This window comes from Myripristis murdjan, chromosome 21 (assembly GCF_902150065.1).
Source record: "Myripristis murdjan chromosome 21, fMyrMur1.1, whole genome shotgun sequence".
NCBI classification, from domain to species: Eukaryota; Metazoa; Chordata; class Actinopteri; order Holocentriformes; family Holocentridae; genus Myripristis; species Myripristis murdjan.
Window position 1 is genome coordinate 20,901,429 of NC_044000.1, and position 140,276 is coordinate 21,041,704.

General features: G+C 42.0%; 7 protein-coding genes and 1 long non-coding RNA gene across 13 annotated transcripts; 5 read left to right on the forward strand and 3 right to left on the reverse strand.

Annotated features, from left to right (window-relative positions):
• Window positions 1-15,471: 15,471 nt before the first annotated feature.
• LOC115379632 (uncharacterized) lies at window positions 15,472-22,925 on the reverse strand. 2 transcript variants are annotated; one of them, XR_003930263.1, is made up of 4 exons: window positions 22,766-22,924; window positions 22,333-22,462; window positions 16,313-16,442; window positions 15,475-15,818 (listed from the first exon to the last, which is right to left on the reverse strand). It is a non-coding gene; the product is annotated as an uncharacterized LOC115379632 (long non-coding RNA). The 2 variants fall into 2 exon arrangements; XR_003930262.1 differs by having other exon boundaries at window positions 15,472-16,442; window positions 22,766-22,925.
• On the forward strand, window positions 22,281-57,006 carry cmss1 (cms1 ribosomal small subunit homolog). 2 transcript variants are annotated; one of them, XM_030080407.1, is made up of 10 exons: window positions 22,281-22,521; window positions 54,560-54,690; window positions 55,181-55,255; window positions 55,389-55,521; window positions 55,620-55,679; window positions 55,779-55,881; window positions 55,981-56,041; window positions 56,159-56,246; window positions 56,356-56,444; window positions 56,655-57,006. In XM_030080407.1, exons 1-10 carry the CDS (start codon window positions 22,473-22,475, stop codon window positions 56,736-56,738), a joined length of 873 nt encoding a protein of 290 aa, XP_029936267.1. In that variant the 5' UTR covers window positions 22,281-22,472; the 3' UTR covers window positions 56,739-57,006. The 2 variants fall into 2 exon arrangements, with proteins under 2 accessions (XP_029936267.1, XP_029936266.1); XM_030080406.1 differs by having other exon boundaries at window positions 22,295-22,521; window positions 55,386-55,521.
• LOC115379624 (filamin A-interacting protein 1-like) lies at window positions 24,399-41,470 on the reverse strand. The gene is made up of 5 exons (XM_030080394.1): window positions 41,243-41,470; window positions 40,435-40,605; window positions 39,847-40,025; window positions 29,804-32,531; window positions 24,399-24,590 (listed from the first exon to the last, which is right to left on the reverse strand). Exons 1-5 carry the CDS (start codon window positions 41,468-41,470, stop codon window positions 24,399-24,401), a joined length of 3,498 nt encoding a protein of 1,165 aa, XP_029936254.1.
• An 88-nt stretch (window positions 57,007-57,094) lies between the features above and the next one.
• Window positions 57,095-62,179, forward strand: tmem30c (transmembrane protein 30C). Its single transcript, XM_030080405.1, has 7 exons — window positions 57,095-57,744; window positions 58,179-58,295; window positions 58,485-58,592; window positions 58,914-59,004; window positions 59,098-59,244; window positions 59,326-59,538; window positions 60,176-62,179. The coding sequence occupies exons 1-7, from the start codon at window positions 57,547-57,549 to the stop codon at window positions 60,361-60,363; spliced, it is 1,062 nt and encodes a 353-aa protein (XP_029936265.1). The 5' UTR covers window positions 57,095-57,546; the 3' UTR covers window positions 60,364-62,179.
• A 526-nt stretch (window positions 62,180-62,705) lies between these two features.
• On the reverse strand, window positions 62,706-81,862 carry dcbld2 (discoidin, CUB and LCCL domain containing 2). Its single transcript, XM_030080404.1, has 15 exons — window positions 81,478-81,862; window positions 79,627-79,851; window positions 78,818-78,955; window positions 74,785-74,836; window positions 73,750-73,822; window positions 71,353-71,486; window positions 71,166-71,206; window positions 68,684-68,899; window positions 68,369-68,493; window positions 67,657-67,804; window positions 67,385-67,525; window positions 66,770-66,863; window positions 66,627-66,676; window positions 66,387-66,521; window positions 62,706-63,941 (listed from the first exon to the last, which is right to left on the reverse strand). Exons 1-15 carry the CDS (start codon window positions 81,578-81,580, stop codon window positions 63,520-63,522), a joined length of 2,097 nt encoding a protein of 698 aa, XP_029936264.1. The 5' UTR covers window positions 81,581-81,862; the 3' UTR covers window positions 62,706-63,519.
• A 32,018-nt stretch (window positions 81,863-113,880) lies between these two features.
• col8a1a (collagen, type VIII, alpha 1a) lies at window positions 113,881-116,751 on the forward strand. Its single transcript, XM_030080875.1, has 2 exons — window positions 113,881-114,169; window positions 114,815-116,751. Exons 1-2 carry the CDS (start codon window positions 113,881-113,883, stop codon window positions 116,749-116,751), a joined length of 2,226 nt encoding a protein of 741 aa, XP_029936735.1.
• Window positions 116,752-120,852: 4,101 nt separating this feature from the next.
• Window positions 120,853-123,088, forward strand: jagn1a (jagunal homolog 1a). The gene is made up of 3 exons (XM_030080874.1): window positions 120,853-120,928; window positions 121,608-121,708; window positions 122,152-123,088. The coding sequence occupies exons 2-3, from the start codon at window positions 121,620-121,622 to the stop codon at window positions 122,612-122,614; spliced, it is 552 nt and encodes a 183-aa protein (XP_029936734.1). The 5' UTR covers window positions 120,853-120,928; window positions 121,608-121,619; the 3' UTR covers window positions 122,615-123,088.
• An 85-nt stretch (window positions 123,089-123,173) lies between these two features.
• tfg (trafficking from ER to golgi regulator) lies at window positions 123,174-139,840 on the forward strand. Of its 4 annotated transcripts, none has more exons than XM_030081176.1 (8): window positions 123,174-123,336; window positions 126,757-126,970; window positions 127,238-127,321; window positions 130,982-131,128; window positions 131,965-132,132; window positions 132,363-132,509; window positions 138,009-138,101; window positions 138,572-139,840. In XM_030081176.1, exons 2-8 carry the CDS (start codon window positions 126,787-126,789, stop codon window positions 138,982-138,984), a joined length of 1,236 nt encoding a protein of 411 aa, XP_029937036.1. In that variant the 5' UTR covers window positions 123,174-123,336; window positions 126,757-126,786; the 3' UTR covers window positions 138,985-139,840. The 4 variants fall into 4 exon arrangements, with proteins under 4 accessions (XP_029937036.1, XP_029937037.1, XP_029937038.1 ...); XM_030081177.1 differs by having other exon boundaries at window positions 138,009-138,086; window positions 138,569-139,840; XM_030081178.1 differs by having other exon boundaries at window positions 138,009-138,086.
• The last annotated feature ends 436 nt before the right edge of the window (window positions 139,841-140,276 follow it).

The following is a 140,276-nucleotide window of genomic DNA, read 5'->3' on the forward strand; positions in this document are numbered from 1 at the left end:
AAGGGGGAGCAAAGAGAAAATTACCACACAGCAAATTAACTCGGCAGAGTGTGATTAAAAATAATTTTTGTGAAACTAATTTGCACTTACTGTAGCATAAAATTAAGGTTGCTTTGGAACAGTTGGTTCAATTTTCAGAGGACCATCAGGACTTTTGAAAATTTAATGAGGATCCAAATTGCCTCTTTCTCTCTCGTCCACCCCACCCCCCCTCGTATTTGTGACAACCCGATGCTGTCTCTGTCTGTTAAAGACCAAAGAGCCATACGGCAGTCACACATTAATACACACACACACACACACACACACACACACACACACTGACACACACACACTTGCACAGGTGGATCTGGGAGGCAGAATTTAGGTAATGCCTTGGGGTTGGGCTTGGGCCTTGACCCCTATTCTGCATATGATGGCTTTCTCTCCAATTGGGATGTCTTATGTAATTCTGAGTCCTGAGGACAGAAGTATGCAACATACAGATGAATATATCTGAGGAAAGCATTTGGGGGGTGTGAGAGGTTGATGAATAAAGTGCTACCATGTCACTCCAGACAACAGTGTTGATGACAAGAGAATGAGTCCATGTTGGAGGTCAGAAATCACAGTTCAGTGCAGGGTTAACTAGGTGACCTTTCAACTCTTAATTCCCATTTGTCATTACTGTCACATAGGTCAAGCATCACTTTTAGCCAAGCAGCTTGTTTAGAAATCAACTCACAGCATCACTCATCCTTTCCACTAAATCTTTTCAATTGCTCAGATGGCATTAAGGCACGAGAAAAAAAAATCCATATCAAACGTAATATAATCTTAATGAATATGCATGTAATAGGCCATGAAAAATGGCCCTTGGCAGTGCAATTCTCAGCCGTCACAGTGTAAGTTTTTTGGTGGTGAAACACTATGTAATTGATGCTCAGTTTTGGTGCTGTGGAAATCCCGCCAGTGAGCATGGTGCTTTTCATGAGTCCTTGCTTGTGTGTGCATTAACATTCTCTCATTTGGCTGACACACAGATTGGCCTATTTGAGGGGGAAAGGGATCTTTATGAGCTCATCATGATAAGGCGGGGAGCCATTAGGGTGACGGGTGCCCTAACTCCTCCTCCTCATGGTCATTGTGCGGAAGAGGAATGAGATGGAAGATGACAGCTCAGAGAACGAGCCTCATACAATCATCCTTTACCTCTGTATGGCCTCCATCCAGAATGGAGCTGCACTCTTTTTGTCCTCTGCAGACATCCACGGTATGTCTGAAGTGACAGAATGAGAGGCTGTGACTGACTTTGATAAGTGAGAGAAGAGACAGATGCCTGTCCGATAGCCTGCACACTGCCCCTGAATGCATACAGAAATGCAAAGAATTCACTAGTGATTATGCCCCCTGGTGGTTTCTTAGAGGAAGCGCTCAGCTCGACTATGAATGTCAATGAACGAATATCAAGTCATGCCAAACATTGTGAGACTTGGAAGATGCGGCTGTTTCAAGTCTTGTAATTCTCCTTGAAGTTAGCCTTCCAGGAAATGTGAACTACACAGTGTACTACTTAGGTAAAAGGGATTCCTAATAGGACATTTCGTGGCCTGGTGAGAGATGCATAATGCGAAATTACAAGACTCAGCTCAGTGTCATGTCTTCTCTTACTCATGGCTCAAAATTTTGCAAGAGAAGAGAATGAGCTGATCCCAGATCTGTAAATGTAAGCAACCTTGAACCTGCAGTGAGTGAGCAGCAGGAGGGTATGTTTCTGCCTCAGGCTGGACACCTGTGGTTGAAAGGGCTGACTTGAAGGGAAGGATATCAAAGACTTGAGCTTGCATAAGGAGGTGTTGAACAGTGTTGAAGTGAGAGGACTGCAAGGAAGGAAGGTGGCTTCTGAAAATTATTTGTACAGTACAGTTTAACTGATATCAAACCTTTTGCATTGCTACACCAAGTTTTGTGACTGCTCAAACACAGTTTTTGATCTGTTTTTAGAGGTTCCCTTGGAGCTTTTAGCCCAGCTCCACAAACTTGCATTGACATTTTTTGACATAACTATAAACATCCGACACTGCAACACTCTTGCATCCCCCCTTTTCAATGGCAAATAGGTTGGCAATCACACACACACATAAAAACTTTGATTAGTTGTAACATAAGAGTTAATGCTTTTGGACCAGCATGTGTAATAAAGAACAAAATCAGAGGTGGGTGTGGCCATGTGTCATTTGACTTGCTTGTAGCTACCTGCCAAGTCATAGGACACACCATAAGACCCCTTTGGAGAAACTGCAAAAAAATAAGGTCTATGTCTCAGGATAAACCTTGTTGTGAAATTATGTGGTGTTACACTAATCTCATGGGAAATTATGTGACTGTTTGTGGTATGGCATGCCCACTGCTATGCACTCTTTTGGCTGAATGGCCTCCTAAGTTAAGGTTAATTTATAGTTCTGTGTCAAAGTGTTGCCATACCTATGCTGTAGTGTCCTACACATTTATAGTTTGGCACAGGACAATACTCTGAGACAATTGCTGAAACACTGGACAGAAAAGTCATGGGATATTTCTCACCATGAGTTTAGAGATATCTTGCCCATTTGGAGATGATATGGCAACATCAGAACCGATTTGCAAACCTCATCAGTTCAAACCAATCACAGCTTTGTGTCGCCATACATGTTGTTACATATTCAGAGAGGTGCACATAAGTTACAGCAGCAGGTTCTGCAGCAGCCCCACAAACCTGTGGTGTAGTGATGGCAGCATTTTGACACAAAAGTATTACTTGACCTTTAATCAGATCTTATGTGGCCCAGGTCAAAGATTTGTGATGACATGTGAATCAATGCAGAAGGTATGAGCCTTTTTGTGGTATACCACACCAACTACCACACCCTCTTTAGGCCAAGGAGTGTGAAAAGTTTGGCACCTCTTCATTGGCCCATGACCAACCTTCCCTCCTGTGATTATCTGTTGGGACAAACAAATGAACACTACACACCAATTCATAGTTCCCCCTGGCTCCAACTTCACAAGGTCAGGGACAGTGACAGTTGACCTAAGGTCATGTGGATATACTCTTCACTAATTTTCTCTCAGTCTCTCTATATTACTGTTTTCTTTTTTATCTTCTTATCTTGTTCGTGTAAATATGTGAATCATGCATGAATTTAAATCATAAACTAATTTTGGAGAATTTTGAGCTGTCATCAGCACAATACATTACTTCCAGTTCTTCTGTGATGTGTAGTTCATTAACATTACAATGCCATTCTTAAAGGAAAAGTGCATCCCTAAAATGAAAATTCGGTCATTACCCAGTCACCCCCTACATGACATTTCCAATAAAAACATAAAATGTCCATCATAGATTTTCAAACAGCCCAGTAGTATAAGCCAAGTGTTTTGTAGCCAAACGACTGTCCTGTGGCTCCAAAATCCAGTATTTACCTCATTATGTCTTACATTTTCTTCATTGCAAGTGCTTTCAATACAAATCATTTGCTGTATTATAATGCAAATGTTTTCACTCACATGACCACATGTATTGTTGCTGAGAAAAGTATAAGAGATAATGAGGTACATATTGGAGTTTTGGACTTGCAGTGCAGTCGTTTGGCTACAAAACATTTGAATAATTTTGCACGAGCTGTTTGGAGAAATCCGATGGACATTTTATGCTTTTCTGGTGCTGTAAAAAGCACTGGCATTGTTAACTTCAATAGTTTGGGAGTAGCTGAGGTAGAATTATGAGTAATAACTGCAGTGTGTTTTAAGGTTCCATGAACTTGAGTGGATATTTGACAGACTGAAGGCTGAATTTTTACAGAGGGTTGAGCGATTTTTCTTTAATGATGATTCTTCAGATTCAAGTCTTGAAAGGCGCATTAAACAAAACTTTGGGTGCAAAAAGACATAAAGAAAGGACAAGGCAAAAAAAGCTGCAGCAGTAGCCCATTTCTATTGTGCGTGCTTTAATCCCAAAAAGTAGACTAAATACGATAGTCATCAGTCTGGTTTGGACAGCCCCCAGCTTTGGTTCATTGTGGTCACAAAAAGTCCTGTGAGAGAATCGGCTTTGGGCGTAGCCTGGCCCTGATAAGAAGCTGGAGCTTAGCTCTGCCACACTGTGGTCGTCCCCCAGCCCTTGGAGCTGCAGGCCTGGCTGATCTCAGCTTGCTCTCCCCCTCTCCTCTGTGGCTAAGTCTCTTCCACCCAAAGTTAATTTTTAATGACACACTTTGTTATGTGGGTCCATAGGGGGCCCTTAGTGGCTGTGCTCTAATAAAGAGAGTCTCGCTGCCTGCTCCCCTCAGAGAAGGCTTCATTAAAACCACTGTAGGAAAAAAAAGGTCTTTGAAGTCCCAGATTTGAGTGGTGAGCCCATCCAAACTTTATTTTATATTTCTCTGTCCATCTGTGTGCCTGGTATTTTATGAGTGTATTTTCTATTTTACGTCAATGGATGTAATAAACAAACAGGATATTTGGAAGGACAGATGATGTGACCCCCTAAGGGCCACTTCATAACTGTAGAGGAGCAAAAGAGAGAGATAGATTGTGAGATAAGAGAGATGGAGAGGTAGCGAGGAAAAGATACACATATACCATCAATCTTTATATATATATTTTTTCACTCTCCTTCATCATCATTTTACTATATCCCACATGACTGCCACTACCTATATTTATGATATACAAACATGGTTATAGCCACTGACAGCACACCAATATTTCTGAAGCCGAACCCCTCAGAATGGTTTGTTTACACAGCCACAAACTTTACAAAGTTTGTGAGATACTGACTCAGACAGCACTAATAATTCACCAATATCTGCTTGGAGTCCAGCTAGGCCTTTGTGAGACAGGAGGGTAGAAACCATCTAATAGACTCCTCGTGAGTCAGGCCAGCGTGATTCACCATTCACAATGATACAGCAAGTATTCTACAGGCAACTCATTACATCAGCTGCTCATCGCTTTGATGAGTAATGTACTAAGTCATTTTAACAAAATGCTTTTGTGAAATCAAAGTGTAAAATGACTCAGCATCCTAGGAAAATTTGTTAGAATGAATTTTAATGTAACTGTGACATCATGGCTTCAAAACTTCATTTTGTGAAAATACACACATGGAGTTAAAGGTGCACTATGCAAAATTGTCGAGCGCTGATTTAAGGGAGGACCCGTTAGGCTCAACTGGCCAAAAATGAGGAATAAGCATCTGTCAGGGCAATTGGGTTGATAATGAAAACCATGTAGACTCATGCATCAAATTACATGGTTATTCCGTTTTTTTTTTTTTTTTTGGTTAGTTGAATCTAAAGGGTCTCTCAGCAATTTTACATTGTGCACTTTTAATTATGGAGACGGGAAACAATATTTCAGTGGCGCTGATGGATAATTCCAACTCCAAATTCCAAATTGATGACCAACATATAGAAAAGTCTTAATTGTTCTTCTAACATTGAGGGGCAAATCAAATTTAATGTATTATGTAATATACCTCTCTGTGAAAGTACCTATGCCAACAGTGCAGTTCAGTTCAGGAATATGGTATTACTTCTCTTCACTTTCACCTTCAAAATAATATTTGCTTAAATATAGCATACAAACTCGTCAGCGTTACTTTGTTCTACATATCCTGCGGTGGTTTGGGGGTAATGAGAATGTTTAATCAGCCTTTTATTTGTGTTTACAGATCTATAACGGCATTCCTTCACCACAGGCAACGCAAGACAGCCCAGCTGGCAGCAACTTGTACCTATCGTCCCATAATGATGATGTCACCGGGTGAATAATGGCACACCAAGTGACCCCCCCAGGCTCTGCAGGAAGTTCACTGTGTGCTGCCATGGAAACAGGTGGGCTTAAGTCTCAGTGAGAATGGGTCAGCGAGGGTGAAGCATCCTCTCACTTGTAAATGAATTGAATGGGCAGAGTGCCCACTTAAAGGCAGACTCACAGGAAACCCATGTGTGTGTGTTTACCTTCTCTAAGGCAAAGCTCTTCTACTGTTGAACCCTCTCTTGTAAATGTGTTTGGTTGATGTAATCTATAGGTTCATCTTCATTGCGTGGAGACTTCAGCTGGGTAGCTTGCAATATTAGATACAGGTTGCAGTACCTGTTTTTAATGATGTAGAGAGCTTTGAAGTTGAGTGGAGATGCTAGTAATTGTTCTCTATTGCAGTGAAGCCTTGTACTTCTGTTCCCTGCCAGCATGAACACCTGGCTCCTGGCTTGTTGCTACAATAATGAAGACGAAAAAAGATTGCAGCTGCAGCATAGTTGTATCGAGACTGTATATTAATAAATATCTCCAACAACTGATTGCTGAAATTGATTAGACAGTTTAACAGGTTGTGTCTCTCTCCTCTCCTCCCATCTGTGAAAAGATGTCATTTTCCTTTCCTGCACTTTCTCCGACAAGAAAATAATTACAGACGAGAGTGATGAGGAGATTACAAAAATGTTATAGGTAACTGGGGGGGTTGGGGTGGGGATGGGGGTGTGGGGGGGTGACATTATTTCAGAATCTTGAATAACTGAGCCATCAAAATGAGCTACATGTTCATGTTACCGGTTAAAGGTGCTAACCTCATGGCAATAATATTACAGAAACTGAGCTGGGAAAGTGTTGGCAACCTTCCCTTTTAGCAGATTCAATCTCACCACTTCAACACCTTCAGCAGGAACAAAAGGGAAACAACAGAGACCATTTTAGTAGCAATCCCAGGTTTTTGTTCAGTCATATTTGCAGGTTTGCTATTATGGCATAAACATGGAGATTTCTAGCTTAACACAATGATAATACTGTTACACTACTCAGGGATGTTTGATCAAATGAAAAACAAGGCCTGCATTTGGAAAAAGGCATCCTGAAAGTGATCAATCAAAACTTCAAGGAAGGATTCAGATCTTTTGCCTCTCTCATCCCTTTGGCGTCCCTTCATATAAAACAATTCACAGCCGCCACTTTGAGTTGAAATAGTGGGGTAAACATGAGTGTTACTGATGACATTAATTATGGTTCAGTTCCATTTAGGTGTAACAGAGCAAGTGGCCCTGGTGCTGTGCATGCTGACTCACTGGAATGGCTCTGTTACACCTAAATGGAATGGAGCCTTAATTAATGCCATCAGTAAGACCCGTGTTTACCCTACTATTTCAAGTCAAAATGGCTGCAGTGAAAAAATGTGCCAACAATCAACAATTTCTGGACTTGGTGTTCCCTTGAGTTTTCTTCTGTCCTCCAGTGTGGTGTGGGTGTGTCCCTGTGTCTCTCTCCCTGTACACCTGCCAGTCATCTTGTCACCATAAACCCTGCAGCAGGCACCAGTCCCTGCCGCATCGTTGTTGCTCTGCCACAAAGACTGCAGCCGCACCAGCCAGCCAGCCGCCTTCTTCACCTTCCCAGTCTGTTTATCAAATAAATCTGTGTTTCATCACTCCTGTCTGCCTTGGTCTGCATTTGAGGCCAGCTACAGCCTTATGACAAATTGTCTTCAAAAAAAAAAAAAAAATCTAAAGTAGGTGGACACCATCGGATGTTTTGCAGTGTTGTGCTGTAGGTGGACTCATACATAAAAGGGGTGATTTTATTGTTGCTTCACCACTGCTCCTTCTGTCCAGTGCACTATATTGTTCAAACTAAAGGGACTGGTGGAAAAGGACTGAAACTACAAGTACAGTCAACCTTTAAGATCCAATTTTTATAGCAGTTACCTCTCACTGCCATCAAATTTACCAAGTTTCCAATTTCAAATTAGAATTACACATTACAGATTTTATTGCTGCACATTGCACATCTACAACAGAGATACATACACTCATGTATACGTTTATATACACCCACATACAGCTACCGTATACATATAATTACTGCACACATACACCTGTATCTACACACTGATACTGCAATGGTGGCAGAAAGGCTCTAACATGTCCTAATATGAAAGATGGCATGCTTTGCAGAATTGCAGAATCTGAAGCTGTGGGGAAGCTCTTAGGATGTTTTCAGTAATGTTACACATCTCTTTGCCTGCCAGACACATGGGCTGAAATCATTCAGAGGCCTATTTTTTTCACTTCTACTTTATAGGTGCATTATGCAAAACTGAGGGAAGGTTTAAGGGAGAACCTTTAGACTTAAGTGACAAAAAAGTGGAATAAACATGTAATACATAATGATATGATGGTAAGAGCCATGCAGACTTGACAACCAAATTGCATGCTTACATACATAGAAAGGGTCGTGACTTAAATCAGCAGTCAGAAATATTGCATAGTGTACCTTAAAAAAAGAATGGAAAGAAGAGAATAGGGTCTAATAGCTGTTGGCTTTTCCAAGAAGAATAAATCCAACCTAGAGTATGTTATGGAAAGATGTTAACAGGGACATATCAGGTGAATTTACACTGAAGACATTAAGACCTCTTTTTCTTTTTTAAATTATAGACCTTTTGTGGTAGGAGCCCTCCTGCTGGAGATTATTAGTTAATACCAGCATGTTTATAGCAGTTAGCCTGAATAGTAATGATTCAACAGGAGGGATTGTGAATGGTAATACTTGTAATAGACATTATGTGTTTCATGCAGCCAGGGGATGTGTGTATGCTGCAGAGGCAGCATTCTGTGCACTACCCATTTATTCCATGTGATTTTGCTCTCTCTCACAGGAGGGGAGGAGCTGATTGTAGCGTTCTCTCTGTCTTATTCAATAAGTCCAGCACTGTCGCCTCCTCTCTCACTCAAACTTGTGTGTGGAGTGACTGTCAACCAGCCAGGGCCCATTCACTTCAACACACACCACAACCAAACTCCCCTGTGCTCTCCCTGCATACCAGAGCCTCCTCAACTCTCTTTCTCTCTCTCAGCTTATAGTCACGTTCTGCAGCTTTGAACTGCAGTTTAGTTCACCTCCAGTCTCTATCCACAGCCACTCTCCATTTTCTCATTCCTACTCCCCTCCCCATCATACAACCCCCCCACCCTCCCTCCAGCTCCACCCGGGGCTACATGATAACACACTTTGGAGGGAACCGCTTTCCCCCAGAGCAGCCCAAACTCTGAGCATATTCACTCCATCACTAACAGCACTGTAGCAAAACTGCTGTCAAGCCGAGTTTGCCATGCTAATGTGGCTCTGGGCGGCACTAGCCTGCCTTTAAAAATGCTGCGATGGAGGTGTGTGTGTATTGCAGGTGGTGGATGGGGTGGGGGAGGGTTGTTTGGAGAGGTTAAACAGCACAAAGCGGGGGTTCCGGGGCGAGGAACAGAATGCATGAAAAGTGGGGGAGAGGCTTTGAAGACAGTTCACTTCAAGGGAACAGTTTCTCTCATGGCTGAGAGCAATTTAATTCCCAGCAAGGTAAACACTGCTCAATGCACGGAAAAATGTAAAAACAGTGATTCTCCAGCCAGCTCCTCCTCTTCTTTCTCGTCTATCCTTTCAGAAAGGTGAGGAGAAGAGGCATCAAAGGGCCTGACTGATACCTGGCAACGCTTTGAACCATGTCCTTGAGCTAGGTCTTCCGCTGTCATACAGAAAGACAGACACTCTCTTTCATCAGCCACACATAAACATCATGTATCAGGACAGATGCAAACAGATAGCAGCAAGCGCACACTGTTCTCTAGTGCAGCTGAAGCAAAGCACTGCCGGGTGTATAAGAAGGGCATTGTCTTCTTCCAGATTAATAATTACTTCTTACTGGCCACATGTTACATTTGTCAGCAAAATCACTGTGACACCAAGGAGGGCAATCAGCCAATTACCATTCATATCCTGTAGTGTAGTTTTCCAGAGTGCAGGCTCCCATCTATTCAAAGGCACCTCTGGGATGCATGAATTTGATTCTCACTGTGTCTATTCGCTCCACCTTTGATGTTTCGTTAAAAAAAAGTGTTGCCTCAGAAAGTGAAGCAGGGATGGCAGCTATGTTTTTTTTTGTTTTTTTTTTTGTCTAGGTCAGTGATATGTTGATAACCTTGTAACCTGGACTGTGGCCTTAGACGGGGTTCTTTTTGTTTAATTCAAACAAGATGTCTCTCTGAATCCCAACTCGATTTGTAATCTCTGTCAAACCAGCCTGTCAAAAATAAGATGTTTTGGGTAATTTTTGGACATACATCTTGAATGGCTGTCATAAAATACTGTCCTCTATGTCTAGTGCAACAGGGCTCAGATTCTCAGCTCCTACACGTTGCAGTCTGAGCTGGCCAGTTTGCTATATGTGTCTTGGCTGTTGCCTGTTGATAATTTGTTTCTGCGTTGACATGTTGAGGTTCCCACTTACCATGCGCCATCTGTGTGTTTGCGTGATGTGCAAACAATCCTGTGCAGACCGGAAGCAGGTCAGGAGTAAAATCAACCATCAGGTTGGTGGGATGGAAAATGAACAATTGTTAATTCATGTTGCTGATGAATAAGTGATTGGCTCCAGTGTTGGGGGCCTGGCTTAGAGGCACGGGGCATATGGGAAATGAGGAGGGGCACAGATGCTCCTCAAGGCCAGAGGGCTGATAGGAAAACTAAAGAGGGACACAGAAAGGGGAGAGGAAACGGGGTCTACATGAGAGAGGAAGACAGAATATGAGGCAAAAAGAAAAGAGAGGCATGCTTACCCTGCGTCCAAAGCCAACTCTGTTCCCACTGTGCGGAACTAACCCCCCAACTCATCCCCCTAACCCAGCTTCTGAAGTGCCAGTTCACCACAGGGGCCTGAAGAGACGCTGCTTAAAAAAGTCTATCTCATAGTACAGGGCCCTGTCCTCCCCTGACCTCAAACAAAAGTAAACATTTCAAAGAAGAAAACTCCTGCATCTATGCTGCTAACGAGATGGACCTCGAAGAACTGAAACTGCTTAACTATGCACAAACACACACAGATACGTTTCTCAGTTTGTAAATGTACATCTGCCCTGTTGAAAAAATGTTCATTAAATTATATCTGGTTGTAAATACCTACATGCACAAATGCTCACATGCAGCAGACATGCACACTCATGTACAGTCACACACGGTGATGCACACGCTCTGCAGAGCTACCCAGAGCATCGAGAGGATCTCAGCTCCATCTACTGGTGGTAATGCAAATGAACTACCTGTACCTCCAGTGGTACTTGCTGAATGGGAAATAAAACAGCAATTCAATTCCCCAAAATCATTTTTTCCAGCCTCGCTGCCAAGCCATCCCTCTTTCCATCTACACTTCCTTCCAGCCAATATACTAATCTGACATGATTAGTTACAGTTTGTCAGTGCAGCAGAAAGGTATCTTTTATCATCCATAAAGACCCCCGTTAACCAAAGGAGGGAGAAGGTAGCTTGAAATTAGTTTTGTTTCAAAATGATATATCCACGATTTGAAAAAAAGTGACAGCTCCTCTGGAAGGTGATTGGTTGCACAAAATCCAAACAAATGATGTTTTTGTGTGTGTGTGTGTGTGTGTGTGTGTAGGTAACTTGGTGGACAAGATCCTTTATATTTTTAAGATTCTGAACAATGAACTTCGGGTAATATTTTTCCCCCCATAAAATGATATATATTGCTTTGGGAATGAGCTCCTCTTCTACAAATAATGAAATATTGGGGGAAGGATCAAACCAATCCTGGGCACAGTTCTTTGTATTCCTCACCCTCCAGAGAGACTGACAGGATTTCATTAATGTGTGAAAACAACAACAAAAAAGTCTCACTGCGAAACGCTTTGGGTGGAGTGGTGCACATATCTTCACATGGCATCAGTTCATTCATCCCTACACAAAAGACAATTTCAAAACCATTACTAATATAACCATTTATATTATTAACTTAATCATTTTCTTGATGCTGCTATTGTCTTCGAGGATGAGCATTTATGGGAGATTCTGAAGCAGCGTCTGAGGTCATTTAAATTAATTATGTCAGGAGTGACTTGCATTGACTTTGCCTTCTAGGAGATTAATGCAGCAAAGCCACATCAGACAAAGCAATATTACAGTGCTACCATCACTGAGGGGGGCTTGAAGCTGCCGTTTCAATTATTTTGACGACACTGTGGAGATGCTGCACCATTTCCAGTTAGATTCTGCTGGCAGTCTGCATTTCCTATTCTTATCACCAGCGACAGCAGAACAGCAGAATAATAAAACCTATTGTGAAGCTAATTGTAAAACTCTCCTCTCAACAGCAAGTGCTTGTGGAACATTTCCAGAGATGAAATTTGTAGTTGACATGGAAAAATATTGCATGATACTCAACATTTTCAATGCAGGGACTCAGATAACATTCACAGGATTGTTTCACAGGTAGACTGTGGACCAGATAGCACTCTCTCCGAATCAGGCGGGAGATACACAGCCGTTACAAGTGCGACATGTTGTCTGCATGTGTTTGGGGTCCTTCCATCTTCATACAATTACAGGCAAATAAATCAATTTGTTATCAATGGAAACAGCTGCTCAGGAACTGGTTGTAAAATGGTAATAAGCTGTGAGGACCTGCAGAGAACAGTGACAAGATGAATCTTCCTCTTAAGAACAGCTTTTTAAAAACCACAACGTGGTCTCTCACAGGCACTATCTCCATCACAATCAGAAAATGAATTGCTGCTGAATAAAGGATTTCCTTCTTCCTTCTCCAGTCCCGCGCTCAGCATTACTGAAGAATGAAGTGTGTAAATGTAAAGCAAAAGCACGAGCAGCCTTTATTCTATGTCAGTACAGTGTAACAATACAACAAGCCTTAATAATGTTGTTCGCCGTGGTATTTTGTCTTTGTCAGTGATGTTAGTTAATTCTGGTGCAGATGAGAGAAGTTTCACATTCCCTCATTTCCCTGTCCTGATGAAGAGAACATGATGTACTGGGAGTGGAAATTCCTTGATAAGATCACATACGCGCACACTCACGCACACACAAATACACACACACACACTTTTAAAGGGAGGGAATGAGGGGCTAATAGCTTCTCTAAGGATGAGATCCAACCTAATTTGCACCAAGCAAATTCCCCCTGGTGAATGGTCTTACAAGGCAACCATACTAATGCTCAAATGATCTACACAGTGTGTGTATGGGCGTGTGTGTTTGTATACACATATTTTTCTCTGAGATATGCAGAATGAGAGAAAAAAAGGAGTGAGTAAAGCAAACAGAACAAAGAATTGTGTGTGTGTACAGAGAAAGAGATGCAATACAGACAGACAGACAGAGAGTGAGGCAGAGAGAGAGAGAGAGAGAGAGAGAGAGAGAGATGTGGTTCAATGTTACTAATCTCTTTGATATCCACACTGTGACGTTCTGTACTGGGCTGAGAAACGCCCTAACTATTCTTTTCTTCTTTTATTCATAACCTCCGGGACATCATGACTTACCCTCTTACTGCTTTGCTCCTAGTCAAACTCCATCTTCCTCCTCTCTCCGCTCCTCTCATCTCCTCTTGCATTCTCCTCATTCTTTCATCCCCTGTCTCATCATCCCCACGTGTGATATCTCACTAAGCCCATGCATCCGTGAATGATTACTTATTTACATAAAGTATACAGTATACAGTGTTGGGGGTGCGTACAGAAGCAGCCATAGAAAGCATATCCATATATATATGTATATATATATATATATATTAACTGATGTTTATGATATAAATGCATCAGTGTAGTAATAAATTAATTATGAGGATTTTTTTCTCTAAAATGTGCAATAGAAACTGACTGAGTTAACTGTATTCCTTAGCTGTAATATCATACATTATATATGTATATAGATGATATAGATATGAAAATGGGCAATTATATTCAATTAAGCGCCTACTATTGTCTTAAAGCTAAAGATAAAATATAAACCACTTTGACTTAACTTGTGAAAGCTACATTAGTGAGGAATATATACTGTATGTAGTCACATAGTCATATGCATGCAGTGAAATCATACTGAGCTAGTATTAGAGCCAGTATTTTGTGCATGTAAACTTGACTGACTGAAGTGAGGAGCATTTGGAAAATATATTCCAAATGCTCCTCACTTCAGTGTATATGTACAAGTATAGCCAAACTGGGCCTGGCATTTCACATACTGCACCTATAAAGTACAATTTCTGCAGATTTAACTAATATTCTATGTCAAATCAATTCTGTACTTGCACTGTTGAGGCTCTTTTTCTGCTTTTGCAATCAAACACTTCAGCTTTTCTCGGATGGGTGAGGGGTGGAATAGTTTATTAGGCCCATTTGAAACACAGGGAAATTTTTGATCATGTTTAGATGTCATGAGCTTGTGGTACTGCGGTTCGCACAAACTACAGTAATTGAGGATGCATGTCTCTTCCCATCCATGGTTTTAAAAATTCCAAATCATTATGCTCATTTTCAGCTCATACCATATCTCAAGCTGCAGCACAAATGCAGCCTCGGAGGGAATAAATAGCCTCTAACCATAACAGTACTACACCCTTACACTGCAGTATACATGGTTTATTTTAAGGTAGGGAATCTTCCATCCATTTTCCCATTGACCTCTAGAGGCGGTTATTAAGTGAAAACCCCCAACGATCCCTATCTGCATCTTTGTGCTCAGTGGCAGCAGTGTAATCATTGTGGGCTGTTTTGCACGCTCAGAGCCTCGACATCTCTCAATCCATTAGCCCACCATGTAGGCAACATTACACAAGAGGAAAACTGCTACACTAAAGGCTGAACAGAGTCTCTCAGTTCAATAGGTTTATAAGCCTGCTGATACAGACATATGGAGCATTTTTTGCAGATTGCTCTCCATTTTTACAAATAAAAAAAAAAATGTACAACTTAGAAAAACAAAACAAAAACATTTTAATAAAATTCTTTAATGAAGCACATACAGTTGATTGATTATATTCCAGAGCTTTTTAAAGTCAGCCGTACTTTTGAAATGCAGTGGTATGCAATGGTATCCCATAAGTCAGCATCTAGAAAGCGAAATATTATTTTGAAAATGTATTGATCATGACTACGCCATTTTCTATTTACTACTTTGTCATCTTTCCAAAAAGCAATGCTTACCATGTTATGATTAACAGATATGTTAAAATTCATGCATGAACAGTTTCACAACTGTGAACGATACAAAGGTCTGCAACAATGGAGTGAATCAAATTTGTGTAAATGTCAGATCTGTACCGTAGACTGACAGTCGATAGAGGCAGACCTTTGGCGCACTCTCATTTCTCGGCTTAGGTTTAATTCAATATTCACATTTAGTTCCTCAGTGATCGCTACTCATAGCTTGACATTGAGCTTGCTCATGCAGTTCTGTAGGTTTGTTGCCTTGGAGGCATCAGGCTACATGGTTAGTATTTCAGGTTGTTTTGACAGGTTGGCAAGAAAACAATTTGATACCTCTCCGGTGGTGGTGGTGGTGGTGGTGAGTGGTGTGTGTGCATGCATATTGGCTCAGCTCTATACATTCTGGTCATTTTCAGACACTTCTACAGAGGGAAAAAGAAAAAAAAAACACGGTAATCTACTTCATAAAGTTCCATTTCAAGAATTTATTCTAAGGGAAACAAATATTGAAACTTGTGGAAAATTGAGATAACAACACAATTAACTCCAAGGTTTGTTGAGCAAACACTCACAGTGCACATCCAAATAACTCCAAGACTGAGTAAATGCAAGGGGATTGTTTGCGAAGTGATATTTGATGGACTTTTCCAGAAATGGCGATTAATAATGAAGATTATGAAGTTATTCTCCGTCTTGTTGTTGTGCTGGAGGGTGGGAGGGGGAGCAGGGGGTCTTCCTTGGCATGATATTACAGTCCTCATTTGCATGTGTCACTCAGGATCTTATTGCACTGGCAGCGGGAATCTGAAATGCCATTACAACGGGAACAGGGCTGTGTGTGTTTTCAGATTTGAGGATGTGGCACTCAAAGACAGAATAATAATTTAGGGGGAAAATAGCCCCTCTTCCATCCCCCCCCAAAAAAAGAAAGTTTTGGGGGATCAAAAATGACATTTCATTAACTTTATCTGCAGTTTCATTCCGGGGGCAGTGACCAGCTGGTAAGGAGTCGCGATGCCGGAGGTCTCATTACCCAACGCCACGGGCATTTGTTCATTTCCCCATTGTCCCGGCCAGCCTCTGTTGAGTCACTGAACACCACACAGGCAGCAAGGTCCTATCTGACAGGTGCATTACCCATAAGTCCCCTCTCACCTTGTTTTGTGCCTTCGTGTCCCTCTGCCTGACAGTGTTACCATGGCGATGTATGTGTCACTGAGCTTCCAGCTGTGTGGATGGCCCTGTGCTCTTTAGCAATGTCATTTCTGCGGTTAACAACAATCACCCCTGTCACTTACCATTCTAATTAGGAAGGGGGCAAATTGTCAACATCACTCTGCTCACGCTGTCGAGTCGCCCCTGTCCGTGTAGTCAGCGGATTCACACATGGCAGCTAATATCTTCATTTTTACTCCTACTCCGTGCCATCTGTTGAAACAAATGTGGCGTCGAGAATAATTCTGACAATTTTGTCTATGACATATCTCCGAAAAAAACATCAGTTTTGAGACTTCTAGATTGTTTTCGTCAGCACATTCTACTTATCTTTGTCTGCTGTCAGATAAAAAGGGGCTACATTTGATACAATATCACCAAACTTTTGCATTGACATTTTGGTATTTTGATATCAAAAAAGCTTCCAAAGCACATCTTTGAACACAATGCAAACGTAAATGCTTGCCAAAGGGTTGATCATGCAGACTTTTTTTTTTTGCATTTCTGCTTTATTTGATTTCACACAGACCTGATGTGAAGTTGAGATTCTTGGGCAGGGATGGGATACCTACGCAGTGACCCTTATCAACTCCAAATACGTCTCAAATAGAGTCACTTCACGTGCAAGGACACTATTTTCATTGAAGTATAAAACGTGCAAGGCTTGCAGCACTATCCCAACATCTCTCCTAAAAAAGCAGCAACTCCTCAGCTGTGGCTTCTCATCTTTGGAATTGTGCAGAACTTTCCCGAAATGAGCAATGAACTTAAGATATTTTGAAATGCCAGCACACAACTTGGAGAGTGAAATCCGACAATATGCTATCACCTCAAAGCTGTGGGTGCTTCTCTAGTTACAGCGTACAGAGAGAGTGGCCTTAAACCTTCTACCAGGTGCAGGGAGCAGCTTGCACCTCCAGGGCCACCGGACCCTGAGCGTTGACTAGCGAGCTCCATCGCTGACAGCTGAGCTTGCCTGACCCATGTGGTTAGACATTTGGTGAGGTTGACAGTAACTGGGACCTACTCCATAAAGATGCCTGCACTGAGAGGCCTTCTGTCTTACTTCTAACCCTTTGACATGTCCACAGGAAGGCTTTACCTTGTGCATCCCATCTGTGGCCTCAGAGAAACAAGTGCACCGCCTGTACAATGCACACGTAACCACACAATGAAGCTGTACACTCAACTCAAATCTATTTATAAAGCGCATTTAAAAACAACAGTGCTGTACAATCAAAACAGTAAAAATGAAAAAAACAATAAAAAGGACTACTTAAGACAACAACTCTCATGTTGAGTTAAAAGCCAATGAATAGAAATGTGTTTTAATATGGTACTGAAAGTATAGATTATAGTATAGTAAATTATATAGTATAGTAAATTTTCTCTCTTTCTCTCTTTCATTTAACTAAGGTAGGTTTTTCCTGAGCACAGATGCTTATTCAGCAACACACTAAAAGCAAGGTACTCTGTGTCTTCTGCATTTATCAAACTAACATTTATATGTGTGCATACATGCCAAAACAATGAAAATCAATGTTGTTTTTTTTCTTATGCAAATATGTGAAAATTTGTTCCCAGTTTTTTTTTTTTTTTTTTTTTACCCAGTGTGGGCGCAAATACAATAACCCCTGCCGGAAAACCTCAAATGACAAAAAAGCAACTGCAACAAATTAATACCTGCCAAGTGTTTAGAATGCAGTACACCTCCAAGCAGGTCAGGCCCAGCCAGATGCTCATGAATACAGTTGTAATTCAGAGACACGGGAAGTTAGGTGTGGTAAAGTTTTGGAAAGCTCAAGGTCACTTCCTGTTTATTTGCGCTTGCTCACTTAGCTGTCGGACCTTTGGCTACCTCGCTGACCCCCTCTGGTCTACCTGTGGCATGCCGACATGACAGTTAGTGTGTTTTATTTCATCTCCCTTTGATTCATCATCTCCTTTTTCGCCCCTCACATTACACTGAGAGAGCTGTTGTGGTGAATGTAAATACTTTATTCTCCTTGGATCGCTCCTATTGTTTTTTTGTCCACTCATGAGGACAATAAGACAAGGTTATGTGACGTAAAGAAAAATAAACAGACAAAAAATAAAAAAAGACTGCTGCACTTTCTGGTTATTTACTCTGCAGTGTTTTGAACCTGGAATACAAAATCAGAGACAGGCTATTAACTGGATCTGCACATACAGAAATAGCAAAATGGAAGAACAGACTACGATTCAATAAACAATCCCATAAATGTCTCGGAATCAAAGACAAATGTCTCAGACTCAGAGATAATAGTCATGTGTTTGGCCTGTTTGCTGATTTGGGAAGAGAAAGGCAAATAATCAACTTGCCGCAGCCACAGCAAGCGACAACCAAACAAAAGAACAAGAAGTGAATACTTTAACCCCAGTGGTTGATCGTATCACAATGTAGGGAAAGTGGCTGCAGAGTGAGTGTATGGAAGTTCTGTAATGGGCAATTTAAGAAAGAAGTTCAAGAGAAACACAGAGCCGATCTGACGTAAAGAAGAGAGTGGCTAGCTTTGTGACAGTGGAAATATTTCGAGGTAGGAAATAAATGCCTCTGTGGAAATGCAGTAATTAGCACTGAATGTTTTCAAAGGCATAATTAGTCTTGTGTCCGTTCTCGCTCGCTTCATCCTCCCTCTCCCTTTTTCCATCTTTAGCAGGGGAAAAAAAAACAAAACACTCGGCATCAGAGAGGAGGATGACATCCAAAAATAACACATCTCCTTGTGATCATTAAAAAGAGAAAGTGGAGGAACAGCTGGTTACAACAAAATAAACACATTAACACCGATGCACCACAGTGTGCAATCACAGAGGCCCAAAGAGACAGCTGCCCGGCGTTAATCACAAAGACTTTCATCTTCGCTTTCGTTCTTTTTCTGCATTTTCTTACTACTTTTTCGAGCCATCTTGTATGTTTTTCCGCTCCTTACACTTTTTAGTTTCTCCGCATGCGTCTGCAAATGCAATGAGAGCAAACTGTCACAAGTGCCATCATTATCCTCTCTAGAATAGCCCAGAGGTCTTATTTCTTCTGCTTGTTTAGTTTCAACCTCTCCTTTATGCTCTAAAATGTTACTTGACCTGTCGTCTAGACTTTTTGAAGCATGAGGTGACTATGAATCGCCATGAACAAATTAGCCTCTTTTAAAAGGAGAAACATGCAATTACTGTTTTACAAATTAACTGGTTGATTAACATAGAAAAAAAAAGCAGATTTGCATGTTTCCCAGGGACGCGGAGAAAATGGCTTCTCTCAAGAACAAGACCGCTCAAAAGAATATTGTTCCTGGAGGAAACGCAGCCAAAGGATGGACAACGACAAACGAGGAAGAGGCCTGGCTTCTCCAGGGATGATGCTTAATTACATATCAAGCTGCCATTTAGAAGCCATTGTCCTGCCTGGGTGCTGGCAGACCTCAGCACAATGTGTTGGCTTTATCCTTCCTTTCTCTCGTTCTTGATTTGTTCCTTTCTTTCTTCCTCCATTTTCAGGGTTACACACCATAACTATTTTGACCCTGTATAATTTCCTCAGTAATCAGCCTGTTCTCTTTTTGCGGGAAAGCTTTAATCAAACATCTCACAGCCTCTACCAGCCAGAAATGTGTTATTCTGACAGAAACACAAAAAAGCATGCAATTACTCCCAGAGGACCTGTCCCTCCCTCCCTCCTCTCCGCTACAGCTGCAGAAGAGGGCATCTTTCCAATCATGTCCTCCTCCTCCTCCTCCTTTCTTTTCACTTTCCCTTCTTCCCTGTGTGCTGGATAATGAGATCACCCAGTCCTACCATAAGGACAGAGAATGCCAGAGAAGCTTTTATGAGTGTGCTGTAATGTACACGATATAGAGGCATTCTCAGGGGAACTGCAGGCTACTGCTCTCTCCCTCCATGGAAACATCACCTAATGATTGTTATGAATAATGAGGTTTTATGCGAGCATAATTGCAACTGTCTTTTGTAAAAAGGTCAAATTTTGAAGTTTATTACCCAAATATAACATGTAAAAAGTTTTTTTTATTTTTTCATTTTTTTTTAATTAAATGTCAGATAGAAAGAACAAAACTATTTCTTTTTTTGGATGATGCACCACCATATATGATGCGTCTTGATTGCTTTTCCCTCCCTGAAAGAAAAGTACTTTTTATACGTTATGATGAGGTGTGCTTTGTGTGCAGGTGTGAGATAATTTGTCTATGCAGGCATGCAGAAAAACTTAAGTTAGGTAGGCCTAGTCAGGTTTATGGCTCAGTGATACTGTCTCTGATGAAACAGCTACACGCTGCCACCAACAAGACACATAATGTAGCACATAATGTGTCAGCCCATTTCAAGGAAACTTTAGCGGCAACAGAGAAGTTTGCTTATCACAGTTGGCAGTACAACACTCGTCATCTCTGCAATAATGTAGAAATTATATGTTACCCTAAGCTAGGTAAGGAAATAGCCACAAACATTTCATGTTGCAGTGCAGTTTAGTGCACTCTCACTTCCCACTTGAAGATGGAGACAGGAGAAAAGTATAAAAGAGAAAAGTCTTAAAGACTATGTCAGTATGAAAAGTCAAGGCCAGACTCTGTGCTTTTATTTGGGCGGTCAGGACACTCCCACAGATATTTGAGGACATTATTTGACACAATTCATAGGAGACTAGAGCCCCAGAAATACAGACATGCGGTAATTATCACATTATCTCTATGAAATTTATTGGGGGCACCATGGTTCTCATTAAGCACCAGGCACTGGTGTGGTTGCCATATAACAAGAGCAGTAGGTTAAGTTTAATATGTTTTAATGAGCTCAGTCCCTAGTGTGTCAGATTACACTTTCATTTGGGCCCTGGGCTGAATTTTTATAACACCTATACACCGCAGTACATTAGATAAGGAGACAAAGAGATACACTAATCTTGTCCGGGGAGGCCTCCCAATGGGCAGTCTAAAGAGGCTCTGGGCAGGTGGATATTCTTGCTGTAATTAGGGTTACACCTCCAAAAAATGCCAAATGGAGGTAACTCCTCTCAAGTCCAGGTGTAGAAGTCTTACCACATCCCGCCACAACCTCACACTGCCATCTGGATATCACAATTAGCCTAATTCATGTTTATGAAATTCCAACCAAACTCGCCTGCAGCTAGTTTGTCTCAGACGGCTTCCCCAATCACGGCTCTCCCCCTCTTGTCCATTTGTCTCTTTGCATACAAGATCTGGAAGGATCTAATGGAGCAACTATAATTACTATCACAATTACACATGCACGACATGGGATTTTTTGCCAGTATCTGATATGCCAGTATATTCTCACTCCTTTGGTCGATTGCCGCTGCCGATACAGATATATTTGACATCTTTTCCCCACCTAACTGCAGAGTATATCAAGTCTTTCCTGTAGTGGAATTAATATATTGTTATGCCTAATCTTATCGTGATGGCCCACTGGCAGATGCAGACATAGAATACAATGCTTTTCAGAATGTCCACATTCACTGGACAAAGCAAGAAAACTACTTTAGCTTAGGTTGTGTAAAAAAAAAAATGCCACTAATATGATCTTTCCAACAAAACTGTGAGACTGATCCTCCTTGAACAGGCCTGCATGACGCTCTCACTGAAAACCACAACCAGGGCAAATTTGACCACAACCAGGGCAAATTTTTTTATTTCAGGCCATTTTAAAGCCAATATCGGCTGATAACCATGACGTGCTGATATTATCATGCATCCCTAATCGCAATATCTGAAATTAAGATTAACTTTGGTCAACCACAATTCGATATTGTCCATTTACTTTCATGCATTCTGCAACTTTGACATCTCTGCACAACTTTCTGCACAGCTGTAACCCTTATTCTCAACACAGTTCTGACATTAAACCATTTGTTTTAGTGCATGAGGAACATCACTACTACGCTCTTCACCTGAAAGCACCTCATGACAGGTGTTTGCACTACTACAGTTTGACATGCGGCGTCATTTACCAACTCATTACGATGTCAATCACAGGAGCTGAAAAAGCGCTTTTAACCACATAAGATTAGTTAAGTGTGTATACTTTACCTCGTTAACCTGTGTTCACTTACATTGTAGTGTCTTCTTTTGGGGTTTTTTTTGCCATTACTTGCTTTCTTGGTAACATTTTGAAACGTGCTGCCTGTGAACACACCCGCCGCAGGCTCTCTCAGCGGTAGTTTTGGATTGGTTAGACCAGTGCTGGAAGAAAATGGGAGACGACTTGGGTGATGAGTGGTGGAAACACGAGGGTAACTCAGGTAATTAGCTCAGCATTATTACCTTATAACCACACTGTGCCAGTAGGTTTGAGTATATCCTCTTTGAGTATATATGCCAAATTAACTGTGTGTGTTAGCTTGCAGCTGTCGTAAGTGATTCTTGCTAGCATGCTAGCGGCAAGCTAACGGTAGTTACACACTCAGTCGTTAATTTGGGCCGCATTAGCTCTAACCGCCACTTGTGACAGTTTTCATACACAACAGACGTTTTGCCATAGCTTACCCTTGTATTGCCAGCGGTGTGTGTTTTAATTTTGGCGTGGCGTTTGTTAATTAAATCACACTGTGGGCATGTAAACACGTGGAGGGGAGGGTTGGGCGTCCGAGAAAGGAATCATGGTACTTGAAGTTCAACAGTATGTCTGCCAAGACTTGTGTCCCGCTTTGACTAGCTCCCTGGCCTTTTACACAAGTAGCAAACAGCTTTCTGCATTCATTCTGCAGTGTTTGACTCCATCCTCGTTAATTTGCACAGGAGGCTGTTTATCTGTTTGTCTCCATGCAGTGTGCATACCAACAGAGGGCAGTCCTGTGCTTTGAAGAATTATGGGATTGATTGTGCTAGACACCAGAGGATTGAAAGACTCTCAGGCAGTGTATTGTGTTCTTTTTCAAATCAAACGTATTGATTAATCCCTCTCACACACACTTACACATACATACAGTACATATTTAGCCCTGGGGCCAGTAAATGAAAAAGCAAATAAACAACATTGTGTTATGTTGCCTTGCTTAAATGCATTCACATACATTCTTGTAGACCGTGACTTGTGCGTTTACATTGCATCTCTCGATTGCATGGCATCATTTTCCAAAGGTAAAGTATGCCATGTTAGTGTGAAGTCAATAACTATCAGCGCTGTGGAAATGTGAGTAGTGCCCTTTTGAAAAACTCTCCTTCAGACAGTCAGAGCCAACCAGATGCAGAATTCCACCTGGTGTAAATAACATCACATTATAAACAGTTTTTAATGAATGCACTGATTGATTGACAGCATGCACGAAGAGCACACAACCTGTCAGACAGTGTTCGCACAAGCAACGCCCACAACACAGTGTTCACAAACTCCCCTAAATCTACACACCTCCGTTGTTGCTGGGTGCCAGAGTTCCTACAATGGATATTTGTTTCCCTAAGATGGGAATATTGTTGTGCCGTGGATGGCACAATTATAGGGAAGAATTGGCTCTCCTTCCTACAAGCTTAGTACCATTGAACCATCAAATTCTGGAAAAATAAAGCATTCTTCAGCTTGGCTTGTGTCCAGTACACCAAACAAACCTCTAAGTAACATTTTTGTAATTGTTCATCGCTTATTCCACTAATCCTATTTGACCCAATTGCACTGTAGGGGGTGGTAACGTAAAACCTCATCGGGGTGGTTCAGTGTGAATCAAGCCTCAGAGTTATAATTTCATTGGAACAAGGTGCTGCTTTGTGGATTGCTTGTGTGTTGGCTGTATAGGTAGGTACTAACAAGTTGTAATCCAACTAAACCAGTGTGTTAGCTTTTACAATAAACAAGATGTCAGTGACTTTGGTGTAATTTTGTCTCCACCGAGAGAAAGGAATGAAGCAAATATTCACACAATATTGCAGACACAGACTGCAGAGTCAGTTTATTTACTTATTTATTTATTTACTTATTTATTTACTTTTCATTTTCACAGTTGTCTGACGGTGGCAAATTCTGACAGGGAGCTTTACATTTTATTCAAATTATCATTGCCTTATGCTTGGTCAGCTGTTTGGTTGTAGGATCCTGCCTATACTGAATCAGTGTGAACATCATATTATACCTACTGTGAGGATTTGTAATGTTAGAAAATGTGCATTTTTCGGCCACTGGCTGTGCCTAACATATTGTTGTTGTAGCCTTGGGCCTGTTGGGTATTCGCAGGCCAGTGTTTTTCCCAGCATGCACTGTGGGAGGCTTTCCATTATTCTGTCCGACATTCAGAGCTCTGTTGGTTCCTCTGTGAGCGCTGCATCCTTTGGGCTTGGGAATCCTTGTTGGACCGGGTTTCTGAAGCAGCTCCAGAGGAATCTGATTGGAGGAAACAAGAGACATGACTACCGATTAGGCTGTTTTCATTGGAAATTATCTAGTGTAGAATTTGTTACTTATAAATAATAAATTAATTTATTATTTTTTTCACATTGTCTGTGTGAAGATTTACTTCACTTGTGAAAATGGTATGGAGCATGAATAGACACATGCAAACCTATTTAAAGCAGGATATTTTAATGTAATTTGGTGTGTCTCTCAGTGAAAAAAGAGAAGAAAAGAACACACCCAAATAAGATGTTGACTATTGGAATAAGGCCAAACAGCAAAACAGATTGCTGTATGGGTTTAGTCCAACATGTTTGGCTTCTTAGGATCTTCATAAGGCTCCCCACTTAAATAAAGAGAAGTAGGCTATATGGAGCTTTTTTCTCTTTTTTAACTGGGTTGACTTCTTTACCCTGACTGACATCTTATTCTGACTTCCATTTCTACATGACAGAAATGCTTGAAAGAAAAGGATGAGAGTGTGACTGGAAATTGACAAGACAGAAAAGGAGGACTGCAGTCTGTTTGATATGGCGTGGGATTGACTTTGAAGTGCTGAGAATGAAGAGAGGATTCATGAGAGTTTTAAGACTGTTATGGTGATGTGTCTTGTGGGTAAATGCTCTCTCTAATGACAGAGATTCCCACAAGGCCTCTGTCACGCTATAATCTACCCAAACTGTCATCAAATACTTCATCTGGTCTCCACCTTGCCAACCGGTGATGTAATGGCAGTAAACGTTTCTCCATGTTTGTCATCATCTGTCTGCGAGGACGGGTCTGTTGCCAGCTGCTCCCACTATATGAAACCTTTCAATGGCCTCTCATACAGGCCGGTTGTTTGTTATCCAGATGACACACAGCCTCAAGCTTTGCTACTTCAATAGACTATAATGTGCCTTTAAGAAAGTGTGAATCTGGGTCTTTAACAGACTAGTATTTCTATAAACTATAGCTCCGGCGAAGTACTGAAAATGATTGCTTTATGCCTCCTATACCATATAACGTCATTTGCTGTGCTGACCTGTTGTATTGGAAAAGTTGATGTTAAGTTTGTTCGGTTCTTGTGCAAACATTTGAGTGAATTTTAAACTTCAAACTCCTTTGCTGGGCCAGCAGGTGGCAGGGCCACAGCTACGAAGCAGCCCATGAAGTTGTTCTGCATTATTTTTAACACAGCTCCTTGATTTGACTATGGGTCCGAGGCGGAGGAACTCGCCTGGAGGCAAAGACCAAGTGTATTCTGTGTATCCAAGTGTATTCTGTGTTTTACCTGAGGAGGAAAGGGATAAAATCAAACTTATGGTTGCCCAGGCTCTTTCTTGTGTATTAGTTATTTAATCAAATAACTCTATATGTGACAGCAAACGTGGGGAAATGACAAATGTGGACATTCCCTGATTAATGTGAGTGGAAAAGGCTTATCCCAGTCATCTGAGGCTCTTCCAGGCTGCTGACTGTATTTGTAATATGATTGTACATTGTGTGTGCTGTTCAGTGCTACAGTTATCCACATCATTGTATTTTGATTCATTTAATTAGATAAAGCTCTCAAACAAAAAAAAATGTGTTGTATCAGGGCTTTAAATACATGGTTATTAATATTGTGGTAAGCATGTTTTGCAGATCCACATCTTTTTACACATGAATAGAAGCCTGTTCTGCCGGCTAGTGCTCCCACTATTGGGCTAAAATACAAAAAAAAGTCAGGAATCAGTCACCTGGCCTTGCTACATATACACTGAATGCATCTAGCAATGCAGCAACATGTTATCTTCCTACCAGGAGTAAAGTGGTACATATGCCAATGCGCATCAGTTTTGTGGAAAATAAATTGACTTCAGATGTGTTCCATTCAACGGGACCTGCAAGAAAACTTACCAAGTGCAGGAGCTGCCTTTTCTGATGTCGAGGAATCACATGAGTGACTCTCCTGCACCTCACAGATCTGAGGTCTCAAGAGGTATTTTGGTCATATGGTACATGACAACCACACAAAGTGTAGTGACTGTGAAAGCCTGCATACATTCTCCCACATTTGCTGTAACATATACATATGTATGTTGGATTGAAGCTGACAGTCTCATTTCATGTGCGGCTGGAGAGCACAGAGAATTTGTTTTGTGCCAGTGCTGCCCTGCTGCTAGACAGACTTCTGTCAGCAGTAACAGAGCTACTGATTGATCAAATCAAATTTCATGCTGTGAGTTAGCCAGCCTTTTGGCAGGCCAGTTAGTTGGGGATAAATTGTTAATATTTACCGCTGAAGCAAAATGAAAATTAAGCCATATCTGACCAGGGATGATGGGTAAATTAATCTTTTCTGTATTTGTGGTGTCCAGTAACTACAGTCTGGTGACTGCCAAGCGTTTTGGTTAAAAACGTGGTTTATCTAGGGATGCATGATATATCAATTGACGATATATTATCTTCTGATATATGAGAAAATAAAATGATTGTTATTGTTTCAGTAATGGAATTTCAGCCAATAACATGGAGCATTTTCATACAGTAGTTGCAGTTCTGCTGTGGTTCTCAGTCGTTACATTTAAAGGGGAGTTGCATTATTTTCTGGAGAAAAACCAAAACAAAGCAATGAAATCACTTATGATTAATCTTTATCTGATTTGGCTGGCTGTCATTAGACATCGCTATTTTTAGACAAGCACTGGCCTACATTTTGGATGCTGTTTACTGCATCATGTTTAATGTGGGGTTCTCTAGCCATACAAGGTTTCTCTTGACTTCATGTTAATTGCCTTACTGACTGTAAAAGAGAAAAAGATAAATATTAGATAAATCATGTCAGTATAAAATGCCCTTTCTTGTGCTAACTGCAATTTGTTTTAAAAAAAATTTGTTGATACTTGGAAAATAAACTGATAGCTTTTATTGGCCTCTTAGTATTTTTGCAAATGTTAGAGTCATGTTATTGATTATCATATTGGTATTGGCCACAACAGCAATTAAAAAAAAAATATTGCTTCCATATGGGTGCATCTCTAGATTTAGCTGTAGCAGTGATGAGTGAGTAGTTGATAAAGGCATTATCCATATGGAAAACTATTTAATCACAAATTGGTAGCAGCAACAGGCCAGATGTTTTAGATGCTTAATACAATTAAAGCTAATAAATTATTGTCAAAATAACGACAGATTTAAATGATGCAACACATTTTATAGAATTATTAACATGCTCCATTCACTATTTTAGAAAATAAAAAGGAGCCGGCCCTCATAATCAGAAGGGATCAAGGGTAGAACTCTCTAGAAAGCTCCTCACAGGTCAAACTGATTTTACCCAGCTTGCCGCTTTTGATGTCAGCTGAGTTTCCCAGTGCATCATAGAAGTGAGGCTTCAAACTACATACACACACACACACACACACACACACACACACACACACACACACACAGCTGCAGAGAGTTTTGGTGCGGTTGAGATACGTAGATGTGAGGTGACATCAGCCCTTGAATATAACTCAGCTCAGCAGACACGAATTAGATTTTTATATATATATATATATATATATATATATATATATATATATATATATATATATTTTTTTTTTTTTTTTTTTTTTTTTTTTTTTTTCCTGTCCAGCAATCTTACATAGGTATATGCCTTCTCATCACCCTGGGTCAAAATTGCTCTCAGCTGTGAAATAAATATGGTTCAGGATTTTCTAAATCACTCTTATCAACAAATAGATTGAGCCTGTCTTTCTTGCTTGCTTGCTTTCTGGTTTTCTTGCTTTCTTTCTTTACAGATGAGATGTAAAAACAAGCACCCTGGTTTGGTGTCATTCAATCACCTGAACATCTGCCAATCCACCACAAAGTCTTAAAAGATATTTGTAAATGTTTGGCATGTTGCACATGTAAGGCAACAATTTATATCTGATTTATGCCAGATTTTGATTTGCCATTAGTCAGTGCTGAAGAATTATCATTAAGCCAGTTGTGTTTTTTCAAGGTAAAGGTTTACCTTTTTAGACCACCAAAGCAAAATTGGCTTGCCTTATGACAATCCTAAAAAAATGTATTTTGCACACTAACTGTGTGATTAATATGTAAGCAAGGTGAGCAACAGTAATAATGTAAAATTTTCAGTAACTGGCTTCATGGCTGCTCATTAGTTCAGTAGTTATTCTGTTATTTATTTATTTGTTTGCTTATTTATTCATGTATTTAATTTTTTTAATTTAATTTTTTGATTTCTTTCATTAATCAAAGATGTGTGTACTGAATCCCAGTTATTCTGAAAAGCCACTTCAGTGCATAACCAAAATGATTGCCTGTTGAACATTCTTACAGCTGTCTGAATGCTATAAAAATGTTTTCTTCATATCAGCATCAACTCTCAGCTGTTGCTTTTTTCATGTTTTTGTGATATAGGTATACTGTATAGGCCCATACTATTAGAAATACAGTTATACACCAAGTATGAGTATCTAATCACTGATGAAAAGTATTAGTGTATTTTTATATTGACTATTTTAGGCAGCTGTTACATTGTGAGATAACTAAATACTGTTGCATTTTTGAGTTATTATGAATATTAAATGAAAAGATAATGCCCAATTTAATTCTGGACTGTAATTTAAAAAAAACAAAAGAAAAAAAAAAATACTGAAGCATATACCATAGTGTTCTGTGTATACTTAGTTCTTCTATATATATTTCTATTATGGCCTGTGTTTTTCATTAAATTGGCCTGCTAGCCAACACCTGTGTCAGTGCACCTCTTAAACAAACCTTTTTCAAAACTTTTATTTGTAGTGAATGAATGAAAACAACACAAATCATTTTAATGACTAGAAAAATGGATACAACAGAAAATTATGAAATGCGCATGACACATCTGGCTGCCTTTGAGGAATTCTCACATACTTCACTAACAGCCATGAGGAAAGCATGTTATACACTAAAGTCTAGTGATATTCACACCCACTAGATCAGAGAGACTGTACAGAGGCTCTTACAGAAAAATACCCTCCTAACCCCCCCAAAAGAAAAAAAAAATTTTCCCCTTGCCAAATACAGTATATTGCGAGATATGACTAGTACAGTGGTAGGCCAGTAAGTTAGTTGTTGTTATTGTTGTTGTTGTTGTTGTTGTTGTTGCTGTTTTAAAGCAGGTTAATCATGGAATGAATTTGAATATGGGTGTGTTGGATCACCTAATCATAAAGGCCACTTACTGTAATATTTGAGGGGTGTGAAGCTGGGGAGGTGGCAGGAGTTATAGTGATGCTACTGGTAATCTTGCCACCACCTTTGACATGACAGCCATTGGTCAGTACTTGAGTCCTTTGCTCTTGTCGAAGATGGTATGGGCCAACCTGCTGCGGACCATTCAGGGATTGGATATAGGGGCTCCCCAGGTGGATGTGGATCTTATTATCCTCTGTGGTGATGATGCTAGGACTCGTGTTGGTGCTGTTTGACCTCTGGAGATGCCAGCTATTTTGCCGCTCTGGAGTCTTGCGGAAAACAGCCTGACCTGTGGCCTCTGTTGGCTCTGGAGAGCAGGTCCTGACGGTCACAATCTGGATGGGGGAGTTGTTGTGGTCAGGAGTCACAGAGCGTGATGAACTAGGACTCACCATCCGAGACATAGGCGTTATGGTAAGTGGGGAGAGTGCTCGGTCAGGACTGGAAGGGGAGCTCCTGTTCTTTACTACAGACACGGCTGAGTTCTGGATGATAGTGATTCTCTGTTTGGGTGGGGCTCCGCTGGTTGGGATGACAGCCGTGCTGGTGTACGATGTGGCAGAGTCTGCAGTGGGGCTGCTGATTTCTAGTGTGGCCGTGTTGAGTCCGTGGTCTGGTGTTACTTTGATGTGCAAGGGTTGCCCCGGTGTGTGTGTCAGCATCATCACCTCTCCATTAACCGGTTGGTGCATGTCTGTGCCATTGGCTGAATGGCTGCTGTATTGGCTCACATTGTTATTTACACGGTTCAAGCTGTTGAGGTTGTTGACTAGAGTCGAGCTGCTTCTGTTTAGGACTTGGTCCTCATTCTGGTCCTCCTCGTCACTTTCTTCTAGTTTCCTGTTGTTCACCGTGCAGTCAGGAGGCACACAATCTGCTGGCTCAGTTTGGACCTCCTTGCTGCAGTGGTGAAGGTCTGAAAAGCGCCTTCCGTTTACACCAGGTCTCAGACTCTTACTAAATCGTCTGTACCTCTCCAGTTCACTAGTCAGTCCTTCCATCTCTCTGGCCAAGCCTCTGTTCTTGGCCTCTTGCTGGATCAGTTTCCTCTGCAGGGTGGAGTGGTCCATCTGGACCCTGGAGATGGATTCCTCAGTCCCCATCAGCTTCTGAAGCTTCTCTTTCAGTGCCTCCACTTCCCTGCCCAAGAGTCTGGATTTAACTTGCTCCTGCTGGAGACGACAGAGGAGGAGGTGTTCCTGGTTGACCTCCTGCTTCTCTGCCTGCTGGTACCTGGAAAGCTCCCTCTTGGCCACTTCTAGCTCCTCTGTTAGAGTCTGTGACCTCCTCTGTTCATCCCTGAATCTCTTTTCCAGGGACTCAAAGTCTTCCTCTGCTTTCATCAGCTCCCCCTCCACCACCTCCTTCTCTAGGAGTCTCCTCCTCAGCCTGTCTACTTCCTGGCTCAGTTCTTTTACTTTGTTGTCCTCTTCGTGGCAGTGATGATTAGAGTTGTTTGGCAAAGAGTTATGGATGTCCATCTCTTTTTCCTTTTTCTCCTCTTTTTCCTTCTTGCTTTCTAGGATCTGTAACCTTTTCTTCATGATGGTTACTTTACTCTGTAAATCTCCATTTCTCTCTTCCTCTTTTTTTAGTCTGGCTTGGAGCTCATCCTTTTCCTTTGCTATGGCCTTAATCCTGACCTCTAAATCTGCCTTAGACCTCAGTGTCTGCTGCCCTTCCTCTTTCACTCTTTCTGTTATAGTTGACAAAGTGTTTGGCTCATTTTGTTTGCTCCCCCTCCCTCTGAGTTTTTCCTCAGCCTGTTGAAGCCGCTCAGTCATGCTCTTTCTGTTCTCTACCAGAGCCACAGTAAGGGCTCTGAGTTTGGCCAGATCCTGTCTCATTGCCATTTCATTCTTCTCCAGTTGGCTTTCAATGGCCTCCAGCTCTTTCACCCTGACCTTCAGTGTGTCCAGCTCACCAGACAGCATCTTACTTACACCCTTCTCTCTCTCTAAGCTGCCTCTCAGAGTGCTGCACTCCTGCCTGCTCTTGCCTAAAGCCTCCTCTAGTCTGTCCAACTCACTGATTCTGCTATTCAGCTTATCCACCTCAACCTTCAGGCTGCGGCACTGGCTGGTCTCCCTCCCTAGCCTGTGGTCCAGGTCTCGGCATTGGTCCCCCATGCGGATCAGCTCCTCGTCCTTCCCCTCCATTTCCTCCACCCTTCTCCTCAGTGCCTCCACTTCTGACAGCAAGCTTGGGGTTCCCATTCCTCTCTCCCCCACCTCCTCTGCACGCCTCAGCCTGTCCCTCAGCTCCCGCAGCTCCTCCTCTGCTTTCCTCAGGACTCCCCTTGTTCCCTCCAGCTCATCTAGCTGTTGGCTGAGGGCCACCAGTCGTTGTCGGAGCTGTTGATTCTGAGCGTCCTCCTCAGCTAATTTTGCTGTCATTGCCTCTTGTGTTTGGCGGTAGATGGAAACCTGATTGTGCAGCTCTGCCTCCAAATGCAGGGCTTTGAGCTCCTCCTCCTTGGCCCTGGTGTGAGCAGTGCTGAGTTCCTGCCTGGTGTGGTCAGTGATGGTGGTCAGCTCTTGGACACGTCGGCTCTGTTCGCCTAGTTTCTCACTCAGACACTGCTGCTCGCTCACAACCAGCAGTGCAAAAGTCTTCAGCTTGGTCAGCTCTTCTGTCAGAGCTGAGATTTTGCTTTCACTTTCCTTCTCTTTTCTCTCCTGGTATTCTTTCTCCTTTACAATCAAGAATTTTAGTCTGTAAAGAGAAGAAAATAAGGGTTGTGTCAAATGGAATGCTATCCGATTTGCTGTGAAATTAAGTCCCCTTATATGAGACATTAAGACAACCTTTTTCCATTTAGACTTCAGTTCTTGGCCTCAGTATTACAATACAAGTTATTTCCTGATCTATTTATTTGCAGCACAAAACTTTCATTCACTGCCATTTACTTCTGTTTAAGCAGTGGGCTTTCCTTCAAACAGGAAAGAATAGAGCAATAACATCATTTCCTCCCTATTTTACTGACCTGCGCAGAATCTAGGCCCCTTTTCCCTTTCTGCTTTGTGCATGTTTCTGTACCCGTGTGCGTGTACATCTGTGTATGTGCCCCATTATGTCCTGTAGATATTTGTGTGTGTGTTTTCTTGTATCTCTGCAGTCCTCTCTTTGCAGGGTGTGTTCTGTAGGATGCTTTGACTGGCACGACAGATGGTCCCTTGGCAGGGAGTGTTTGTTAATTAAGAAGTTCCTCTACCCTTGAGTACCCTCCAAGCTGTACCCCATCACCCTCCCTCTGTGCCCCTCTAACTCTACCCCATTTCCATCTTGGAGAGGCAGGAATTCCCCCTGTTCCATAAGTAATTACAGACTGGCTACATTTACCAAGTGCTGTCACTCCTCACGTTTCTCCAGATGCATGCCAATGTACAATTAAATTCAATACACACATTTTGCATTCATGTTTTATGGCATGTGTTTTTTGTTGTCTGATGTAACTTTTTTCTTTCTGTCTGTGGCTTCAGAAAATTGTTCCTTGCCGCATGATATTTTACAGTGTTACTAAAAAAGCAGAGAGGACTTAAAATATGGAGTGGTATCAGTTCCTTACTTTGGAGGGAGAGGGTGGTGGCAGCATTGTTTCTCTGTAGCCCTGTAACTAAAAACTGATTTGGTTGCTATTTTTAACCTCATTTCCTTGGCCTTTGCTGCTTGTGCATGTTAAAATAGTGCACACAGATGCACATACACACACATTTAGACAAATTTAAAAGTGATGTCTCAACAGACCACTTTCACTATTCTAATATTGGATGTTTTAGGTCTGTATTGGCATCGCTATATCCACAGATGCAGGCTTGTTTGAGAAGAAAAAGGGTGAGGGAGAGATTAAAATTATAAGTAAAAAAAAAAAAAAAAAGTTGTACATTTGGTACAATTTTTTTTCTTTAATATGCAAATTATCTGACTAGCATGTAGTATACATTATGTATGTAGCAGTAAATTCATCCAAGTCCAACACATACAAAGGTACCACACTACTTTTTGAATATGAATTAGCAGAATACAAAAACTGGTTAAAATTTCATTGTATGCAAATATTGAAAATTTCTAACTCTGTCCAATTACAAACACACACACTTCATCCTGTTCCTGCTGAACTCCATTCACACCAATTGCACATTAGCACGGTTCTAAACGTGTGACTATTTTGCTAAATTTCACTGACAATTTCAATATAGTAGTCAGCTGAATTTTGTTCAAAAATACTCTTCTTGCAGAATCTACAAGATTTAAATAGGCTTAAAAGGAGGATTGAAAAAGCAACGTCATTTTTCAACCAAACGTTTCAACGTGTGACACATGTATTCCAGTTCCAGACCTTGCTTTGAACTTTTGACATATATAATTTTGGCACCTGTAAGTACTCTTCAGTAAACTGGTGTAAACTAAGCGGTGTAAGACACGATGAAATCCTTGCAGAATCACCTAACAGATGGTTTGTCTGTAATGGCTCAGCTCGTAGTTACAAAGCAAAGTTTTCCAAAGCCTTGCACACTTCTAAATGCTGTTCACAAGTCTTTTGGTTGTTCCTACCTGCGCTGTTGGCCTCTGCTCTTAAATCCTCAGAGAGTGAATTCTCTCTGCTCTTTCACCTCTCTCTCCCGGCGTTCCCAGCAATGTGGACATTCCATCCGGAAAACCAAACATTATGAGAAGTGCTCTGCACACTGAGCCCCACTGGCAGCCCGTGGCGCCCATTACATCATCACCAAGCCCTTATATGGGACTGTACAGTCTCTTCTGCTCTGTGTGTGTGTGTGTGTGTGTGTGTGTGTGTGTGTGTGTGTGTGTGTGTGTGTGTGTGTTAAACTGGAGTTCAGCCCATTGCAGATGAGGTCATTTTGTAGCCATGCCAGAGAGGCTAATGGGAAGGACAGAGGGTGTGTGTGAGGGGAAGCTAAACCTTCAATCACAACTCAAGCTGGAGAGGCCAACACTTTCAATTTGCAGGATTAGCTTGAACCAACATGTTAGTCATTTAACCTGGCTGCATAGGTTGCAGGCCTAACCTGGTATGTCCGAGAAACTGCAGCTCCTCTAGAAGCATGCACGCTGCATCACGTCTTGTGTATGTGGTGTTCGTCTACGTTTTAAAGAAAAGAAACATGTTGTGTTGTAGCTGCTGTGCCTGGGGCCTGATAACCTGACTGTGAGATGACATCATCAGCTCATCGGCCCACAATTACATCCATATGTCCCTCTCTCCTGCTTTCTCTCTCACTGTCTCACTCGCTCTCTCCTTCATAGCCCATTGTTTTTCATCCTACCTCTTTGCCTTAAGCCCGGCCTCCTTTTTTGTTTTTGCAACTTGTATCTTTTTCTTGGATTTGTCAATTCCTTCAGTCTCCCTGCCTTCATGAGATGGATTACTCTAATCATATCTAGGTGCTCAGTGGAGGCAGGGAGGGATGACAGATGATACTCTCATCATTCCCAGTACTAGTTTCATCTGTCATGATAAGAATGACAAAAATGATAATGGAAAAAGAAATGGGCTTTAAAAGATCATAGTACCAGCAGTCTAATATCAGAGTGCTGCAAGCCCATAGGTCTGCCTGTAGCTTGCGTTCCCCTGCAGAAGTAGTTTTGTACATTAATGACTGCTCGTTCTTGCTCTCAGAGCGAAATATACCTCTTTTGGTCTTTTTGCTCCAACAAAACCCTCAAGTCCACAATTAAGGGTGAAATATTTCCCTTGTGACATTTCATCATCAGAAAAGTATTTGCAAAACAGCCCAAAGACACACTGGAAAGTTCTCTATTTATAGACCTTCATGTTGGCAAGTGTGTTGGTCAACACGCGACTAACACTCTTGCCAGTGGAGGGAGAGCGTGTCACTCTGCCACACATTACCCTGACTGGCAAATCAATTATCAGCCCCAATACATTGTTGCAAATTATAGTTTATGTGGTAGGTTGTGGTTAGTAAACTACTCTAGTGGATACTGGCCAATTAAAACCTTAGCACAGTACACTTAGCCCCGGGCTTACAGTCATGTCACACGTACAACCCTGAATATGGGATATCCCCACTGTAGGTCAAGGTTAGAGCAAAGCAGTCAACTGTTTGTACGATAAAACTTGTGAAAACGTTAACCCTGGGTTTTGATTTTCAAGTGTGAATCTTTTTTTGTGAGGCCTAGGTTGACAAGAGCTAATGTGAAATAAGGCTAACTTAAGCTCTGGTTTTATTTTAGCCCAGGACTTAGAGACTGGAGTTCTTAGCTTAGAGCTAAGAGCTGAAGGGCTTATAATTTTTCCATTGAGTTTTGGTGATTTTAGTCCCCTTTTGTTCGATGTTGTGTGTTACCCATTTCGATGTTGTGTGTTACCCAGTTCGATGTTGTGTGTTACCCTGCTGTGTAGGGTCACTGAAAAGGCATTGTGAAGACACAAAGAAAAGACACTTCACTTAAAAGCTCCCTACAATGCACAAGAACAACAACGCAAATGAAGGTAACCATTCAGGTAGCCGCAGAATGCCAACAAATTTATGATGGAAAGCTAGTGCTAGCATTGAGCTAGTTCCCCAGCAGCATTCCCCCTTACACTACACTGGTAGGCCACTGTCACCACGTCATAGTCTCAGTGCCACCCATAATAATAGTGATGGGTTGCTTGATAAAACAGCCACAACTGTTTTCAATATTATTGTTTTTTTCTCATCGTGTGAGCTCAGAAGCGGGTTCTGCCTGACCATTCCTCTATGCTGGTACAGTGAAAACTGTGACGAATGGTCTGGCAGCTGAGTGGGACTATTTGTAAACCAACATGCCTGATTGTTCTGTGCTGGCAGTGGAGTCTCATTTGTAAGGAAGGGGTTCAATGAGATGAGCTATTTCTCTTTACTTGTGGAATGCAACAGAGCAATCCTCCTCATTCCTAGCGATTCTTATCCACAGACCAACTCCCAAACCAGAGTTCATGAGGTCCTGTTTCCCTTATAGGAGGGGCTGGCAGCTTCATTGCTTGTCCTCAATTACATGCATGATTGGATCCCTCAAAGGCATTTCCAGGAAAGCCCTCAAACATGGCCGATATGTAATAGGCCTGTTATGTGAGAGTAGCACTCTTTTTTCTATTCTCATACATCTTGCAGTGTTCGAGATGTGTAATTTAGTGAGATTGAGTAGTACTTTTTTTTTTTTTTTTTTTTTTAAACCACTGCTCGTGATAGGTCCACCAGTTGGGCTCAGCGCTGCTGTGTAGGGTCACTGAAAAGGCATTGTGAAGACACAAAGAAAAGACACTTCACTTAACACTGTCCTGCTTTTCTTCCTGTTCCTTTATCAGCACTTTTAGTAAAACTGAAGGATTGACTTTAACCTGACCTCCCATACCAGTACAGCAAATGAATGGGTTTGACAGTTTGAGATCAGAACAGTGGTTCTGCTCTGTCAAGTGATGCACTGCCAAACTCCAGTGGTAATTTATGCACATCATCTCCTGACACTTTACTGGCTGAGCAGGCGGATGGTGGATCTGTTTGAGTGTGTGGGATGGACAGAACAGCTGTGGGTTTCCGCTGTGGCACAGCCAAGTTTACTTTGTCCTTTTCCTCTGGGCAGAACCTACAAAACATTCCCTCCGCCATGTTTAACCAAGCCAGAGAGCTTTTTCTCATTCACTATTTTTGCTCCTTGGTTGTCCTCTCTTTTTCTCTGCTTTTTGTCTGTTTGAGCTGTCTGTCTGAGCATTCCTTGCCTGCATCTTTAAAGCATATTGATGATATATTGATGATGAGTAGGCCACATTATGATGAGAATGCCACATCAGTTGGGGAGTGAAAACATGAAAGAAGTTAAAAGTGGCTTGTGGGTGTAGAGTACAGTTTGGGAAGTGTTAGTGATTCAGAACTCAAGTGGACACATGAGAGTGTGGATGCTTTGTGTGTGGTGAACATGTGTGTGCGGTTACCGCTAAGAACCTGTCAGCCCAGTGACAGACCATAGGAAACGCACATTGGCTTCGAGCATGTTCTGATAGCTGAGGTTGGAACAGCCAGATTGCTGCATTGTGATGCACAGATGTAATCATCCTTTGACACGCAACGGGGACCATGCCATGGCACATAGTGATTATCGTTCTACACACCATGTCTGGAATTTACCATATAGTTCACAGCTAAAACAGATCATCTGTTGTGCACACGGCACTCCTTGCAGCTACTTTTTCAGTGAAATGAAAGGGAGACGGAGGCACTCGTATTAGGCCGGGCTGAGTGGCTCACTTGGCTCAGAACATTCACTTTGAAAAGGAAGGGGGAGGAAGATTGAGAAAGAGTTGAAGAGGATCCCAAGTAGGCCTGGAAATTTTTTCTGTTAAATATTTAGGCTACTGCAGAGCGAGATGGAAGAGGGACGAAATAGCTGGAGGATAGAGAGGGAGATGAAAGGGATGTGACAGGCGTACTGCCATTCGCCTTGTGTTGTTTACCCTGTGGATAAATGCAAGCGTTGACTCTGCTCAAACTTCCTATTTCTGCCAAACTCAAAGAAGCAGGAGTGCAGTTGGGAAGACGAAGAAAGGGAATATAAACAATTTTTCAAGTGTCCCTGATAACAAATATAAACATAAGGATGAAAAAATCTGTGTGTTAGCAGTGTGTATGTGTGTGTGAGAGAGAGAGTCAGTATGTTTGTTTTATCACCTGCATGATTAGGTAATTTATTGGCGGGGGGGCAATGAAGGGATCAAGTTTTAGTCCCCAGGTCAATGGATAGGCTTAGCATGTGAATAATGAAATAACAAAAAAACTACACCTGTTGATACATACAACAATCTTACCTGACATTGCATCATGGGCAACACAAGTGCTGGTGGCATATGTTTTTTTAAGACACATATTCCTAATGGGCTGCATAGAGGAGGGCAGACTGGGGGATGAAAACCCTCTGTGTTCTCACAGTCAGGAATGTATGAGCAACACAGAGTTCACACTACACCACAGACATGCTGTCTACTCATGTATTAATCATCATTAGGTCAAAATGAACCGCAATGCCTTTTTTGTGTGCATGTTCAAGGTTTCCACATTGTATCTGAATAGTCAAATTCTAGTAAACGAAATCAGTCTACTGGCATAGCTATTTTTGCTCTTTAATTGAGTGTGTGTTTGCGGCAGATCAGTGAAGAGTTTGGACCTTGGCATAGAGAGGCAGACAAGTTGTCTCCTCTCAAGGCTGCGAGCCCAGTGTGGGTCTGCTCTCGACACAACTAGATTACAGAGTGGACTCTGGTGGTACATGAGCCGAGACAACCAGAGACCTCAAGACAACAGCACTGTTATGGGCCTCAAATAGCTTAAAGACTCAGTGACCACCTTCATATGCCACATCTGAATGCCAGTTATTCGGGGCTTGAACCCTACTATGTACCCCCTACACCCCTGCTCATTTTGTCAGGCTTCAGCCCTTGCTGTGTGGTATTGTTGAGCTGGGCAGGCGATAGAGTGAGGGTGCCAATTTAGACTGTGCATATAATTGCATGTGAGTGCATGTTTATGTGTTTACAAGGGAGAGTGAACAGAGCCAGGCTAGCCACAAGGCCTAACCGAGCCCAGGATGTAATGGTCTGTGTCTGAGTGGAGTAGCTCTAAGTACAGGCTTGAGGTCACAGACACTGTCTAGTTAGAAATACAGTGGCCAGCAGTGCCTCTGCTGTCTCACTCAGCCATGAAGTGCATTACAAACCAACACAGACTAAAAGAATCTAAGCCTGCACAAGTGTACATCACAGAGCACAGATCTGACTTTTCCCAGTGTGCTGAAATACTTTAATCCCTCTGCCTCTTTTTGCGCTAGCTCTAAATCCTCATCTTTCCTGCACCAGGAGGGACTCTGAACGGTGCAGATGGATATTTGTAAAATTATCACGTCACCACAGCACTGCCAATTTGGTGGGAAAATCTTAACTATTAACAAGCCTGCCATTAATGTTGCATCACTGACTTTGCTTCAGGCAGAGTCAAGGTATTAATAAAGGCCCCTTAGGGCTTGATCCACCAACCTCTCTCGGTCCTGCTCCAGTAGTGTGGTGAGGTCGTCACTTTTCTGGATGAAGGCCCTGTGGTTCCTCTCCTGCTCCTCAAGCCTGCACAGGGCACTGCTGTGGGAATGCTCAACCTCCACCAGCTGCTCCAGCATCTGTCTGGCTGACCGCCTCTGGGTCTGGACCAAGCGATTGAGCTGAGGGGCAAAGGGAAAGAACAGGAGTGGTGACAATGTCTGTGCATCCTGAGTTGTACATGGAAAGGGCATCAGTCCTTTTAAATGCAAATGTGGGAAATAAAACAAAATCTAATGTAAAAACCATGTCAGTGTAGCTATTGACTGTATAGAAATCTCAGACTGCTTGTACATAGCGGCAAAACATGTTAATTTACAGATGAATAATCACTGCAGAAGTAGAATTGATTCAAAACATGCAGCACCTGTACTGCAGTGTAATTAAACTACAACAGCATGATACAACAGTCACATATTCCCTTACTTGAAATGAAGGAACCCTCATCAGAGAGTAAGACATTTCAGGATAACCACTCTCTTGAAACAACAACCTGTGACCTAAGTTCTTGTTATTGCTTGTATTTGGTACCTCGGACATGGGTTCTTCATAAACGTCCTGTAGTTGGTCCTGCTTGGTCTGCAGTGAGTCTCTCTGCAGGGCGCGGAGCACCTTCTCTGGTCCTCTAAAGCCATAGTGGGCCTCCAGTAGAGCCGAATCTGTCATCTCTGCTTTCAGCACTGTGATTACTTCATCTCTGGCCTCGAGTGATGAACATTGCAATATAAAATGGGTTCTTTTTTCAGTATGTTACAACATGAATATGGCTGAATGTCTTGAGGCAGCTGTGGTGTAAAAGACTTAGGCCATATGAATCTGTCGTGATATTAGCTCTGGTTCAGGCCATCAGCTGCAGTGGCTCTCAAAGTTTTGTTTAAGTATATCTTAACTCGAACTGTACTGTTACCCATTTCAGGCATGACATCGCTCATTTCTGCATGCCCTAGGAGAGTGAAGAAAGGAATGAGACACCATCTTATTCTTTGGCACCAAAAGTGCCAATGAATAAGTAATCTAACACATGCACAAATAGGCAATGTCAAATCTGAATGTAGTAATTGTATAATTTATGTTCAAAAGTACTTTTAAATCAAATCTATGGGAATGGGGCCTCTTTGGGCAAAGTCTTTCATGATTCCATCACTGTTTTTACTTCAGTGATTAACTATTATTAAGCATTACTCACTTACTTCATTCACATAAGTACAGACAGTAAGAAAACAATTTCATATAACATTGTCCCATGCAGGGTGTCAGGTTCCTAGCATTAGATACAGACAGATGTGAACTAAATTATATAGACCTAAAAATTGTTGGCTGTAATGTGTCTGTTGCTCACCTGTAGTTCACCCTCCAGCATACTGAGTAGGAACAAGAAGTCATCCTGGGACAGGTCTTTGCCCATGCTTCTGACATCATGCTTCTCTTTTCTGTCTCGTCTGTTGCTGTCCCTTTGACTGGTGATTTGCGCAGGCTGGACAGGGTTCAGCAGGGCCTCTGATAAATGTGCCTCTGAATCACCTCCACCATTGGAAGCCATTTTGCTTCCATTGCCATGGGAATGCATGTCGTCAAGTCCACCTAGAAAGAACATTATGGTGAGAAAGTAGTGGGATCGGTGGTGGCTGAGCATGGGGACAAAGTGAAATGTGGGCACTGGGTGAAAATGAGGTTTAAACAAGGTCAGGTGTTGTGCCATCAAAGTACAAATAGCTATTGTATAGATTTAATAAATGACAGGCTGGTGCCTGTTATATCATAACATTTTATGGGCTAATCCAAACTCAGAAGGCCTCTTGTCATAACAGTTAGTATTACAGAAATAGATAGGCCTACGCCTGCCATTAACATTTACTTTGTGTTAGGCTTATGTCATCTCATAGTCTGTCTCTTAGCACATTTACAGCAATTGGTGTCAGCTTGGCAGACAAAAGGACGGAAGGGCGCTAGCCAGCAGGGCCTTGATTGCTGACCATATGGGGACTCTCTATGCGTGTGTTTTTGTGTGTTTTCATGCCTTTGTGTATGTTACAAGCGCATATCGCCTCAGCTAAACAGCTCTTGATAGCAAGTATTCTCAGACTTGGTTTTCTCATCCCATATTTAGAGGGAGAAAGCGAGTGAGTTTGTATTGAGGCATGATGTCATCTCTTTGCTCTTACTTTCCTCTCGTCAAAGCACTCACAGTGGCACACAAGGCTTTTTATCCTCAAGTTGTTCATCAAGCTTCTTTAGATAAGAAGCCATAAGCCCTTATGTTTTTAATGTTGTGGAAACATTTTTAAGGCACAACATTGTTAAAATGTCCGGAAGCCTGTGTTTTTAGTGTGATGATCTAAGACGATGATTAAGGCCTCATCGCTGTTTTTCTTTTTTTTTTTTTTTTTTTTCTTATCCTTGTTAGGAATTCTAATAATGAACAGGGAAGCTGAGAGACTTTTTCAGCATCTCTCCCTCTCTATTTCTTAGTGTTGCACACAGTCTTTCTTACACACACTCACACACAGGCAGGGAACAGCTGTTTGTTGTCATCGAGGCCTGAGAGCAACCTTGAGTCTCTCTAAACAAGATGAACAGTGGTACATCAGGGACAAACATTGTGTAAGAAAAACGGAGGCTGAACAGAAACAGAGCCCTTTAGCCGGTATTGGATTGTGGCCAATGACATCCTTCAGAAATCGATTCATTGTGAGGGTGTTAGCTTATATAATGCATTGTTTCTGCATAGCAGCATTTTTCTCCTTGCTTCTGTGTGGAGATGAAGTGTGCTAGAGAGTAAGTGAAGTCCTCAACCTCCCTCCTGCTGAGTTGTTATCCTCTCTGTATCAATCACAAAGACAGATGGAGCTGTCTTGGCTTTATCCTTCTTCCTTTGCTCCACTCCTTTACAGCAATGGAAGGAATGATGAAGCTCGTAACACAAGTGCAGAGGGGTTTTCACTTGGTCCCTTTCAAGCTGGCTAGACTTGATTTTCTATAACATACAGGCTCGCCCCTGTCCAAAGTATGCAGCAGAATACAATACACTCGGTGGCTTGTCCTCAAAATTGTTGCATCTTCCTTTCTATTTCTGCCATCTCTAGAGTCAGTGTTAGACATTTGTTGTAATTAGTTACATTAATTAAAAGAAATAGATTTTGGGTTATTGAGATAATCTTTATCTGTCAGCATGAATAGGTGTAGCTTAGAGATTATGGTTCATCAAGTCACAAAAGATTAAGATGTGCAGCAGAGCTGATTGGAGTTGGTGATCTTTGGCACATACTTTCTGTGGTGGCCTGGGGTCTGTTTCCCTTGGACAGGAATGTGTATATTTTTTCTTCAGCCCATCCGTTGATGGTGCTGTTAATGTTAGCAGTCTAGCCAAGACACGTGCTGCTGTTTCCTTGCCCTCGGCCTCCAGATGACTGATGCTGATGAGGTCTGAACACCTCAGAGTTCACACACGCACACACACGAGTCAGAGTCTCTTTTTCTCTGTACTGTGCACAAATAACGTCTAGACAGGCACATGCATGCTGATGTCCAAGCACACACGCGCCCAAATAAAGCCAAGCATGTGCAAATACTACTTAATACTACTGGCTCAGATCCAGAGCCTGCCTCAGTAATGGTTGCCAGGGTTACCCCACCGAGGACTGTCCGCTGGCAGGCAGCTTGGCAGCAGCACTTGTGGCTGGCCGCCTCTGTTTATTTATCTGAACGCCACCCAGGGCTGCTAGCCTGCATCCCGCCGGCCTGCCCTGTCTATTCGGAAGGGCACGGGCCACCCTGGGAATAAACCATTAACACTTAGAAATAATAACATCTCCCTCGTTCACTGCACTCCATCCTATCCCAAAATTTGGTGTACACACACACACAGGTGGCATCTTAACAGTAAAGTGAATACCGCCATGGGGTGAGACCAATGAATGGTCACCTATTCCCTGACATTCTCGACCCAGCTATGTAAGCAGCAATAAACCATGTCGAGGTTTGTCACCTGTGTATGAAACCATTAATAAAGCGCTGAGTGAGCCTGTCTGTACCTTATCCAGTCTGTCTCTAGCCATTCATTCCCCATGGGCAGCTCAAATCCACTTTATATACACCTGTCATGGGAGGCTGGCTCACTCTGTGCTCTGGAGCCTGCTGTGACCACCAGTGCCAGGGTGAAGCTGGCACATCACTGCACTCCTTAAATCACAGTCTTTATGGCTGCTTTATGCATTGGCAGGAGCACAGTTCTTCAGGCATGGTTGGTAAGACTGTTGTAAAGGAAACATTACACAGTTACCAAGCTAGCGAGAGAGCGGGACAGATCTTGAACACCCAGCAATTTAATTTTGTGTACAATAATGCCTCTCTTCTATGTTAAGACAGCATGATATGGTCTTTATGTTGCACATAATGCTAAATGCTTCATACATATAAGATGTCATTCTCAGAATGCCAGAGGACATTGGATGATAATTAAGCTACTGTCAATCATCTTTGCTGTTGTCTTATCCCTGGCTGTCCCTGATTGGGGAAATGCAGCAAAGGAATTAATGAGTTAAATCGGTATGGTCCACTTGAAGTTGAAAAAGTTGAAGTTTCTCAGCATGGACTTATTGTTGAGAGGTTTGAAAATGGCAAGGTTTTGATGAATTGATTTTACACTTTGGGGTTTTGATTCAGTGTTATTGTGTTTCTTAAAGGATACACACACACGCACACACCACCCACTGATTAAAGTGGGAACAATGCTAAAACAATTATTACTGAAATGTTGGCTTCTGTCAGTTACTTGTTTTAAACTGCAGTGAATTTTGTGTTGAGAAGATATGCTTCAATCACTTATGACTTACAACTGTTGGAGATTTCCATTGGCCCAGTCAGGCGAAGTAGAGGACCAAAAAGCTTTGCAGTGAAGCAAGTGCTGAAATTTTTAACACAATAAATCACAATGATAAATTCAAGGAAAATATGGCTCTGGTTCTTCTTAATGGGTTCAAATGTTACATTTGATGCCAAAAACATAATCCTTGAGTCCAGATCGATATCAAATATCTCTATTCCATATTGTGTTTTGAACTGTAGGCTATATCATTCTATATCTATCAGGTACAGAATAGTGATTCCATTTATTTAGTTATTTAGTTTTCATGAATCTTTTTTCTGCATCCCACATCTACCAGAAAGAGGTGTAAGGAACAAAAAAAAAATTCAAATATTTCATTGAGAACCAAGACTATGAGCTGCTTTGCATATGTGAAGTCATTGCATTTAGCAAGGGAGAATTTCTAAACATCCCTTTTTCTGCCTGAAATGTATCTCCCTTTTCAGCAGTCTGAGGTGTTTTGTTTGAAGTGCCTTACAGAAAGTGTTAAATATTTGAGCATGGCTTCCTCTCCCCTTTCATTGCCATTGATAAGTTAAAGTGCCAGATGCTGTGGCGTTTCTGCCCTCTGTAATGCTCAAAGTGCTCAAGGCTTTCAAGACTACTGAGCGCTGGGGTCGGGGTTGACGAATGACTACAAACCATTTCTGATGATATAAATTCCTTTGAACACTTCTTGGAATTTATGATCAGAACCTCTGGCTCAACTTGTGATTGAATCCTTTTCTACTTTGTAGATGTGTGAATGAGAACCACATTCATTGCCATCAGTTTAACAGTAAGATGCCATACAGCTGTCAGTCATCTTTAAGTTGTCTTTGAAGTCTAGATTATGGTTGTGTTGGTTATAGAACTAGAATGGCGAGGGTGAGCCAAACAGTTTTTTAGCAGTATGAGGTAATACAGCACTTCACTGTGCTCTCATTCTCATATCACTGAAAAATACTGAAAGCATGCCATTTTCATGCAATAAAGTAAAATATGTAGGCTAAGTGTTATTTATGATAACTGGATGGGAAAAATAAAACATACCATCTTGATGAGCGGTGTTGTTTTTAAGGCTTTTCCCCACCCAAATCCATGTATTTGCCTGTACAGATTAATTTAGTGGTGGTCTTCCACACATCCTAGATATTCATATTTGTTAATCAAACGATTGCGACTTGCAGTATAGGTGTAGAAAGCAAAACTGAGACCATTTGGCAGTCAGTAATGTAATGAAATATGATATACATGTTTTAGTTCTGATGTAAGATGTGTGTCCACTTATGAAGATTAGTCTACTTCAGTCAAGCTTCCTTGACAGAAGGTTTCTCTTTGGATAGGGAAGACACGTGAAATTCTATCACCTCTCGATGATTTTCTGTGCCTGTGCCTGTGTCTGTGCTTGTGTGCATGCACGCACATTTCACACTAGCACATGTTTGACCCCTATCTTCACTCCAACATCAGACCCTAGATTCCACTGTTATTGCGTCACAGTCTTGCAGTAGTGATTGATAGAGTGAAAGGTGAGAGCACAGTGTTACAAATATCATCAACATGATATGTGCTACCAGCAGATCCATATAGGGAGGAGGGAAGGAACGGATACCGAGATTAGGATTAAGGTTAAGAGCAAAGGGGGAGAGCTGCTGCCACACCAAGTTAAAAGGGTGGAAATGGAGTCAAAAGCCTAGTTTCTTAAGCTAAAGTTGGCAGCCGAAATTAGTTGGGGCCTACTTGTGGGTACCCACATGGCAAGAGTTGCAGTGAGCTGTCAAGGGCATGCCAAGGTGAGAAAAGGATTTTCTCATTTGAGTCCTTGGCTGTAAAAACTTGAGAACCCTGAGGCTATAGAATACACCATAAACTTAGGCCAAAAAGTTCAAGCATATACTTTTTATGGTCTGTTTTAGCAACACGTGAGTTATACCAGACAAAACTTTACAATAAGCACAAAAAAGAAAGGCTGTCACTGATAGACAACAAGTCATTTTAGCTCAGCTGATTTTTCTGACTGACCATTTACAAGACTGTCTGAATTGGTTTGATCCAGTAACTCCAGCTGATCAAAGAGCTTATAACAAACAGATATTTTCAAATACTAAACTAACTTACTCAGGTCTAGTACAGTCTTACCTTAACTTTTAAAGAAACACAGAAAGCGGGTCTTGAAAAGCCTTGACTTTTTACAGATGAACCGTTACTAAGACGTTCTTACAGACACATGGACCTCATATGGCATAGCCATGACATCAGAGGTCAGATAATAGATCATGCAATAAACCCAGTTGCTCTGCATTGCTTAACCGTAAAAGAGAGCCAGCTGAGAAATAATAATACACACACATTAACTCACGTGCACAAAAACAAGGTCTTTCCTAACTATTTGACAACATCATTTTTGAAAAAGGGACCAGCGATTGCGTTGTCTCTGTCCCAGTGGACATTAACCTGGGTTTTATGTTGGAGAACTTAAGGTCAAGTAGAGCTGCTGGGCTTAGTCTCATTGTGCAACAGCCACAAACCACAGCCCACAGCTTTATAGAAATCTAGCTCCCCATGAAGATAATACTTAGACAAAACAGACTGGTCGGGAACAGTTTAACTGTGCTTATACATTATAAGTCATATTTCATAAGTTCCATTATTTTCAGTGCTTATTGTTTTGGACCAGGAAGTTTATCCGTCTACCATCCACTTCCTGCTGCCTATCCAGGACCAGGCTGAGTAGGGCAGCCCAGATTTTCCTTTCCCTGACCACATCCACCAGTACCTCCCGGGGATGTCAAGGCATTCCCAGGCCACCCAGGATATATAATCCCCCCAGTGTGTCCTGGGTCTGCCCCCAGGTCTCCTCCCAGTTGTTTGTGCCTGGGACACTTCCATAGGGAGGCACCCAGAAGGCATCCTAACCAGATGCCCCAACCACCTCAACTGGCTCTTTTCAGTGTGTACTTCAAGCTCCTCCCAGATGTCTGAGCTCCTCACCCATCTCTAAGGGTGCCCCCGGTTGTATTCGCAATCTCATTTTTTCGGTCACTACCCAGAGCTCGTGACCATAGGTGAGGACTAGATCAAAGATCCACTGGTAAATTGAAAGCTTTGATCTGGCTCAGATCTCATTGAGTTAATAAGGTGTAGGTCTGCTGTGTGTTTGTGTATGTTTGCATGCCATCCATGTGAGTGTAAAAAATGAGTAGCTTTAGCAAAGGTCCAACCCAAAAAGTGTTTTTTTATCAAGTTCACTTAAAGTGGATAGTCTTATTAGCCTGACTGTGCTGTCTTTGCTCCTCCTGCTGGAGACATTCTGCTCTGCACCTTCTCATGTGTCAGCTCTGAGCCTTTGAGGCTAACAATGTCAAGTCTATAGCCTGGCAAGTCCTAGGAAATGCACAGACAGCCAATTAAGAGACTTTGGGGTTCCATCTAAGAGGGTCTGTGCTGGTGCTACAAGGCTGGCCAGACCCATGGAGCCCTACAACCTCAATAGACAAGCTTTTTAAATCTGGCAGGACAATGTGGAGACACTCTGGACTTATTTATTTATTTATTTTTATATCTGATGTTTATTTCAGCTTTCATCAACAGCCTAAAAGATCTATGTTGAACAAGGCCCCGGGTTTGCCTCCTGATGCCCAGGAGGACAGCAACCAAGTGATGGCAAGGGTGAAACATTAGGACAACAGACTCAACGGGTTGAGGAGCAAAACGTTGCAAACTGACAGAATTTGTTACCAGACACTTGTAATCTATTTTGGCTGTCTTCCAGTGACTGATTCCACTATAGCCTGCTTGTTAACTTTGTGCGTGTAGCCTAAAGTCCCCATTGATTTAACAATAACACATGCTCAATAGTGGCTTTAGAGAGGAAACTGCAGGCCTCAAGGACCAATAACTATCCTCCCCACCTCCTGCCTGCCCCCTCCCCATATCAGGCAATTGGTACTTGTCTTGAAATGAGTTATCGATTGTTGAAACCACTGGCGAATTGATGTCATAGAAAGTATTTTATTGTTTTTACAGAAACACCCTAATCATGACATGACCATAAACAAAAGCACCACACAATATCGGGTTCATGTAAGACAGGAGGTTCAGCCTCCTATCCTGGCTGTAGTCGTATTGAAAGTATAATCGGATACATTTGGTTTGTAGGAGGTTGTAAGGTGTAATTGGTTTGTCTTATCCCCCTGTGCAGGTGCGAGCAGTATCTTCAATCAGACTAACAGAATAAACTTTGGTGGTGATTAAGAGCTTTACCATGGCCACTTAGGCCTATCTGCCCTCATGGGATAATCGCCCCAAAACTGTTGAGGAGGGGCAGGGGGAGAGAGAATTTTAAGCAGTTGTATTAAGCTTGGTGCCAGTGTATGCGAGCATGCACATGTCACCCTAACCCCTCATCACCAGAATCACTCAGCCATCACCATGTTATTTGTCTGGAGCCGAATCAGCCCTTTCCTGAAACCAGTCAATTGATTCTCATTATGACCAGTCAGCACCATTGACCATCCATTAAAACCGGTCACCTTTATTGATCAATCATTAAAGGCAACTAGACATCGCCATTTTTCCTCATCTGAGCCTTTCGCTTACATTGATCTCCGGTTATCTGAGCTTTAAACTCATTGACCTATATTCATTTGAGCGCAAAGAGTTTACCTCGTCAAGGCTCTGCCATATGGAGTGACCATGGCCTGGAGGATATCGGGGTCAGGGGTTAAGTAACACTGCTTCTTGTGGGTGCGATCCTACACTCCTAAAGAGAGCACACCTCAGCTTTTGAGGCCAAGCTTATTGTTTTATTTCTTTATGCCATCCACCTCTAGTTTACATGCACTGAGACATCTCTATTGTCTCCCTCGCAACTTTCATAACTTTATTATCTGTTTGTTCATTTGAGTCTTTCCTCACACACTCATCTGTTCCTCTCTACTTCCTGGGAGTAAGAATTGCCAGAGCCCCTGATTATAATGTAATTACATTACCTGCATGTTACATTAATATAAATGTGTTATATAATTAACACACTCAGAAATAGTCTAAATTCCACTTAATTTTTAATGAAGCTGGAGGTAATGCATTTAGCATCAACCTATGTATACCATATCGTGGGAGAAATTTGGACTGCTAAAACAGACTGTGTAACTCAATGCTATGATATGTTGGAGTTCAACAATGGTGCTAACACCCTTGTGTCAATTTTGAGCTCCCTTAGTAAATACTATGTTCTGACACCATGCTCAGCGAGAGAGGAAATGACAGCTAATTTTCAGCCTTTGACCCCATAATGTTGAAATGGCCCCAGAGTAGCTGTATGGTTCCCCTGTCTTACATTTAAGGTTGGAGGAACGATCCCTGAAGACATTGAACTGGCTGTAATTGCGTATTTCTCAAACTGGAGTCCCCTAAAATACACACCATGTCTGTTATGTCAGTCTCCGGTCCCAGAATGGCTCAAGCCTGTGAAGAATAGCGTCAGTGTGATACAAGTCACTTGAGGTTAGGTTTTTTTTCAGTCACACAGTGTAAAACAGGTGGACTGATTATAATTTTAGTAGGAAAAGGTCAGTCAAAAATATCCCCTCATGGTTATGTTGCTTGGTTGATTGCAATATGTTTTTAACCAGCATAGATATTTCACCCCAAAGCCACTAGTTTTCTTTTTAGACACACACAATTAGACCATTAAAAACTGGTTACAGGTTTTGATAATCAGTCTCCAGGCACCACTAACCTCTGTGCACCTTTCCTAGTCTCACTGGTTTGATTTTGGCCTTGCCTGACATCAGTGTGTTTTATTAATAGGGGTCTTTTCATAGAATCCTCTCCACAGCCATATAGAGGGCAATGTGATCTCAGTACTGTCCCACAGAGGAAAACCACTACCGCTCTGACACTCAACACCCCCTGTGAACCTGCATCGTAGACACATGTTCACACAAAAATACATGCTTGCATTCTACTAAGTGGATAGACACACCCAGTCGTTTATTAACTATCATGATGGCCCAGCCCCCACCTAATCCTATAGTGAAATACATGCTGAATCAGCATGTATCTCATCACACTTAAAGAAACATGCAGAGTGGTGGTCAGCGGCTCTCGCTCCTTGACAGGTTTGCAAGAGTGGTCTTTGTGGTGTTAAAGGGATTAGGATTGGGATTTAAGACCACTGTCAATCTGGCTGCCCCCTCAGTACCTTTACCCGTCTTAACACTGGGGTATGGTTTAGCTCAGAGCACATAAGGCAATTACAGGGTAGAAACTGAAAATCAATAAAAAACCTTGAGCACAAAAAGAGCATTTTGCAGTTTACACAGAACTATAATTTAGGTTGATTTCAGCGTACATTATGTCAGTCAAGTACATATAGTGTAGCAAGTGTCGTGGCAAATCATATTACCATTCAACAATTAAACTATTTTAATTGTAAAATGGCAGCAAGACATTTCATCTTGCTGTCATGAAATCATGAGTGAATGACATCCCAGCCTACCATTCAGAGGTAGTAGAGGCACTCACTGCAAAGTGTTTGTCACACTTTGATACCATTTTCATCCTGATCACGTCTCATCCTGCTATATTGATCAGTCATTATTAGAATGTCTTATATAATAATGTCATGCTAGACATTGCCAAATCTCACTTATTGGGTAACGCAACTGAACCAAAGCCATGTCCCACTAGGAAACGTACCACTAGCATTTTATAAAAAAATATTTTCATTATGATGGAAGTTTTACTTATTGCACTAATGCACTGTTTGCGACTGTATTCTTGTTTATATCTTTAGTTCTTTGGGTATGTCCATCTCAGTTAAATGTCAAAATGTCTTAACTGTTTTGCTGCCTTCTTGGCCAGGAAATTCCTGAAAAAGAGATTTTTAGTCCTAGCAAGTCCTTCCCGGTTAAGTAAAAGTTAAATAAAATAAAATAAAATAAAAGATTTAAAAAATACCACAACAGATGAACCTTACCTCCAACAGGACAGGTGGACCAGTGAGCAAATCTATGCCTGGATCTTTCCTTGATAATTGTCAGTTTCCTTCTCTTCAGTATCTTTGCATGAAGCCTTTCTTCCCCTTAATCTTGTCTTTGGCGCCTCTTGAAAGAGTCATCCAATCTGTCTTCCTTCTTGTCTTTCTCCTGTCTTCTTTTTCTCTTTGGTACCTGTGTGTCCTCACTTTCCCTTACAGCAGTCCAGGATAAGAGAGAACAAGAGAGGGATGTGTGTACCAAAGAGACACAGAGGATGTGGGGAATGGATGGCCTCGTCCATCAATGATGGGGGTGGTCTTTACAGAGACGTAGTACTTGCCCTGACAGATGACTGTAAAGACGGATAAAGGGGTTTTGGAGCAAGACATACAGTGAAGGAGTTAGGGAAATCTAGGAGGGGTGTGGCTATGGAATGATAGGAAACAAAGGACCTGTCAGAGAGGAACAAAATGCCTGGTCTTGCTCCCTACAATCCCCATCCCTTTTTCACTTCCCCTCCTCTCTGTTTTTATTTGTTCCCATAGTGGACCCAAGGAAGAGTGATGAAGAAGGAAACCGCAGGGGGAAGGGCGAGATAATAAAGATTAGATAGAGCAATGGCGAGATGGGAGATAGTAGGACAGCACAAGGTGGGAAGAGACTTGCAGGGATGAATGAATCTGCTTCAGCTCCAAGAGGAAAGGACTGCATGTGCTGTGGCATGATCGAATTGTGAAACCTCACAACTGTGGGCAGCCACCCGCTGTGGCAGGTCAGCGCTGTTTGCCATAGTGTTACCCTGGGCTTTGTGTCAGCTTTATAAACGTAACTGGCAGCGGTGCCAGGCATGCCAACAATGAAGAGACTAAAACATCATGGTACAAACCTACTGTAAGCTCTCTCCAAATACACTCCTAAAATACTTCACATAACTGCCAATTCCACATGAAGGTCAAGTATTCGATTACACAGCCACCAAAAAAAAGTCTTAATTTTTAAGTGCCTGTCAGCACTAGGTGAAAGCCTATTTGCTAGATGTATAGTTACAATTAACCCTCTTCAGTTAATTAGGCACTGGATAAGAGGCCTTACCCAGCCTTGTACTGAGTGTTTAGAGTATTAAGAACAGAATAATATCTCTGCCATGGCATGAAGGCAGGCTAGGGAATAAAATTACACAGTAAACGTACAGATCTTTCTATGGCCAGTTTACACCGAAAACCAACCAATCAAACACATTGATTTACTCTAGGTTGTAAACTTGGTCCTTGGCGAGGACCTCCCAATACAGTATGTACCATGATACATAGGTCACAGTAGGATTTGTATCACAATCCACTGCAGTACACAGTACATAAAATATGTAGCCCGAATAGATCTTAAAATACAACTTACTGCATAAATCATAGGTAGTCTAGTAAATATACAAAATTCATATGATAAAACATGGGACAGATTTAAAATGATTTAATTCAAAATAACCATTTCAATGTATTAAAACCGAATTAGCACAATGCACATACTTAACACTGTGTTCTAAAATGTAGATAGGCATAAATGTTGCACATCAATACAAAGGGCTATGCTAGGGAATCAGTACACACACACAGACCCCTACACTGTAATATCACAGATTGATACACCTTTCAATAGGATTCGGTTGATAGGGGTTTTTAAGGCCAGCACTGGTTCTTTTATTTTTAACTGAAGCTGCTACTAGCCAATATATTGTACTGATATTCAATAGCTTTACATTTGAAAATTACTGTTGAAAAAAAAACAACAAAAACAAAAAACAAATGCAAGATGATATGTTGTTTAAAATCTTTTATTAGTAGAGCCAGACAATAACCTCTCATATTGAAAAGGGAGTACATTATCATGCTAATACCTAATATTAAAAAAAGACTACTATATTGACATGATATATCACTAACCCAATAAATTGCTCCATCTCTACCAGTCAGCTAACACATCTTAAATGTTTAGGTGCTGGACATACACTGTATTCAAACTTGACCAAGCTCGATCTCTGGCTCTTGCAGGACGCTCACATGATGAAATTTAGTGGCTGATGAATAGCACAGAGAGGCATGATCTGCCTGTCTATTCTTTGCTATGCACCCCTATGGAACTTTAATATCAAGGTTATTTTCCATGTGCATGTTCAGAAAGGACACTGTTAAGAGACCCACAGATTTATAGTTTAGTTCAGACTCTGGCATGTGTCTGTTTAATTAAAGCTCATAAAGGTATTTATGAGTGAGCATCATCATTTGCCTTCTATTGCCATGAGGTTTGAGCATGGCATGACCTCTTACCATGAGATGAGAGGTGTGGAGTGGGAAGAGGTAGCAGTAGGGAGGCTAAAGATAACCACACTGGGTTTGATGACTGCTACATTGTTGGTATCCAAGGTAACATTTGCGTATTCCTACTTGGTCTCTATAGTGACTGTAATGTGCACTGGAGCACACTTTGCCTGATGAACAGCCCAACCAGTCTGAGACATTATTATGTGCTAAAGCCAAAGTCTTGGCTCAGGGGCCTAACTGAGGAAATGGATTTTGTGACTCCATAACCTTGTTATCCATGAACAGTTTTCAAGTTTACATGCCTTTTAATATAGAAAGACTTGGTGTAAGCTTGACTGGAATTTGTTTGTAGCCAAGGTAGGCTATGTCTGCCAGCTTGAACTAGGTTTTTACACTGAGGGGTCTGTTCATCTTACAGACCTTGCACAGGTCTCTGTTACAGGTTTATCCTTAACTCCATATTTGTAATGAGGAAATTATCTTTGTTTTTTGTTTTTTTGTTTTTTTCCCAGATGCGTCTGAGGTTGAGGAAATAGAGGAGAAACAGCCAACAGAGAAACTCAACAAACAGACAAAAACAGGAAAGAAGAGGAGTCTAACAGAAAAACCACCCAAGGCCAAGAAGAAGAAAAAAACTGAACAGGTGTGATTATCTTGTGCCTGGCCTGTGTAGTACATGCTAGTAGGATGTTACAGTCAACTCAGAAAGAAGCCATTTGGTTTTTGTTAACCCCAGAATACTGAAAAAGTTGTGTGTTTATGTATGATTAAAAAGTTGACATTAGTACAATGAAAAATACTACTAATGCTGTGTGACATGAGTTTGACATGACCTTAGTGTATAAAATTAACCAACCATTAAACACAATGTTATACAGTCCCTGCTTCAGCATTTGGACTTTAGTGTGTTTTGGTAAAAAATCACCATATTTACATTTGAGTCTGTGTATATATCATGCAGCTACACTTGAAATTTGAGATGCTTCATTTTTCTAATTTCAGTTATAATGAACTCTTTTTTTTATTTCTAATGAATTCATTCAGCTTAAATAACACTGTATTCAAACCACTGGTGTAAATGGGTCGTACGTTTTCATCTTAAATAATTTACTCTTAATCTATTGTTTTCACAGAAAGAGTGTTTAGTTCCTCAGGAGAAGAAACAGAATGATGGAGACAAATCAACAAACACCAAAAAAAGGAAGAGGGTAAGTGCGGTCACACTATCATGACACCTGCTGTTGTCAAGGGGAACAACAAGTAAGTTTTTATGTACAGTCCAATGTCAATTACTGACCTTTGTTTGTGTATATTATGTGAATGTGCTCTGTTCTCCAGAAGAAGAAGACGATTACGGACGTCTTGGCCTCCTCTGAGCCGAAACCAGGCTGTCCAGCAGACCTGCAGAACCTAGTCACACAATACTTCTCAGACAAGCGTTCGGTAATTGAGCTGGAAGAGCTCAAACTGCAGGGTGAGTCAAGCGGTCTCCCCCTGTAGCGAGGAAGTTCAGTCTCTAGTTTCTGCTCTGTTGACTCACCAATTGTCTGTCCATCCTGCTGTGTTTTCTAGACTCCTGTTTCCTGGCCAGTAACGATTTAACGCACAGCCTCTCCTCATATCTCAAAGAAAGTGAGTAGTGTTTGGGTAAATGTTGTATTGACAGTATACTTCCCTTAAGTGAATCTATGTTTTGTTTTGTTTCATTTTATCATTCTCTTTTCTGCCTAGTTTGTCCCAAATGGGCGAAGATCCAAAAGCAACACACAGATAAGAGCTCGGTGGTTCTGCTCATCGTCTGCAGCTCTGCTCTGCGAACCATTGAGCTCATCAAGTAAGTAAAAATTCAATCATGTTTACTTAACTGCATTGCAACTATTTTAACTCACTTGTTTGTTTGTTTGTTTGTTTGTTTTTTATTTGTTATCCCCAGGCAGCTGACAACCTTTAAGGGTGAAGCTAAAGTATTGAAGCTATTTGCGAAACACATCAAGGTAGCAGAGATGACAGATAATAATTCTGATGCACATTTTTATGCTGCATGTTGTGTTCAGTGACCTTTTTAAGCAGAGCAAAACAAACTGTTGGCGCATCTCTCCTCCTGTGTGCAGGTAGAAGAACAGGTGAAGCTGCTGCAGAAAGGCATCACCCACATCGGAGTGGGGACACCTGGCAGGCTCTGTGCCCTCATTGAGAGAGGTAAGTGTGGACATCTGGGGAAAAAATTAGTAGGTTTGGCTTCAGAGACCATGGGTTTTCAAAGCTGTTGAATCCCCTTTCATCCTGTGGAAACTCTGCTTTCTCTCAGAGGGTTTGAACATCCAAGCATTGCGCTACCTGGTTCTGGACTGGAACTGGAGGGACCAGAAGCGCCGAAGGATGGTGGACATTCCTGAGGTGAGCTACTGCCCCCTGCTGGGCTGAACCAATAGAGTCGCTTGACATGCATTTGGCAAATTCTACTGAGGGATTATGCATGATCTGATAAAGGTGGACATTATGCAGCTGCTGAACTAATAATATTGTTTTGTGCTTTATTGTTTTTTGTGTTGTGATTAGTGATGTAACCATTCTGTGTTACACAATCTGTGTTTGTTTCTCTTTCAGGTCAAATTGGACTTCCTGAGGCTGTTGGATAGTGGTATTCTGAAAGGCTGTAAAGAGAGCAAAATCAAAATTGGTCTCTTTTAAATGCACCTTTTAAACTTGAGTGATGTTGATACTTCACACAGTCGCTTGGTGTTAAAAGTATCAATGCATTCTTCATAACACAGGGAGAGACCTCTGGCCTGTGTGCATCATCCTGTTTGTTTTCTCTTTGACTCAGTGTGAAGCTAGTGTTATTCTTTTGCTATTTTCAGAGACCATGTCAAATGTGTGATCTTGTTTTGTGACTCTTGTAGTCCAACATGATGTCCTAGTGTGATGGGTTGAATAAACGGACTCTGAATGAAACCAACATCCCTCTGTTTGTTTACTCTGACCTAGGGAAGTCCCTCCCACTGAGAATGTGAGGTCATGAGTTTACTCGCCCAGTAGGAAGTCCCATTTATCAAAACATCCTGTGAAAAAAGCGTCCGAAAGAGGCTGGAACCAACAGATATCTGACACAAGGCAAATCATTATAGATCTAAGATACTCTACGCTATTTTAAACCGTCAAACCGAAACCTGTGTGTGTGTCTTGTGGAGGGAAGTAATAAAGAAGAGAAGAGAACACAAAGAAAAAGCAGAAGACACACAAAGAGGAAGTGAAGCAAAGAATTGTGGTTAATGAGTAACAGCCAGCAGTTGGTCCCAAAGGTCTCCCCGCCCTGCAAGGCCTGCTGGGAAAATCTCTTGGCAGGCACAGACGTGAGTGTGAGTACAGAGAGATAACGTTGTTGAAATAAAGAACAGGAAGAGAAGAGAGAGGAGCGTCCTGCCGTCCACCCTCTTGGATCTCCGGCTATCCATCCCCACCCAAGTCCCTCTCCTCTCCCCAGCTACAGTTCCCTCTCATGGCCAAAGAGAAGGCCAACTCTGGGCCCCTGGCCCGGAGGCCGGACAATTCAGCTTTCAAACAGCAGAGGCTGCCTGCCTGGTCGCCCATGCTAACAGCTAACACTGTGCTGCCCTTCTTCTACTGTATGGCTGTGCTGTGTATGCTGCTGGGAGTGTGGCTGCTTGTCACCGTGCAGAACACACAGGAACTGAAGGTGAGTGAGTGTGTTTAATGAGAAGTGCACTTGGCGTATAAGTGGCTCTGACTTCTGGAAGTATTCTCTCACTGTAAATCACACAAACTCAATTTGTGTGTTCTGGTGAGCATGTGTGTGTGGTGGTGGTGGTGCAAAGGTGGATTTGTGTGAGTATGAATTACTAGTTAGTTCAAAATTCAATTAAAGTATCAAAACTTTAATAAAATGTAAGTAGTTTCTATATAATGTCCAATAAGACACACTGTAATGTGTAATATACACTCCAAAAAAGTGTCTTTCTCTCTGATAAGATAAGCAGACAGAGGTGCAATAAAAGGGAGTGACATAGAGAGGAAAGATCAAGGGTATCTTTTGAATACGGTAAACAGGGATTGTAGTCAAAACGGGATTTCATTTACTCCTTCTCTCCCTTTTCCCTCTCACCACCTTAGCTGGACTACACAGAGGCCGGGACATGTAATGCATGCTTTGCAAAGCGTGAAAACGCCAGCAATGCCTTGCAGCCCTGCAACTGCACAGTGGTCTTTCCCATTGAAAAAGCATTCAAGGTAAAACACATCTAGGTTTGATGGACATAATCTTGGATACGTTTTCATGTTTGTCCCATTCCGTGTTCTTGCATTCCCATGCTTCCCTGTAAAATATCAAGTGAGCTGAGGCCAGAATTCAGCCAGATTTATCTAACCGATGCTTTATGTGCGTCTGCACTGATGATATCAATCCTTTTCCTGTCCCAGGGAAATGTCTTTTTCTATTATGGCCTCCGAAACTTCCACCAGAACCTCCGCAGATACATGGACTCCAGAGATGATGCGCAGATGGTCGGCAGGAAGAAAAATCTCAAAGTATCCACACAACCAATAAACTACTTTATTTGCCTCTGATGCCGTTTTATACAATATACATTCATCTTAAGTGATGCTCCTTCATGTAATGTAATTGTGTGTTGGTTGCTGGAGGGAAGGATGTTTAACTGTTGTTTGTGTGAGTGTGTGTGTGTGTATTCGTGCAGCACAACAAGTGGGCTCTTTCAGAACATTACATTGTTCTAATCTAATCTCTAATCTCAAACGCCCCATGAAATATTGTTGTCTGGCTGTTGTCTGCCGCCATTCTGTCTATTAAGTCATTACTCTGTCTCTCCATTAACCTTATGCTCTATCCAGAGCCCCAGTACATACTGCGAGCCATTTGAAAAGGACGAAAACGGCCTCCCCATTGCCCCCTGCGGTGCTGTAGCCAACAGTATCTTCAATGGTAAAATCGTATTACCTCTCACCACATTCATCTTCCACATTCCTCTGTACAGCACTTCTCACTGTGTTATTAACTTATTTTTTGTCATCCCAGACTCCTTCACTTTGGTATATCATGGCTCCAAGGGCTCCACAATTCATGTTCCACTATACAGGAGCGGCCTCACCTGGTACACCGACAAAAACATCAAGTACCGTAACCCAAAGGTGGATAACCTGACGCTGGCTCAAGTCTTTGAAGGTAAACCAGGACGGGACAGCTGTGCAAATGAATTTTAGTTTGTTGTTGGAGCTCTTCAGGAATATCCGAATGCGTTCGCAGGCACGGCAAAGCCACTGTACTGGCACAAGCCTGTGTACGAGCTGGACCCCCACAATCCCGACAACAACGGCTTCATCAACGAGGACCTGATTGTCTGGATGAGGGAGGCAGCCTTCCCCAATTTCAAGAAGCTCTATGGGATACTGAACCGTGTCAGTGAGCCCTTTACTGAAGGTCTGCCGGTGGGGAACTACAGCATCGAGATCTCCTATAGTATCCTTTAAATGGTTTCGTTAACAAATCACGTGGGTCTTTTTTATTATAGTTCTGAGATTGGTTGAAGTATTAAGAGAAGGGAATAAGACAAGCAAAACAGCAGAGCAGGTGCCTCCACAGGAACGTAAGACACCCTTTAGATGGACAGTTGCCTATTTTGCCTTACCCCTGGTGCAATCTGTCCACCCAGAGAGTTTCTGTGTGACTTGGTGAGGTTTGCAGTCTGCCATAATCTCTCATGTCTCCTTACACACCCATACAAAGGAGGTGGATTGGTATTGTGGAGCTCAAACTGTCAAAAATTTGCATGAAACAGTCAACAGTAACACTTTCTTTCCATAAATAATGACACAAATACCCATATAATCCACAGCCGCTGTTTCCTGTGGAGAGCATGGACAGAGTGTAGTTCCCAGTGTAACTTCACATGTAAAGTTTTGGGGTGCTGAGAGACAGGGAGGATTGTGACAGACTGGAAACATCGCTAAATCACACAGATCACACAAACTGAGATTGCACCAGCTGTAAGTGAAAAAAGATCTTTCTTTGTGTTTTGGGTGAACAGTTGCATGAAGGTTATGGGTCAGCTATGTTTAGAAAAGGCACTTTTTTGAGCCTTGACCTTTGCCCTCAGACTTCCCTGTGCAGTATTTCCGAGGCAGAAAGGAAGTGGTGCTGACGACGGTGACCTGGTTCGGAGGTCAGAACCATTTCCTGCCCATTGCTTACCTAGTGACCGGTGGTCTGATCCTGCTCCTTGCTGTCATCCTCACAGTCATCTGGTGGAAGTTTGGCAAGGACGGAAAGAACATGAAGGAATGAAGAGGAACAGGTACACAAGGAAGCCTAGGAGTGAAAGAGCGTAAAGAAAGACAAACTGCTAAGTGAGGCTGGATATGTTGCTCAGCAGTGGCTCTGAAGAGGACACAAACGCTAAACGACAAGGACTTTGATACAAATAAAGAAGTGCGAGTACACAAGGGGTATGGAAAATGGTTTAAGAAGAATCCATCTAAAAATCTGGTACAATACAACATGAAGTGAAAAACAATGAGGAATTTAGCTGCAGAGTTGCTCTCCATTTATATATCAAGTAAATGGGACTGGACTGCTTTTACTGTGATGGTGTTGCTCTGATAAACTCCCATTTCTATTTTGTTGCAGGGCCTTCAAACAAACTCACAGTAAAAATATTTTACACGAGTGGGGTGAAGTTGCACTTTCACCTGCACATTCGGGTAGCTCTGTCACATATTTACTTTGTATATGCAACCATGTAGTAGCAGTGCTCGTGTTAATTGTTAATTATTGGATTGCATAGACGTGGCATTTTTTGCTTCTTTTGATAGGCATTTTTATTTGTTCATGCGCATAATTTGATGCGAGTTAATTAACATCAAACATTTGACACTAGCTATTGTCAGCTCTGCCGTTAAGTGATTTTTCCTTTCCTTTTTTTCATCGACAATTATTTATTTCATTTAATTTTTAATTAGCAATTGCAAACTGGCAGAACTACTTTGGGAATATGCAGAATAAAATATTAATGGCACTGTACACCTAATTGAACAAAACTTTGGGAACACTGGTTTCAAAATCTCCCTAAGATTGTCCTGTTCAGGCGGTATTCATTAACTGTTGATGTTCTCAGTTGGGGCCACAAATGCTAAAAAGTAAGATGATATTTACCTCTACATTACCAAAGGGAAACTGGGGAAAGTGTGGATAAAATTACTTAATTATTCAAGACTTGGATCAGCACTCAATACCGGCAAGTGTACATAGTTAAGTACTCACTTTTGGTCATGGAAAAATGCAGTCATGTAGAATTACTGTATTTAGTATTGATTGTTTTAACACTAAAGTGATCCTACCGGGGAAATGGCCGGTGTTTAAGTGTCGGTGTGTCAGCTACATCTATGTGCAGAGAGATAATGGAAATATGGGGTGTTTATGTGTCTCGAGGCGTTTTAAACTGCAAAAGCAATTTGTTCTGTTCTGCCCCAACAATCGACCTGCTGTGAGGCTTTATGTGGATGTTTGCAGTCCAAGATTCTTCTAATAAAGCCATTTCTTTTTAAAAACTCTTTATTTCTCTATATACAGACAGTGAGATTCACATACTGTAGACACAACCCCACTACAGTGACTAGAGAGCACCAAAGCCCTGTATCTAGATTGCCTTGTATCTTGAGCATAATCAAAGCATGAGATTGGCGACATAGCTCTGTGGGGGAAAAAAAACAAAAACAAAACAATCCTCCTGGTGAGATTGTTATTCTGTAAATTTATAGAGCAGCTTCTTCTACTTTCCTCCTCCATTTTACGCTCCTGCCGCCAAGCATTTGGTTAAATCAGTACCTCAGGTGGAAAAGAGAGGAATACAGTCTACTGTGGACTATTTGATTACTGTTAGACAGTGAATGAACATGTCCCACAACTGCAAGCCATATTATGACAAGTCGAAAACATTCAGTACACAGGACCGCAATACACAACCAGCTTAATACACAGATACAGACGTTGATGCACACAGATACAAAAGGTAAGGAATTATTCGGGCATTAAGTTGCACTCATGAGGAAAGACCAAACACACATTTCCAAACAAGACAATCACCATGACACCCAGATTAACTTTAAAAAAAAAAAAAAAAAAAAAAAAAACTAAAGGACAACGTACAAACACACAGGCAACTCTGACACCAGGAAAGTGTTCATGTGAACTAGAAATACCCAACTAGCACTTTATCCTCTACTTTATTTTCTAGGTCATGTGACCAACTAACTAACTCTCAACAGGGTTTTTTTTATTCTACATTAAGACTGCTTTAAAGTAATTTTGGCTTGACTCTTGTTTCATTGGCACAAGTTGTGAATGTGATCTGGCATGAATTTAACATTGCATTAATACACAGAAGGCAACATTTGGTCTTCCATAATAGAAAAAAAAAAGGATATTTTCTATTTTGGGCAGTTCCACTAGATTGACCCTTTGGATTCTGCCTCTTCAAGTCAGTATACCTCGACATCTAAGAATCTGGCAGCGTATTAATCAGATCAAGCAATCACAATGGCATATTAAAATTGTCACCAATAAGTGTGACAAAAAGTAAGGTGTCAATGACAGTGTAACCATTAAAACAGTGCAACCATAATTCTTTGTTTTGTAATCAATGAGGGTAGTGGTGGGCAGATTAGCATCGTCTTTTTTTTTTTTTTTTTTTTTTTTTTAAACACGAGTCGCTCCTTATCAGCAGGATGTCAAACAAAAATAAAATAAATATCAGTAAATCATTCGAGAAGTAATTTTAAACACAGGTTTGCAGTGATAGAATTACTAGAAATACACAAAATTTTAAGTCATATGTCAAAAATAAAAAAAGGCATACCGTACCGCTTGAATGACATTGACACTCATGAGGGAGCCCTCTGTGATGGTTTTATATGGGATTTGGGGTAATTAGGCACCACTGACTGATTCTGCAGTTAGACAACCCTCAGATTTGATGAATATCAGAATTTGGATGGATCCGGTTCAATATGTAACAGATTTAAAAAAAAAAAAAAAAAAAAAAAAAAAAAATGAATAAATGGCAATCACAGTTTCACAAAATACAGAAACTACTACTCACAGAAAGGGGACCAAGTCTTTCTTACCAAATAGTAGTCAGCTCTTTCTTCCCCTCCGTCACTCCATTTCCACGTCTCACATCTGACACATACACATTCATCTTTGTGGTTTCAGTGATAGGACTGTTATGGCACTACACAAGCACATTGTGGCCATGCAGAAACAGGTAGGCGTACAGACATCTCCAGATGAAACTAAAGCTAAGGTAGTGTTCTTTCAAGACTCGCGCCCAGGGTCGAGGGCTCACGAGTGCGCACGACTCCTCGTTTAGCAACCCTCTCTGTCTTTGTCCTTTGGGTTGGGAGGAGTGGATGAGGACCTTGTGCATCCAAACCCTTTGCTCTTTCAGCCCTGTCCTGTTGGCTTCTGAGCGCTACTCTGAGGCACCTGATACGTTAGCTCCTCGGTGGATGTGGCCTGTCCAGTGGCACTCTTGGGTGTATCATAGGCCGACCTCCCCAACTGGCCGTTGTCTGTCCGTGTGAGCAGGGAAGCGGGCCCACTACCCTTGAAACTAGATACAGTTGTTGGCTGGTTCATGGAGGAGCCTCCTGATAGGTGGCAAGCCATGTCAATCACGATGGGCGTGGCGTATTCGGCTCCAGAGGCTGGCAGCGGCTCGGCATACGCGTGGTATATGTCTGGTGAGATGGGGGCGTCGTACAGGTCGGGATCCGTGTATCCTGGGTCAGGTCCCTCCTCCGGTTTAAAGGTTGACCTTGGACCTAGTGTTGTCACCACACCACTCACCAGGGGCTGGGCATATTCTTTAGACAGAAAGAGAAAGGAATGAGTTACAATAATTCACCAACTTGTGCAAGCAATATGATCAACAAGTCACCAGGGGCCGCATTCATAATTTGCATATGCTTAAACTGGCATTGGAAAGATGCATATGACCCTTTCCATGCAAAACCTGGGATTTATAAAGAACCTAAACAAATCTGATGGGAAAATGTGTATATCTCTATGGACACTTTGACCCATGTATTCAAACATTTTGAAAAAAAAAAAAGAAAGAAATTGCAGACTCAGATGGCAAAACAGTGAAATAATGTGAAATGCTGACATTTCGGTTATGTTACAGTAACTTACACTATCTAATCCTTAATAATTTACCTTTCGTGTTTGTTTAAAAGCTGCCTTGTTCACCCAAAAAGCACCTCCTCATTTGCAATGAACTTTCATCACAGGCTCATAGGTTTTCATGTCCCGACAGCAACAAATTAAGGGAGTTAAGCAGTTGAACTAAATGTCACAGGCTTGTAAAAAAGCTTGCAGTGATGGTGTGTAATGACGCGGTATGGCTCAAATTATAGTGCATTATGGATTGGTGACACTGTGCCAGGAGCACAGCCGCCATCTTCATCCACCTCTTCATCACTGGTTGTACCTATGGTCTGACAACCTGAATCCTAAAATACGAGCAAAATTCTTGTCAAGTCTGTTCCCAAGTCTGTTATGCAATTTCTTAGTCAAACAAAATTAATGTGAAATGTTGACTATGTGGTAAGGTTCACATTTAGGATATCCACACCATTCACAGCAGTCTCATCTTCCTCTGATGCGTGTTTCATTCCTGAAGAGACTGAAACAAGCAAGGCTCCCTGCCCTCAGCCTCAACACGTTCTACCAGAGCGGTATTGAGAGTGTCCTGAACGGCTGCATCAATGCTGGTACGGGAATTGCAATTTCACAGATTGCATGACCTCCAGCAGATAGTGAGGGCTGTTGAAAACATCGTCTGGGTTTCTCTCCCTCTAATTCACACCATGTAAGACAAGAGCTGCACACACACAAAGCCTCCAGCAGTGTGATGGAAGCCTCCGAGCATTCCCGCAGGTCTGTCTGCCCCCCGCTGCCATCTTGAAGAAGGTACCATATCATAAGAGGCGGCATTGCCAGGCTGTGCATCAGCTTCTTTTCCAGCATTCTCCTTCAGCCTCACAGACATACATCTTGGCTGAATGCACCAGCCACACCCTAAAGCTTGGTCCAGTCTTTCTGCAAACATGTGCCGTAAAGATGCTACAGCTGACACAAAGCAACCGGCTAAAAGTAAAATAATGTAGACAGCGGCCGGGATGATGCACACATGCCTCCTGCCATGGCCAGCTGGGAAGGAACCAAGCGGAGGACTTCCATCGATTTTTTTTTTTTTTTAAACTTTTCACTTTAAAATTTTCTTCAATTTCACTTAAAAGATAAAATAAATAAGCATTTCCTTAATTTAAAAAAAAAAAAAAAAAAAAACAGCCATTAAACAATCGCACTTGCAAGGCTCTCATTATTGTGCATACTGTTTTCTTACATAAAAATATATACATAAATATATAAGAATATATAAGAATATATAAGAATTTAAGAATTTCCCAGTTTGGGATCAATAAAGTATATCTATCTATCTATCTATAATAGTAAGCTGTTTCATAGAGTTTCTTTTGGTGAAGTAATGTGAGTGGATTAAGTCCCTTCTAATGATTAATCGCACAGTGGGTATGTTGAGGGCTTTCACTGTGGAAAGCCAAAGTGGTGGGAGTGTGCCGCTATTGATGATATTTAATGACGTAAAAAAGTTTTTGCTGTCCCAGTTCAGCACACGGAGCCCCCATGCTGTAAGTTATAGACCTTGGAAAACCACCGGGCGCGGGCTGCAATTCTCGTCTGTATTTGAACCTCCAAATGGAACGGCCTTTGATGATGCAGCAGCAGAGATGGCGCAAGCTTAGCTGGCTGCAGCCGAGGATCTGAGAGGCAGTCTCATGTGAATCTTTGCTGGGATTATGTGATTAGTGAGTCGCGCATGTGTTTTTGGGTATACATTCGGTGTAGACCACTGATTTATCGCCCAGCCCTAACTTTCGCCAAGGAGTTGTTCAATTTAGAAGGAAGGAAAAGAGAGCAGCGTGAGAAGCATGAACGCTGAGGATTTACATATGTGGCTCGCTGTGTCCACAGGAAGCATGAACCAGCTGAACTTATAGACTACCTGACCTTGTTCCCAGGTATTGTCCTCAACATAGAGCAAAAGCCAGCAAGAAGATCCCTGATTATTTGGAAAAAGTCCAAGGAAACAGGGGAGATTTGTCTGGGTTGGCAAAAATGAAATGGGAGCCCCTCACACTGCCCACAGTCTATCAAGATGTCCCAACCCATCAACAGATGTAATGCTTTTTTAGCCACATCAAGTCAGCAGGTGTGGCAGTGTCTACCTGCAGGTTCAGCATGTAGTCCCGGCGCAGTGACTCGCCCTCTTAGCCGGCCCACCTCGCTGCTGCTGTACCGAACCGAGTCCTCCGTCTCCACCACCTTCGATGGCAACAGCAGCTTCATGCTCTTCCACCAATCTACACCCAGGGAGCAGAGAGACACATACGGTGGAATCAGCAAACTGAACACCTGCACCTCTATCACCTCATCCAGGGGAAACGTGCCCTGAACTCCCAACATACCTGTGCGATCCCAGTGCGGGAGGTCATATGTTCCCTCGGAGCTCTTCTTCCTGTGGAGGAAGAATAACAGACATGGTGGGCACAGCTGAAGCCTTGACAAGAGAGTTTAATCCTTTATCTCTGACAATGAGCGGAGAACACACCTGCTCCTCCAGTGCCAGGTGCAGACCACCGTCAGGATGAGAGCAGTCAGGACCATGACCGACACTGGAACCAGCACAGCTGCTAGCGCCACATCTAGGAGAAAACACCACCATGAACACTCATTGTCAACAAGGTGTCTGCGGTACCAGAGGTCACGGCTGAAAGACGATTTCTATCAAAGTTTTAGAGTTTTAAGTGCAGCGAGTATTAGGTAGGAATATGAAAATTGAAAATCCAATCATTACTTTTCTCTGACAGAAAAATATAAACAGGCAGAAGGATTTTCTTGGATTTCTCTCTAAAGTTAAGTATGACAGGTATACCTTTTATAACATCAAAAAGTTAACAATAATGCTTGAATAATTGACAAAAATTAATATATAAAACATAATAAGCCAATCTTGTATAAAATATAAAAAGTCAGATCAAATGTTTATGTTAAAATAAGCCCATATAAATTTAAGGCCTAACATTTGTATAACTGAAACTGAATGACTTTGTATGATTCAAATTCAATTGTAATTGACATTTTATGATTTTAAGGACCCTGAACACCCAACAGAAAAATAAAACACAATGTAAGCATGCATCTTTCTGCTAAAACACTGACTCACCTTTGCTAGTGTGGGGGGGCATAGTGGTGTTCCTGATGTCAGGTGTGTGTGTGGTGCGGCCATATTGAGGTGTGGTGTGTGTGACCACAGGAGGTGGGGGAGGCCGAGGGGGATGCGGGGGTTGGAATGTTCTTGGCCGCGCTGTCAAACATGAGAAAATAAAATCCTTTTTAATATCCTAATGAAGAACAGGTAAGGCAGAGAAGCACATAAAGCGAAGACTCCTAATTGTGAGATATTTGTTTGGCTGCATGTTGATCACATTCGCTCACCTGCGTGAACTTGGCAGCCAAGCAGCTCCAACTTGAGAGCGATTCTCTGGTGCCATCGGATGGGATTTATCCTCACAAACCGGGCTTCGATCGGAGGGATGAAATTATTCCTCACCTCATGCAGGGTGTTGGTGTTGCCTTGGAAAATCTACCATGAAATGAGAACAAACTTGTTTTTTTTTTTTTCATCTGTGCCAAAGCAGCTAGTGAATTCCAGTTTTAGTAATTCAGTAGAAAAAAAAAATGTAAAAAAGAAAAATTTGTGTTCACCAGAGCAATTCCTGTTTCAGACTGAACAAATGCACTACGAGACATAAGCTGATTATTTTTCAGCCAGGCAAGCTAATAAGTACTTTCCTCTACACAATAACAGAATGTAAGAATCCCAGTAGAGAGCAGCAGCTCCAGCCTAACAGCCCAGCCACTAAATCCATATCCATTCATTATTAATGCCCATGTGTCCTGACTTGTCCACCACAGCACTTAACTCAAACCACCGCCATCTGACTGCTCCCATTTACTGTCATAAACATCCTTTAGTCAATACCAGTTACTATGGAAACAATCCAAGTGTCAGTCCCCCCAGTCCTCTAAAGTGACATTTTTGTCCATTTGCACTAATTTGAAAGAAAAAAAAAAAAGAAACACTAAAGTCAATGACGTAATGATGTGTTGTGCAAGCAGGGAATATTGATTTGGTTCCTTAAATTACCTTTTCTTGTGTAGACTCTACCTCCCGGTAAGTATACCAGTCCTGTCCGTCGTTACTGTAGAGGACCCGATACGCTGACACATAGAACTGGTACTCCCTCATGGTAGAACCAGTGGTGGTGATGCCTGGATGGATGGACAGAAAAAGAGGCAATATATTTTTTTACGCTCAAAAACTTCTCAAAAAAATAGTAAAGCTTGAGGGGACACTTTGCAGGTTCATACTGAGGTGTTATCCCAAGGTTAGGGTTTAATCAAGAGTGGCGATTAGTGAAGGAATGTAGAAATACCAGTGGGCGTGTGTGTAGCAGTGTACCTGTGATCTTCTTCTCCCTCTTCAGGTCGACCTGCAGCCATTGCTGCTGGTCGTTCTGAGCTGACGCCCAAGGCAGCCCAGCTTTTTTAAGCCGTGCCCCTGATGGCGCCCACACATTGTGATGACCTATGATGTTGTTCCACTCCCACACAGAGGAAGCGGAGAGCTGAGTGTCTGAAACACCACCGGACTCCAGCCCTAGAGTCCCATAGCAACCTGCAGGAACAGAGACAACACGACCATCATTAAAACAGGAGGCACTGAGTCCCCTTGAGTTATTGTGCTCTATAGGCAGACAGATGCCACTATGATAACAATATATCCTACAGAACTTGCATGGTGGTGATAAGACATTAAAGTATACATGCTTATAACAAGGTGTATGCCAATCTTAACCGTACTGAGAATGTACAAGCTTAACTAGAGGAAGTCCTGTAATGTAATTTTTACACACTGTTACCCGATTTACTAAAACCATTAGCGGGCACTAAAACCCACTAATGGTCTGCGTGCAAAGTCAGCAGTAAGACTTGTCACTGATGCAAGATAATCTTCCTGACCAATCAGGAGTTAAGTCATTGGTTTTGCACACGCTACAAGGTTGTGCACACATAAAAGGCTTTTGTAAATTGTGGTTTGTGTGTATAATTCCAGAGGACCATTCATACAGGATAAAGGATCTCCAATTTCCCTGAAATTACTGCTTTTAGCTGAAATATAAAAGTCACAATCTGCAATTTTGTTATCTGCTTGCCAACAAAAATGCAACACATTATTATGTTGTACAGATGACAGTCCAAACTGGATTGCTATTATCAAATGACACAGTGGTGGATCTCGAAATGTTTAAATCATGAGGTAGCAAAGGGATGGCACAGGGTTTTGGCAGGGTGGCCTGGGAGGAAGCGAGTGGTAGATCGGGCAAACTTCATGTAAATTAGTTTAATTTCCTCCGAATGGAGGTGTAATAATAACAATTACCTACAGCTCCTCTCAAGTAATCTGAGTCTTCAGAGAACCTCTGTGAAAAAAGCTCAGAGCACAATGGGCCTCTTGAACATTTTCTTATTTTTCTCTTATATTTGTTCTTACACAAAGCAAAGGGAGGAAAACAAGAAAATCCTACATGGGATTCATGAAACAATTTTGCTCTTCTCCACCTGACTGTGTTCATCAGCTGTGTTTGATCTGAAATTGGATGTGTGCCAGGCAATTTGCAAACAACATAGGGAAACATAAACCTCATGCAGAGAAGGATCATTCACAAATGCAAATCTATAGAACTAACCAAACACTAACCCAAACCCAATAGCATATCGGTTTGGGAGCGAAACACAATTTCATTTGAAGGGACAGGTGGACGAGAGAGGATGTTTAAAGATCTGTGAAGGTTTTATTGGTTGAAATTTTAATTTACACCCACTAGTGCAGGATGCTGTCACTATGTAAGATCATGTGAGGTCATTTCATGAAGACGTTAAGTACCGTGTCCAAACCACAAACCACCAAGCTACTGCATTTTGACATGTAACTAACAGACAAAAGAGGGAAAAAAAGAAAAAAGGGAAGGGAAATGCTACCTAAGGGCAGCAAAAAGAAAGAAAACTTCTTCTGCAGAGACAGAATCTCAATGAAGTTTCAGTAAGAAAAAAAAAATCTTGTCACCAGTTCAACCCGGGTGACTTTTTATCTATGTGTAATTTATCTTCCTTATACGATTTCCTTAAAGGAAACACTTTCAGTTCATCATTACTGTATTAATATGCACACACAGAGCCACAATTACAAGAGGTGAGGAAAGCAATAGTCTTGATTTACATGTTTACTTGACAACTCGCCATAGAAACGCTGACCAAAGTAACCGATTAACTCCGTTTCTTGAGAGAAATGCAGAAATAGGAATTTACTTAAAAAACACACACAAACTCACACTTATTTCCTGTCTCGCCACTTTCAAATTTCACGAAAACAATTACAGCCAGACGTCTGTACTACTACACCATGTTCACCTTCATCCTTTGGAAATAAAAAAAACAAGCCTCAGGTGCTACCTTTGGGAGACCTGTGGTAAAGGAACAGGACGCAAGCAGCTGCAGACATTTTTGGATGAGGATATGAAGTGACTGCTGATGATGTTTTCCACTGTATAAACTTCGAGATATAGCAAAGCACTTTAGTGTGTACAAAACAAAGATGGCTGTGTGTATCTGTAAGAGCTGATGTGGGTTTACTTAGATTTACCTAGATTAAATCTCGGTATCCACATTACATAATGTACACTGATCCTGTTGCTTTCTGATGGCTATAGAAATTAAATCAACCAATAGACGCCTGTCATTCTTCCTAGACGAGGACAGATAGTGGTGAAAATAAGCCAATGCAGATTCGTTTGGGCAGCACTTCATATTACTTAATATACCATGAAAAAAGTGTGTGTGTTTTTGTGTATCTGCGTGTACCTGTCTTACACCATTGAACTCACCATTGGTCTTGAAGGTGAAGAGGCTGTTTGACAAAGTTCCTCTGAGGAAAGAAGGCGAGGACATGAGGGATTAGAGGCTCAAACATAGAAACAGAGAGGTAAAAAAGGACTACATCAAAATACTGAGATAAAGACTTGATCCACACGCGTGAAGAGACAACAGAGTGAGGAAGGCTAACGTGCTTACCCAGTGGAAGTGACGTTGTTCGCCAGCGTGCCTTCATAGTGAGGGATGCCCTTGCTGCTGACTACACTGATCCTCCCTCCTACCGCGTTGGACACCACACCTGCATGGATGGCTGCCACACACAGAGGAGACGACTGGAGAGGGAAACAGGAGACAAGGAACACCGGTTATGCACTTCTCTATTCTGTTTATACAATTAAACAATGGTGCAGTGGAGGGAAGAGAATATCCAGAGTATAGATTATACCCACCTTTCAGCCTAGCAGCCACTGAAATATATAGGTAGTAAAAGTAAGTATACCCACTCCTCATTCATCTACTCAGCATTAAATCCACCTCATCAACTATCACCACAGCCCTGATACGATTACACAACATATGCAATACGTGGGTTGGTGCATATAAGGACTACCCGCTAAAGAGCTGTGATAGCTGTGACCATGTACGCGCACACACCCACACACACACTACCTCGCAAACACTTCTGTGCATCTGAGTCTGATTGGCATGAACTGCCAATTAGCAACAAGGGCAACTGAGGTTAGGATTGCCTTGCTCAAAAGGTAGAGCATGTCCTGTATGTAAGCGTGTCGATGCAGGTTGCAAATCAGCGGGTGATCCATTCACACCTCTGAATGTCACCCGGGACTGTTGCAGGGTTTAGGAACCTGGACTAAAATGCTGCATTAACCCATTTACACTGAGTTTAAAAAAAAGTCCCAGACAGAAGTGGGATTTTAGGTCAGTGTAAAAGGCGCATCTGAAATAGAGGTGTGCAGACGCTTTATTTAACACAAACTTGGGCCGGTTTCCAGACCAGATGAGTGAGTGTGAGCAGTCAGTGCCATTTTACAGTGTGATCACAGAGGGCAAGCGTTTAGCCTTCATACTGTGGTAGATAAAGGCCGATGAGTCAGCATGATGTCACCTCCCTACAGGGAGAATACTGAGTGGCATTGGTAATGATTCACTGTGGGCTGCATTCCAATCCAAACCCATTGCCCTATCACTGAGAAATGGACAGCTCCACTCCGGCCGCTAGCTCCTTCCCATGAACAGCTGGTTGAGGGAAGTGGGGTTGGTTTTTACTGGAAAAGGCCCACACTGGGATTCACAGCTGACACACACAGCTGAGGATTGCGGCAAGCCTTTGTTGACCCGTGCAGTGACAAGCATACATAGACACACACACACAGACACAGATGCACGCATTCACACGCATGCACGAGCAGTCAAAGCCGCCGCAAGCAATCAACGCTTACCTCCATGACTCTTAAACTTCCCAAAAACACACACCACATCCGAAGGAGCACCATACCAAACCACTAACACAAACACACCGCACCCTGCCTCTAACACAGGAAAACCATACTCTCACACACATGTGCATGCACACACACACACACACACACAGATATATGATGAATGGCATGTGGGAATATATAAACCACTACAAGGGATCACAGTAGGAAAAGCCTGACTGGGAGAATGAAAAAGGATGTAGAAAGTGAGTTGCACGCTCTCGGTGAGACACACTGACCCCGTGGTGATTTCACTAATATGTTCAAACGATGTCATTCCTCCTGAAGTGTTAGGTTCGGGTCTGTTAAGGGTTAAGGTGGTTGTTGTTTTTGCAATTTCACGACACCATGGACAGACACTCATAAAAAAAAGTGACGCGCACACAGTCATGCATGCACAAACACGCCGGCACGCACAAGCAAAGGTTTTCTTCAGCCTCTCACTCACACTCTCTCTAGCGTTCTCTGTCTCACACACGCTCGTTTCAGCGCCGCTCCGCTCGCACCCTCTAGCAGCTGGACTGGATTAGAGGACCATTTTTCGGCCAAACAATTATCTCACCTCCCCCACACCTCCTGACCCTGCCCCTCCTCTGTTCCTATGGGGCACCTCTCCCCCGAAAAACACACCCCTCCACTCCTCCCTGTCCACCCACATAAGCCGCCCTCCTCGCCCCTCCCTCCCTCCATAGACCCCGAGCTCCGAGCATGAGGTCATCAGCCGGGGACTTGGCGCCCATGACCTCATACACAGCGGGGGCACCGTGAGGTCATCAGTCCGAGACTCGCATACCGCCGAGAGGGGCCCTGTTTACACAGAGCTTAATGAGATTGAGCGAGAGAGATGAGAGACCGAGGCTTGTGCTGAGTAAGATGGACAGACAGTCAAGACCCGCAGCACGGTGAAGGAAGAACGGCAACATGACATGAGCACATAAACGCTGACGGACAGATGGTTCCTGTGTGGGGATGATGAGCTAAGAGGAGGAGGAGTCCAAGGCACCATGATTCAGCTGGGAGTGTGATGCTCAAAACAATGACTACCACAAGCAGGCACAAGAACCATGCACACACACACACACACATATATACTCACTTCTCTATAGCCATTGGGTATGGTTCCAGAAATCTCCTCAGCAGATGTCAGACATCCCGCTGGACAATATTTACTGCAAAAAAACAAACAAAACATGGGATACAATAAATACTAGGGTCATACAATTCATTTACAGAATCAATTATAAATTCTGCTGATTGCATCAATCAGTTAAATATTAAGAATTGCAATTTTTGGCAATAATGTCTACTTGTAGTACAAATGTTAAAGTAATTCTGTTCTCTGATTTTTTTTTCACATTTAAGAATTAAAAAGATGTGTTAATTTAATGGATATAATATTTTGGCTAAATTATGAAAGTGATTTACTAAATGTATTACTAAATTACCAAATGAGAGAAATCATTTTTACATTTAATCATCAGCTAGTGAATTGTGTATTCAATTGAATCCCTTTAAAAAAAAAAACTGTACAAGGAATTTTGAATGTTTGGCCCTTTTACTACAATTCACCCACATTTTACACTAAGCAAACTTAAGATTTCCCAACATGTTATCAAAATAATAATATCATCAAATTTGAGTTTTTGGTTAAAACCCATTTTCAGATGTTCTGCCTCTGCAGCTAAAAAAAAATCATCATCATTCATAAATCACAAACTGTTAACTGGGTGTATAAAGCAAACATTTCCACAGGGACTATTTTCCTTGGCGGAGAGACGGTTTCACTCCGCCCAATTTCAAGGCATCAAAACACAACAGTGCTGCTGCTTTCAGGAAAATTAATGTGGACGTCTTCATTATGGTGAAGAAACACTGGTGTGAGGAAAGTCTGAATTCTCTGAAAGTTATTATTTATATTAACTTGTTATCCATGTTTTGCTTTGGGAAAAGATTTGCAATAGGAAAAGATTAGCAGAAACGTGAAGTAGCCTATATACATGTTGTAGATCTAACACTATACATGCAAAATCAGCGGTATGGCCCTTTAAAACCACAGATTCTCACCTCATTTAAATATCTGACAGTTCAGCAGCCTGCACAAATCTGCTCACGCACTGCACAAACTATTTACCTGAACTCTGCCTCGGCGAAATCAGTTCCTTTATCCAGGCAGGTGATGAGATCTGCGAAGGCAAACAAAGATCACATAAGCACTGTTGTCTTTGCACCTCTGCTCTCTCTCACTCTCTCTGTGTGTGTTTTCTTTGGCCATTTACCTTTGTGGAATTTTCACAGACAACACCCGTCGATCTTACCAGATTACCATACACAACACTGAATAACAGCGTGTGTTTAGAAAAACTGACCACTGCGGTAAAATGTGTCACCCATTCCATACTAGATTATATTGCAAGGCTGTAATCTTATAAGTGACCTGATAGGAAAGTTATTCCCCCCACACATCAAAGTCTTACCAAAGTAAAAATGTGCGTGGGTGGTGGGAAAAAAAGGGGGGGGCGGGGGGGTTCTTCCTAATGAGACACACCGTAAATGGACAACAGGATGAAGTGGGATGCTGGGAACTGTATGGAAAATCCGTGGCGGGGGTCATTCTTGGTGAGTCCTGACCGCACTATCTGAACGCCCATTCAGCTGGCGAGCCAACCGGTGAGTCAAAATGACAAATACCCCCCCCAACGGCAGCAAGTCACCATGACAATGGGCATTGATTTACTTAGCTGTGCAAACTGTCAACCCACGCTCATCTGCATGCTCAAATACAGGCAAGAAAAAACATGCACGCACACACTTCTGTACCCTGCCAGAGAGAGAGAGGGAGAGAGAGAGAGAGAGAGAGGAATGACAAGCCTCCCATTGAATTCTTTATTTGCCTATCCGTGTGATTGAATCATGCCGAGATGGGCCACTCGGGTAGGATATTGCTTGTACAGACATGTTGCCGCCTTCCACTTTGTCTGACTTCAGTATCGCATTTAACTGTCAGAAGCCCCTGAAAAAAGTCCCGTATGACAGAGTGCTACGATTCAAAATGGCAATCACACCTTTCACATTCACAAAGAGGATTTTAAGAGCTATTGTATGGGAGGAAATCTTTGACACCCATTTATTATTACCATATCTAAAATCTAAACTGGGTGGTTGTGGCTAGTATTGAAATACTTTAATGATTTAACACTGATAACTCAGAAAACCAATTGACTTGAATTTTTTTTTTTTTTTTTTTTGCTGCTTGTCAGACAAAGGATGTGATTTAAATACATTATGTGGGACTGCTCACTTCCCATGAGCTTATTTTTAACAATTTATAAACAAAATAATCAATAATCCACAGTAAAAATAATCATTACTTGCAGCTCTAGTTGTGTTTCTTATGGGAAATGCCAAATGTCTGTCTCTTTGCTCCTTGGTTATCTCTTTTCTTCAGTAATATGACATTTAACCAAAAATAATAATCATACTTTTGTGTCTCAATTTCTCACTCTCTCTTTTCTCAATTCCTAAAACAGAGCCTCCATCATCACTCTCCTCCATCATTGCTCCTATTCTTGCCTGCATATCTTATCCCTCTCCATTCGATGCGGTATGCCTTCCCTTACCACACTGCCCTAAGAGGCCAGTCATATAGACAAACCACAGCTCCAATCAGCATATTTGGAGAGTATGTGTACACACGCAGTTTTCTATGAGTAACATATCATGGGGCTTCAGGGTGCAATCTGACAAAACCCAGACATGGGACATTCACGGGTGAACGGGGACCAAGAAAACTTCATACACACTCTGTGGTTCTGTATCCAGTGCTGCATGTTTTGTTTTACCTGCAACACACACAGTCTGGACGTTATTTCAGTGTATGACCGCTGATAAACACAGGCATGATGACCCTGTGCACCGCTGTTGGAATTCCAGACATTTAGCTGTTCAGGATGTACCATTCACTGCAGAGCACTTCCTTATCTGTTTTGTGTGTTTGTGTGTGTGTGTGTATTTAAGCGCACACTCAACGGTAAGCAAACACCACATCGTAAATGCTCCCCCCTTTCTTCTATTTGGCACTGTAGGACCACAGCCACTAAACTAAAGGCCCGAGCTGGTCCTGCAATCATCTAGTTCATCTTTGCTCCGTCTTTTTAGAAACCACAGATGCTGCTGGGTCACAGTATGATGACAGAAAAGGATGTTTGTCATTTTCTGCTCTTTCATCCACAAATACCACACACGGACAGAACCACTCATATGATGACACATCAGCACGAACACATACAGCACAGATGCTGTTACCGAATACGGTCACAGTGCAGAGACAGAAATGTTGCGTCGATGTGAGGGTCAAATTTTCTACATCCAATTTTGCTGATTTTCATGTTTTGAAGGAACAGTCCACTCAAAATATTTAAAAAAAAAGATATATTTTTCCCACTTAGCCCCATCTAAAGAGTTCCTGTCCGAGATCACTAGCAAAGTGTATCTATCCGCCACAGCTAGAACAAATTAGAGGTGGACAGATACAGTTCGACAGTGTTCTTTGGTATTAAATAGTTCCAAACAAAAGTCCAATGAGTCCTGCGGTTTATGTCAAACATTTGTGATATTGTTTTTGGAAAGGGCTGTTGCTGTGGAGTTTTTCACATGTAAATTAAATTCTTGACAAATGGATACCCATCCAGCCCAACTGTTTTAACTGTACCAGCCCTACTCCTGCCACCCCATTGATGGGGTCACCACAGCCATAGGGCCGGGCCGACTGACGTCATCGACATCATGGATTACAGAAATAGGTTGATTTGCATACCTTATATCAATGAGTCACAATGAAATAAGATGGCTGCGCCTGGTCAAAGCACAGATTTCCCCTGAGAACTAGCTGCTATAAGCTGCTAAAACACCTCATTTTAAGTGTGGGATTACTTTAGACAGACACCTAACAATATATATGTATATCATAATCCATGAATGTCATGTGGCATGTTATGTATTCAGTGGATTTCATTTGAAAGATAATATTTTTGTATTGCTAAAATCTGCAACAAAAAAAAAAGTGTATTTTTCTAAAAGGAAACAAATAGCTGTTTATTGTTGCTCTTTAATAAAACACAAAAGTATTTCTTATCCAATTACTCGATTATTCGACGGGACAACTGGTAGCATACTTACTGACTTAAGTAATCAATAGCTACTGCCTTAATCTGTTCCTTTAATTTCAGTTGAAGGATTATATCCTTCACTATAGACAGGCTCCAAGACAATGGCATTAAGAAACTGCACATGCATATCAGTAACAAAGTTTAGGCTGTATCACTGAAGAGGCCGGCACATTGGGCAGGTAGTTAGTGCATTCATGTTTTATTTTAGCAAACTTTAGATCCAAAAATGTTCAGAAAATGTTGGAAAAATGCAAGACAGAGGGTCAAGTAAACAGAATGAAGAAATGTGAAATGTGCATGTCTGTAGCGCAATCCTGGAGGCTTGGCTGTTAAGTGTAGCCACTCACTGTAGGATTTCTACCATTTCTGTTTCCAAAATGAGCTTTCCTACATCATCGCTGTTGACAAACTCTTAAGGAGTCTGTGGGTTGAGGGTTGAATTCTACTTTTTCACAACCCAGTAGACATACTCAAAAATTCACTGTTGTTTGGCTAAAAACAAGGCTATTTTTCCTCCTACGCTGGAGATGCGAGGTTTTCACGTGACAAAAGCAATATGTCACCACCGAGACTTTTAGACAAACACAGATCACAGCCCGTCCTGTGTACAGTTCTATTCAGGACAACACTATTGGTTCAGTACAGTTAAAACTAAGGAGGTGGTGTGGACTGAAGCAACTATAATGAGACTCACATGAGACTTTGGCTCGAATGATGCCATTCACACACACACACACACACACACACACATACGCAAATGGTCGCCAAGGAAACTCCCACACCCAGGACCCAAACAGAAATATAACCAAGCTCGACCCTGGGATGACTTCAACAAAATATCAATCCAGCCTGCGATGATGTGAACGGCCGTCCCTGAGGGCTCAGAAGTATGATCAGCAGCAAGACGGTCAGCAGATGACGACACACACACGCACACTCTCTCTCTCACACACACACACACACACGCAGAGGCTGCGCTGGGAGCCCTGTGTCTGGTACCTGGGTTCTCCGTGGTGGAGTAGGACAGGTAGAATCCACGGCCGGTATGGTGGGTTCCACTCATGAACTGGACGGTGACCTGGTTCCCAGTGGACTCGACGGGCTCTGTAACCTTCAGACCCAAACCACAGTACTTCACTGCTCCACAGCACAGAGAGGACCGAGAGGCGGGAGAGAAGTTCTGGTCAGTTACATAACCCCATTTAACTTAACATATAGCACATACAGGGATACAGTAAAGCATGTGTTACATAAGAAAATGATGCAGAGGGATGTCTTGTTCGATTGTTACTGCATATCTGTAACTAAATAAGACCCTACATGTCACTGTATGAGCTTGAGATGATCACAATCCCTTTCTGATGAAGGAAGCAAAGAGTATACTTAACCTGAAGGATTTAAACAAAAACTTCACCCCAAAACAAAAATTTGATGTTATCTATTCATCGCTATATCAGCAACTTAGTCCTTTCCATTCTCTCAGTCTACTGAAGTTAAAAATATGTCCCTCAAACTTCTCCAAATATCTTGTGCAACATTAACTCAAGCATTTTCTAGCCAAACAACAGTGCTGTGGGCCCCAAACTCCACCATCTAACTCATGATCTTAAAGTGTTTTCACTGACTGACAGTGCTCTACTTGTTGTTGTAGGGTGTATGCACGACCAGAAGACTGTCAGTGAATTACAATACCTGAAATAAAAAAATTAATTAATGACTAAGTATCAATTTTGCATTGAGCCATTTCTTTCACTTGTATTCTCCTGATCAGTTCACGTCCTGTCCGCAGCTGAAGCTGTCTCTCTCACCGATCTCGCTCCGCTGGGGTCCGATGCCGTTGTAGAGGCGGAGGTAGTTGACCTGGCAGTTGCTGTCCTCTATGTCCAGCTCGGCGAAGCGGAAGAGGACCCTGCTGCCCTGAGGCACGCTGATCTCCCACTCACACACTGTGTGGTTGGGGTACGTGCCCGGGTAACCCAGAGAGGACAGAGTCCCACTGCTGGGGCCGAGCACACTGGGGCCACAGCCATCACCTGGAGGACAGCACAAACACACACACACAAACACACAGGTGAGTGGAAGGCCTGTTGTGGAAAGGATGACTTTACAGTAACAAAGGAGATGCAAGTGTGGATTGATCGCATGTGTGTGTGCATGGAGTGAGGATTCATATACACATCACTTTTGGCACTACAAACTATGCTGATTGGTTAAGCCTAGAGTGAGGATTTCATTGGCTTTTAGATAATTTACCTATTTATCTTTTTTATTTTAAGTTAGGACTTACTAAACAAATCCAATCCTAATGTCTTGTTTGTAATTTAACCATGTGAATTATACTGTTTACACACTGTCTTAAATCCAAATGTCACTGAAAGTGTACTTGTGTGACTTGTGTTTGTGGTAAACTGTATAAAAACAGAGACACTGTCTGCCAGCACTCTGGACCCAGCCACAGAGATAACACTGAACAGTCATGCTTCACGGTGCTAAGTGGATCCTTGGTCTGCCTGGTGTTACATAACAGCCTCTCCATGGACATTATCCAGATGAACTGGACAAAAACAAAGCTGCTTCCCTCTGCCTGACTCACAAATGTTGCTGAACAACTCCATGGCATTCAGCAGGAGTCCAGATCACCTTTCTAAAATCACCCCGGTGCTCTGTAACAACCCTTAAAAGTACAGTTTCTGATGAAAAAAAAAAAAAAAAAATCAATGGGGAGCAAAGACTAGAGTTACAGACTAGAGACTGATCCTACCTCCTATCTCAAGATCACCTTTAAAAACTGGTTGGCTTGATTTACGTGAAAATGTTACATGGATTACCTTTAACAGGCTAAAAAAATACTTTAAAAACTGAAGCTTGAAATCAGGATACACTGTGTCCACGTGTTTACAGTCATGCCCCCCCACCACCACCCCCACCTCACAGCAACCCCCACCCCTAATTGTGGCTGACAACCTGAGCGTGTCTAACGTTATTAAAACTTCAAACCTATTAACCTTTGGGAACAATATGGCGTAAAGAAAACAATCACCAATCAAATTTATCAACCGGATCTAGAATACAGGCATACTTTCAAGATAATTTCGCCTGTTGTAAAAAAAAAAACTGGAACAAGCAACAGGGCCACGAGCCCCAAAACGTGTTCCTGTTGTCTGATGTGTAGGGGACGTTTGGCCAAACTCCATTTAAAAGTCTGGCATCTTAATGTTGACTCGCTTGTGGGTAAGCAACAATAACTCGTACAACATAAAATCAGAGGTTTGTGATATCATTAGGAGCCAGTGGTCAATTCGGCCAACATGTGATCCACAAAGCAGCCGACATTTCAGCAGAATTTTAACTTGCAGAACCGGTTCGCCTGCTTCTACCACAACCTTCTCCCACCAAAATCCACCGTGTTGGGCGGCAGCGATCAGTGTTAACCAGCTGTAAAAAACCAAAAAAAAAAAAAAAAGATGAACGGCTCGTATCGTGGCTACACGGCCATGTACGGTAGGTTTGTTTAACTTTGGTGCACAATAACAATGCACCGTGCGTAATCCCAAAACGCAGGAATGTATCCACACTTTGGGAGCACTGTGGCCGACCGTCACCGCTGTAAACAAGGCTCCAGTTGTGGGGAAGTGTCAGCGCTGCTTAGTGGCACCAACCTTTCTGAGCTCGACTGCTTCCCGTGGTGAGGATGATGAGAATCGACAGGACGAGAACCCCGGCCCCTGTCGGTCCCCTGCCCACCATTACCGCTCTGCCCATAGCAGCCTGCAGTCTGAATGCATAATGCTCGCTTCGGGGCCGGCCGCACCGCTGGAACCTGTACCGAGAAATAAAACAGCCTCGACTCCTCGGGAAAAACAGTAGTCTGTGTACGGGACTTCCTCGGCGTCTCTCTCTCCCTCTCCTCGTTTAACAATCCCGTGGTTTAGCTGCGCTCTCACTATCGAGGCAACTGTAGCTACACACATACACACACGCACTCACACACTCGCACACATACACATCCAATCTGTGGAACGACTTCCTCCACTTCCGCTCCTCCTCCCACTCCTGCAACTGGAATCCCCGAGTCCCCCAAGTGGTCTGATAGAAATGATCCAGGATTACCAAGTGTTCACACAGCAAGCCTCTCCATGCTGTTTCTTAAAGCTGGGCGTCCCAAACTCTATCTTGGAAAATACTACACTATAGAGTCGATGGCTCCGACTGCAAGCTGATTGCATTTGATGAAGGTTTTTATCCCAGAAACCCTCCTCTGGAAAGATTTGCATAGTTGGGAGAGGGAATAACGCGATCAAAACGCATGGTGCCAACTTCTAGTGAATGAAAAAACAGCGAAATCAGCCTCATGTTGAATGTGAAGAACAATCACCCACACTGGAGCCATTGCAAGGGCCCCCATGGGTCCTTGGGCCTCAGTTTGGGAACCACATGCAGTATCCTATGAGGAACAGAAAGGGCTAGAAAGTAGGCCAAGTAAATACCAGGGGAGGCATCTACCTGCCCCACATTAGTCTTTTATACCAGGGGTTCATTATCTTTCTTTCCTTTTCTCTTTCTTTCTTGTTTATGTATGTATTTATGTTAAGTTCTGGACCCCCGTGTTGTTTTTCAATAAGCTGTAGATCCCCCATTAGATTAAAGATTAAAACATGATGTTAAACTAATCACTCATTTTCTACTTAATTAATTTATACTGAAATTTGACTGCTCCACATCTAAGTGTGGGCCACCTGGAGGCCCGTCATGGACCCCACCAATGCCTACACTAGTATTTCTCCAATAAGCCTCTGTCTTTACACTCCAATGTATAACCTCATCAGAAGGATTGGCCTCTGTCTGTCTTTTCCCTCTAGAGCAAGATAATCCACAAGCACAGGATCATCATGAAGATTAGTTAGTTACTGCCGCTTCAAAATAACACTGTACACCAGGATTTTAATAATGGGTCTCAAAACAGCCAGCAGTACATTAGTGTGAAGAGACTTAATGAATATCACCCGCTTGTTATTGTTCAAAAATACACCATTTGCCTTGGCAAAGAGTGAGGAACAAGATGGCTTGGATGTGATGCAACTGACAGAGTAACCAATAGTAACCTGTGGCAACAAACAGTGTTTAGCCTTTAGCCTGTGAGTAATGTGTCTGATGATTCAGGTTTATACTGGATGGATGGGTTGTGTGTGTGTGTGTGTGTGTGTGTGTGTGTGTGTGTGTGTGTGTGTGTGTGTAGCAGAGTGCAGGCAGATGTTGTCCACAAGGATATGTATTGAGGAGCAGCCAGATAGACACTCATATTGGATTGTCCACTTTCCCATGCTTGCTAATAAATCCTGCTCCCTTCTTTATCTTTCTGTATCTACATTTTTCTGAAATACTTGGACAAAGGGAATTCCAACATCTTCACAACGGCAGGCTTATCCACAAGTTCCCAAAAGTGCTTATAGATAACATCATATGGTCAGCTAATAAGATCGATCTGACATGTTCCATATTCAATTCAATTTATTCAATTCAAGTCAATTTATAGGCTGATCCCTGTAAACTTTGCAGGATTTTTCCAGTGCAAGCACTCTATCATTTTGTGAAAGTTTAAAAGCCCCACTTGAAATAAAAGTGTCATATCAAAAACCTAATAATTTCAGAATCAGTGCACAGGTGCTGTATTCTTGTTTTTACTGACCTGCAGTATTAAGGAGTTACTGTATGCATTTCTCAACAATCAATTATGCTAACAGGGAAGTTATCAGAACATTTTTCTCTGTCCTCAAAAGGACTGTGTTATTCTGTTACAGTGAGGCCCCCTGCTGGAAAGCTGGATATTTTGTGAGCAAGGTAGCCAGTAGTGCTGAGACAAGAGTGTGCCACCCAGTGGACGCAAAGAGCAACGACAAGTGGGCAACAGCTGGCCAGTTTTTTTTTTTTTTTTCCTGCAGTGAACTTTCTCTTTGGCAGCACATGACTCAAGGACAGCTGTAATATCACTCTGAAACCGTCTCTCAGTGTCTCACATCATGAGTTATGCAAAGTATTCACATATAAGGGCCGGCATGGCTCAGGAGGTAGCGCAGTCATCTGGTGATTGGAGGGTTGCTGGTTCGGTCCCCCGGCTCCTCCAGAGTGCGTGTTGAAGTGCCTTTGATCAAGACACTGAACCCATAACTGCTCCTGATGGGGAGCATGGCACCTTGCATGGTAGCCTCTGCCATCAGTGTGAATGTGAGGCAGACATTGTAAAGATCTTTGAGTGGTTGGTAGGCAAGGCAAAGCTAGAAAAGCACTATGGAAATGCAGTTCATTTACCAAATTCCGCACATGCTGCATTTTCAGTCCACTACAGCTTCGTCACAGTTATGCATGCCCTGTGTTTACAATAACCAGCTACAGTTTGCTTGACTCTGGCCTAAGCATGCCCTTTCTTGCCACAGTTGCACAATATAAGATTCTGTATGCTGGTGGGAGTTTTTCTTCTTTATATGGTTAGAAGGTTGTGTGAGGATTTGATGGTGGCATAGCTGAGTGTCAGTGGGTCTCCCCTCTTATTTCCTCCGTCAGTCAAATTGACGAGTGTTTGGCGCGGCACTTTGGGCAAATTGAGGAAGAGAGAGAAAGAGCTTAGTCATCACATGCCTGGCCTTTTTCCCGCCCCTGCTGCTCCATGTCTAGACAAGAACCAACACAGGAACCAATACAGGATCAAATAGGCAGAACTAAGCTTCCCTTAAGGCTCGTACTTCAAACGGACAACCATGAAGTAAGCCAGTTTACACCTCCAGTGCCTTCTCTCAGTCATGTTGCAGAGAGGGTATCTTTCATCAGCACACACTCCCAGGTCTGAGTCTGAACCCTTTGATGATGTCTCTGTGGAGGTGAGCTGCTCTTTGATTGTATTCCGACCATCTAGTCGCCCGGCCAAAGTTAGTGTCAGTGACTGGATTACAAAACACAGCAGAATACAAACAGTGCTGCGAGTATTAGTCATGCCGCAGCAGATATAAATAACACACATCAGTGGCTCAAGGATAGATTATAGGGTTGAGACATGGCTGATGTTCAAGTCCCCACTGTACATGGAAACGAACATGTTTTGCCAAACGTAAACACATATGCAAAACATAAACTGAAGCAATTATGGTACAAGGTTATCGATGATACAGATATCTCTATGTGGAATGAGAAATGGCTGGAATTTCCTGCAAACGTTTGAAGTCTCAGACGTGGCGCTTTTCTCCGTGCCTGAGACTCTGTTAAGTCAGGGCTGGAAGGTCAACAGACACCGGGGAAAGCTGACCGGCATTCCAACACACCGAGCTGCAAAGGCAAGATCAGTCTTTGAGGAATTCAGCCGAGGTCCTGACAGTGACCAGAGGGTCAGGAGTTTCCAGGGTCAAACTGGCCTGAGTTTGCTCTGAGAGCAGCACTGTCACTGGTTTCCACTGCTCCATCATCATGAATCATAAAAACTGGCCTCAAGCCTGTGTCAGCCCAAGGGCTTTGTTATATTAATGACATCAGCCTGCAAGGTTACATTTCCCCTATTTGCTATATGGATGCATTTTTGCTTTTCTATTAATTCTTGGCAATGTTACAGGTCATCTTCTTGTTTCCCTTGAAGCTGACTCGGTGTACTAAATAACATCTCCACCGGGAGTCAGTATAAGATACAAATGAGTGGACATCAGTCAAGTTTCCTTTTTCACGGGACTTTGTAAACCATTCTCTCCTCCTCCCAGATTAAAAAAATAAATAAATTAAAAACATTACATTAGCTCTTACCAGAAATATGTTCCCAAATAAGTGCAAAATGGTCACTGACACATCCAGAGTGAGACAGAAGGATGGAGGGGAAGACAAGTAGACAGTTGTCTGCTTCTGTCTGGTGATGTCACCCTTGATGTTTTGTTTCAATGGTCAAAATCAAGCCCACAGTGACGATCGTACCCCCCAAGACCAGTTAGCCACATATCCTCCGGCTCTGCCAAGCACAACCTCATTAAGCACGCTGCTGAGAGACACGGCATCGTGGCCCAGGTGTGTGTGCGTGTGTGAGTGTGTGTGGTGTGGGAGGCAAGATGTGCAATTAACTCTTCATAAGTAGTCCTATAGGCTTTCCTTATTCCCCCTCATGTAATAAGGAGTTACCAGAGCAAATAAAGAGCACATGGACCATTACAGTGTGTTTCCACGATCATTGCTTTTCTTTACATTAATGCTCACAGATCTTCGATGTGTGTGTGCGAGTGTTTGAGAAAATGAGTGAGAATTTGTTTTTCATGCATGTGAATCTCTGTTTGTATGCAAGCAAGCATCTGTCTGTACACACGAGTGTGTATGAGCTATGCATGTGTGTTGTGTGCCTAATCCTTCATCCATCATCACAGGATGTGGGCAGAAAGTTTGGGCAACAACAGTACGCTTGAAATATTAACGGGGTTTCTGTGGTTGGCTGTGGCTGGAGGAAAATGGGGTGAGCTCGCTACTGGTTTGTTCCCCTTTTTTTGTTTGTTTTTGTTCCATAAATACACAGCGCTGTCTTGATGAGTCAGGGTCAGTGAACCACCCATGGCCTTTTGGGGAGATCGTGGTCGGTGGTCTGCCGCTATACGACTGTAAACCGCAGTGTCCGTTAACAGCACAACAGCCTCCACTGAGATGTTAGACACCCACACACACCCACACACTCATATATACATACACAGCTACATACAGACTAGACAATTTATGCTGGACATACCAGCAACAGTAATCAGACACACTGCACAGATGGCTGTCTGTTACCTGGAGGCGTTTTGCTGTAGTTCTGAATGAGCTCCTTGGGGACACAGGCTCTTATTTTATCTAGGGACTAAATTATCAGCAGCACATCCTCCGAAACAGCGACGACTGTAAATGAGGGGTGAGATTTTACCTCAACAAGGATTCAGAGGGGAACGCACACACATAAACAACTGGACAAAGAGTCTATTCACATGCACATTTGTCTGCACATGTGTGCACAGAGACAAACACAAAAGGAGAAATTAGAAAATGAGAGATAACGTAGATGGTCTTGTGTTGGTGAGGTGGCTGCATTGCTGTAGGTATGAACATGCTGAGGTGCTAGAACAAAAAATTTGCTCCACTGTTGGCACCTAATCAAATAAAAATGCTTAATCACGCGTTTACCGAGGCAGACTTTTTTGTGTGGTAGAAGCAGCTTCCCCGGAGTTGTGACATGAAAAAGGTTTGATAGTTGTGAGTAGAAGGTTAGGTAAAGAAACTTCCCAAAAATAGACTTTAATTTAAGAGCTTTTTTGAGAACTTTCAAACTTTTTCCACAGTCTACATCTTCCTCAGCACAGCTTTCCTCTCATTTCTGTGTCTTTTTTCTATATCCTCCTGTCAGTCCAGGTTGGACATTAATCGGTTTATTTTTGACTAAATACGCCGCTATCTATTTACATAATCTCCAGTCTCCAAGCGTATGCAACATGTTCATTTGTTGTCACATAACAGAGCTGTGGAGGTGTGTCTGACTAATTTAGCAGAAATGCCACACTTCTAATTCAAGAGCACAGTTTCTTACTTTCTAATTGTAGATCACATTAGTGGCACGGCCATTTATCTCGCTGGCAGGACCCGCGGGCATTAAGACTGGCGAGACACACCAAAAGACAGCTCTCATCAGTATTCACAGGAAACTTTTTGTACTTTCTGTTGGTGTCAGACAAGGGTGAAATCTTTTTTTTTTTTTTTTGTTTTGCCGTGTTTATCTTCTATTCTCTCATCACTCACTCTCTCTCTGTGTCTTTTTGGCATACAGGATCCAGCGAGAGACATTTACTCCACGTGTCCACACAAATCGACATGTCTTTGTGTTAATGTGTAAGCTTCTCATGCACATTTTACTGTGGTTTATTTTGTATGAGTGCACATTCAATAAATGTGTCAGTTTGCCGTCAACAGTAAACAATGATGAGGCGGTAGGTGGAGATGATCAGGTGATGAGAGATTGTACCATCTCCCGAAACTCGTACAGGCCACACACGTGCACCCTCATGTGCTCATTTCCCATGACGAATTCTGAAGCCTCTGCAAAAATGAGTGATGGGCGAAATTAGAGTCTTTGTGTGTTTTAGCTGATGGGATCACCTTTTTATTATTGTTACTCACAAAATGCGATGAATCCTAGCGTGAAAATAATCTAATCATTCGTTGAAAGAGTCAATCAATTGTGGGTTTATGATGGCTTACTCACATAGTAAATAAAATTCTCTGCAATGACAGAATTGCACAGCGTGAAGAATTTATTCATGACTGACTGAATAAACAGATGCTCTTTCCTCACGCACACTATATCTCTCTTGTCCCTCTCTTTCTTGTCTTCCTCTCCCTCTTTCTAGTTTTCTCTCAACGCTTGTCTGATCTTTGATCGTCTTCCAGTATTTATTATCAGCTTTGCTCTCTAGACAGACTGTGTTTGATTATGGAGACTTTCTACATGCTGTATTTGATGACACATGACTTTCACTGGCCCTCTTTAGCAGAGGAATACCACAGGGGTTACATGGGTGTCACCGGAGGATACACACACTTGACTGCAACTCACATTTTCTCAACATAATGTGAGCAAACTGCAGCAAGTTCTAAAATATTATTCCTCATAGAAAAAGAGAAGAACGCACCAGTGGAGTGAGATAGTTTCACTTGTTTCAGCAGTTTGACTTGTTTTATGAATTTCTCAGAATAAAACAACAAAAAGGCAGATTGCTTCATTCAAAATAAAGTGATAATATTGACTTAATTGAAGAAAACCTTTTACTTTTAGTTTGTTGTTTTAAGGCAATAGGTTTTTAAATCTCAGTACAAAATTAAACGGCTTGTTGCTGCTGCTGCTGCTGAGATTTTTTTTTAACACTATGAAAAAAATCTGCCCAGCTGCTTTCATGAAACAAACGCTGGTCATTATGTTCAACCATCTGTCTTCCAATGTAATAACAGCATCGCCTCTCTTCTGTCTGTTTGTACCGAGGTATTGTAAAAACATACAGGAGACACACAACAGGCCTGGAGCTTGGAGAATGAACAGTAACATCTTGCATGTCAGTCATGGAGGAGGCCATGCAGCGATGCTCAGGGTGGGTATGCCCTGTCTGACCTCCGACCTCCTCTCGGGATATTTACTTCAGCTGGGGGAGAACTGTTGCTCTACTCTGTTTGCTGTGTCAGCGATGCCGCATCTCACGCACATGCCCACATATTTTAAATTGACTAAATATTCAAAACAGTGAGCTAGTCAATTAGCATCTCATTTTATGGGGTGAATGTGTAAAAACGTTTCATAAAGTGAACACATGAGATTAAGTGAACCAGTGAAGTCTAATGATGTTACGTAGGCTATGTTATTATGGAGAAGATCCCCGGCCTTCTGCCAAGAAACAGCTGAGGCAAAATGAAGAGAACAAGATGCTCGGTTTAGGATCTCTTTGTTTTTTTCACGATTTTTGGGGGCATTTCTGCTTTTATTTGATAGTGACAGTAGAGATCATTTTAGCCTTTATAGTCTTTATTGTATATATTTAGCTTTTATTCTATTTTATTTAACTTTATTATATGTTTCTACTGTTGCTGCTGGAACACCAGAATTTCCCTGGTTGGGATCAATAAAGTATATCTATCTATCTATCTATCTATCTACAAGAAAAGACAATGGTGCTTGTTGTAAGCAGTGCTAAACTACAGTGGCAGCACCAGAAAAATGTTACAACACATAAAAAACAAGCATCCGGTCCATCAGGCCAAGGCAAAAGACACACAACAAACGACCCTTGCCTCATTTTTACCGGGACCAGCGAGAAGATGTGACTCACGCTGTTCTGAGGAGGTCACCCATATCTAGCTCAATGATTGAATTAGACGTACTGCCAATAAGTGTTGTTGAAGGCGAGGGCTTCTGTCGGTGACCCAGAGTACAGCATGCCAACAAGACGGACGATAACAGCCTGAAATGAAAAGCTCTCACATGCCGCTCACATGCCTATTATGCAGAAGTGGAAATATGAAATGTGCAGATTGTCCAAGGCACTTGTTACATATAAAAACACGGATATCTGGTTTTCAGACAGTTAATAACAGCAGATAGCTGCTTCTCAAAATATCCGTTATGTACACTCCTAATACACACACACACACAAGTTCATCTATGCTGCGTATTTTCCTCCATCAGATGTGTAAATTTCACTCTGATACTCCTTACAAAAAGTGTACACACTTCACACACTTGCATTTGTCAGATTTCCAGTAGTGTGTTGTTCTGCCTTTGTGTGTTTTTCATTAGGATGGTAAAGGATAGCAACTCAAATGTTTGGATCAATTATCAATGCTGATTGTATATTTTTGTTTTGAATTATTGGTTATGCAGTAATTATACAGTAATGAGTAGTACACTACGCTGAGATACGTGAATGGACATAAATCAACATAAATGTACAGGTTTTCACAAGCTGCGGCTCGTCTGGGTGGCTCAAGGCTCAGGTCTCGCCCTGTGGCAGAGCCGCTTGGGCCTGAGCTGGGACAGGGTGAGGTTAGCCCCCAAAGTATCTGACTACCCAGGATGCACTCTTGGACCCTTGGAAACATTCCTGGACCAGGTGCTGTGTATTTTCTTTTTCTTACTGCATAAACCTCCCCATGTAAACTCTGCAGGCCTGATGTGTTCATTAAGCAAATAGTCCATAAAAGGTGTAATCTCTCTGGCCAACAGCCCAGGCTTTTAAAGTGAAATACAGAGATTTGGGATTTTTTTTTTTTTTTTTTTTTTTTGGCGAGTAATTATATCTCAACATTTAGATGCATTACAAGTTAGAGAAACTCTTTCATTGCATATCTTGAGGTGGTATCTGCTCATTTTGTGCTCTGATGACACAGCCTAATTGTCAGCCGTGCCCATTTAACCAGCTTTTTGACAGACAAAGAATGCAGTTCATCATAGAAGGGAAAATCAATTTATTTATAACCTATTTTATTAGAAATAGTTTCCGGTCACATAGGAAGCGGGTCCATATTTCATTTAAACTCAAACACAGCTAGCATTTTTAAGCTGGTACTGTTTGTTACAGTAGCAGTATTTAATGGAGGGGTGAGAAGCAGATTTTAGGGTTGTTTGAGCTCCAAAGGTAGAGTAAATAAGCACCAATATCTCTGCTGGGTTCAAAGGTCAGCATGTAGGAGGTCCTTTTGGCCCGAGTCAGCCTCCTAGCATGTGGAACATCATTGTGCATATGTGTACATGTGTGTGTCTGTGCACTCCTGTGTTTGCATATGCACTGTGAGTGTGTGTTTCCCGACCATGGAGGTCCTGTTACACATTGTGAAGTTTTATTGCAGGGTCTCCCAAGTAGCCCGAGAATACAAAGAAAGAAAGAAAAAAAAAAGAATGCATTGGTGTGAGATACTGAGGGAGACGGGGGGCTGTTGAGCCGGGAGGGGACTATAAAATATTAATTATTGTTAAAAAAAAAAAAAAAAAAAAAAAAAGACAGTGGTCATTTGAGCAGCTTTTGCAGGCACAAAGGGCCTTTGCTGTAGGCACTAAAATGCCTATGGGAACATGCTTTACTGAGCACCACTCCATCGGCTGCCACACATTTCTCTCCAGAATCTGCCGAGTGTGTCAGCGGTGAACCGTGCCACATGGATACAGCTATAGGAAGCTATGCAGCCAATAGTAAAAGCCAGAAATCTGTGAAATATTTCTCTTCCCGCGCCTCTTCTCCTGCAGTCTTAACACTCATGTATCAAAGCTGCCACACCTGCGGACCAGAAAAGAGATAACTTTAAATAGAGCTGCCTGCGGGTGGAGGAAGGAAAAGTCACAGTGGAATGGCAACATCTGACATCCTGAGAAACAAGAAAATTTGTGGATGGGAGTCAAAACATGATTTTACAAGTCATGGAGTTGTAAGGGTCACCGATAGTCAGTTGTATATTTTTGTCTGTTGTTACACAGGAAAAAAGAAGCTTCATTTAGAAAGTTATTCATGTTAAAATATACCTACCATTAATTTGGAGTGCACTGTAAAACCTATAAAGTTATTCAGCCATGTCTACTCCAATAATCTTTGTTTCCATTGTAGATTTGTCCAACAGAGGCTCCACACAGCAATGAGTGTACCATACCTTTAGCTGGCAGAGCGAGGCTTGGAGTAAAGTCAGAAGTCTCCTCAGTGCGTTTCTCCTCCACATAAAGCACGCTGCCAGCGTAGGTTCAGTATTATTATGAGCAGAGCGCCCTTGGTAGGCGACGCTCACAGGGAGAGAGAGCCCTGTGGATACAAAAAGCCTCTCAGTGCCACCGGGATGCAGACCAGACTGTTTGCCAATGACTCCACTCCTGTGAGGGGAGAGTGCCCACTTTGGAATTTTTCCTCAATTAGTTAATTTACTGCCAACGCGGCAGGGTTTCCCACGCCAAACAAACAAGAGGCACATCCAGGCAGACCGCAGGACCAAGTGCCCATGTCACTGAAACACAAAACAATAGTCTAAGACACAAAGCCTAGAAGAAATGGGTTTGCGTCACTCACCGATGTGAGCCTGAGTACTGCAAAAAGAAAAAAAAAATCTTGAGTTTACCATGTAATTTAGTCTCATGCTAAGTCTTAAAACCTTTTCTTTTCTTAAAACAAGTGAAAAAAAATCTGCCTGATGTAATGATCCGCCTGAGAGGGGATAAAAGTGCACAGACTAGAAGATCACGTGTCTTGCATGTATGTATGCGTTCCACCTAACAAGTCTCTTTCCACAAGGCATGATGAATAAACACCTAATCTACAGAGGATGATCAAAGATATTATGCTTAGGAGGGGATTGGTGTCAAACGGCAACCACCTGCCCTCAGCTGGTTTATCTAAGCTGAAACATCTCTCTTGATCATACATCAGGCCCAAATGTGGTCCAACTCAATCCTGCCACCATATGATAATGGATCATTTTCTGTGGTAAAAGGAAAGTGTCGGTATTATGTGTCCCTCTAACTGTAACAATCTTGCGGCTGTCCACTGTGAATCCAGTGGTTTCTCTGTTGTGATTTCCTGGTGAGCAGCAGAGTCAGACCATAGATGTGGTTTTGGCCGGGCCGATGAGTTAGCACTGTTGCCAGCTCAGAAGAGCACAATTCCAACTGTTTACACGACTGAATATCGAGAGTTTTTGGCTTAGACAATGGCAAAACCAGGCTGCCGTGACTATGTCCAAATCCTGTTTTTTTTTTTTTTTCAGTGCGTTCTTTTTTTAGAGTACCCAGACAAAAATCTCATTAAGTTTCCAAGTGAATTATCTCATGCAGAAAATGAGGGTCTTGAATATGCGTTTGACAGATGATGCCTGATGTGTTTGGTAAGGAGGGGGGTAATTCAGAGGGATTTTGGCAACAAGGAAAGGAAGTAAAGGTTTTCTTAAACATTGAAACACTCCAGAAATAGGATTATGTCCCAAAATATTATATCTTTGAATGGCTGTTTGAATTCATGTCAATTCCTCTGCCAGTAGAGTTCAAATGTTGTGCAGTAATGAGATAAAAACGCATGAAATGAAAAGCTATTATTATTTTTACAGGGTTTCAGGGGAATAAAAATATTCAATTATAATCAATTTCCTTGATAATAACCAGTCAGAATTCATGAGAGGGAATTTTATGTTCCTGAAGCAACTTCTGATGGACTCTGAGTGACAGCACAGCAACGATATCAGCCAAAACCCCAAGGCAGGTGAAAAAAAAAAAAAGGCATTCTAGGTTTAGGTTGTAACTCTCTCCAGTTAAAAAAATATATATAGATATAAGCTGAAATCAAATTCTTTCTTACTTGAAAAGCAGTATTAAAAAAAAAAAAAAAAAAAAAAAAAAAACTGTATGATTTTTCTCTTGGCTTTATTCTGAAAGCTTAGCGGCTCGATTTTGAACTTATTGCAGATGAGAACAGGCTGTATGGTTGAGGCATGAATATATTACACCCTTTAAAAGGTGAAATAAAAGGTATGAATAAGTTTCTCCAAATCAGAAAGAGATAGAGGCGACCTAATTTAAAAGATATTGTAGAGAAACGCCTCCGGAAGAGTCTGATGATGGTGGCAGTTTTCAATCAAGGAAAAAGAAAATCACCTCCTTAAAAGAAGAGCTTCTGGAAATATGTGATGCTGAAGCTGTCGAGGATGATGCATATCTGAACCAAGATAAAGAAACTGATCAAACTGGTCCAACATTACATCCTGATGAAAAAGACCTCCAAATACTCAAGTAAAAAGAAAAATACTCTTGTCTACATAAGAATATGTAAGAATATTTGTCATATAATACAGATTATTTGAAGTCTGAGTGTGTAGATTTCTGTAGAGATTCACGTGAGCAGATTATTATGAATCAAACGCATTACAGATGCATACAAATAATACAAAAATGTTTATTATTAAACATAAATCTTGGATTCATTCAAGAATATTACAGCTGGCACGCTCAGCTGCCATGTCAAAGTGCGTAGTTTGATATTTAATGATAGAGATAGCGTGTGTAGGATAGAATAACACAGGGTAATGCAATTGGCTGCTTAATGTATGAGCCATTTGGGACTGCGGACTGTACGGTAACTGTTCTCCCTTGACATGGCCAGCAAGAGTGCCAAAATTTAGAGTCATTATACAGATTATTTCAATATGCTTTCAGCCACAAGGTAGACATATTAAATGGCGCTTTTGTGTAAGTCGAGCACGGCTGACAGAAGCCGTGGTGGGTGGGTTGGGTTGGGAGGTGGGGTAAGAAATGCAAGACTTCTGCTTTTAAATAAAGTGAAGCTGACTGTAAATTCACTTAATTTTGCGCTCAACTGTGCAGTATTGTCAGTTCGTGGCGCACTGTCAGACTCGTCTCTTTTGCGTTTGGATCTATCCATCCAGACTGAGTCATTTGCTAATCCATTCAATCCTTGCATAAATATTTATGGGATGAGGAAAACGGAATGTGTTTTCATCATGCATTAATGGTTGTTAAGATTGATGGTGCTTCAAACACAAACGGGTAAGAGTTATTTTGGCAGTTGCAGTATTTTTCTCCTGCTTTCAATGCACCACATGTACGAAAGGAATGTCCTCTTTTTTAAGGGAGTGCCCCCTCCTTTACAAATACTGTTATTGCTGGCTTGGCCTTTGCCACTGGTTACTACATAAGTGATATGGTAAACTGGAGAAGCCAGTGTCCCATATGCTATACCCCAGCATGCTTTCTGTTTGTTCCAGGTCAACACTGAGTCCTGTGAGCATTCCACGCATACTAACACCTCATTGTAGAATCCCCTACCCACAATGCCTTTCAGCAAGCAGCCATGTTTATGGCCTATTACCTTACCCTTTCACCTACAGGAGGGCACAGCTATGTCTTTTTACTATGACAATGTGTTCGTGAACAAAAGCACAGAAAAGCAAAGAGGAAAGAGGTGGGAGTCAGTATCTTCGCAAATGATTGTATGTTAGAAATATGAGCGTATACGTGTGTGCGCTATTGTAAGAGTGTGTGTTTATATGTGGTGTGTAGCACCTTAGGCTCAGTCAAGATTACCATTTGACCCTTGACCTTTCAGCATCTACCCTCAGCTGTACACTGAGGTCATATCCTGTGCAACCTGTTTGATACTGTTACAAGACGCTATTCCTGGAAACAAGGCCTAACCTCTTTCCAGCTAGTTCCTACACGTTACTGTCTCCAACAATTACTTCTTTCCCTCAAGTGAATGCATTTGAGCTTGAGCATGGGCCTCAAACTTACCTGTGTGCATGTGAACCTTCCTATCTAGGGAGTGTTTGCATCACTCACCTCTCCCACCTGAATCTCCAAACGCCATCCACCAGTGGCTTTCAAGGCTTCAGTGTGGTGCAGAGGGTGTCCCCTTGTTGCTTCCACTCAGAGGCACCATGCACACCTGGCTACTGGCACATCCTGTGGCCTCTCAGGTGTTCTCACCCACACACCTCCTGTTAGGAGACGAAAAAGGCAAAACGAACCAGCCTCAGTGTGGACAAATCTGCTTCTACCTGCCTTCTACCAACACCCCCTAGCTCCAGACCTTGACAAAACTAGATTTCTCATCCTAAACCAGAACCTGTGTCATAACCTACTTGTCCATGTTAGCGTACACTCACTGTAACCCCCCCTCTTCCTCTTCTTGACAAAAATACTCAGTACAATTACCGGTAATATCAAACCAAAAGTCAATAACAGACAGATTGATCATCACTTCAAATCTCATTAAAAAAAAAAAAAACATTCACTGAACCAGTACCAGATAGCCATGTCTTCAGTGCTGGGGCCTCCTCATGCACTTTGCACAGAAGGAAAACTGAACTCATGCAAACAGTTCATACAGCAAAGAGAGAGCTGAAATCAATTCTCACCTCACATCAAAATGCAAAAGTTGGCACAAGACTATGAAAACTATTACTCACACTAAGTTAAACATAAAAAAGGCACATGCAAGGTCAGTGTGTGCATATGCGTGCATGTGATTGTGTGTGTGTGTATGTGTGTGTCTGTCACTGTTTTTTTTTTTTTCTTTTCCTTTTTTGTTATTGTGGTACATAATTTCTGCGTGTCCTTTCATCCAAACAAATGCAATAAGATTTGTGATTTCTCTCCTTTAACACACTGTCGGCTGAATTGTGCTGGTAGCTCTTGGACCCCTCAGATTGCTTATTGAGGTTATCTATCTGCAAAGAAGTAAATGTTCACTACAGTTCTCTGGGGTTTTTTTTGAAAGTCTTTCTGGGAAATGTAGGAAATCAATCAGGCAGGCTGGTGGCACAGTGAGTGCAACAAGAACGCAAATTACAGCACATAAAGGTGAACTATGCAAACTTGCAAAGGGCTGATTTCAATGAGAATGTTAAAATTCAACCGATAACAATGTGGAAAAACATAATTTATCAGTGAGAACCATGAAGACTTACAAAGTACATTATTCCACATTTTTTCTCAGTAAATTGTAAGGGCCCTCACTTAAATTGACCCTCAGCAGTTTTCATACTGCACCTTAAATCACAAAATAACTCTTGAAATGCACTGAACACAACAAATTGGTAATAATTAACAGAATAAGAGTATCAGATGGTAGATTAACACTGGCCTAACACTGTGTTACCTCTCTAAGCTCCCCTGAGGCTCTGTTTAAATCTGTTTTTCTCTCACATTGTTTCTCCCATGGACCTACAATGTTACCAGTAAATCAAATCTGACAGGCATCCACAGACTGTCTGTCTCCCTCCGACACGTCTCACAGTGTACCTCTTATACGATGCCTTCAATTTTCCAAGTAGTGGATGGTGGTGTGGACACGAGGCAGTGGTACCATAGTGTGATGGGGGAGTGTAGGAGGTTGCATATACAGCGTGGCTGCAGGGTGTTTTGGATTACTACACATTCAACACCCATGCTCCACAGACAAAGGCGCATTCCTCTAAAGAGTCAGTCGCTCACAAAGTTGATTCATTCTGTTTGTGTTTGATGTCCTGTAAAATCTGTCATTTGGATGAACTGTTGTTTTTTTATGAACCCATGGGAGGGAGAGCCTTCAGAGCCTCGCTCACCCCACCAAGCCACCTCAAACCTTGTAAACCCTGTGCCCGTCTCTCCTGGTACAATGATGTCATCACTAGACAGCCCCGGGTGAGAGACTGGAATGTTACAGCCTGTTGATCCAGGCAAGGGACTGTGCTGATGGGTGGTGTGTGTGTGTGTGTTTCTGGGTGCAGGATGAAGACACTATGGAATGGGAGAGAGGCAGCGTATGTGTTTGTGCTTGTGCACGCTTATGTATGTGCTCATGAGCGTGATGGGGGCTTTACTGCGACACTGCTGTGTGAAGACCGGTGTGTGTAGGGGCCAGCTGTGAGTGGGGGAGTGTGTGGACTGACTGTACATTCACAGCAAACTCCCAAAGCTAAATAAACCCACACTGCAAAAAAAAAAAAAAAAAAAAAAAATCCATTTTAACAAGTCATTTAGTGACATATTCAGTTTTACAGTCTTGTTCTCCTTAAAAAAAAAAAAAAAAAAAAAGAAGTGAAAAAAATCTGTCAGTAGGATAACGTAGTCCCACTTGGTTCCACTGCAGTGTTCCACTACAAGTGAGATTATTTCATTCCACTGGCAGATTTTTTTACTTGTCTGAAGAAATGCAAGATTTTAAAACTACATGTGACACTAAATGACATTTTATGAGATGCTGGATATAACAGATACATGATTTAATTCCAAGGGTTACTTGGATTGTGCGATTAGTCTTAATTCCCTGGGTAGACTAAACGGAGACCGTGGTGTTTGGGGTCATAATGTCTGGTGATGGTGGTTGGGCCGAAGTCATGGGACCATTCGGTAAGGGAAGCATTACACATCCACTTCAACTATGGAAGAACTTTATGCTGCACTTAACCCACATTTTGTAGTGTGTACACATACTATACACATGACAGATGTCTGATTGTTTTCATTTTTGTCACAGACAGTAAGGTTATGGGATTCTGACCCTAGCAAAATGCCTCACTCCTCTCTCACTGCGTGCATGTGTTTCACGGTCTGGAGGTTAATTAGAGAAGGAGGCGGGGGCAGAAGTCCTGGGAGCCCCACTGAGCGAGCAGCGAGATTGTTTTTATAAAAAACAGAATAACAAACCTCTGCCCTTGTTGGTGGTAAGAGTGGCACTTTTGAAGTGACACATGGGGCTCTTAAATCCAGAGATTTATTGCCGGTCCCGTGGCAGGAGGCAGGGAGCAGGGAGACTGTACCCACCCTCAGTGCAGCAGGTGTGGGATGAAGGGTGTGATGGTGTGGTCATCATAACCAAAAATGGAGCGGGCAGAGGTTAAAGAAACCTTTTAGACAGCTTTAGAGCTAGATCTGCTGGAAAGCCAACTCGCTTGCCAAGTCAAGATCATTCATTTTGTTGTTTAACTGTATAGTTCATTGATAACTGAAGCTGTAAACTAATAAACAACTATTACTCATCAGGAGGTAGCCCACCAGTGGATACAAGAGAGAGAGATCAACAGTTGATATGGCCTGCAGTGCTTAGGCTGCAGGACGTGTCTTCTTGTAATAACCAACATCAACCAAATCACTGTTGTGCCAGTGTTCATACAAACATGAACTTTCTAGCATTCCTATGGACTATTCAAGACATAGTTTCTCTGTTTACTGGCCTGCACTGGTCCACTTTAGGGCTAGTTCAGCATGACCTCGCTGGAAAGGTCACAGAAGAAAGGTCAAGGTTCACCGTTCTGCCACTAAGGTAAAAGGTCAAAACTGTAAAAGTCTGAAAAGAAAAAAGAAAAGTGATTGTGCTGATGTCAAAATGAACTGGAGTTAGAAATTGCAATGACAGTAAACGCTATAGATGACATCATGAAAAGGTAAACGTCAGACTGTTGTCATGCAGCCTCAGAATCTTGCAAGTGGGCCATCAGCACTTGTCCGACTGCAGATCAGTGCACAACATGGGAGTGCTACCCTTTGCAGGTGAAAGCACATTTTCAATTGTTTCATGTCAGAGAAGATAGTTTCTACGTTTCTGCTTCTGGCGGTGGCGAGGTGCAGAAATGGAAGTTGCATTCAGGGAACAGATCACAGGTGCTTCTGGGTGCTTTGTGTCAGAACTGAATTCCACAGCGCTCTGAATGGCCTTCTTCTCCTGCGGGCGACATGACAGGGACACTTGCAGATGTTGACTCCTGTGTTTGCACTGCAAATTCCAAGGTTGCCACTCGGTGAACGGGGAATGAGAGAGGAATGTGAAAGTCTTACAAAGTCACCGGCCATAAACCCATCTGAAAATGTGGCAAGACTCAGGGAAAGCAGCTCTGAAACTGTTAAAAACAGATTCTTAACACTGAGTTACTATGGTGACACGCTGACTGTCTCTGCTTTATGACTGTAAAATGTAAACTAGCAGTTGTGCAAACATTTCAAAATGCATCTACAGTTGCCACACTGCCCCGAGAATAGCCACTGGATTTGCTGGGATCTAATGTGCCCCTTCCTCTAGGACGTACACACACCCCAGTGCATGCACACAATGAAATCCACACACAAACACACATACCCACACACCACATGCACACACATTTTGAGGAGCAGAGGTCACAGAAAATGGTCCCAGAAAGTAGGAGACCAAGAGAAAGAGAGAGAGACGTTGACAAATTGCAGAGTAGTCACAGATTGCTCTGTAGGTTAAAAATACAGCTATTAGGAACACTTTATTGGAGCACACACACACACACACACACATTCCAATGCCTATACTGTGTATTCTGTCCGAATGCCACTCTGTCTGCCATCTACTTGTTCGGACGGTTAATAAGCAGTATTTATAGTGCAGCCCAATGAGTGTTTTTGTTCGGCCTCTAAACTGTGCACCAGGGGAACGCTCAGGCAAAAACACAAACACCTAGTGTAACTCTCATCAGGGGCTCTGGACAACGTCGCACATAATACGCATCGTAAACTTTCTCAGGACACTGAGGAGGCTTGCTGCCTGGTGGGGAGGACGGGGGTCACTCTCATGTACTGTATCCTGTATTTGTATATGTGTGATCCCGTGTTTAGGTATGTGCACACCCATCTGTGCATGCATGTGGGCACAATATGCACGCCCGTCTGTGTCTTGTGTGTTTTGGATTCTGGGTCACTCGGACTCACTGGATGTGACAGAGCAGGGGGTTAGGAGCCCCCGTGACCGAGCCCTTTGCATGGTCCCGGTGACTGAACCATGCCTGTATGTGTCATTTGCATGGAGCAGAGAGGAGCGCTGTGTGTCTGCCTGGTTCTCATTAGGGTGCACACATGCTTCTAATCCCCAGGCTGTGGCCATGTGGGAGACATACTGTACAGTTTCAACTCTCTAATGTGATAATAAGGTGCTGAAAACGCCTCCACTGCCCTTCTACCCCATGGTGGAATTTTAAAAAAATCACGGTGTATGGCATAACATCCTTCCCTCTGTTCTTGTCTCAGATGTCAAATTGACTCCAGTAACACAACCTGTATGAGCACCAGACGTGAACTCTTGTAGAATATCTGTCATCAGCACTTTTACTTACTGTTATCACTATATTTTGTTCAATTCTGAAAGTAAATGAAACAAATGAGATCAAAATCACACCAGGGTATATATCCTTTCTTGTATCCCTGTCCCCATCCTCATTTGCCCTTTCTTCTTCTGCAGCATATTTCTCATGTCGAATAATGATCTGTATTAGTACACACACTTTAAAGAAAGAAAATCAAATTAAAACAACGCTTAGAGTTAATTTCAGTTTTTTTTTTTTCTTTAAACAAGTGACAAAATCTGCCAGTGGGAGAAGATAATCCCACTTGTTTCCAATGTAGTTCCACTTGTCCCAAGTGCTTTTCTGGGAACAAGAATAAATACGTTGAAACAATGCAGAATAAGGCGGATCAGACCACTGGTATCAACAAAATGACACTTGATTACACTTGATTCAGGAAAGTTCTGTAAACAAGTTGACTAGAATTGGAAACACATGGGTTTAGCTCATGTTAAGATTTTTAAGATTTTTTTTTTTTTGTTCACTAGGAACCGTGAATGAAATCACAGTGAGCTGTGACTGACATCAACAGACCTATAAATTATGCCATTTACTTTTCAGGAATAACTGTTTTTCCTCTCTCTTCAAGTTCTGGCTCCCAGTCTGAGGTGAGATGAGTCGATCCTGAGCGCATCAAATTTGAACAACGGACTGAATCTTTACACAGGCTCCACATTCACACGCAGCAGCCGCATACAACAGGTGCAGGCCTGATGGTTGGAGGTGCTTGCGAGGCCTATTGAGGCTTCATTAATGGAACAGGAAGAGAATTGAAGCACAAGGGCAAACACACTAACTCATTACCCCCTGGCTGACGTGTACCTTTCACACCGCAACTCAAAGTGTGTGCCTGTGTGTGGGTGTGTGAGTGCTGACTGGGTGGGTGAGGGCGGTGACATTAACAATTACATGCTCTTCACCTTAGAGATATAAGCTGCATCATATTATATGATCCTACTGTTGTATGTTATATTACACAGCTGGCATCACAGCAATAATGCTAACAGAGTGATTGGTAAAAACCGATCAAAATTACATCACATTAACCTATGATGATGTCATTGGACTGCTATCTAGGTTAGCACAACCTAACCTAATTAATGTGCTTTTCCATGTAAGTTGGTTATACTCTCTAAAATGAGAAAATAGTCCTGAAATCACATCATCACAAAGCCTGACAGTTCACATTGACCAAAACTGGCTAAAACCAGTAAGCCGACTTAGTTGACACTTGGCTGTTGGAGTTTGTTGTGCATCCACCCTTTCACACTGCTGTGCCACCTTGGCACCACACGCCCGCACATGCACACACTCACATACATACACACGCGCCAGCACACAACCAGCCATCCACAACCAGGACACACTGCCGTCCTCTGTGCTGTCCTTTACTGCTGCGGTTTACACAGCGGAAAGGAAGAACAGCGCGCTCACAAAACACGTAGAGAAGAAGAAGGAGAGGGAGCTCAGGACAAGATGACACACAGTGGTAGCACAGGGGTGGAAGGCCATGCTGTACGCAGTTAGAGTTAACGAGTGAACACCTCAGTGTACACAGGTAGGGTGGCGGTTGTTGTAGACCGGTGTCAAAACTGCCCTGGAAGATCTCTGTCATCAAAGAGTAACAAAGCAACCTCTGAGAGGATTATACTTTTAGCCCACTTCTTCACTTTACTGAATTTTCACGCTGACTAAATGCAAAAGCAAGGATAATATTCTCCAAATCTATTACCATCTCAGAAGTGAAACTATTAAAATGGCCCATCCTGTGCTATAGTGAGTAGTGAGTGTGATGATTCAAAAGAAAATGTGAGGCGCAAGGTCATTGTTTATGTCTAGGTGTGTGTTGAATTTAGTTGACTGAAATTGTTAGACACCACACACGGATATTTATAAATGTGCAGGTACAGGGCTGTAATGACAGGAATGTAAATGCCATTTGGTTAATATGCAGCAATTGCTGTTGTGCATTCTGGACGCTGTAGAGATGCTTAATTATGGTATTTGTGAATGGATGATCGTGCATGTGTGTGTGTGTGTGTATGTGTGTGTATGTGACAGAGAATCCCCCCTATGCAAAAGCCTTACTCAGCAGCAGTGTGTGCCAGGACAGGTGGCTTTGAACAGCCAAAAACACTGGACCGTAGTGTTTGGGCTCACACACAAGAGTGACGAATCGCTTCACTCTTTGTGCATGCAGCATCACACAATCAGATAATCAGTGAATCAGAATTAACAATAACAAATACTAAACTACTTTGCACAATTGGCCAACATGAACAAGATATTCTAGTAACTTTTGGGGAACTTTTATTTACTTTCAGTCAAGGCCTCTTTCTCCTTCTCTCTCTCTCTCTCTCTCTCTCTCTCTCTCTCTCTCTCTCCCTCTCTCTCTCCCTCGCCCCCGGCCCACCCCCGTGGCTCCGCCCTCTAGCAGATATAAGCCAGGTCCATGGGGCTTGCGTCTGCTCACAGCACATATCCCAGGGTTCTCTCTGTCTGGTTGTCTGTCCATCATTCTGTCTGTCTGCAGTGATTATTCCCACATAAACGGCCGCTCACAAAGGTAAGCCCCGACCCGCTCTCCTGCTCTCCCTCTCTCCTGCTCTCCCGAGAGCATCTGACCGATATTGTCGATGTAACCTATGCAGGAGAAAAGCTTAAATGTGATGTGCATGCAATTTTGGTCTCTAATGTTGGTTTATCTATTTATGTGGCTCTTATGGCATGGATATTTGTGTTTTTTGGCAACACGGAAAACTGATATACTCATCATCATAAGTTGTTTGTGTGAGGTTAAGATGCTGCCTGGTGTTGTTTGATTCCCACACCTACATTCTTTACAGAGCGTTATAAAGTCTCTAAATTTGCTCTTTGCCAGAAGTGCATTTTCTGATCGTGCAGTAGCTCCCTGAAATATCTAAAGTGTCTTTAACTTTTTGCACAGCACATGTGTATTTAGTTCTTTGCTTTTGGGAAAAAAGGATGACTCAGGTTACCATGATTTATCCAATACTTCAGTCTTAAAGAAAAATTCTTGCTGGACAGGTGAATGTTAATGCTGTAATAACAATTCAGTTTATCATTCATGATGATTGGCTTTTTTTCCCCTGAAGGACACACTATTTTGTAATAATTCCTGTTTTGAGCTGTTGTGGGATCCAATACACTTATGTCCAGTGGTTGGAGAGCTGTTGGAGTGTTATTTCAGGGCATTGGGGAACATTTCTGCAGTTGATGGGCTCTATTCCCCAGACTGTTGTGCACACAGCACCTCGAGTCATGTTGGGCTCTCCAGAGCTTATTTCCAGGGAACAAGAACATGTATGTCCATCTGTGAGAGAATGACTGCGCTGAAGGCAAATATGAATTCAAACATTTATGTGAGTGTGCATGTGTGTGTCTGTGTGTGTGTGTGTGTGTTGAAGCCAAACTGTCAGATCTGTGCGACGGGGGCAACAGCAGCAGTTTGGTGAGAAGAGACTGCAGTGCAAACACAGTCAGTGGCCCTGAGCAGCTTTTTCTCCCCGGGCTCATCAGCTTGATAACACTCTCTCTCATTGGTCAACCCACTGGTTTGGCTTCGTGATAATTCAGAAGTGCACTTGTCATGAGAGGATTTTTTTTGTGCTCTGGATATATTCAGGATTGAATGTAGGAACAGGAAGATGCACAGTGTAACCTGAGCGCTCAGCTTACCCCTATTAAAGGTGCACTATGCAAAATTGCTGAGGGTTGATTTAAGTGAGACCATGTGAGACGTTAAGACTCATTTGGCAAAAAGCACGTAATTTGATGGTTGAGCTTAGATGGCTTGGTCACACTCACTGATAAATTATGTGTTTATTTCATGTTTTTTTTTTTCTTTCTTTCTTTTCTTTTTACAAAAAAAAAAAGTATTATAGTAGCCTTGGTTCTTAATTAATGTAACTATAAGGGGCCTCTAATGTAATATTTTGCATTTTAACTGAGGTAACTTGTATGTAATTATCATTTCATTTTGGTATCAGCAATAAGACCAGCTTGTGTCATCAAAATCTTAAAAAAGATCTTAAAAAAGTGATTGACCATTGACCATATGAAAAGCTATTATTATTATTATTATTATTATTATTATTATTATTATTATTATTATTATTATTATTATTATCATCATCATCATCATCATCATCATCAGTATTTAGATACTTATTACATCTAATGTGTGATTTTCAGGGAAGCCTAACAATGTGCAAGTGAAAACTATTAAATGAGTGTAAAGAGTTTGCAGCCTGATAGCCTCATCCCTCTGTTTTAGTAGAAGGCTTATTTTCCACAACTTCTCTAAGTTCTTCTGTATTTATGAAGTTCTGTCTCTCTTTTACTTTCTCTTAGACTTTTTTGCCCCTTTTCCTTTGGCATATGACACAAAATCGGTGAAAAGCCACTGCTGTGTTCACCTTTATGTGGGTTAGTGTGCCAGAGCACTAGAGGATGAGAATCTCAAATATAGCTTGTAGCTTTTGTGCACCTCACCAAGTGAGTGCAAGGGCTAAAAGTTTCAAATAAACTGTGTGCATGACTGTGTGCATGTGTGTGTATTTGTTATTTATGTGTGTATGTGTACACACTCCCCTGTATACATTCTTCAGCAAACCTGAGAAGCTCACCAAACAAAAGGACAAAAAGAACAAAGAAAAAGCAAAGTATGATAGCAGACAAAAAAAGACAGAGAAAGAATCTGTAAACAGTTCAGTCATTTAGCTGCACAGCTGTGGCAGTTTGTGCGTGTGTGTGTGTGTGTGTGTGTGTGTGGGTGGGTGTGTGGGTATGTGTGTGTGTGTGTGTGTGTGTGTGTGTGCAGGGTAGCTGTATTCCTATGGTTTGTGTACCGGCCTTGTTTGAACAAGAGCTTTGCAGCGTGACTTGAAGAGGTGTTAATTTTATGGGGTGTGATCGGTGATAAAAGCTGCGTTTGGGGAGCCGAGGAGCTGCAAATGTTTTTCCCTTTCATTGAGAAACCACAACGGCAGTGGAGTCACAAAAGAGTGGGTGCAAGGGTTTTGTCAGGGCTAAGTATAAATTTGTGAATGGCTGCGGTGCAAGGAGGAAGGCAGAGTGGTTTGCTAAACATACTCGGTGAGATCGGAACATCGAATTTTGGTCTGACTGCGTGTTTCTAAGATGCAGCAGAAAAAAAAAGTCACAGCAAGAGGCGCTCTCATCTTGAATAATGACACCCAAACATATCTAATTTGGCTGAGTGACTGATTTGTTTCAAGCCAGCCCTCCAACTCTTCCCTCTTGAATATCACCACTATCTCTTTCCACCTCTCTGGTAGCAAGATGGTTTAACTTTCACACACCGTCTGGCCCTCTCACCTCCTCCTCAGTCTGCAGGGTCACTGAGTGGCTCCAGGTCACTGAGTGAGGATGTTTCCAAAGGGAGAAAAGAGGCAGCGAGGGCAGGCAGAGCGGAGGAGAAGGAGGAGGAGGAGGGAGGCCGAGGGTGAGGATGGTGCTGAACACACAATGCTCTGTTCACACCGAGAGGGAGGAAGACGAGGAGACGAGGAGGAGAGAAACGTCTGTATCTGACAGAGCAGGGAGAGCAGACAGGTGTGTCTCCAGGCTTGGTGGTGGACTACACACTGTCGAGTTATTATTTCCATCTTGTTTTAATGCATGGGTGGAGAGATGAGGGAAAAAAATGCTTTTGAGGGAGTTTTTTTTTTTTTTTTTTTACACTGCTCAGCTGTATTTGGCCGGCCCCTCCAGTCTGTCAGCTGACTTCACATTCCTTAGTCAGTGTGTGTTAGCCTGTATGTGTTTTTATGCGTGTGTGTTTGCATGCACAAAACATATAAATCCAGGACACCAGACATGTGTGGATCTGTAAGTGATAAATCAGCCACACGCTACTCTCCATCATTTCATTCTCCTCTCATTTTTCTGTCCTACATTACTGGGCGATGATGTATACAATGTATGTTAAATTATTATTTTATTATTAGAAAACAAAGACGCTGATGACATTTACTAACTCACTCCAGACCACAGACTCATCCCTCAGCGCTGTATCACAGAGACTCTTGGAGGGTCTGGATAAATATTATGCTTAAGGAAACACAGTAGTACTCACAGTGTCCAGTAAGAAAAATTATATGGATATGTGGATTTGCAGCACAATAAAAATCCATTTGAAAATGAGATCTAGCTTGGCATCTTAAAAAATTAATTTGGTCACTTTTTATTTGACTGAATAATGATAATATTCAACTTGGCATCAACCTGGTATCAACTGTGTTTTACAATTGAGTCAGTGTTCATGCTTGAGTTTTATGCAAAGTTGAATATTAACATTCGATGCTTAAAATAACTAAAAACAAGTGAACATTTCTGAATTCTTTTCAATAATTTCATTTGTTTCCAGTAGAAATCAACTTTCTTGTATCAAGTGGCAGTCTGTTCATAAAAATGCGGTGATCAGGGTTTTTCAGTTTTTTTAGTTCTTATATAAATATATAAATATATAAATAAATTCCCATAAACTTTCTGTATTTAAATATGTACATAACTTTATACACAGAATATTATAGGAATATGGGTGTATATATAGATTTGTAGATTTGTAGATTTATTTATTTTTTAAAAGAAATGGGACAGTACATGTTAATGCACATATAAATGTAAACACATGAGATTGTAGCCGTGCGGCTAATTTCCATCTCTAGTCCCATTGGCAGGTTGGTGTTGTACATAACGCTCATACACAACAGAATAAAAAGAAACAAAACAAAACAAAACAAACAACATAGTTGATCATAAAACATACAGGCCAAGGCTCAGGGGACCATGCGCATTTCACCACTGCTTAAACACTAAATTATATAGGATTTTTCTTGAAGCATTATGTGGTTAAAGGCTTATACAGTGGTTACATTTTGCTGCTTTTAAAGCCTAATATGTGCCTAACGATATAGAAAATGCATGCCTTGATTAAGTTTAGAGCTGCCAAATGGAAGCCCCTGTTGTTATGTTTTTTTCCTATGTCCCAGCAAACAATGGCAAATCAACATAAGTGATTCAGATATAGTTTTGATAGGCATCTGCTCCGCACACACTTGGTCAGTGCTGCAGCAGCTGCTGTGGTTTTAATGAGATCCTGGAAATCACAGCTGCAAGAGACAAGCCAACACCTCACTCTCCCCTGGGTGAAGCACGACTCAGCAAAAACAACAGCTTACAGACATACGACACCCAGGAGTGTCATGCATCACGCATCTGATGGACAATTTACTGTGTTTTGTTTAATGTTGAATGTCAGAGGATGGACATATGGAAGCAGTCGGGGGAAACACAGACGCGAGCGTACAATGTAGACAACTTTGAGAGGGTTTGCTTATTTTTGAGACTGTCTAGGCCAGGCGGAGCATGCTAAGAGCTCAGTGGTGTGTGACCAACCACACATGATTCTGGCAACAGATGTTAGGGAACGGTCCAGTGTGCAAACATCTGTGCAGCCCCCCCTGCACCTCTCCTGCTCTGCTGCTGTTGTCCAGTGGTTAAGGTGGCATGATGGGTCAGTGATTTGAGTGACAGAACAGTGATGGGATACAGAGAGTGTGAAAAAGGATAGGGTCTGTGTTTTGTGTGTGTGTGTGTCTTTCCCCTACCTCAGCATGGCGTAAGAGATGCTATAAGCAGGCCTTTATGGAAAGTGCGGGAGGTGAAGTGTGTGTAATGTTGAACGTCTCCATCTTAACAAGTCATTTAGTCTCATATTGAGTCTTTACATTTTGTTTTTCTTCAAACCAGTGAAACTAATCAACTTGCTTCCATGAATTTTCTTGAACCAGTCGCCATTTTCTTGATACTATTCTGCCTTTTTTCAACATATTTACATTAATTCCCAGAAAAAGTCCTGAAACAAGTGAAACTGAACTGGAAACAAGTAGGATTATCTCACCCCACGAGAAGATTTTTATACATGTTTTAGTGGGAAAAAAACAAGCTTTTTAAGTGTGAATATGAGACTTATTTTGCTAAAGATTTTTGCAGTGTAAATGTCAAACATCCTTGTTGGTCCCGGTTAGAAGTTGCAACAAATGTCTGCTTGTCAGAAAGTAAAGATGGAGAGCCAAGTAGCTTTGCACCAGCGTGTGAATTATAAGACTATAACTCAAAAGTGCGTGAGAAACAGCTGCTCATGCCAACATGACTGCACTGTAGCATGTTTGTATCTGACTTCATGACTTATGTGCATCTGTAGGAATGTGGAACAGGGGATGAAGACAAAGTTAAAGGTTATAAACTTCACTATTTTAACGTTAAGTCCCTCATTCTTGTGCTTTTTCTCCATTAACAGGCTACAACATGGAAATTACTGGCTAATATTTATGTCAGGGTCTGTAACTACAACAAGAACAAGTCACAAGGGAGGTGACACCTATATCGAATACAGTGAATAAAGTGTCAGGGTGTTGGAGCACCATGTTTACATGCCTCTGCTGTCACCATGACAACGTTATGGTGTTGTTGTCCGACACTGAACAGAAGCTTGTTGTATGGTCCTTCTGATCTGCAGCCACGTGTTCTGTCAAGATATTTCCTCTCCTTCACAAACACCTACACACACACACACACACACACACACACACACACACATACACATGAACACCTCACTGGCTGTCAGCTTCCCCGGGTTCTTCTCGTGTTGGGATGTTTGAGTGCTACAAGAAGGTAAAAGTGTACACATATGCAGCAAATACCATCATTGTGTATTATACCATTGATTCGAAAATAAGCTGGATATCATTGCATTTTATGAACCTGAAATAATCAGCAGAGACAGTCACTCATTGCCAGTGCGCATTTGCTATCAAATGACATTTAGTGACTTTTAAAATGAATTATTTGTGTAATATTCATGGAATATATATATTTAAATTCCTTGTAGTATTCGATACTAGGCTTTGATGTTGGGTGCAGATTCAAAACAGCATATATGGCAGCTATGATAATCAATTCATAGATAGCAAATAAATAAATTTCTCAAAATAAGTTTCTGAAATGACTTGAGATTGAGCTCTGTAAATATATGTAACATTTCAGAGATGTTTTAGATGACTATATTTGTCATCTAAAATTGCAAATTGTATTTTCATAATTTTGTGACTAAAATATAATTAATTGATGTCCTTCTTGTCTTGTTATGCTGGGGTTGATATTGCATTCAAAGCATTCAGCTATATTCTTTGACTCTCTAGCCATAATAACTCCTCTGTTATTTTGTGGAAAGAGGAGAGGAGTGAGTGTGGATGTCATGCCATTAGATGGTGGGTGAAAGTTTGCACCTACTCCACAAAACCTCAAAACACTTTCAGGCTCTTAAAAAGCTTTTGTTGAATGTGTTTACTCTATGAGATGCTATTTGGTGGCAAAGTATGACCGAATGTTTTCCAAAACCTGCCAAATGTCTCAGGACGAAGGAACTTCTTGCTCTCCCTAAACTGTTCTGCCTGTCTCCTCTAAGAGTCTGCCACTTGTTCCAGAAGAAATATTAGCACTTTTTTTTTTGGTTTGAGGCAGAAAGCTCAGTTTTGAATAACTTTCTGATCATCAAGGCTACCAACACACAGTATTAGAAACCAGCTTTTTACCCATTTGTTCATTTTTCTTTGCTTCCAGTGAAGCAAAATAAAAAGTATAAAACAATAAAAGAGTCAGACACACTCTTTCATCACTCCCTTTCTCTAACTTTTGCTAACTGTGAATCTCAAGTATTAGTGTCGTCCTCCAGACTGTTTCACTGAGCACCCGGGGAATCAATAGGGCCTCACATGATAAAAAGGAAAAAGGATCAATGTTCAGAGGAGGAGTGTCACTTACAGACAGATGACACCAAGTGCAGCTTTATTCCTGAACATTCCTCCCACCTCCGCCTTTTATCTTCAACTCCCACAGATCCCATAATATGAATATAGATTCATATTGTCGACGAGGATGTTGGAAACAGAGTGTAGCTACAGCACATGGGCCAAAAGCATGTTCGGAGGCTGGATGGGAAAACTTGCCGACACTCCTCTTTGGGGTGTCTGGCTTCTGTCACAAGACGGGTCTCCTTCAAAGACCAGCTCTCACGGAGGGAGAGAGTGGCACGGCTGTGCTAAAATCACCAGCCGACTGAGAAAAGGTCAGAGGGCAACAAAGGTCCGTAGAAGTCGTGACTGAGCGGATGCAGAGGATGTGGGTTAGAATTATGAATCCAGAACAAACCACGCTGTGATGAGATAGGAGCGAACACCAGGACTGGAACTGTGGTTGGTTCTAAACTACGACTGTGGCTGCAAAAGACTAGCGTGGGTTGAAACGGAAATCTCTGCTGTAAAGACCGAATTTGCTCACAGAACTAGACCTCAGGAGTGCTGCTGAGATCTTGATTACAATTACGATTACAATTCACATTTGGCAGACACTTTTATCCAAAGCGATGTACATATGAGATTTTAATACACTAACAAGCAAAGATCAATTCAGGAAAGATCAATTCATCTGAAGAGTGGCTGTTTGGAGGAGAGCTGTTAGGGGTTAGATAATGGGCGTAAGACTAGGAGGCAGTCTGGGCTGCTCAGCTGGACCGCAACTCTGTGAACTCAAAACTGTGTTTGTTGGCGCAGACGTCTCTGTTCTGGCTTAAAGGAGGAAAAAGACATTAGGCAGGCAGCCACATGTAGGCATGAGTGCATTCTTCGACAGCAGTGGTACACCGTCGTGCGGTTTAGTGGAGGGCTACATGCAGCCAGCCGCTCTGACAGGTACCTGCACTGCATCTCCCTCAAAGTGCCTCTCCTGTCTCGTCTGCTTTTCTTCCTGAGACGACTACTGGCTCATCTGACTTCTCATAATGAAGATTTTTGTTGACTTGTGAGTCTCAGTCACAGTCAGTTGCATGTCACCATTATCAGAAAGAAATTATTATACAGTGTATTTTTAATTAATTTGTCTATCCCTTTTTTCTGGATGCCTGTCACTGCAGTAACTAAAGGGAACTAGCCAATAAACTCACTGAGCTTATTTAGATTAAAAAAATACATTTGTTTATTAAAGAATCTACTTTTAGCCCTGGGCAAATTCAGATGCAGTTTGTCTGGGTTTTTCATTTTATCTTCTGTGTTGTACTTGAGGGAGGACAAGAATGGTCTTATTAATACCAGTGGGAGAGCTGTGCTTGTACCTGGCATGCCAGTGAGTTAGCTAGGAGGTGACAGAAATACTTCACACACTTGTAAAATAACTCTTGAGTGAGAAACAATGAATACATGTTCATTCAAGCATTCTCATTCTCTTGTCACACATATTATTCATACATGAACAAGCTGTTAAAGCCAGTCATGTTCATGTCTTCATCGTACACATAAAACTGATGACTGTGCCCAACAGTCACCAGGATGCCACTGCAGGACAGTAAGGAGAGGTTTCTTTCACTGCTGCAGAGATAGAAAATAATGTCAGTATTTAAAAAAAAAAAAAAAAAAAAAAAAAAAAAAAAGTGATAAGGATATTTCAGACACCCCAGAAGTATCACAGCACAAAGAATATCTTATTGTCCCTTACCCATCTTGTTTTAGGGTACTTGTTGTTATGTTTTATGAAAACTGGACGCATTTTTGTGCTCAGAATTATAGAAAAGTGGTGTCCTCTTGCAATGAAAGTTATTTGTCAGCAGCCAGGGTCAGTTTCAGCCCTGTAAAAGGACAGCAGTGTGACAGAATCAACTTCATGACATTTATTATGGCTCCCTCTTGTGGCTAACTATAGTCTGTGCAGGAGTGTGATCCAGCACAGCAGGACTGACACATTCATCCTGAGGAATTGATCATTTTAGCAGTCTGAGGCCTTTGAGGAGGAGCCATTCACACTCAAGTCCATGTGATATTCAGTTTTCCAGAATGAATTTAACTTGAATATACGTCACTGACTATAAGAATAAACAGTCAAGGAAAATATGTGGTGTTCAGTCCATAAGCGTTGTTGTTTAGAACTACAGTAAAAAAACTAAATAAAACTAAATTTAATTAATTAATTAATTTATTTTTTATTTATTTATTTTTTTTGTGCTGTCCAGTTAAAATTTTGAATATCACACTGTTAGACACCAATAACGTTGTTGGGCACTTTTAAGCTTCCTGAAAACCCTTTCCTTCATAGATTTTTATTAGAGGATGCAAAGAAACAATGCAAAAGTTAGAGTGCTATCCACAACAAATGAGATGTAGGCTCTAAAATATAAGAAGCATCACTAATGAGACATAGTGTTTTCTGACTTCTGATTTTTTATTATTAGTAGAAGTATTTGTTTGATGTCGGCAGCTCAGAAAAAATGGAATACTTCAAGGATGTGCTAATATTTATGGTGAGGTTCTCAGAATAATGTGTTTTAGTTTTTTTAGTTTTTTTTTTTCAAAGTTTTCAAAACTTTACAATGCAGGGCCAATTTCACTCTTCCATTTGTCAGTGGGATATATGCCACGCAGTTTCCTGCATCACTGGTTTTCTCATTCCACTCTCTTTGGGATTTGCAAAGCTGAGCAGAGTTGAGAAGCAAAGTGGGAATCAAATTCTGGGTCTTGTTTGCCAATATTCCCTAGTTAAAAAATGCTACATTTATTTTATCACACTGCTGACAGCCATATTATACATTCTGGGAGGAACAAATATTGTCTGTGGTGCCAGAATGGCCTGCATTCTGCAGTTCTAATGTATTTCTAGCAGATAGAGACAGACTGGGGTTCATGTGTGCTGTGGACTCACAGCCTCCTGTTGTTGGCATTGTGCAAATGTGCTTGTAAAGTTGACTCTTCGCACGCTGAATTTTCATCTACTTACCAACTTACAAGCTCCAACTGCAGAGTTACAGTTATTAAAGGTCCTGTCTTCCCTTCCTACAGGCCATGGTCATGTCTCCCCTCCCTGCACCCCTCTTTCTGATGCTGCTACCGCTTGCAGTGCTTCCTCATGTTCGTGGTGGGGCATACTACGGACACAAGCAGCACCCTCAGCATCACCAGCCAATGCAACACCTCCAGCACATGGGCAAAGAAGGCTTCCCCCAGCAACAGTATCTTGGCAAAGAGATGCCCTATATGCAGTACCCCCACTACAGGAAGGAGCTTCCCCAAATGCCCATGCACATGGGCAAGGAGAATGCTCGCAAAGGGGGTGGCTATAATGGTGGACAGGACAAAGGTGAGAAAATCAGAGCCATAAAAACATTTAAAAGACATCAGTAATATATTGTTCAAGATTTAGATTAAAAATGGTTTTGATTGGCTTATACTTCTTTTGACTGAACCAATACTTAATGGTTCAGTCAAAACACTTACGGGTATATAGACAGTGGGAGGTGAGATGCAAGTGACATGGATCTATAACAATTTTCCAGTGAAACAGTTACCAGATTAAAAAAAAAAAAAAAAAGGATGTAGTGTTTCATTGTGTATTATTATGGATAGTGGTTAACATAGTGTTACTGTGTGGCTTGTGAATTAACACGTATGAAACCACATCATCACAACTGATCAGACTGTTCATTCTTCCACAGACCATTATCTTCCTAGCTTGTCTTATAGAAAATGTTATGTCAAGAAGATGTCCCTAAGATTGTGTACATTGAGTATATACATGAATATATACATTGAGTGTGTGCCAATGTGTATGTATATCGGGGAATGTATGATGCATTTGTGCTTTAATGGTTTTGTGCTTTTTGTCGTAGTGTTTTCTTTTAGATATACCTATGATTCTAAATTGATTCAATCTTAAGATTTAATCAAAACAGCTTTTATATCTGGATCAGTATTTCTGGTTTGATATTTATCCCATTCCTCACAGGGCAAACTATCCCTAGTGGTGCTGAGGGAATTCCCCAAGGGGAACCAGGCCCAGCTGGGCCACCTGGACCTGAGGGACCTCCAGGTCCTCCAGGACCTCCAGGGAATGGACAGCCAGGACCTGCTGGACGACCAGGCCCTCCAGGTCCACCAGGATTGCCTGGTGTGGGCAAACCAGGTTTGCCAGGATTGCCAGGCAAGCCTGGAGGAAATGGGGAGCCAGGGCCACAAGGAGAAATGGGCCCAAGTGGTGGAGAGGGGCCAATGGGACAGCCAGGGCCCCAGGGTCCCCCAGGACCACCTGGGCTGCCAGGAATAGGTAAACCAGGGGGGCAGGGACTGCCAGGCCAACCAGGACCCAGGGGAGAGCCAGGGCATAAAGGTCTTCCAGGGTTACCAGGGTTACCAGGACCCAAAGGAGACAAAGGGATGGGCCTGCCAGGGCCGCCTGGTCACAAGGGGCTTCCAGGCCCCCCAGGGCCTCCTGGTGCAGGAGGGTTGCCTGGCATTGGAAAACCTGGACTGAATGGGATTCCAGGGCCACAAGGACCACCAGGGAAGCCCGGACCCCCTGGAGAAAAAGGCCCAGCTGGGCCACCTGGCGAAGGCGGACAGCCTGGCCCACCAGGTCTGCCTGGACAGGGTAAACCAGGTCAAAATGGTTTGCCAGGACAGCCAGGCATGCCAGGCGGGAAAGGTCATCCAGGACCCCCAGGTTTGCCAGGAAAACCAGGACTACCTGGATTTGGCAAACCAGGATTCCCAGGACCTAAGGGTGATAAGGGTATGGGCGGTCCACCTGGACCCCCAGGACCAAAGGGAGATAAAGGTCATGGAGGATTGCCTGGAATGCTTGGACCCCCTGGACCAAATGGCCCACCAGGTCCCCAAGGCCCTATAGGACCTCCAGGAGGCGTTGGTGCACCTGGCCCAAAAGGAGCAAGTGGCGAAGGAGGGCCTAAGGGGCTTGATGGAGCCAAGGGTGAGCCTGGTCCCGCTGGGCTTCCTGGTAAGGATGGTCTACCTGGAGAGGATGGAGAGCCAGGGCCAAGGGGTCCACCAGGACCTGCTGGTGCTAAAGGGGAAGGTGGACATAAAGGTTTACCAGGTCCTCCTGGTCCTCCAGGGCTTCCTGGGCCAAAGGGACAGGGTGGATTACCTGGGGAAGTGGGTCCTCAAGGTCCTAAAGGAATTCCAGGTCTGGATGGTGCAGCAGGACCAGTTGGCCCTCCTGGTCCTCCTGGGACAAAAGGAGATATTGGCTCTCCTGGTCTGCCAGGCATTGCTGGTGAGGGAATTCCAGGTGTTCCAGGTCCAATAGGCCCCCCAGGGAAGGAAGGCCTAGCAGGGCCACCTGGACGACCTGGTCAGCCCGGCCCCCCTGGACCACCAGGCCCATCTGGAACACCTGCTCTGCCCCCTGATATGGCTGGAGTCCTCCCTGGAATGGGCCCTGGACTGGATGGTGTTAAGGCTGGTGGTTATGGCAAAAAGGGAAAGTATGGAGGAAATGGCGCAGAGGTAATGGGTGCCAGTGGGTTGGAAATGCCAGCATTCACTGCTGTAGTAACAACTCCCTTCCCACCCGTGGGCACTCCCGTGATCTTTGACAAGCTCTTGTACAATGGTCGCCAAAACTACAACCCCCAGACAGGTATATTCACTTGTGACATGCCTGGTATTTACTACTTCGCCTACCACATTCACTGCAAAGGAGCCAATGTATGGGTGGCTTTGATGAGGAACAATGAGCCAGTAATGTACACATATGATGAATACAAGAAGGGTTATCTAGATCAAGCATCGGGGAGTGCAGTATTACCTCTACAGCCTGGGGATACTGTGTATATCCAGCTGCCCTCGGATCAGGCCGCAGGACTTTATGCTGGCCAGTATGTCCACTCCTCCTTTTCTGGGTACTTGCTATATCCGATGTAAAACCGCAAACTGCAGGAAGACAAAGATTTTTGTGAAAATAAGTGCGTGCATATTGATGTGTAATGTAAACCATGATTCTGAAATTATTTCAAGTGAAATATATTGGTCAACAGAGATGGGAGGACAAGTTGGAATTGTCCCAAAGAAAATCTGAAGTATGAGTGTCTGTATACAGCAGCTTCTATAGTCATGTATTTGTGAGTACAAGGATTTCTATATTTACAGCTCTGAACATATAAAAGAATGTATAGAACTTGAAATTCAAAGATGAACTTACATTTTTCATTTTGTAAAAAAAAAAAAAAAAAACGACTCACAAGAGTTTGATTCGTAATTAGCGTAAAGTCTAGGGAAGATAAAATGTGCAGTATAATTCCAGTAACACTGTTGTCACAGTGTCATGTTTTATTCCTGCCCAAATATTATGTTCTTATCAAAACTGGCAGCTGCCCATGTGGCAAAGAATGTGAAATAGAAAACTTAACGATACATTTCATTTGGTAGGACATTTATATTTTTAGCATGCATACTGTTCCTAGATATGAATACATTTTTGTCTAGCTCTCTTTTGATAATTGTCAAGAGGTAAAAGTACCTCTTGAAAATGACAACACGGACCACTGAAATATAGTTTGCATTGCTGTCGTTTGTGTATTTTTTGGAAGTATAAGATAATTTCTGGCTGTCTAGCTTGCAGATGACTGAGGGTAAGAGGGGAGAGAGACATTAAAGAGGTGTTTAAAAGCTGCCAACTGTGTGTTAATGTTGCCATTACACAGGTATTGTTTATTGTCATGTCAGCTGTCAGCTGACATGAATATAGAATGCACCATGTCAAAACTATTGTAAGAAATATATATACATTTATATACACATATGTATATGTATGTATAATTCCTCACGAAGAATGTGGCGAGGAATTATATATCTTATAAATTCTTTCAGTGCCCACTTTATTCGGTCCACCTGTACAGTCTAATGCAGTTCAACGCAACAGCATAAATTCTACCTTTTAAGAACATTTATATGTTCATTTTTTGTTGACTTTGTGGAGAATGTGTCAATTTAATTCTATATTTATTACTGAGATTGTAATTTGCAGAGGTCTTCGACTACATTAAATAGAGAGGTGTTTCTAATTTTTTGTCCTCCCTATTTATATACATGAAGAGGGACAGAATAGTGGAAACACCTCTCAATAAAATGCAGTCCAGTCCAACAGCAGCACTAACTATGAGCTTATGCCAAACATAGAACTGTATTAACACCTCTATTACTGTGACGAAAAGAAAACCTGAGCATTATAGGCATCATGAAAGTAAACTCCATGACACAACAGTTGTATTGATTGTATTATATTGTGCAGGTGTACCTAATATAGTGGCCACGGAGTGTATATGTCTTTTGTTAAAGACATGAAGTCTTTAAGGTGAGACGGGCATGTCTTGATAATGTAGGACTGTCAATTTTTAAAATCCAATGAGGGGGCAGCCTAACTTACTTTACAAAATGAAAGGAAGTAGGCTACTTGAAGCTGCTGTGTATACCGAAGGCAACTTGGTGAAAATTGGTGGCTGAATGTTAATGGACTCAGGAGGGTGTGCATATTAAAAAGTTTTAGGTGCTTTCAAATGGGAAACATTACTTTAAAATTAGATTATTGTAATTAAATAATCACATGCATGGAATGTTACCTGGGCAGTTGTGTTTCTGATTGACAATTGCTCCTTTGAGTAAGATTCAAAGTGTGAGAATGTAACCTCTAAATAATATTTTAGCAGTTGCATATTGGCACCAGCTCTGACGCTGCATGAGATTTGTCATAGGCAATGGGCAAATGTATGGTTTCATGGGTTTAGTAGTGTTGTATTGCCCCTTTTGTTAAGACAGCATAGAAGTAAAGCAAATTCAGTTTTGCCCTGAAACATTAAAATTACTGAGATCATCAGTAATCTTTCTTGGTGTATTCTGTCTTTCACCGGTGAAATGATGCAGTAGTATTACTGCATATACCTGACACTAACTAAATGTCAGAAAGCACAGACCCATTTCAGTTTCAAAACACTATCTATTCATTTTGGAAATAAACTGTGATCTGGTGGTTCCTGAGTTTTAAGAGAATAATAATAATAATAATAATAATAATAATAATACACTATTGTTGTGTTGTAAGCAACAATCTTGAGAAAGCTAATAACATTTATAATACATGACATTCATAAGCATTTTTGAGTTTGTATGGATAGCTATTGGCCTAGTGCCACTGCTTTTTTTTTTTTTTTGTTTTGTTTTGTTTTGTTTTGTTTTGTTTTGTTTTGTTTTTGTTGTTGTTTTTTCAGAACTGAGAAAACAAGTGTATTATGAGTTCCATAACACATTTAGTACACCTGGCGTGTTCAGTTTCACATGATTTAATGCCAACTTTGCAATTTTTGCCTGCCTGGCTCCAGTGTGTCTGAAAAGCCAATCAAGCACAACTCAAGTATCATAAACACATTAAAAAAAAAAAAAAAAAAAATCAAACAAGGTACTGAAAAAATATATTTCCCGTATGTCGAAGCCCACCTAATAGATTCAAATTGAGCAGTTACTGATAACAACAATTCTCAGCAATAACTGTGTCAATTATTTATTATATTTTGAGTGATGATCACCTACATCTTTTAGTGAGGAGTACTTCAGTATGAAACCTTTTGAAGGAAAATAAATATATTTTCCCATTTAACCATGGTGCTAAAATGTTCAGTGTAACCAAAGAAACGTTTTGAAAAGAAAAGTCTTGATGTTATACATTTCTTATTATTGTCTGTGTTGTTTTTTCTAAATAAAAATGATTTAATAAAGATATTGTCGCAGATCTCTTTATTTCTAGCCTTATACAGCGTTGTACTCTGAATAAGACCGGCATGAGGATAGAAAACTATCTTGTTACATTCACTGTACACTTGCACGCTGACAGATGGGCTTGTAGTGGAAGGTAGTTCTGCAATAATGCTCGATACATTTCATTTGGTAGGACATTTATATGTCCTACCAAAGGTGAAGATATTTTAGTTGTAACAATTATCATGCACACCCTACCTGAGTAAGCCATTCTGCAACAAATTTCAAAAACAAAGCTGAATTGTATGTGCCAAAGGTAATGTTCACTCAGCCAGAAACAAAGCCATTCATTAAATGTTTTTGAATGCATACAGCAGTCATGGTGTATATAGAGTGTAATGCCTAAGTGACAACTAAAACAAAATACCATGTGCAAGCTCCTTAAACATGACAGTTCTTTTATCTGTTTTGGTTGGTAGTGTACATCACTCCATGAATGTAATATCCCATGTTTGATTTTGACAGGTCATCCTTAGGGCCACAACTCAATCAATCAATCAATCAATCAATCAATCAATCAATCAATCAATCAAATTAAATGCCAGGAAAGCAATCACAGTCACTTGACATGCAACATGAGAAATATGTTTTTTTTTTAACACTCATTAGTCATGACAGCTTGTTCTTCCACCAACTCATGCTCCATATTTTCTGACGGTGTGTCTCCAGTATCACGCAGTTCTCACGAAACTGAATGGTAAGTAGGACGAGGAAAAATGAATAACCTGCAGGTAAGTTTCCAAAGTGAAGTACAGGGATGACCAAGAGCTGCGTGCAAAACTTCCAGGTTTTCCACCAAAATAAGCAGTAGCCTGATTTCATTTTACTCAGCTGAAATCAGAACTCTGAAAAAAATATATGTTGTGGGAAAATACAGCACATTCTTGTACCACCTTGTGAGGATCATAAAGTTGGGGTTAAACTAAGGACACAGAAGATACCAGATGGCAAACTGAGGAATTCCCACCACAATATACAAATGTACTATTCTGTTCATTTTTCAATGTGATACGATGTAATAGTAATATTAAGTGGTGTTTTATGGGGCGAAATGTCTTGGCTTGATTTGAAAGGGCTTGGAAAACACCAGTGGTCAGGATAACACCAGCTGGCCTCTGGGAGGAAGGAAGAGGGGGGAGGGATAATGATGCTGATGCTGATGCTGCGAGGGGGGGAGGTGTTCGGACTCGAGGCTCAGGTCGTGCGCATGCGCAGATCCGCTTCATTCATCCCACCTCATTGTGTGCGCACATTTGAACACCAGCCTCGGCAAGATTAAAGCAAATACGACTCGGTAAGCATTGTCACCAGCTCCACTATCCACGGTGCTGTGTTCCAGTGACATGACTAAACTATTTGGCTGATAATCCGACCGACGCCAGAGCAGCTAGTACAGCTGCTTGTTTTAGAGGCAGGGGAGGACAGTCAGCTGGTTCGGCTAACGCGTTAGCCCGCTGCCAAGATAATGCATTTACGGCTTTTGTTTGTTTATTTATATGTTTTGTCATTTGTTTTGCTAGTTTTTTAGCCATCGATTTGGCCTTTGACTCAGTATGTGTCTCGGAAATGCATATAACTGCACCTGTCATCGTGATGTGTTATATTATGGGCTAGGCTGGGTATTACATTATGGCTCCATGTTATCCTAATCTGAAATTAGTAGGCTAAACCAGAAATGTGAACCCGTTTCCGGGCACGCTATGGCAGCAGTTTTATCCCCTCTGCTACCGCATCACTCAACTAAATACACTCGTAACTGTCCTGTGTATGAGTGCTATGTGTACAAATGTGGATGCATCTTGTATGGATGTCTTCTCATGTAGTTATATTGTGGTTTATAATGTAGTTATGTACCCATGTATTTATATGAGGAAGGAAACAAATTTCTTTAATGAGGACAATAAAGATCTGTCTATCTGACTGATGTGTCATGTTGTGGGTGCTGGGATGGGATTTGCTTTGTGTGTTTGCAGGCTATTCTCAAAATGACATCTCGAGGAGGCTCCAGAGCTGCTGCCACTGATGGAAATGGTGTTAAATACAAAGAGAAGGCGATTCCACATTACCAGATGAGGTAAGGAGCCTGAGTCTGTTTCTCATCTACGAGTTTTGGTTTGTCATAAAACATGCAGGTGGGTGAGACATTAAAGGTTTTTGGCCAGCCAGGATCCACCAGAACGGCTTCAGCGTGTCCCGGGAGAGATTCTTCATGTCTCTGAGGCTCAACTGGAGTGATGAACACTGTTCTCCCAAAAGATATACCCTCATTTGGTGTTCTGATGTCTGTGGTGGAGAGTGCTGAGGGATTTACATAAATTTCATCCTCATCAAACCACTCAGTGTACTCTCATGTCCTGTGGATGGGTTGATTGACATCCAGCAAGAGACGACTCCACTAAACTCATTTATTCAGCTTTTTCCTTTAATTATTCATCCATCTGTGTTTTTTGTTGATATGAGCCAGTATCCAAATGAATCTCTCTAAATGCATCCTAATTATCTAATGTCTCTTTGCAGTGCCTCTCTGAAGTCAGAGATTCGGAAGTTAAACTTGGTCCACCTCTTGATCTGGCTCCTGGTGGCTGCCCAGATGACCGTCAGCCATTTCAACCTGGTGTCACATGACACGGTAGCGACACCATACCAGTGGGAGTACCCCTACCTGCTCAGCCTCCTCCCCTTGCTCTTGAGCAGTCTGTCACTTCCAAAGAACAACATTAGTTACCTGGTCATTTCCATGATCAGCTCAGGGTTATTCTCTGTGGCGCCTCTCATCTACGGCGGTATGGAGATGTTTCCTGTGGCCCAGCTGCTCTACCGCCATGGCAAGGCCTACCGCTTCATTTTTGGCTTCTCTGCCGTGACTGTCATGTACCTTGTGATGGTGATAGCGGTTCAGGTGCACGCCTGGCAGATCTATTACAGCAAAAAGCTGTTAGACTCATGGTTCAATGCCACTCAGGAAAAGAAGAAGAAATAATGGAATGCAGAATGTGCCTGGACGAAACTGTGTTTTTCTGTTCATTCATAAGTTGGCCCTGAGTCTTATTTGTGTTATTTATTCAGTCATCATTCATCCCTCAGTAGCATACCTTAGCAAGTCAGAAGGAGCTTACAAGCAGCTGTAAAATACAACTATACAGTGTTGCCATGATTTGAATGAATGGAGTAAAGCAAGTTCACTCTTAATCAAAAGCAACACTGAAGGCCTGACACAGCGTGGTTGACGACAGCTCTGTATTAAAAGAAGCAGGTGTGACTTGGTTGTGTGCAAATGTTTTCTCCCTGTCCTCAGGCCTTCCTCTTACTGTCACTGGATCTCAGTTTTTGTACCATTAGTAAAAAGGGAAAGGTAATGATCATAAATGGCTCTACTGTTGTTTCTGTCTGGTCTCCTCAGAAAGCCATCTTACTGCAAGACAAAATAAACTTTATTTATTTCTTCTCCCCCTTATTTGAATTTGTTGTCTGATCATTTAACTGAGGTGGTGTGCGTCACCTAGGTGTGTAACAATACGCTGCTGGTAATTCGGCCAAGCTGGTCTGCGGCTGCGCACGCTGAATGCCACGTACTGGTTGACGTTGACAGCCGAGACACTTCCTGATGCTGGCAATCAGGTCTGGCTAGCTAGCTAACAGATTTAATTTTCACAGTGCTGGGAAAACCTGCCAAACAAAAGGAGGTCAAGTCGTCTGATTCAGGTAAGAGGGGTTTCTTCAATGTGGAGCCTCCCCGAAGCACTGTTTGTCTGTAAACCACGCGCCAGCCTTTGTGGAGCCGTTACTTGACTGTTATGTTGCTAACTTAGCTAATTAATGGTTAGCGTTAGCTCGCTAGCATTACGGTAGCTACGTAGACAGCTAACGCTAGCACGCCCAAACAGGTGTCGGGAATGATTCATGGGATTAATTGTTCTTCCATTGACGTTTTAAGGAGGATAAATTTTAAATATTAAGCGAATAAGGCTACAGATTACCTGCCCTCTCAGTGGCCATCAAAGATGCTAAGTCACACAATAAGTCGCATTTTCCGGGGCCGGTTGCTAAAAAGTGAAACTGGTGAATTATTGTGCAGGAACTTATGGCTTACTATACAATATTGCTGGTCTTCATTTAGCGTATACACCCACTAATGGTAGTGGTGACATGAGAGAGTGGTCCAACACCCTGATGTGGGCTAGCGTTAGCGATCGCTGGTGTATCAACGTTAGCTCAATTGCAATTTATGCGCCATTGACAGATGACTCTGCATTTAAGCGTCAGAGACAACTGTGTTAGTTTGATTCAGTCAGCCTTTAATTGTCGAGTGCTTCAACGTTAATCGTGAAAACCGACTTTGCCGTAGAAACCTGCTTTGCATCGTTTAGCTGTTTTGCTAAACGTTAGCTGGGCTACACATTGGAAATCCCTAGCATCCAGCCAATTAATCATCTGTCATAAGTGGAGACGGTGCAGCTCGCATTGAAATACACTCAGAGAGGTTTACTATCCGAGTAAGCACATCATTTGATAATGTCTATCCAATCTCTTCATGGAGAAGATCAAGGACAGCCCGGTTGTTTCACTACAGGCTGCTCAGGCTAACTTAGATGTAGATTTCAGCCTCCACACAAAATAACCTAAATCTAGTTTGACCCATTTTGACGGTGCTTTACCCTGTTTCCCCCTCAGGGATCAATATTAAGTATTTCTGACTCTGACTCTGATCATATGAGCCTTGAAACTTTATCCTCTATATCTATGATGACATCTCATCTTTCCCAAAAGTACACTTGGAGGCTTCTATTCTCTTATCAAATGGGTTGATGTTGTGGGTCAAAGTCTATAAGGAGACCTGTACTAGTAGGGGACAGCGTTAATCACTTAATCAGGTGATATTTGAACCTTAGACTTTGGAAGCAGAGTGAAACTGTGGCGCTGTAATTTCTAACATTTCATTTCAGTGAATCAGCATTTATTAGATTGTGACTTTTTTTTTTTTTTTTTGTGAAGTGGTGGTGAGTAAGCTTCAGATCAAAATGCTGGCTGTGGAAATATGGTTTTGGGACGTGGACATAAAGCACTCCCTCCACCGCCCGGCTCAAACAACACAACCATACTTTCACATTAACCAGGAGTATATTGTCACTGAGAAATGTTTTTTAAACTGAAGTTGACGCACACAATTTGATTGCAGTGATAATCCTTTTTTTTGTTTGTTTACTTTTGTCTGCCGCTTGTTTAAAAATTAGCCTAGAAGAAAGTCTAGCATAACAAAACCAATATGTAGCAAATAAAATTATATATTGTACAGAACAAATTCATTTGTATGGTAAACTGCAAACTGCAATGGTATAACAGGCATATTAACAAGGGCTGCACTTGGTATTCTGTGACTTCTTAAAAAAATGCATTGGGACTAGGGAGTACCAGGGTACACAGTACACTGTTCTGGGTTCAGATTCGATATTTTGTGCAAAGTCAGCATGAATACACTTGTGACTGAAAATGACTCATTATTTCTGAGGATGGACAAAACAAATGTACATACCATAATCAGAACAGTAAAAAGACAGTAAGGTTTATTGTGCATCTGGCCTCTCATGGTACGGAGGCATATTGCTGCCGCATCAGTAAAAGAAACACTGATCAGTATTGCATTATAGCATGAAAAGCCTATTGTTATAACAAGAAGTTTTTCACATTACAAAAAGATACTTTCATGCTATACTGACAGCTTTTCAAGTTATAACGACATAAAAAACGAACCACGGTCTAACAAGATAGTTATTTATCTTGTTCTAACATGAAACATTTCACGTTAAAACAAAATAACTTACTGTTATAATGTGAAATGTTTTATGTTATAACGAGATGAGTCTCTGGCAGAGGTGGAGCCCTGTGACTTCTGCCTCTGTCATGAACTGGCATTTGGCCTCTCTCCATGGATTGGCATCACCTCGGCCCAAACTGTCTGTGTTTTGCACTGTTTCTACTGATCCTCATACTCATTTTTCCCTCTGTACATCCCCATACATTTTAAAATCCTTCTTTTTGCATGCATCCTGCTATGTCTCAACCCAGCGTAATGAGCCATCACTCAGTCTTTATTGATTCTCCTTATCTGTTGTCTTCCCTCATACCTTGGTGCGCACCTCTCATCAGGATACAGCTTGATATATCTACATACCTGTTGACTGCTAAAAGCCTGTATACAGGCTGGGTAACATGGTAATCTTTATCTACTTTTTCATTTGTGATACTCCCTTGTGCACCTTATGCACAGACAGACATGGAACACAATGCTCATTACACTGGAGTTCTATTTTTAAAACAGGCTATTATTGACATTGGATATTTTATGTTACGTTTCCTTTTTATTGCCTTTTTGCTGTTTGTGTAATTTTTTAGCAAATATATCTGGATTTGAACTTGACAACATGTCCGGTGTCCCACATCATAATCCGGATTTGAATCTTTTAATTCATTGTTGTTTTTGTCCTTAAAGTAACTGCTGTACTCACCATCCAGTCATAATATACGAAAGCCTTTTCATTTTGACTGACACTTTACTTTATCTGCACCTCTGTGAATTAAGATAAATAAAAGAAACTAAGATGTGTGACGGAAACACCGCCGTCAGCAAGTCCACACAACTTTTACAACACATGATTTCAAGAAATGAGAATTCTGTTTAGTAAAACATTACACCGAATTTATGAGAAGAACTGAGTGAATTGTGAAAAATCTGTTTGAGTTAATTTACATTTTTAGGTGACTAATGACAAGGCAGCAATACAAGGTCGCTGTAGTCTCTCTGCACTGGGAAGCCTGTGAGCTGATTTTTAATATTTTGTGAATTATTTTTTAGGCAAGTATGGTCTGGCCCCTGCTAATTCTACATATGATATTTTATCCCCCTATGAGCCAGTGCACAGCCTGAGATCTTCAGACCAGACCTTGTTCAGAGTCTAGGATATTATCAAAGAAGTCAAAACCTACCAGTGCTTCATTGTTATACTCAAGTAATGGCATACAAATGACCTTTAATTGATTTTTGAGGAAGACAAGGGGGAAAATGAGACTAAACACGTTTCTTAGTTGGTCTTTTTAAAAAACAATTTCTCCTCTGATCATATTAAGCGGTGGGAGCAGAAGAGGTCGGACAGCACCATGAACGGCCAGCTGGACCTGAGTGGGAAACTGATCATCAAAGCTCAGTTGGGCGACGACATCAGACGCATCCCCATCCATAATGAAGACATCACCTATGATGAGCTGGTGCTGATGATGCAGCGTGTCTTCCGCGGCAAGCTGCAGAGCAACGACGAGGTCACCATCAAGTACAAGGATGAAGGTGAGTCGACATAGTACATTAGTCAAGGACGAAGACAGCTCTCCCCTGTTGTTAGAGGAAAAGTGTCAGTGTTCAGGGTAAGGTTTGAGTGTAAGTTGTGGTGTGATTTTCGAAGGTAAATGTCAGTATTTCTGAAGTTTTTCTCAGGCCAAGTGATTTGGTTGTCATGTTGTCAGCTGTCAACACTGTGTAAACATTTTTCTTTGGTATACAACAGATAATATGCTGTGCAGTGTGTAATCAGTTTTCACCTCTCTGTGTCTGTAGATGATGACCTCATCACAATCTTCGACAGCTCTGACCTCTCCTTCGCCATCCAGTGCAGTAGAATACTCAAACTCACTTTGTTTGGTAAGATATTCAAGCATTTTCCTGAAGAAAGCATTTTCTCAAGGTGCACATGAAGCCAAAATATCCTGGTAGTAGGCAGCTCTGTTCAGTTTAATTGTGTATTGTGTGTATTATGTAGTTTTTATTTTTCACTAGCACAATTACTTCATCTTGATAAACTGCAGGGTAATCCACTATGTATTACAGTTTTTTTTCTGAATGCTTAAACACTAACAGTGATTCTTGAAGCACTATCTGTGAAACCATCACCACTTGCAGCCAATGCCTTTACCAAGTGTGCCAGACTGAATGCACATTCTCTGCCTTATACTCAGTTTGTAATTTTGCAACACTCTTTTTGCAAAACTGTAAACACAACTCACTGCTTTACGCTCAGTTTATTTGCTAACATACTTCCAGCAAAACAATAAACAGTGGTCTGTTTATACACTGTTTTGCCAGTTGCCTGTCCACATTTACACATGTGAAAACACTTTGACATAAATAATTAGAGCTTGAGCATGTAAAGAGTTAGGAGAACAATGGAGGCCAATATTAGACAGAGAGTAAGAGGCCTGAGAACTAGAGAAGTATGAAGAGGAGGAAGAGGATGAGGAGGTAAAGAAATCAGATGAAGTCCTATTGCCAGACCCATGATTTTTTTTTTCTGTCCTTTTTTTCTAGCACAAATGTTTTTGTTTTCTTATTCTGTGCTTTTGTTGGCTGAGGAGTGTTACAGTATGTTTGGAATACACATCCATGTTTTACACATTTGGATGTGTGTGTGTGTGTGTGTGTGTGTGTGTGTGTGTGTGTGTGTGTGTGCTTGTGTCTGTTTACTACATGTATAACAACCTGCTCTCCTACTTAGAGAAAAAAACAGAAGCCACAAGTGTTTTTCATTTATACTATTAGTGTGTAGCTGGTGTTTTTCTGTTCTTATTCAAATGATGGTTTATGTGTACTGTATTGACACAAAAACACGTTTTTCAAAGAGCTTAAAGAGTTTTGCAAGAATTGTTTGCTTTTGCAAGAGATGTATATTGTTTTGCTGGTTTGGTGTGAGATTTTGTGGTTAGTGTGTGTGTGGTTAGAGTTTTGCGAAATAGCCGATAGTTTCAAGGTTAGTGCCTAAGCAATCAGAAAAAAACCCTGTAAGATTCATTTACAGCAACCTGTCACTGGAGGGCAGTGCTCCACACAACAATGTTCATTTTCCTCTCGTCCAAATGACAGTTGTCTCCACTCCCCTCTGACTAGTGCTGGGTGGAATTTCTATGCGTCTTGCACTACTGGTTCAGCACGTAAACAGCATGACAGCCAAACTCATGAATGCATTCATAAAAGGCTTTTGTGCCAGTTGTGATGGTTCCTGGCACCTCTCTTTGATATAGATTTGTGCCATCCCAGCCCAATCCCTGGGAATGCTGTCACAGTAACCCCGTAGCTCTGTAGCCATCTGAATTCAGGTGTTTATCACAGAAAACTATTTTTCATTCCCCAAACAGCCCATAGAGTTGTCCCTCAACTGGGAAATGGGAGCCTTTTGTGTCAGTAGCACTATGTATATTACATAAAGCTTTGTTGTAAGATGAGGATTGGTGTTTTGTACAGGTCTGATTGTAGTGCAGTACCTTAGTTGTCATGTGCTTTGAATCAGCCTGTGCCTCTCAGTCTTTGTTTTGGCTATTCAGTGCGGTTTTATCTGCATACACACACACACACACACACACACACACACACACACACACAACTGTCGAGTCTGTAATGATAACATGATGTTGTTTCCTATGCTCTGCTCCCAATTAGTCCACTGCTGTTTCTACCATCTCTGCTTTTATTATCCAGGGAGCAGTAATACATATATATATTTAATATTTTACTCCTTGCCAATTATAGCTGAGGCCTGAATCACCATCACGTGTCATGACCTCACAAGGAAGTAATATTCTCAGATGAGTGTTGAGATTCAGAGCGAGTGAGAATAGTTAGAAGCTCATGGCAGCCAGTGTCTCAGTCCAGTACCTTTGACCCCCGGCATCTCTCCTCAGTGTCACACACTCACACAGAGAAATCCAAGTAAGCCAAACAAGACTTGAAAGTGGTCAGTGAAGGTAATGCAGGGCGACTACCAATAGAGTACTGCATGAGCTGTGTTGATAAAAGATGAAGAACTTTCTCCTGTGTTTTTCATAGTTAGCAATGTAGTGATTGGCCTGAATTGTTAAAATTTTACCAACTTTAGCTAATGTTGGCTAAATGGCTACTTTAGTGTTAGCTCACTTATATACTCCTTTTTAAAAAAAAAAAAAAAAAAATCTGTAGTACTGTGAAGCAAATTCAGCAAGAGTTATGTGTTCATTTGTTCTTTTTATCTCCACAGGTGGTAACCTGGAGGGGATCATGAGTTTGGTTGTGTGTGTGCCTGTCTGTCTGTCTGCACCTAATCTCGCATACAACTGGGCCTATCAGCTAAAATTCTTCTGTGCACAGTTATGACTGTATGATGAAGAATCTCTTATGGTTGATTCAGAACCTTTGAAAAATGGTTCTCGCTACTTTCCGCTCTCTCTTTATTCACTGTTTAGCTCACTCACCCACCTCTGCTCTCTCCCTCCCTCTTCACACACTACTGGGTAACTGTGCACTGCTCCCTCTTCATTCTCAGTCTAGCTCACTTGATCCTAGTATATTTTCTATATTGTACTGCATTATATTTGAATCGTACAGTAATTTCATGTGTGATTTGAAAAGTGTTTGACTGTACAATTGGTTGCTGTCTCCTATAAGGGTGGCCAATAGTCCAGAAAAGGGTAGATACACCTGGCAGATATCTGACGCTACTGCATGCACCCCTCTACTTGTGTGTTAATTCAGTCTTGTGTTGTACTTTTCACTTTTTAGCATTATGATAAGGAACTAGGCACAAATGGACACTAGATGGTATAAAATGCATCCCTCCCAGGCACATAAAGCATCGGCACATTTGTCTAACAATGACATAGTCCAGTCAAATGTAATGAACAATGTGTCCTTGTACATTCATGGCATAAACAGTTTTGTACAGCCCACTACATTCCTTCTCAGTGAAGAACACACAGGCCTCTCCACGTGTAGCAGTAAGTGGCCAGCAGATAAGACAATATGAGCACTTATGTGTATCGTCAGTCTGTGTGCATGTGTTCCCATGTGTGCATCCACACATCCTCAGTATTTAGTGACGGTCAATTTGGCTCCAAACCCAACTGGTTTGTTTTGAGCTTCATGGGCTTTTGGTTCCGAAATTTTCAGTGCATCAACGTGCTCACCTCTATAACTCTGTCCTAGACGATGATCTATATCGACCAGAGGCTCAAGCTTAAGGCACCATCCCCACTGGGAAGTAATCACAGTTAATAAGATTCAGAACATTGTGATTCAGAAATGTACAAAGACACCACATTAATATAATATAGGTAGGGGCTGGGAATCTGCGTCTTCTGTTAAAGTGATCAGGACTTTGAGTTCTATCCATCAGTCTCCTCCAGGTTGAACACACAGGGGGAGGCTGCTGTGCGGAGATGGAGAAATGTTTGACTTGGCTCAGCTGAGTTCCCTTAGCAAATAATGAATGATTTGCTCACATTCACATTTCGCCCTCTCTGTTCTTCCTTCTTCTTTCTTCATCTCCGTTATCTCCAGTGAATGGTCAGCCACGGCCTTTGGAATCCAGTCAAGTGAAGTACCTGCGCAGAGAGCTCATTGAGCTCAGGAACAAAGTCAACAGCCTCCTTGATAGCCTGGAGCCACCCACAGAGCCTGGCCTGGCTGCTACAACACAAGACAGCGGTAAACACTCCCACACACATGCAAACATTCATTCCTTACTTGAGTCTCGTGATTTACAGTATGTGCAATGAATGATCACCAAATTATTTCAGTATGAGTTCAGTTGATTTTAGTCTCTGATGAGGAAAAACACCCATGTATGTATGCATGAAATTCAGATTTTGTTTAAAAACAAAGCATACTTTTTGTGCAACAACACTGATGTATCAGAAAACAGACATCATTTTTGTGAGTGACATTTCTCTCTGAGCTGTTTTGAAACATGAAAGTGGTTAGCGGTACAATAAGGAGAAAACATGCCGAAGAAAGCTTTGCTCATGATGGCGCAACTTCATAGAAACAAAAGAACCAGACGTTGTAGTATAAATTAAATAAAAACTGACTAGGAAAATCCTGCAATCATATCAATGTTATACGAGGCTTTCTCCATTCTGTCTTTGTTTTTGTAATGCTTTGATGATCCCACAACAACATTCCAATGATGTTTAGCATGGGATCTGGAACCAGATTGAGGCAAACAGGTGGATTTGTTTTTCCTCAAGTCAAGTGTAAGAGTCTAATCAAGTTATTTTACAAGGCCTTTTCAGTAATCACATTGAAAACCCATAGTTTATGAAAAACAGTCTCTCAAACCCCTTGTAGCACTTGCTGTGGTTTAATGGTTTAATAACAGATCTGTTGACAATGAAGTCTCCGTCAGACAATTGCTAGTTGTGAAATGCATACACTCCTATGTTGCAGCTAATTCTCAGCCTACCTCCATTGCTTTGTATTTAGTTTGTCTCATGATTTCTGTTTAAAGATATACATTTTTCCTCTTTCTTTCCTATCTCTAGAGTCAGTGGATGCACGTGAAGGAAAGGCAATGGCAGCAGACCCCACGGTGAAGCAGGCCACCCCGGTCAGCGCAGCCAGCATGTCAGCCTTCGACCCCCTGAAGAATCAGGAAGAGGTCAACAAGAATGTCATCTCCGCTTTCGGCCTGAGCGAGGACCAGGCCCCAGGTATTGCAAGCTACCCTGCAAGCTGATGACACCCGCTGTAACTATCATCAGTCAGACTTTGATCTTGGGAGTGTGGATCAGAGATGGGTCCTAAGGGACAATAACAACAGAAAAATGGAGTGTTTGGTTTTTGATATGATATTCTGTTTGTTTTCATGTATAATTGTTGTGTAACAGCTTCATATTTACATATTTGTCTCCATTTATCTCCATCTGTGTCTTTGAAATAGCTCCCCCCGGGGTTGCAGCTGAAGAGCGCTCAGGAACCCCCGACAGCATTGCCTCCTCCTCATCTGCAGCCCCCCAGCCAGGAGTGACCCCCCAACCACAGGCTCCCTATGCAGGAGTACAGCAGGGACCCCCAGCAGCCATGGATGGTGAGACAAATGCACACACAGCTATCCTCAAATATGCCCAGATACACACATGCTGCCTTTTAGGTAGCATGATGGGTGGCCAAACACACACACACATACCTCCTGAAAAAAAAAAGTATGTACAATTGCATATGAAGGCTTCTCCTTTGAAACGGTCGATGAAGAAATTCATTGCTGGAAATGTCAATGTGGAACATCATGCTCTCATCCCTGCAGCGTGCAATGGAAAAGACTCTCGTGCCTTGTCATTTTCAAGGGCTTTTAGAGGCTGGAGGAGGAGTAGACTAACTTTATATAATAGCATGCATTTTAACTTACATTTAAGGACAAATTCCACTGGAGCGTTTTTGTACAAAATGTGAGATACATAGAGCCTGGAAGGATACATCTTACACGTCCTTGGAAAACTGCTGGGTTAAGTCTGCATTTCTTGGCTGTATTCGAAGGATCCTTCCAAATGGACCAGCCTTCAATGACGTAACAACCGAGAAATGCTGCCCACCTCGGCTGTAGCTTAGACTTTGAGAATCAGCTCCTGTCTTTATGGCCCCAGGGAGTCGGACACCCAGCAGTGTGGGTGGTTTAGTACTTTTTCTTTTGCAATGTTGTGGTGTTTGTAGGGTGCATTTCCATTGCTACTGTTTTTACCCCTTATGGAGTGAGGAAGCTGAACTATGCTGCCTGTAAAACATCGATCCAAGTCTTTTTTTCCAAAGAGCATTTCAGGTTACGATCTAATAATTCCAAGATAAGGGGAGAGAAATGTATCCCATGGTAACCCTTACATAGAATGTTTTATTTGGGTAACCTGGTATGTCTGGCACTGTTGTACTCCTGTATTGTGTTGGTACTTGCCATAGATGGCACAGTAAACCCGTCCAGACATGTTTTTGTCTGCTGGTGCCTTTGATGGTTTTTTTTTGTTTGTTTGTTTGTTTGTTTGTTTTTTGTTACATTTTGTAAGAGTTAGTCAGTGTTTTGTTTTTTGTTCAAGTGAACATTTGTCTGAAATTACAGACCCATTTTTTTTTATTGCCATATGCATACATTTTGAAATCAATCCAGTCTTATGGTCACACACATACACGTCTTTCCTTTTCTTCGTAACTGTCAAGACTTCGTAACTGTCAACCCAAGATAAGGTGGAGCTGATATTTCTGTTGGGAAATTGCAACAGCAATGAATAATTTACTCATATAAAAATCAAATAAAAAAGAATAAAATGAATACATCAAGTAAATGCACCATATAGAACATATCGATACAAAGAATAAAGATGATGTCTTATCATATTTGCATATTATCCCATGTTTGCAGTTTACAGATCTAATATGTACAGCATATACAGCATACAAATATTGTTTCCTTTTAAAGGACCAGACCTGATAAATCTAGCTGCTACAGCAACTCAACAGGTTTCATTGAATGAAGAATGAGTCCTGAGTCTCACCACTGAGGAATCTTAATCAGCATTGTGTAAACAAGAGTATCCATTGGTTTAGCATTCATCTTAATCAGGAGAGGCCTTATCATGGCTCTCCTCCGCGTGTTATCTCCCACACAGACATGTTGGACCTGAACGTACGCCCTTGTGGAAAAAGAGCTTGCCTCTGCTCAGCCAGGCGACAGAGATAAATGAATGAGGGATCAGGCATACTGTATTGGTGAGGGAATGAAAACAAACAGACTTATTCCACCTCATTTTCTCAGTAAAGACCCACTCTGGGATCTAGTTCAGGGGAGGGATGGTTTTCTGTGTTAATCTCACATGTCCATCTCTTCTGTCCAAGTCTCATTTAGCATCAGGGTATTTCCAGGCTTGTTTCAATTTTGTATGAAGAGAGGCCCAGACAGGTGCAGCCACAGAGCCCATGTTGTTTACCACCTTGTTGTGCATGTCTTTGATTGATTCTAGTTTGTGGTTTGGCCCAACTAGATGTAGAGGCCACTTGAGTGCAGGAGAGCTCTCTGGTTTCACCCTGCGAGTGTCGTAACCTGCACCCAGAGCAACCACATGGCTGACTCCTGACCACTTCTGCAACACTGACAGTTTGCACACATGGCTGTGGTATGACTCCTTCCCTTCAAGTGGCGGTTTGTGGTTTGGCTTGGTCAAGGTTGCGGGGCCTATGCATAGGCTTTAGCTTTAGTTTAGTTGGTCCTGGGGGAAGACTTAGTCACATATTCAGACAGGGGTTTAGACAGCATCGAACCGTGTCTCACAAAAGCAGCCAACTCGGCAAAAAAACACCCTGTGATTTTTTTTTTTTTTTTTTTGTTCTTCTATAACATGAGCACTATGGGAAACAGTGGACTTTGTTGTCTCATGAGTTACTTGTTGCTCTTTTTGCTTTGATGTCTGATTCTGACTGCTTTTCCAGGCTTCACCAGGTGCACTGGTGTTGCCAAGGAGATAATATCATGGAGGTCTCACAGTTTGTCCAAACCCTCTTGGGGTGCAGAAGTTGGGAGCCAGGCCAGGTTTCCTGAACTGGGGCGGGACATGGTTTTTACGGATTTGCAGAAGAGTATAAACGTCTCCCTGCTGTGCCTACATTATGGCCCGTATCCTCTGTGATGGTTGTGTGTGAGATCAGAGTTCCTTATCTTCTGCTAGACCCATCGATAAGTCCCTTCTTCTGCTAGGTCCAGAAGAGGTTGGGTAGTGAGTTAGTGGACCACCCGATACAAGTAGGATCAAAGTTCAAGCCAGCATGTGGGTAAGCATTCACCCAGCTTAAGTAAAGCAAGACACTGAATCCCTGAACTGAGCACTGAATCATTACCAGCTCCAGGGACCCTGGTCAGCAGGGGCCTCCCAGTGGAGAGAGGCAAGAAAAAACAAAAGAATCTCCCCAGAGGGATCAATTAAGTATAACATTATTACACACATTGGCAGTTCTGGCCTGATACTGTTTTACCATCTTGTAGCAGGTGGTTGGATAAATCTCCAAGCCCAACGTGGCAGAGACTTCTGGATGTCCACAAGCATTTCATCTACCCCTTCATCTGTCCCCTCTCACTTCCTCTCTTTCCCATTTCTTCCCCAACGTCCAAGGCTGCAGATGGTCAGCACACGGCTATCGCTGCAAGGGCACGCCATCATCAGAGTTTTCCCCATGAAGTGCCCGCGCCCCCTCCTACTTGATCCTTCTGCCCTCCTGCACCCTGACTTAACTCCTGTGTCTGGATGTAGAGACTGTTAGTCAGTGTGTCATGCTTTAGGCCAATTCGAATAACAAGGCAGTCGATGCACGAGAATTTATGTAAGTGAATGCACAAGGTTAGATGCCAAATGAGCATGTGTGGCCTTTTAAAGGTAGCCTTAAGCTCATTTTTCTGCCTGCATAGGTTACTTGTTGCCTCAAGAATGTTGCTAACAAGATCCATAAGCAACTGGTAAAGGATTTTCAGTTTATCAGGTGCTTGTGGACTCTAGTAGGTTGTTTCCACGCAAGAGAGAAACAAATGGTAAATTTGTGCTTGTGCAGTAATAGGTCAGACAGTTGCGTGAGGCTCTTTATCAGATGGGCAGATGTGTACTTGCTGTAAAATGTTTGCTTCTTCAAAAACAGGCCCATGTTCTCATGATTCACATATAGGCATCCTTAGAGGTCTGTAGAATTACAGTGAAATATTTTGTTCCAATGAACACAATTTTCACAGTTTTGTTTTCTCTGCTTCTGAAGCGATGTGCCGACTGCCTCAGTCTCCACAGAGCCCCAAGTCATTTCTCTGTCGACAGTCGGTGTCTTGGCTACACTGGAGTGAAATGAACTCCCCAGGCCAATGGGGTCTGACAGCAGTGCATCCTTCTATCACTCTTACATAATACACATGATGGATAGCAGACCGGGGAGAACTATGAGAAGCAGCCAATTTCACACACATGCCTTCTCACACAATGAAGACTGCGGTGCTTGTGTTACAGCAGTGGTCAGCAGGCTAACAGATGGTTGCCACATCATTACTTATATCAAAGCACAGTGAAGCTACACTGTTTTAACTTTAAGTATTGAGTTGTCAAGTGTTTCAGTGACTTCTGTCCCCCAGATCTTGTCCAAACACATGTCCATTAGTTTACCAGAAGTACATATTTGTTTTCTATGTAGTATTGGGTTTCACTCTTCCTCTGCTGACTGTAGACACAATGCACCTTAGCTGATTAGGCTGTATGTGCAAATATAAAATAAATTTCCTTCTTGGTATTAAATGGCATTTGAACACACTACCTCAGGCTGTACATATCATAATTAAGTTGTTCTAATGTATGTACTATTTGGAATAGTATTATTATTGGTGGATGCAAAATAAGGATCTCCTCAACACTGTAGAGTCATTGCTGATCTTTACAGTTTGAGGCAACCAAGCTTTGTGATCAACTGGGGATTTCTGACATTACTACAGAGGAATTTGACAGGAGCTTATTGTCTCTCTGCAGGCCTTGGCCTTGCTCTGTTCAAACTCTCAGGAGTTGTAAAGGGCCCCATTATCAGCCCTCTCAAAGAGTGGAAAATCAACACTGATTTTACTAGCACTTGAAAAAGCACTGAACCCCAGTGTGGCCTTCTTTCATTATGTCTTTACTCTTTGTGCTTTTTATATGTCGTCACCCCACTTCACATGCTGGGCAGGAGTTTTGGAAGTGAGATTTGGGCCTTGTTAAGGGAAAACATTTTTGCCAAGTCTTTGCATGTTTGATGAAAATTCAGACATTCATTAGAAAACCCTGCATGCCAATTAAAACATTTTTTTACTTTTTCATGTTTTTGGAAAAGTTCAGAGCCACAGTGGTGTCACTATCAGGCAAGAGAGTATTGATTAGTGCTAATGTTTCTCAAATGTGTCTTGTCTAGTATGATGTTCCAGACTAGAATCACTTCATTTTCAGACTCCACTGGCTATTCAGGGCACATCATTAAGACTTTAGAGGTTGTAGTTGTGAGGAAGATGGGGACTGTCCTCCACATGTACACATATAAAGTGTGGACTGGTGAAGTCATAGTTAATAAAAGCACAGAAGGAAGTGGCTGTCTGCAGCAGTAGACAGGCCTGTTTGCATAAAGGAGAGCGTCTCTGCCCTGATTCAGACATTTGCCTGGGCTCTGTGAGTCTGTGTGCGTATCTCTATAGCAGATATATGTATCTGCAACAGTGTCAGTGATTACATACTCAAGTGCTCTTTTTCCCTTTGTGTGTACATGTGTATATGTCTGCTCAGACACCTGCATGTTGTTCTGTTTAGCTTGGAGCTCCACTTTAATGTGCCATTGAGAGTTGCGTCTGGGCCCATTTGTGTTTTAGGCACAAATGGGTTTATGAAAGGGATTGCACCTGTTTTCACTGAGGTGGTTGTCTTTCCCTGCCCAGATGTATAGGTGTCTCTGGTTATGTGAACGTATTCTTTAGGCAACCACTGTATGTCTGTGTGCGTCTTGCAATGTACATACATTTTTGAGTCCTAATGTACTAATGCTGCATGTCTGTGTGCCTCTTCAGGTCAGGTGTACCAGCAGTACCAAGCACCAGGTGGATACCCACCCCAGCAGCCCGCTGCCCCTCCACAGCAGCAGTATGGTATGCAATACCCTGGTAAGAATTAAGACAATCAGTGTGAAAAAGCTAAAAGGTGTGGTCTGTAGGGCTGAACAGTATATCAAAATATTATCAAGATCTCAACATAGCCAAGTGCAATATCCAAATCGCAAGAGCTGCAACTTTTTGATAAAGGTAAAATGTGTGTCAAAACACAATAATAAATAAAGTTCTATGGCGCTACAGAGGTGCCCTGTTTTACAAATCATTTTGCCCAGATGTAAGAAAACCTATTTGTTTGATGCAGACCCTAGCAAAAAAAAAAAAAACATATCATTTTATTAGCTTATTCAGTGAACATGATAGTTTTAATGTAAAAATGAGTCTTCATTATATTGCAGTTTCAATAAATTAATCACAAAAATATTTTTTTAACCATATCATGCAGTCCTAGTATAGTGAATTGAAGTTCTTGCTTTTTTATCAGAAATGAGTTAAAGAAATGTCTTTCCTCTGTCTCTCAGCAGGGTACAGCCCCCAGCCCGGAGCCCCCCAGCCTGGCCCACCACAGCCACAGCAGCAACAGCAGCAGTTCCAAAACTACCCACCCCCCTCCTCCCAGGCTCCTGCTCCTGCTCCTGGTCAGGCCCCGGCCCCGGGCTTCCAGGGCGGACAGCAGCAGCCCCCTCCAGCTCAGGTAGCTCAGCAGTATCCTCCAGGAGCCTTCCCTCCCCAAAACTATACCTCCCAGGCCTCCCAGCCTGCAAACTACAGCCTGCCCCTCAGCTCCCAGCCTGGGCCGGGGTACCAGCCCCGCCCGGGATACACCCCACCTCCTGGCAGCACTGTCACCCCTCCACCAGGGGCTGCTAATCCTTATGCCCGCAACCGTCCCCCTTACGGCCAGGGCTACACTCAGCCAGGTCCTGGATACCGGTAAAACAGAATAGGAAATTTTACTGATCCTCATACACACCCAAACCCTACCCTTGTGTGGCTCCAGCTTTGCTTGGAGTGGGTGCGGTAATTAAGGTGTGCTAATCTGACTCCCCCTCCTCCCAATACAAATATCAAGTCCAAATATGAAACAAGCAAACCCCCCCCCCAGTCTGATGGTATGTGTATGCTGTCTCACCAACACACCATTTTGTCTTGGCCCTGGTGTATGACTATCCCCTCACCCCTGCCCACCCCCTCTCCCACCACCGTCCACCTTGCCCTCTTGTGTCTGTCATTGTGAAGATGTAATCAGTCTGTATGCACACACCTGGGAGACCAAAACAGGCTGTTGCACGAACTCTTGTTTATTGTCCTTTTAATGGTAACGCTTCATTTTGCTAGTGGAATCAGCAGCCATCACACTTGTCAGCTGACATGAAGTTGATGCTAGAAGCATTTAACCACACGTTTGGTTACTGTGCATCCATAGATGCATTTAGAAGACACTATCTAAATGAAATGTTACCTCTTTTTTGTTTGGTTTTGTTTGATCAATTTCACCACCATGTCGGTATTAATGTGTCATTGAAACTGCCCTATGTTGGGAACACTAGCTGAGTGATGGCTCATGGGAGGTGCAGATCCCAGCATCAAGAAGGATCCTATAATGTTTAGCCTTTTAGATCACCTCCAGTATGGCTTATTGCTATTGCTCTTTCTCTGTTTCTTTTCTCTTTATCTTATCACTGGTTTTTACTAATATATCAACTCAGAAATCCCACCTTCAAGTGATATTAGTTGTTTATGTATAAACTGTAACATTTTTCTCTGGAACCTAATAAATGATTGAGACCCAGTTTTGACTCCTTTTGTATCTTTTGTTTTGATGTTGTCTTACTCATGGCCCTGTTCCCTCACTTTTTTCACTCTCTGTGTTTGTTTCTCCCCCCCCTCTCTTTCTCCCCACATCTCCCTCACATTGTGGTTTCTGAGTTCATGTCTCTGTTGAGTTTGGCTTCCCAAAGTCCTTTCTCCCCCACCCGGATTTGGAAAACTGCGGTAATGCTAGTATTCCTATTTGTTTTCCTGACTGATGGTTGTGGTTGGCTGGGACGTGTGGCAAGGGAGTGTGTGGTTGGTCTCTCATGTCAAACTGTCTTACTGAGTGAGAGGAACTGGGTACACAGGGTTTATTAAAGACCATTTAGAGAAGTGCATCTCGCATAGGCCAGTGCTTGAGTTTTTTTTTTTTTTTTTTTTAAACAGGGATATGATTTCCTTGAGTTGAATTCT

Excerpts from the sequence above, each read along its gene's own strand:
- cmss1 (XM_030080406.1), top strand. The coding sequence starts at position 22,473 with ATGGGAGACGACTTGGGTGATGAGTGGTGGAAACACGAGGGTAACTCA. Across the intron at positions 55,522-55,619 it reads GGAAGAGCTCAAACTGCAGG|ACTCCTGTTTCCTGGCCAGT; the intron begins GTGAGTCAAGCG and ends TGTGTTTTCTAG. Across the intron at positions 55,680-55,778 it reads CTCCTCATATCTCAAAGAAA|TTTGTCCCAAATGGGCGAAG; the intron begins GTGAGTAGTGTT and ends TTTTCTGCCTAG.
- LOC115379624 (XM_030080394.1), bottom strand. The coding sequence starts at position 41,470 with ATGCATTCCCATGGCAATGGAAGCAAAATGGCTTCCAATGGTGGAGGT. Across the intron at positions 40,606-41,242 it reads TGCTGGAGGGTGAACTACAG|GCCAGAGATGAAGTAATCAC; the intron begins GTGAGCAACAGA and ends TCATCACTCGAG. Across the intron at positions 40,026-40,434 it reads ATGAAGAACCCATGTCCGAG|CTCAATCGCTTGGTCCAGAC; the intron begins GTACCAAATACA and ends TTTGCCCCTCAG.
- tmem30c (XM_030080405.1), top strand. The coding sequence starts at position 57,547 with ATGGCCAAAGAGAAGGCCAACTCTGGGCCCCTGGCCCGGAGGCCGGAC. Across the intron at positions 58,593-58,913 it reads GCAGGAAGAAAAATCTCAAA|AGCCCCAGTACATACTGCGA; the intron begins GTATCCACACAA and ends TGCTCTATCCAG. Across the intron at positions 59,539-60,175 it reads CAGCATCGAGATCTCCTATA|ACTTCCCTGTGCAGTATTTC; the intron begins GTATCCTTTAAA and ends CTTTGCCCTCAG.
- dcbld2 (XM_030080404.1), bottom strand. The coding sequence starts at position 81,580 with ATGGGCAGAGCGGTAATGGTGGGCAGGGGACCGACAGGGGCCGGGGTT. Across the intron at positions 67,805-68,368 it reads TAGAGTCTACACAAGAAAAG|ATTTTCCAAGGCAACACCAA; the intron begins GTAATTTAAGGA and ends ATTTCATGGTAG. Across the intron at positions 66,522-66,626 it reads CCCGCACTGGGATCGCACAG|ATTGGTGGAAGAGCATGAAG; the intron begins GTATGTTGGGAG and ends CCCTGGGTGTAG.
- col8a1a (XM_030080875.1), top strand. The coding sequence starts at position 113,881 with ATGTCTCCCCTCCCTGCACCCCTCTTTCTGATGCTGCTACCGCTTGCA. Across the intron at positions 114,170-114,814 it reads TAATGGTGGACAGGACAAAG|GGCAAACTATCCCTAGTGGT; the intron begins GTGAGAAAATCA and ends CATTCCTCACAG.
- jagn1a (XM_030080874.1), top strand. The coding sequence starts at position 121,620 with ATGACATCTCGAGGAGGCTCCAGAGCTGCTGCCACTGATGGAAATGGT. Across the intron at positions 121,709-122,151 it reads ATTCCACATTACCAGATGAG|TGCCTCTCTGAAGTCAGAGA; the intron begins GTAAGGAGCCTG and ends GTCTCTTTGCAG.
- tfg (XM_030081175.1), top strand. The coding sequence starts at position 126,787 with ATGAACGGCCAGCTGGACCTGAGTGGGAAACTGATCATCAAAGCTCAG. Across the intron at positions 131,129-131,964 it reads TGCTACAACACAAGACAGCG|AGTCAGTGGATGCACGTGAA; the intron begins GTAAACACTCCC and ends TCCTATCTCTAG. Across the intron at positions 138,102-138,568 it reads GTATGGTATGCAATACCCTG|CAGGGTACAGCCCCCAGCCC; the intron begins GTAAGAATTAAG and ends TCTGTCTCTCAG.